Here is a 127,970-nt window from a genome sequence, read left to right as displayed (position 1 = left end):
GACAGCACCGCACTTGTCTCCAGTTTGGGTGCAGGTTTTGTAATGCTGCGTTTACACTGAACGATTATCGTGCAAATTTGCACTATAACGATCGAATTCGAACGATAATTGTACGTGTTAACGCAGCGAACGATCAAGCGACGAGTGAGAAATCGTTCATTTTGATCTTAAAAAAATTTGCAGATCGTTCAGTGTAAACAGTCGTTAACCGATTTAACCTATGTGCGAGATAGGCTTAAGCGATAGCAAAACAAATTTTCCGTACGATATATCATTCCGTCTAAACGCTGATTGTTATAAAAGAAAAATTGTTACTTCGAAATCGTTAATTGACGATCGGGCGAATTATCGCTCCGTGTGAACCCAGCATAACTCAGTTCCATTAAAGTGAATGGAGCTTAATTGCAAACCATTCCTGAGCTGGAGACAAGAGCGGAGTTGTCTCTGGAAGTAAGCGGCCAAGTTTTTGTAGTGCTGGATAACCCCTTTAAGGTGCGCCAGATTGTTAAGTCGGATTGTCACTCGTTGGTGCAGAATGTCACACATAAGACCTTTCTCTCTTCTTTTTTTCCCTAAGGTTACACCCACTTTTTAGACCCGGAAGTAGTCTAAAAAGCATAATAATCAGCTTAATAAATGTAGCCAAAATTCCTGGGCACCACATTTAGGCGCAAACACCTTAGTACATCTCGCCCATTGTGCAGTGCAGTCACTGACACTGAGGAATGTGAAACCCACAGGTCCTTATCAGATTTGCAGCGGATTTCACGCTGTGAGTTTGCAGGGAAATCCACTGAAAATTCTTGTACAGTAAAGTTCAATAGGGTTTCATTCCGCTGCAAGTAACCCTGCCTGTGCACTGATTGGCTGATGGGAGCCTCACATGCAGCCGCGGCGCTGAGCAGGTAATGTATGCTTCGGGCGCGGGCGGTTACATATTAAAATTTCACTGCGGGTATGTAACCCCATTGAACTTCACAATACATGGATACACAGCGGATTTCGCTGAAAACTTGCGGGACGCCGCTCCAGTCTCTGTTTGGGTGAGTGGCCAGTCGAGGTCTTTTTCCCCACTAATAATTACATCATCACAACTCAGGGGGCAAATGCCTTCCGATGGGGGTCCAGAGGTTGGACCTGCCGCTCACCACGGGCACAGGGGGGAGGTAATTCCGTACTTGTAATTAATTTCCCCCCTTGCTAGCTGCAGGATTTTATAAATTTGCCAGACTTCTCCTTTAAAGGGAACCTGTCACCCCCCTTGCCGGGGTGATAGGCTCCCGATCCCCCGTTAGAGCCCCCTATACTCACCTAATCCCGCCGGATCCCGCTTCTGGAGGTGGTCGGGTGATGAAGATCTCAGCCGCTGCAGCCCGGCGCTGGACTCTCCTGTCATTCTCTATGGGTGCTGGACTCATCTCTCAGCGCGCGCGCCGGGCTGCAGTGGCTGAGATCTTCATCACCCGACCACCTCCAGAAGCGGGACCCGGCGGGATTAGGTGAGTATAGGGGGCTCTAACGGGGGGTCGGGAGCCTGTCACCCCGGCACGGGGGGTTACAGGTTTCCTTTAATATTTATATGTGCTGAATATTTATTTGTAATATATATATAAATATATATATATATATATATATATATATATATATATATATCAGAGCTGTACTCACTGTTTATATGCTTGATATAGGCTGACCATGGCTGTTGTCTTTCGGTTGATAAAGCCACGCGAAACACGCGTAGGGTGAGTAGGTGATGCGGACTTCATGTAATACAGGCATCCTCCAGTGCTCATAAGTATTTAACATTGTTTGGTGATTTCACTATGTATGAGATACTTATTTAGTATCTTTCTTATCCCTTAGGGCTTAGCCCGAATATATACTTGTTATTGATTGTTGTTTACATCATTATGTGTGCCATTTAGTGGAGGCTGTCTGTATTTCTATAACTGTACATACCTTTATTAGCATGTGCAATATATGATCCTATAAAGTACATTTATATGTCCCCTCACTGTTTGTTTGTTTGTTTTTCCATCTGTCTGGTTCTGCTTTACTCTTTTCATTTTTTAATGAATTTTATTAAATATGAATTATCTAAATAAAAGTTTTTGATATGATTTACTTGTGATTGTCCTGCATTTTTCTGATCCTTCATTGGGTTTTTTCTTTTGGTGTTTGAAGTTGTTGGTGCATTTAGGACTAGTTACTTTGGGCATTTTTTTCTTGCTTGGAAGATCGCTTAAGCCTATCTCACACATTGGTTAAATCGGCAAACGACTTTTCACACGGAACGATCTGCGAATTTTTTGCGAACGATCAATGACGATTTGAGAACATGTTCAAAGATCAAAATGAACGATTTCTCGCTTGTTGTTTGATCGTTCGCTGTGTTTACAAGTACGATTATCGTTATAATTCGATCGATTCGATCGCAAATTCGCACGATAATTGTTCCGTGTAAACGCAGCATAAGATAGCTTGATAAATCTCCCCTGTGTTAGGACTCGAACCATGCCTCTGGCCCGGCGTCCATAGCAGCCAGACTGCTTCTCAGGTTTTGCTCTGCTCTGCTATTCCATGTGGTAGCAGAGCCCAGTGTGTCACTCTCTGGCTGATCAGCATAGGTGTTTTGAGTGTTCACTGATTATTGACTGACAGCTGACTTACCAGTTAGCTGTCTGTATCTGGGCAGGACCTGGAGCCTCAGCCCCAATCATGTCAGGGGCTGGGACTACAGGGTGCATAAGTATCCTCACTTGTCTCATGTTCCTTGCCTGAGATAGAGCCTATTTCATAGTGTTCCTTGATCTAGCTGTTTTCCCTGCATTGTATTTTTGGTTACCAGACCTTTGGCTTTTGGACTTGACTATTCTCCTGGATTCCGTTTTGTACTGCGCAGCCCTCCTGTTGCTGACTTGGACCTCTGACCTTTCTGTATTGTGTTGCGTTTGTCCTGTCTGTTGTTTTGTGTTCACACTATATAGGGTAGGGACCGCCGACAAGTTGTCCGCTGTCGCTAGGACTGCTGTGGCAAGTTGGCAGATGCAGCGGGGCGGGTGCCAGTGTTAGGGCTGCACCTGTCCTTTGTCTTGCTGGTCCTATATATCCTGACACCCTGCAGAAGTATTTGACATCTTATAGCTATTTTGGGAAATGTCCCCCTCCCCCCAAAAAATAAATGAAGTATTCTCAAGTAATCATGTTGCCTTATATCTTTCATAAAATTATATATTTGTAATTTAACTTAATATGACTTTTACATTTATATATTGGCAGCAGTAATAGGTAACCTCTGCCAGTCAATGTAAAAATAAATAAACCTGACATTTTCTTTAAATAGTCACAGTCATTAGCAATACATAATAATAAATCAGCAGGGGAGGTGATATTCTACGTAACATATTTGTAATTTACTTAGCTTTGTTTTACAGCTTTTTACAGCCTCTTTTCTATACATTGCTATAAATTCAGCCACTAGGTGTCTCACTTACTGGAAAATTGCTGTTGAGGCTCTGTCACTGAGGCTATTTTGTCTTTGGCAGAAAAGACACCAAATGCAGGTAGTGATGTTAGGTGTCCCTCTGCTCTGCACAGGCTGGCCTTCTCAAGATGAGGAATGTACACATCAACAGCTGAGTAATCAAACAGATCTTCAAGCCTAATGCTGGGTTTACACGGAACGATTATCGTGCAAATTGACACGATAACGATCGAATTCGAACGATAATCGTACGTGTAAAAGCAGCGAACGTTCGAACGACGAGCGAGAAATCGTTCATTTTGATCTTTTAACAGGTTCTGAAATCATTGTTCATCGTTCGAAAAAAATTCGCCGATCGTTCCGTGTAAACAGTCGTTCACAGATTTTTCCTATGTGCGAGATAGGCTTAAGCGATCGCAAAACGATCGGAAAACGAATTTTCTGTACGATCTATCGTTCCATCTAAACGCTGATCATTATAAAAGAAAAATTGTTACTTGGAAATCGTACGATTGGGCAAATTATCGCTCCGTGTAAACCCAGCATAAGGCAAATCCCATATATTAAGTGCAGAAGCATGAGCTGCACAATAGGGCACTAAACAGACCGCTGAATTGGTGATATTAAAATAAAATTGGACAGCATACATAAGGTAAGTATTAACTACATATTTGCTGTTTTATAATTTCTTTATGTCATAGTAGGTACACTTAAAAAATTATAGGAAAAAAGCTGTATATTAAAAATGTGAAAAATATAATTCTATTCCCTGGCATAGCCACAATAGTGTTAGCTAAGATGCTTGTGCAAAAAAAAAAGACACTGACCATATTTATGACTGCGTCAGTCACGGGTATAGACTACTTTACAGGCATACTTTTAGATTTGCACATATCTGCCTATGAGCTTATAAGTGATTTAGTCATGGGGTGTTATGTCGGAGGATTGACCGAACACTTGCTAGGTGGTGAGGTTCGACGCCAGCTCTATGGTGGTTGGCTGAGATATGCCAGGCCCAGTGATGTTATGTTGTGACGCCAGTGCCGGTTGGGCACACAGGTATGGTGGCACACCTGCTTTTAGTTTAGAAGGCCGGTTGTACCTTGTTCCCCTGGACAGTGTCCTGCCGGGCTGCTACTGGGTCCCTTGGGATGATATCATGGTGGGCTTGAGTGGTGTAGTAACTGCCACCCACAGGAAGGGGAAATGTCCCAAGGATGTAGTGTACACTTTGTCGGTGTGGGGTGAAGAATCACAGAGTCTCTTTATCATAAATAATCTTGTTTTTACTTTAAAAGTACTTGTGTGCAGCAGGTAATACAACTTTCCCTTGATAAGATACGTTTCTATTGAGAAAGTACTTGATAATACACTTGGTAGTACACTTGATAATACAGCAAGCAGATCTGTCATAGGGATACAGTGAAGAGCAGTCGTGCTGACTGAGTAGCGTGATGACATACAAAGAATCATAGTAGCAGAGAGGAGGATGTCGTGAGAGTCCCAACCCAAGTAGTACTATGCTCTGCCGGGATGTTGGAGGATGAGGTAGAAGAATACTTAGAAGAAAAAGAGAATATTTGTGCCTGTGTATTGACCTTTGGGTCTTCACACCACCTAATGCCCACCAGTGTCGGGTGACACAAGGTTCCAGACCTTGCTACCTGGAATGAGCGGAATGCTGAGGATTTCCTGCTGACAACCACACTGCAAAATAGAGTTTCTAGGTTCTTAGCAACTTTGCTCTATCCAGATCAGTTCCTAGCTTACTGCTGTCTGTGGGTACTGCACTGTGGCTCTTCTAGTCTACGGCGTGGGTTGAGATGATCTCTGACTTGTCCTCTCCTGTAGGAGCTTAACACTGCATAGTGTTGTGTAGAGTACACTGAAGAGAAACTGTTATCTGTTTATACCTTGTTCCTTCCCATACGGGGTTCTGACTAAGACTGAACTACTAAGAGTAGGGGACCTAGCAGAGGGCAAGGGCCTGGAGAGGACCACTGTAGAAAGCTTTCTAGCTTACGTCCTTCCTCTACAATGTCCAACACAAAAGACTAAAACACTTCCTCTACCCATGTGACTTCCTTCCTCAGCGTATCTAAGGTGTGCTGTGAGTGGGTGAAGAGTGCATTAGAAGAAGTAAAGAGAGATGATAGGATAGAAGAGGAAAAGATCCCCATGTGTTCACAGATCCATGTGACACACAAATAAACAAAAACCCTTTACATACTTAAGCCGTGCAGCATCTAAGTACATATACCTATAATAGCGATATCTAGTGGCGAAACCTTATCAATACCTTCATCACCACTTGTGTACAATACATACAGGCTTTTACGAAGGGTGTAACCAATAGCAACACCTGTGGTGGGACACCACAATTTGAAACTTTCCATATCTGCAACTTTCCTAATCTGCAATATCAATGCAGCTTGCATTGATATTGGTCAATGTGCCCCACTGTTTTAAAAAGGCCACTAAAACTAATGTAATCAGCACCAACTGGATGGTCCTGAAGTTTAGCATTCTGGCATGTGTCCCGTGCCTCTTGAACCAAGTAGGGGCAGTGGAGATCTGTAGAGTAATGTCAGTGATCCATTACAAACGTTGCTGCTCACTGTTAGATACAATGCATTAAATACAATTTCAGCTGAAGATCCTCAAAGCCTAATGTATAATATTCGGAAACTTTACTTTATTGTTATATATGATCTTGTTTATCTCACATACTGAATTGGTTTCATATGATAGGAGCACGTCACTGCTATTACAACCCTCCTATGTTTCCCATAATCCATTGTTATATACCTAATACCATGCACTGACAGCAAACACAAATGTCACCAGTGGGTATGATCAGCTATGATAGATTTACCGTTATTAAAACTGGTAAAGGATAAATAAGTATTCTTCCCCCTTTCCCACTAAATAAGATGTCTGTGATAAATGTATCTAAGTTTCATGTTTTCCATGCTGAAAAATGAACAGATGCTAGGAGGGAGCGGGGAGAGGGTACAGTGTCTGGCGAGAAGCAAGGAGCAGCCCAAATTTAGAAGCATAGAACTATTTCTGCATCATGCAGATCATAGTGAGGAATGTGGAAGGGGGGGCCTGTGACTGCTATGTGGCGCGGCTGGTAGTGAATAAGGCTGGCATGGTGTTTGTTGATAGAGATGAATTTGGTATGGGAGACACAGATGTGTAAACTAAGGGGGAACACGTAATATATAAAGGAACATGATAAGTTACTGTAGTACATATTATTAAATTAGGATTAGGGGTATGTACCTTGCTGGAGATCTACTGTAGTTGCAAGACGCTACTGTATATATATATATATATATATATAAGAGTTCACAGTTTTTAAAAATTATGACTTGGTTTAAGAGCATTGCTTTGGTTTAAGAGCTCCCTATACTGGGTGGGAGCACGAGTGGAGGAGGGGCATGGTCTGCATGGTGGGGTCTTCAGCCCTGTACTCTGACCCAGGAAGTCTCCCTCACCTTCCAAATCATAGCAGATCCACTTCAGGCTGGGGCTTCCATCAGGGGACAGGACTGTGGAGACAATCTCTCCATAGCTGTAACCCCTCTCTCCCCGGACAGAGAGCGCTGCATGTATGTGCCCACATATGTCCTGCTCATTCCTTTATGCTCCCTGCAGTCTCTGTCCACCTTTGTGTTTCCTATCTTCTTCATTCCTGCTATAATGCTCCTGCACTTACACTCAGCTATACACACTGCTATAATGTGCCTGCACTTACACTCAGCTATACACACTGCTGCTGTGTTATCAGGGTTATGCACTTACTTTACATTATACACCACATGCTGATTGCTATACTGTACAGTAACTTATAATATCACATATTCTGCTGTTTCTGAATGTTTGTTTCATCAGTTTTACATGTTATTCAGAATAATAAATCATTATATTTGGTGTGTGGAACCAATTGTCTGCATTTCTATGATTTCTTATGGGAAACTTTGCTTTGGTTTAAGAGTGGATTTGGTTTACAAGCGCGGTCCTGGAACGAATTATGCTCATAATCCAAAGCACCACTGTATGTATATACAATATATATATATATATATATATATATATATATATATATATATATATATATATTACACTGGACACATAGTAGATCTTACTGATGGCTGAATAAGACATGGATTTAGTAATATAAAGCTTGTTACTGAAAAAAATTATTTTAAAGCCCCCCAAAACACAATGCAGCAATAGTACCCATTATTAGGCTGGTACTGGGCCTCTGTGGTTGCTTTCCTGCCCTCTCCCCCCTTTCCCTAGCCTCTGTCTTATCTTCTGCCCCTGTTCCCCAGGTGCCTTCTCCTATTCTTTTCTTTTCCCTCTTGCTGCTCTCCTACCCTCCTTTTTTTACCTTTTTTTTTTTACTGTCCTCTGACTGATGTGACCCTATATGTTAAGCAGGATTCTCATCTACTTTTGCATCCCAGGGCATTAATACCAAGGCATTCTGCTCTAACAAAGTGGCATTGTCTCGCACTGGTGACATCCTGTTCCCTGCATGTTTATGGGGATTCTCTCCCTCTCTGGAGCCCAAGCTACTGCCCTCCGCCTTTAAAAGTCCAAAAACACATAGGCTCGTCAGTTACCCTCCATACAGAAACCTTGATATGCCATGTTTATGATCGCAAGTTATGCCTTTTTGGCAAAAGAAACTGCAGTCATTGTTAAAAAGAAAATGTGTAGAAATTGTGTCAACGCATTTCTAAGCTACGAACGGTTCTTATTCATAGCACTTACTATGAGATGCTGGAATTCTGCATCTATGACATCAGTGACATCTGAGTAAGCTGCAATGGAGTAGTGATAGCTCTGGAAGGGTCATCAGAGACTAAGTACCACTGTGACCCTGGCTCAGGGGGCAGGGGCTTGAGTTATAGAGACTTTGCTGTTTAGAATTTTCAGTCTGGCAACTGTTATTCAAGTACATGCCGATAAGTGAAAACTGTCATGCACTGTAAACTTCTAGACACAAAATTTACTAGTCAATAATCTCTGACACCTTTGGGACAGCAGGATCCTCTTTTGCTTGATGTTTTTCCATGATAATTCCATGGCCCTGGCTACTGAGTATGGCTACAGGGTTGCTGATACTACTCACTTTTTTTGAGCAGGTGGTATTTTTATTGGGCTGTACAAAAAATTACATCTGTTGTACCAAAATTATCATTAGATGCACAGGCCTTGATAAATCTTGCACAATTTTTTTGGCTAAAGTAGCTTGGCTGAAAAACAACACTAGGATAGAAGGGGAGTAATGCTGAGTATTTTTTTTTTTGTGTGCAAAAACTGAAAAATCGCACATGATAAATCTCACTAAAAAAGTAGCTAATAAGAAACCAAGCCCCCTAGGGGTATGTTCACACTGTGCAAATGTGGCCGAACTCTCCGCTGCAGGATCTCACCTGCCTCAGTGTTAACAATAAAAAAAAAAAACAGAAAAATTTTGTACCTCATGCGCAAAAACTCCATTTTAGCCAAAATAATAGCACAACCCAATGATGCAGATGCCCCTTAAAGTTATGATGGGTCATATGAGTGAGTTCTTTACAGGGAAGCAGAAAACGTGAAAGGGCAGGTGTCTAATACAGTGGACGCCAAGTACCCCACCAAGCAAAGGAAACTTGTATAGGTGCTTTACTAGGCTCCTTGTAACACTACCATCAGACCGCTAATATTTGTCCCTAGTACAAGCCATACATGCACTACATATGCACATAGAAACAACCGAAAAGAGAGCACCTGACAAGCAAGTGACAAATGGCGGCGGTACAGGAACACAACTTCAAGGAAGGGATAAAAAAACCGGGGAGCAACATTTAATTCAAAAGGTTAACACACCCTTGGATTAAAGTGGCCCTACACAGACCTGTAACTGGACCTGGCCTGGTACAAAGCACTTTGGACATCCTCAATTTATTAACAGTTGGCCTTGGCATGGATTCAATACTTTTATATTAAAACATTTGCTTTCACACTTTAGACCCATGTCATATTCCTTTGGAATGGCAAGTGGATGGCACTGAACCCACACTTTCCTCCTGGTATTGCTCCATGAATGTGTAACTAGATTAAGTCCTGGCAGACATTTATAGAGTGAAAACATCAATCATGTTCTTGGAAACCTTCTAGGATGGATTTAGCTCAATGGAATGGTGCTAAGATAACCTTCACCATGGGGACCAGTGCAGTTGGAACACAAAGACACACAAAAAAGGTGTATATTAGCCCTGGAAAATATAAAGTACCTAAACATAAATTGTTCCTTTGCATGTTCTGTGTTTTTTCCTTTGTTGAAAGTAGTTTTCGTTTGTTGATTGTCAACTGCAACCATGATCATCTCTATGGGCCGGGGGGGGGGGGGGGGGGGGGGGGGGTAAGCCACAGCCACACTGGTGCTGACTTATGCCTCCCAGAACATAAGCTGGTGGTAATAATTTTACATCTCTCCACTGACATCATATAAATTAGATAAAAGTAGGTTAGTGACTGAACAAACAATTTTCTTATGAACAATCTTTTCATAAATATAGTCATACACGTTTCATACACGTTGTTCAAACCTTAAAGGGATTATCTAACATGAGTAAACTTTTTATATATTGTTGCAAGTATATAGAAAATAATAAAGAGCCTGTGTTTACCACTGCACTCTCCTGGTGTCCTCCTTTGGTGTCTCCAGGCCCCCTGCTGACTGCTGCTAATCTCACTTCCAAGACAGATTTGTCTTGGGAGTGACAGCCCTCTTAGCCAATTACTGACTAAGACATGACAGTGCCATGGCTAGTGGTAGGCTGAGCAAGCTGTTACTGCCAGGATAAGTCAGTTTCAGAAGTGGCGGAGGGGTTGTTCAACAGGGGACCCAGAGTCACCGCAGCAGGACACTGTGGAAACACACAGAGGTAAGCATAGTTTGTATATTATTTTTAATATAATATTTTTGCAACACTATATAAAAAGTTTTCCCATGCCTGATAACTAGAGATGAGGGAACCTTGAGCATGCTCGAGTCCATCCAAACCCAAACGTTCGGCATTTGATTAGCGGTGGCTGCTGAACTTGGATAAAGCCCTAAGGCTATGTGGAAAACATGGATATAGTCATTGGCTGTATCCATGTTTTCCAGACAACCTTGGAGCTTCATCCAAGTTCAGCAGCCCCAGCTAATCAAATACCGAACGTTCGGGTTCGGATGGACTCGCACCCGAACCCGGTTCGCTCATCTCTACTGATAACCTCTTTAATCCCTATACCAATACATGATCAATGACATTGGGCGAAAAACTAACAATCTTTATTGTTCTGAGAATATTCCTTCCCAAAAGATAATCTCCTGAAAACTTCCAACATGGCTGACTTCTTATCAGACGATAACAATCTGTCATCAGTTGGCTACACTCATTGCTAAATGTTAACCGAAGAAGGGTGACTTAGGGAGGAATTGTCACCTCCTTCTCCTCTATCTACAGACACAAAATTAGCAACATTATAACATTTTTTTCATTCAAGAACCAGACTATTAATCTTTCGTAGGTGTAAGATAATACAATTCTTTCTAGAAGAGTTCAGCAAAAGGACTGCACATGTGAAGGCAGGCTTCCACTTTCCTACCTCACCCCCCTTTTATTTCTCTACAGCTCTGATCTTTGCCATATGGTCACTCAGTCTACATTCATGCCTATTACTGATGTATTCCAGTGAGTGAATAAATTCTGAATGTTCATGGACAGTGCAATAGCTATGGTATAAGAGAAAAGAGGCCTTTCCTTTTAACAATATATTTAATTAATTTAATAAATTTTCTCTTTGCATAGAAGGTTAAACTGTGCTTTGAAGCAGTGCACTTTAAAGGGCTATCTATTGTTACAAAAAAATTACCCTGCATTTGACTAGTCTCTCATGAACTGGACGGAGGTCTGCTCATAGGTGGACTTAGGAGCGTCCACCCTGGACGTGAAGACGGAGTCTATGTGAATAGCGGCACTAGTGGGTTTAAAATGTACAAAATGTATACTTAACTTGATATTATTTTGGCTATAAATAGTACTTCCTGTGTATTTTTTGTGCATTATTAAGGTGACAGCACTATACAGAATATGGAACAACAGACTGGAGCTGACATATTGATTTATTAGCGCTTGGAATGTTTGGTGGCCCAATCCATAGACAATGAATATAGCACCAGAAGTGCAGATGGTCTGATTGCTCTATTCATTGTCGGGCAGTTGCGTCCCTGTTCTTGGGATCATTGGGGGTCCCAATGATTGGACCCCCCAGTAATTAGCTTGTTATCCTCTATCCTATGGGTAGGGGATAAAAAGTTAAGATGCGAATAACCTTTTATGGGCAAGGAGTCGCTGACACCTATCTCTCAACTTTACAAACTCTGTACATTACTGTGTACTTTTAAATTACTGGGAAAAGGATAGGAGGTTAGTGTCATCTGGCATTTATTTCCCCAGACCCCCATAATTTCCCCTGGCATTGGTTCCTATGCCTCCAGTAATGATAGGCAGGATTAACTGAGAATATCTTATGCTCTATGAAGAGCTTTCTGCAACACTACTTCCTCGTCTTCAAGGCCAGGGTCACACTTTGTATTTTTTTTTAAACAACAGCCGTTGTTGCAGTTTGCCGATTATATTAATCCCTATGGAATCACAGCCGCAGTGTTTACACACTGTGTGCACTGCGGCCGGGATTCCGTGCAGGAATACAGAAAACATTCTATTTTGTGCGGCCGCTATTCAGTGAACAGCAGCATAGACTGTGCAAAAGTACGGCCCCTGGTTGTACTTTACATTGTGTGCTTTGGCAAATTGGTGTGTGGGCACACCCGAATGTGCCTGTATTCCAATTAAGTTGAAGTGATGTTCACCCGGCCTATAATGCAGAACAGACGCTGTTTTGCCATGTCTGAACAGGGCCTAAAAATGTATTGTACCCTAAAAAGGAGGGTGGCCATATTCTAATTTACCTCTTATTTTCCAGAAAAGAGCAGAATTTGAGCCAATGGAGGATCACTGGACCTATTGGACTCCGGTACAGCAAGCGGGTGCAGGTCTCCAAGAGAAAGTAGCCAGCAGGTGGTCACATAAGACCAAGAGAGGGAATCCGCATTGCAGAAGGGTATGATTTTATTTAACACAACGCGTTTCAGCCCTCCGTTTGCTAGGGGGTCTTTTTCAAGTGATTCAAGTTTCACTTGAAAAAGGGTGTTAAATAAAATCATACCCTTCTGCAATGCGGATTACCTCTCTTGGTCTTATGTGACCACCTGCTGGCTACTTTCTCTTGGAGACCTGCGCCCGCTTGCTGTACCGGAGTCCGATAGGTCCACTGATCCTCCATTGGATCACATTCTGCTCTTTGTTCCACCCCTGGTTTGGGGTTCTCCGGCCAGAGCTGCGGTCTTCAACCCAAAAATACGCTGTATAGAGTTGTGCCTAGAATCAGGTGAGCCTCTTCCTTTGGTGAGCTCCCTTATCCCACTATACCACATCAGGAGGCGCCCCTGTTTTCTCTTTTCTCTGTCCTCTTTCCAGAAAAGAACATCACATACAGTTGCAGCCTTTTTCCATTTTGAATCTAGAAGGCTCACCATACCATAGTCCTAGGAAATCTATCTGAAGAGCAGGACTTCATCCAAGCCCTGTAATTACCTTGTATTCCTGTCCCCAACTGGTCCTTACTAATGGATGCCCATATTCTAGGTCCCATCTTTTGGGTTCTTAAGTGTCTATTGCCAGGAACAATAGTAATGAGCCATAGAGACTTTAAAAGAATAATGGTTGAGCTCAGGTTGATCTCCCTAAAGTCAACCATCTTATATTTGAATGCACTTACTAGGCATTGCTCCCACTAGCCAGAATCCTTCTCCACACTGATAAGGGGCAAATACCCCGAAACAGCTGTCTGTAGATAGATACCTCTGGAGGTTTTCCTAAGCCCTGTCATTTTTGACTGTGGCTTGTTGTAAGTCGCATATGCGCAATCAAGGTATTAATAGAAAGAACACGTCATGGAGCAAAGAATGACACCTAGGTGGGTTCCTAGGTGAAAAATTCAAGTGCTATGGCCTTTTAAGCACAAGGAGGAAAAAACAAAAATGCAAAAATTTAAATTGGCCCGGTCCTCTAAAGGTTAAACCCCACCCAATCTGGAGACAAGAGTGGTGCAAAAGAGGCCATGTTTTTGTAGCATAGGCAAAAAGGGTGCTTAGACTTATGCAGGATTTTACTACATTATATCTCCACCACTGTTTTACCTGTTCTGTGGGCAGTGCTACGGGCACGGGCAGTGCTCCTAGTATACTAACTGTTACGGAATGGATGACATACCTTCATCCTCGGTGTCTCCTGCACTATGGGGACATATCAGCAGGTTATATTTGTCTAACCTGCTGATAGTTCCCCTTTAAACATCAGAATTGAAAAAAATAAATATTGTCCCAGTGTGATAAGAGCATATAACATAACATAACTGTAATTGATACTGTACATTTGCTGTTTGGCTGTACTTTCCCTTTGTTTAACTATTCTGTGCAATCAAATTTTTGTGAACTGTACTGAATGGAAAACACGATGTATAACAAAAACATCAAACAAGATTATTATCCTAAGGGACAATGCCATACATTAAATCTATACATTGTAAACAGTGGGTGGATGTGCCTTAGGGTCTATTCACATTGCATCTGTAGTGTAGGTTAGAAGTATGGGTGGGTGGAATTTTAAATGTATACTTCATGGATGCTGCTAACGGATGCACAATAGCATCATCATCCATTTCCATTAGGCTATTGGGTTCAAAAAAGTATAGAGCAATAGCTGTATTTTGCTAAATGCCCTTGTATGGAATAGCATGACTGATCATAATACTGTTAGAGTTACATTTAATAAGTATACCAGCGTGACCCTCTGTCTCTCTTTGGTCTGTGTTAATGTGTGAGAGACTATGAGACCTTCACATTATGAGACCTTCACGGTCACATGTCAGGAGAGAATGCATTAAGCAGGCATTTCTCCTGGCTTGTTCTAGTGATCGATCGTGATCTAAACACTCAGAACTCTACCGATCAAAACCTGTGATATGCCCCTATGACGTAAGTTTTTATATTGACTGCCTATTTAGGCATCTTCACATTTGTCAATAATGAAGGTTAATTGTGTTTTACCAGTAGGTAAATTAAAGAGTACCCGTCACCAAAAAATTACTTTTGACATGTCATCTGCCATGTCAAATGAGCAGGTCTCGCGGCTTACATCCACACTGATAAGAAGATATAGGCAAGAAAAGATCCCTGGGCAGCAGCGCAGTCCATCAAAATTCAGAATGGAAGTTTATGGGAAACTTTAACATTCTGAACTGCCGACTGGGGGTGGATCATGCTGCCGTGATTTCCCTCTGGCTTTATCTTCAGCTGGGAGACTTGCTCTGATGAAGGGCTGATGACATGTCAAAAGTGATTTCTAGTGATCGTGTCAATTTAAAGGTACATTTAGTTAAGTGCCATTGTGGGCACCATCAATTTGTCCCTCTTCAGCACATACTGAAATTACCTTTGGTAATGATGTCCTTTTTATTTTTATTTTTTTAAGTTAAAATAATTTATTTTCTTCAATGGTGGAAAGTGTCACCAATGTGGGGCTTTGCAGCCATTGAGCCCTGCTTTGTTCTAGCACAGTAACCATCACCCCAGAAACTATATAACTTTAAATTATGTTAATAAATGTGCCTTTTACCATTGGTTGCTACAGTAGGGTCCTCAGCGTTTTAAAAAAGGCACTTCTATGGAGACACTGTAATCCTGGAGCTAAGTCTTTAAAAAGCTGTATAATCCTATACTAACCACAATCCAACGGCCAAAATACACTAAATCCTACAAACACGGACACTGTTTTAGTCAATGAGTACAATCTGTATTAATCAAATTCATAAAAGACACAATAAGCAATAATAAAAGCCAGTAGCCATGCACATGAGACTAATAAGTCCACAAGATAGGTAAAAACAGTATTGCACAAGAACCAGTAAACATGTTTATACAGTAATCTGTGGGTAATAATTTATTGCACAGCCCCTTATTCCTAAATATTACACAAATACCACTTGGCCCAGACTGTAAACATAAGGCGACCCGGTCACGTTTAAGTCATACTACCTGTGGACAGAAGTGTGTGCACGTTCCCCTCCAATGCACGTTTTGCGCAAAGCTTTTCTCTTTGAAAAGCTGTATTTTAGCACCACAGTCATAGATTTACCTGTGGTTGACTTATCCCCTGCACTTTTCAGGTAAAGATACACACTATAACTATAGACTTGCTTACCTGTAAATTTTAGAATTTAATTACAACAAACCACCTGGAAACAACCACTTAAAATTGCAATGAAATGGTCTTATGGCCACTATACATAATATATGGTGGATTGAAAATCTGTTATATGAAATCCGGTCTGGATAAGGGTGGTCTTCTCAAAGGGGTGGCCTTTTGGGGAGGTTGCGAGCAGTGACACCAAACTATCACTGGTCAACAAGAAGATACATTTAGTTGGTAACATATCAATAACATACTCTTCTGCCTCCACTCAAGCTGCTGCTACTGCGAAAACTGATAAAAGCTCATTAAATATTTAACTCCAGTTCCTGTTCTTTGTATATAGGAGGGAGAACTAGGAGATTAGATCAGGATTAAGGAAACGGTTAATCCACTGGATATTGAGGTGGTGATCGACCAGTAGAAGAGTCTTTTAATCAGGTTCATTCTGCCCAAATTTAACCACTTTACCTTTGCTTTTTCTAGTTGCCTCTTCTTCTTAGCCATTGGGCTTTTTGGTCTCATAGACTACAGTGTTAGTGCAATGTATATCAACGTAAATCAGACCAAAAGTACCCTTGGTCTAAACAACTCTATGGGCATGTTATGGTATATGATTGTATATGCCAGTGAGATATTACCTGTGTACAAAGGCTAAGTCTAGTTCAGTAGCACCATGGGAGGGTCAGTATTGTGGCTTTAATATGCACACCAAAACTAATATTACAGCTGTCTGAAAGTGGCCTAAAGCTTTGTTCAGTTGTGGGAATATTTCCTGTCATAGGTCAACGGGGAAGATTTTTCTTCTTAAAATGTTTCCATGTATCTTAAAACCTGATCCCATCCAATTGGTGCAGAAATATGTTTCTCCCATGATGTTTAATCTGTACAAAAGCCTAGTGTAAAAAAAAAAAAAACTTTAAACAAATTGCCTGGCATCGCCATATATATATATATATATAAAATATATATATATATATATATATATATATATATATATATATATATATATATGTTTTTCCTGTCTTAGTAGCTTTGTAAATAATTATTTTTTAATCCATGATTTTTTTTTTTTAAGGAGGTGACTATGGCATGTAAGTGGACAAATGACTGAATCTGGATTATCAGCTGCCACCAAGGGGACAGCTCAGCTTCTAAGTTGAATATGTAATTGGGCATTATGGGGTTAATATGTGTAGACCATAAGTATGTTATACTCAGTAGGAAGCTGTCAAGGAGAATCCTCTGTCAAGGAGTCTGTGCATTGTGGATGTGTAACACACCAGGCTACCCAGTGTGAAATACAGGAGACAGCACTAACTGAATGCTGCATTTTCCATGTGTTTTTTCCCCCTCTGCTTTGACTTTAGCATTGGTATAAAACACAGCATTTTTGGGAAAAACACCATTGCAGTTTTTGATGCAGTTCAGCCAAAGCTAAAGAAATGGTTAAAAAAGGATGGAAAATATAAAGACAGAACAGTCAACTGCCTAAACCCTCTCGCACATCTACCACAATACCCCCACTTTATACAGCATTCAGTAGTCTGACACACGTGATAAATATGGCTGCTGGCCCGGCTACAGTCCTCACCTGACTCTGACTTGATGGCAGGCTTTCAGAAAATAATTGATTCATAGCCCGCCACTGTAATAAGCCAGAACAGCGGCATCCAGCATGACAGGTGAATGACTGACATGATAAGTCACTAGCAGGTCCTTGCCTACTAGTTGGGGGAAGTAGAGGTTCATTCCCCCATGATTTTACCTTGGTAAAAAAACAAGCCCTGCTGCCCTTTAAAGGGGCCTGTGCATCTAAAGAGGCCGGAAGGCAGGGTTTTCAATGCATCCCTGTGAGAGTGCACTCATAGAGAGGAATTGAAGACACTTATTTCTGGGTTTCTAAAGCCATGTGGAAAGAAAAGGGGTCAGAAGAGCTGGGAAGTAGGCGTCAACAGGATAGGAGCGCCACGCCACTGAAAAGCAATCATCACGAAGGAGCCTGCAGGCAGGGGCAAATCCAAAAAAAAGTTTTCTTCTTGTTTGTGTGTTTTTTTCTGGTGTTTTTTGTGGTTTTTTAAATGTGGAAAAAAAACTGCAGACATTTTACTCCAAATTTTTGCTATTTTAGAGCAGTTTTTACATGTCAAGTTTTTTTCACAAATTGTGCTGCCAATAACCACATTGCAATACTGTAAAACAAAAACCCCACAGAAAATAAGATATAACACAGAAGAACAACCTGAAAACCCAGCCACATCCCTTTGCTTCACTTTGGGATTATGATTGCTCTACCTTTTTTTTTCTCCTTAATCGGGCAGGTGCCTGGCATCCGTCAACAGATACAGCTGCGTACACAGTTTAGATGAAGAAGAAGCAGGTGGCTGTATGTGGGGGAGGGAGGGTGGCTGATGTCTGGTTGTGCAGTTGGCCGTATGAGTCAAGGTTATGTATAATTTGGTTACACTTGAACCACTTGTTTCATGACTTGTAGTGGCCTTGTCAGTAGCTTTGATGTAAAGCAAACTATTATGACAGCATGCTGAACTTTATATAGTGATAATTTATTTTACTGCATGTGCCGGTTACAAGTTGTCTTTCTTATATCTATATTACATCTATATCTATCTACCGTCCTACATTATTTCCCTAATGCCTTCTGTAGAATTCTGCTCCTTTGAGAATTACATCTAATTTCCTGTACAATTATACATAATATATGCTTTCTGCAGAACTTCTTAACAAGCATAATGTTGCTACAAACAATATTAGCACTTAACAAAACCTAGCTCTGATATTCGCATGGTAAGTATGAACCTTTTCTGCAAATATGAGAATTAAAGGGGTACATACATCACATACATCACTGGGACTGGACAGTCGTTTTATGCCTGAGTCGGACAGAACTGATGACAAAGTTGTCACCGTGTCCAGTTCGGCATCTCGAAAATGCTGTATGCAGGGGAAGATCCAGTGACACAACTAATGCCACCAGACACCGTAATCATGATGGAGAGCCCGACATATGTAAAGGAAGCCAACACTCCTCAGCTGTCTGCTCTTTTGCTTATTTCTGCTTTTACGTTGAATGCATGTACTTTTCTGTAGGCTTGAAGTATCAGCATCACATAGTTACTGTATACAGTACATTACTGTTTACAGACATAACTGGGATAAAGCATACTGGATGGAGGCATAAGATTCTCAACCAGCTGGACAGTGCAGGAGCTCAATATCATGTCCAGAAGAGGGACATATAAATGAAACACGCTTGAGCCCGAAATAGAACTAAAGCCCTGGGAAAGAGCCCAAGGCTCGTGAGAAGAGCTAAAGTGTTGCAGAGAGGATGTGTGCCCCCCTTATCATTCCCCACCTTCCTCTGGGGGATCAACTGCAAGTGCTTCTCTGGGAAACAAGGACCTTAGTATCCAAAGACATTGCTGAGTGACTGAGGCAGCTGCAATGGCTGCAGAGAGAGGATGCAGAGGAGGGAGGGAGGGGTATCTGGGGTGAAGTGGAAAGTAGAGAGCCTGAACAAATGCAGTTTTAATGAAATAGGTAGGGTGGGCAATAATACAGATGGAAATAGAAGGGCACTAATGAAACGGAAGGGGTCAGCAACTATTCCACTGGTAAAATGACATTGACATTTAGAGGCATATCATTAAAAGTAGAAGGTTTGTAGCTTTGAATGTCCTTATAAAAGACTTGAAGGGACATTCCTGCCTAGAATAAAATGTATATTCGACATGGGGAAGGGGGGTGGAGGTAGAAAAAAAATACCTACTTACCCCAGTGACCTACTGCTCCCCTGCAGCTCTCTTCACCAACGACTGGTTCCTTGATTTTCTCTCTTTTTTTTGCTTCTAAATCGAGCCCTCAGGAGCAGGACCAATCACTAGTTGAGACAGGACACCATTATGGCCAGTCTTTTAACTTGACTTTTAGGTATTTGGTTAATGTTTATAAATTGTGCACAACTGTAGTTGACTTTATATACGTGGTCTAACTCATTTACACCTAAATGAGCCACGGTCATAGTGGCTATACACCTGGAGCTTTTGCACTCACAGTCTATAGGATCTTCTCCATACCATTACCTTATTCTTCATGGAAGAGATGCAGTCGCAGTCTGATTGGCAGGGGTCCAACTGCTGTGACCCTCGCCAATTACTAGGCTCACATAGCAGCAGTGTTAGGAGGGTCCCATACCACTTTGCCTTCTGTCAGCTTTGCTTGTCTTTCTCCAAAAGCCACTTGTCCCAAGACAACCCCTTTATGTTGTAGCTCTGCTTTCACTTAGATTTGTGCTATTTTAAAATCTGACAGTTACTCCATACGGCTAGGAACTCTCACAGTATTTATTCTATTGCAAACATTTTATCCAAGAGTTTTGGAATTTTTTCCTTCTATACCTTTGTTATACAGGTCATGTGTAGTTTTTCATAAAATAAACAATCTAATTGTATAAAAAGAGACCAACATATTCTTATATCCAAAATTCTTCAAGGGGCATGTATACTTATACAACTATTTTTTAAATTCATCCCTGACCTCTGACAGCCACTGCATGTGGACCAAGGTTGGTGCTGCTCAGTAGATGCTTCTGATTACATTAAAGGGCTACTCTGGCACTTAAAAGGTTTTTATATGTTTATGTTCTTTTGTGAAACATAATAAACATCTTATTCTTACCTCACCCTGTTCCCCCAGTGTCCTCTTGCGCCATTTTTAAGTCCACCGACACTTCAGTGACAACTTTGTCTGGTCAGTAACAGCCCAGCAAATCACTGGTCAGTGTGCTGTCCCATCTCAGTCAATTGGCTGAGCGAGTTATCTCTACTGAGACAAGTTTGGCTTGGAGGTGGTGCCTGCTGTGGTCAGAGGGACCCCCTAGATGCCAAAGGAAGACATTGGGAAAGTGTTGAAAGGTAAAAATAAGCAGTTTATTATGTTTTACACAAGGGTAGCACAATATAAAAAGTTTTCAAGGACTGGAGTACTTCTTTGTAGCATATTTCATGGTGTTAATATGGTTAAGATGTACAAGAACTGAAAAAAAAGAAGCTGAATAACTTCTGAGAACTGAGGCTTTAGGCCTGTTGACTAAAAAATGAGCGCATCATGCATTACAGTAGTTCCATTGTTAAACATGACACACTACCATTAAGAAGAATGTTGTTACTTTGTGATTGAAGAAGTCATATTGTTTTGAAGGTTGTGACTAATTATTATAAGAGGATCTACGGTATGTATAGGTCTGTTTGTGGACCTTGACAAAGAGTAGAGACAAGAAAAACAGCCCATTTCATTTGCATCTACCCTAAATTTTGGCTGCGAAATATGTTGCAATAAAAACAATATAATTGGTGACTGCCATGCACTTCTTCTGTGATAGCTTTTTGAACAACATGGAGTTTAATGCAACAGCATCCAATATATTGATTGATTGTTTTTCAACCATGATCATGCACATTCCTTTGTATAATCCTGTAGTCAAGTGTTACTCCCTTCCACCTGCCTCACGCTTTTTGCTAACTTTGCTAACACATACAGTATATTGTTTATAAGAGGTTCCAGTGCAGCATTATTCATATCCATGGAGCACATCAAACAGGCAATTCATTGTAGACTTTAGGCTGAACACTATCTCTCCCAATCCTCCTATGTATTCTGGATGAAGAGAAGGAAGAGAGATGCTGTCAGTCATCTTTACATGGTCGGCAAATTGTCTGATTGCCGTTAGTCCAGCTCCTGGTGTCCATAAGGATACACAGCTGAATTTGCCAATGGAAGCTTTGTCTGGCCATACATTACCATGTTATCAGCCACTACTTGGAAATTGTAATATTAGATAGTTGAGTTGTCATGAATGTAATATGTGAATGGCTTGAGTCCATCAGAGCGGGAACAGCTCTTACAAAATGGCTTCTTGTTTTAGCTTATAGCTATGGCTGGAATCTCTGGAACTATAGCTATGATATCCATATGACCTAATAGGGTGTATGGATGGGATTGTCTTTATTATACTATATATAGCTAAATATATAAACTAATAGGATCTTTCTTAAAGGGGTTGTTCAGCAAAAAATAATAAAATAAAAAATTCTTTCAAATCAACTGGTGCCAGAAAGTGGCAGAAATTTGTAATCTACTTGTATTAAATTAAATCTCAGCTGCTGTATGTCCTGCAGGTTGTGTTTTCTTTCCAGTCTGGAGAGCAGGAGAGGTTTTTATGGGGATTTCAACTGCTCTCGACAGTTCCTGTCATGTACAGAGATGGCAGCGGAGAGCACTGTGTCTGGAAATAGAATAGAAGTAAATTGCAAATCTCTGGAATTAACAATTGCCCTGAGGTAATATTATAGGAAGTGCTGCCCCCTTGCTGTGCCAGCCTGCCCAGTGGTCAGGATAGCATTCCTGTCCATAATACGGCTGAGCATAGAGGAGCATGTGACCTTGTTCCCCTGTCGGCCTCCTCCATAGGCAGCTAATATAAACAGATCCCACAAGTTTGGTTATTCAGAATCCTAGAGCCCTGCGTAGAAAATATATTAGGTTTGTCAGTAATATAGAAAAGGGGATGTGTAGACAGAAGCAGAGAAATCTAAGTGACAACCAACATGGAGCCTATAAAGATAAACAATTTGTTGCCACCCAACTTTACAAAAAAACCTCTATACTTACAATATTGGGTTCTGTCTGGAAATGTTTTCAGGCATATGTTCATTGACTTTAGTTAATGTCAGAATCATAAAGCTACAGACAGTACAATACTTTAGGGTGACATTTTAAGGAGATACCTTATTGATATGGTCATTTAAAAAAAGGAAATGCATGTCCTGCCTTTTCATTTCTCTTCTCCTCTAAGTGATTTGCTACCCTGTGTGACGGAAAAGCATCTTAAAGTGAATCTGTCGCTAGGTTTATTCCGCCTTAAATGTAGGCAGCATAAACTGGTCATATAAATGTTGAAGAGATCGGTGTATTACTTACATCATTTTGTTCAGCCGTTCTCCTAATATGCAGGAGAATGGGCTTGACGCTGCAGCACTTCTCTTCCCTCCAGCTGCTGATTGACAGTTGACTGCCTATACACAGCATGGATAGATAACTGCCAATCAGCACTTCATGTGTTCAGCTTCTTTGTCACTAGTTTATGGCTACTCTTAGATAGGGCTGCATAAAGCTACTGACAGAGTCTCTTTAGAAATCATGGCTTTGCTCTACACTTTAATGGAAAACTTGGAAACTTCCCCCCCACCTTTACATTGCCTTATATAGGAAGAAGTTCATCACATTTCCATCAGTATCCTGTCCTCGCCACTGCCTTCCCCTCCAGACTGCTGCTGCTTATTCACAATGAGACCATTTTTACCCTTGAGAATAAGACAAAAGATTCACATTTTAGAAGACAAAATCTATAAATAGTTTCCCCCTCATCACTGAACAATTTCCTGGAGACCGGCTGCAGTGGGGCAGGGGGTGAGAACGTCTTTATGCAAAGGATTTCATTTGCTTCTTCTTTAGTCTCTTAATGGGTTCAACATTTTCTCCTCCATGGCCATAATGTATATAGTAAAGGTCATTCATGGACAGGACCTTCACTTTAAGTGTTAAGCAAATGAATGAAGACTATGAATGTATGAGAACCAACAATATGAATACAGTTTGGCTAGCATGCATGGAAATTATACAAGGAACAGCTTTATTTATATGACAGTGGTCTTGATATGGTTGTCGGCATATGTATTTCATTAACAGTGATTCCTTTATTTAGTGTTACTACTAGAGGAGTTGCTGTCACTTTAAAAACATTTGTTAAAAGGTTCGACGCATTGGAGTCAGATTCCCACCGATCACTATATGTACTGTGGAGAGGTCCACGGCTGAGCTTTTCACTCCCCAGCTTATTGCTCTAACTACTACAATCTCTACCAGGAGTTTTGGCTGTATTGTAAGTCTATGCAGGCTGTTGTATAAATGCAATTTCGGGTGTAAAGCACTCTCCCAGTTCTATCTAGCAGTTGGTGCTGGTCTGAATACCTAGACCTTGACCAAGATACGAAAAAGTAATTTGCATTGAAGCAGCAATAACAACAGCTAGAACACAGCCAAAGAGTACTCCTTATACAATGTCAGAGTGTATCCCCATAGAAAATGTTACAGTCAAAAACTGACAGTCAGGTAATGCCATACATATTGCCATATTACTTAGTCTATGGCTAAATATTGAAGAAAAAAAAAACCTTATAATGGCTTATAACATAAATCTGAGATCTAACTCTTATTTAAATTTGTTGCTCCAGTGCTGAGATATAAACCTTAGAAGTTTTATGGGAACTTGGAGATAAAGCTCACAAGCGTTTTCTCGGTTTCAAATGTCCAGCAGCATTCAGACCAGGGGCGTAGCTAGGGGTTCAGCCTAGGGGGGGCAGGTGAGTCTCATTGGGCTACCCAACCAATTTTGTTACCCATAGGGAACCTCAGAAGATGACCATGCTTTTCGAATAATAAAGGGTATACTCTGCTTTATTACTCATAGTGAACAGGGACTGAGAACAGTGGAAAAGACTTTATATATCTCACATATAACCATGTAAAAATTAAAGGGGTTATTCAGCATTACAAAAACATAGCTGTCTTTTTCCAGAAACAGCACCACACCCTCCTCCAAAGTCTGGGTGTGGTAGTGCAGCTCAGTTCAACTAAAAGAGAATGGAAACAAGTAGTAAAACTACACACAACATAGGGGCAGCTATGGCAATGTTTCTGTTTTCTAAATATCCATCCATCCAATTTTACGAGTAATACCTTAACACCATGACTACTACCATCATCACAACCTAATGACTAATACCAGGGGTGTCAAACTCATGGCCCTCCAGATTTTTCAAAACTACAATTCCCATAATGCTTGGACAGACAAAGCACAGGGGGCGTCTTCTCTGCATGAAATGTAATGAAGTGTTTGCTACGTTGTTTACTTTTTCTTTTACCTCTGTCTGGCTCGGCCATCATGAAGACTTTTCCTGGCGATGCCTCGTCTCTGCCAGACAAACATCTTAGGCATCTCACTAAGGCACCATCCCTTTGTGTATTGCTCCACACTGTTGCCCACTATATGCCCTCATGTAGTTTTTAGACCCAGTTTTAGCACTCATATAGAACGCAGGGTCACTCTATGATCACATATAGTAAAAAGGCAACCATCTGTACCCTAACATAGTAGATTATCAACCCCTTTACCTCCATATAGAAGATAGACCCTCCCTGTGCGCTCCCCCCATATAGTAGTCAGGCCTCTCTGTACCTTTGTATTGAAGTTCAGCTTCCTTGTGCATCCATATAGTAGTTAGGCCTTCTGTGCCCCAATATAGTCATTATTTTCTTCTGTTTCCATGTAGTAGTAGTTAGGGCCCTCTGTGCCCTCATATAGAAGTTATACTCTGCATCTATATAGTATTTAGGCCTCTCTGGGCAGGCAATCCCCCCCCCCCCAAAGGTAGTATCCTCCATGTAGGCATCCCTTCCAGCACAATCTCATGTAGGTAATCCCCCCGGTATGTATTCCCATGCACCCCCACCCCCCCCCAGCAGTAATCTCCTTGGTAGTCCTCCTGGTGGTTAGAAACACACCACCACCACCACTATGGTACACCCTTTTCAGTTAGCCAGCACATCCCATACCCCAACTCCCATAGATGACATCCTTCCCAGGAGTTAGCCCCACGCTCCCCCATAGGTCTCCTTCTCTATAAGAAAACAAAAGCCATACTTACCTGCTATGCAGCTGCAGTACTGTAGTCTTCTGATGTTGACTTTCTCCCTGCTCTGTGAGAGCATGAGTGACATCACTCATGTCCCACAGCTCTAAAGGAGGGAATGGCCTCTTGTGGCCACAACAGTAATTGGCAGGGTGGAGAGCCATTTCAATCACCGTGCCGCATTCAACCGTATGTTCTCCTCGCTTCAGGCACAGCATTTGCTAGCTGTGTGGGTCCCCCAGGAGCATGTAGTGCTGGCCAAGAGCCACCTACAGCCAATAGACATTTGTTAAATCTGTCTACAATAGCCTTTGCGGACAGCATTAACTGGTGAAATCTTCAGTGGGCCCCCTGCCTGTGTGGGCCCGGGAGCGGCCGCCCCCTCTGCTCCCACCAAATTACGCTACTGATTCAGACCCTTCTAACACTCTTATGGCTGCATGTTAATGCCCTCTCTGTTGAGATTTTGCAGCCCAGAGGAACGCTGTATTGGCTTTATCTCCAAATTGGAATAAAACCTCTAAAGCTTATATTTTGTTGCTGGAGTGACAGATAGAAATAAAAGTTATACTGTATTTCCTGATTCAGGGCAAGAAGCACGATTGTACACTGCCTTTACTTTAGCCAGTGAAAAAATAGTTGTAAGAGAAAACAAAAAAACAGCAAAGGCAATGGATATCAATATGACCCATGTGAAAAATGATCGGCCCTTTTAGCATAAAAATTGGTTGCCTTTAAGTAGTAAGCACCGTAATTTCATCACATCACTGATGAGGACTGACTCCATGAGAGCTATTAACTCCCAATGGACAAGACTGGGTGTGTAAAATTACCATATGTAAGCAAATCATAGAACATCACAGAAGAACACAAGTCTTTGAGAAAGCAGATGTATGAAATCCTTAAAGGGTACCTAGCATTTTAACAAACTTCTGACATATAGCCACATGTCAGCAGTTTGTATCGGTGGGGTCTGGGTGCTGAGACCCCTGATGGTTGTTAGAATGAAGGGGAAGACGAACGCAGCAGCACATGCTCTGCCTCCTCATCTCTGTCTCACTGCTAAAGTAGCAGTCGACAGAATAATAATGGGACCCTATGGAACTTCTAGTTCAGTAGTTTCATAGGACTCCATTATAATTCTGTTGACTGGTACTTTAGCAGTGAGACAGAGGTGAAGAGGCAGAGCGCGTGCTGCTGCACGCATCTGCCCCTTCATTTTAATGATTGCGGGGGTCTCAGCACCCAGCCCGCTAGGGAGGTAGATGTTAGCGGTACCCGGGCTTCCACTGTCAGATGTTATGGTCACGGTATTAGCACGAGGGTGCAGGGCTAGACCACGGGAACTTGAGCAAGCGGGACCCCAGGACAATTCTTCGTTGCCCTTATTCAAGGCACCAATAACTAGACCAATGCCAGGGTTCAGAAACAACGGGAGTTGTGCGTTTATTAACACGGTGGTTGTCAATAACAACAGTCTCTGGATGCAACCAGTGATAAGCAGACTTGAATACAACTGAGCTAATGGGTGATGTTGCAATAGGCCGTAGTGTGATAGCGTTACTTTGGGTAAGAGGAGTCTTAACTGAGGATGAGAGTAGTAGTTCCCTGAGAATGATGCTGGGTGGAATGATGCTGAAGAGAATACTTGCTGTTAGCGATGAACTGAGGGTAGCGTCTTGAGGATATAACCAGGTTTTGATCAGAAGGAAGAATCTTGAGGATGAGACTGGTCAGGACTGGACCAGAATCTGTCTCTGAGATAGGGGAGAAGATCACACTAGGTTGCTGCCTTCCTTAAGGAGCAGCAGAGAACACGTCCTTCCCTCTTGAAGGTAGAGGGAGAACAACCCACTAGAAGGGGAGTGACCAACTGACCCCAGCCAAAAGCTTGACGGCTATTGGGGTTACTATGGCAGCCGGCGAAGTCACGTGACACTAGGCCGGTTGCATATTCACACCATGTGACATGGAAACACATACAAATGAATATACATAGGAGAATATGAAGAATACCAAACTTGAACACTGGGGGGCGCAATACAAGCTGAAGTCTTTGCAGTGGCCATTAACCCTTTCCAGTACTTATAGGCAATAGTATACATATATATAGAACTTTTCCTGTACTGGGACACTGCACATGCAGGATCCATCTCTTACCGGAAAACATAGTTATACCACTTGAGTGGGATGGGTGAAGTGCAGCGCTTAGATAAAACCAGGATTGCTGATTTTTTAAAATTATATATCAGAAATTTTTTTTTATAAAAAGCGATCCAAAATTTTCTGTTACACCAATATGATACTAATAAAAACTAGAGATCATGGCGCAAAAAATGACACCCCGACCAGCCCTTTAGGTGGAAAAATAAAAGCGCTATGGCTCTTAGAAGACAAGGAGGAACATTGCTTTAATTTGACCTGGGCATCAACAACCTCGGTCATGAAGGGGTTAATATTAATTTCAAAAGGGCTTGGATTCAGTAGAAATATATAATATCACAAGCTGGCAAAGAGTTCTTCTCTATATTATGAAGCTACACTCCATAGGGGTATTTGGACTTCAGATGGTTCAGGACAATTCAATGGTGTATATATATATATATATATATATATATATATATATATATATATATATATATATACATATATACACAGTGGTACCTTGGTTTAAGAGTAACTTGGTTTAAGAGCGTTTTGGTTTAAGAGCTCACAGTTTTTAAAAATTATGACTTGGTTTAAGAGCATTGCTTTGGTTTAGGAGCTCCCTATACTGGGTGGGAGCGCGAGTGGAGGAGGGGCATGGTCTGCATGGTGGGGTCCTTAGCCCTGTACTCTGACCCAGGAAGTCTTCCTCACCTTCCAAATCATAGCAGATCCACTTCAGGCTGGGGCTTCCACCAGGGGACAGGACTGTGGAAATAATCTCTCAATAGCTGTAACCCCTCTGTCCCCGGACAGAGAGCGCTGCATGTATGTGCCCACATATGTCCTGCTCATTCCTTTATGCTCCCTGCAGTCTCTGTCCGCCTTTGTGTTTCCTATCTTCTTCATTCCTGCTATAATGCTCCTGCACTTACACTCAGCTATACACACTGCTATAATGTGCCTGCACTTACACTCAGCTATACACACTGCTGCTGTGTTATCAGGGTTATGCACTTACTTTACATTATACACCACATGCTGATTGCTATACTGTACAGTAACTTATAATATCACATGCTGTTTCTGAATGTTTGTTTCATCAGTTTTACATGTTATTCAGAATAATAAATCATTATATTTGGTGTGTGGAACCAATTGTCTGCATTTCTATGATTTCTTATGGGAAACTTTGCTTTGGTTTAAGAGTGGATTTGGTTTACAAGCGCGGTCCTGGAACGAATTATGCTCGTAATCCAAAGCACCACTGTATATATATATGGTACTGTGATGGTGTGGAGAAAAATCAGGAAGTCTGCGCTGTACCAGATAGGTATGTTGGAACATTTCCGTTCCCCTTTCCAAAAGCTGAAATTTAATTGAGATACATAGCAAGACAATGATCTAAATTATATAAATATTCCCTGTGAAATCTCCAGTGTGTAATACAGCTGCAGTGTCAAGCAATGGAGCAATGCTTAGCACTGCTTTATGTTGACTTTTGCCTTGTCTACTATACCATTTTGTTTAAAGAAAAAGTAACAGCACTACCTAAACAATGCTGCGAATGTTATTGTAGGTTTAACTGACTTATCCATTTTAGTCTCTGTTTACCGGGTGCATATGCAGCATATTATAAGCATACTTGCCAGCCTTCACCTATATTCTGGGAGTCCACAGGAGAAAGATGATCTCACAGACCCTCAGAGGAGCAGACATGTCCCCTGTAGATGGGGGTCAGATCAGCTGGATCACTCAATCGCTGACTGCTCTATGGAACTGAATATTAGCAAGGAGCTTGTTGAGGTCAGGGGTGAACAGGTGACAGATGTGCAGCCACTTGTTACCACTCGAATGTCACTTTATGGAGAAGGGCAGAGATGTTTGAATGAGGACAAATTGAGTGTAAGGGTCTTTTTACATGAGCAGACAGGAAAGCTCACTGTCAATATTCAGGCCCATGTAAAAGGGCCGTCAATCAGTCGATGAACGAGAATTTATTGGCTGATCATATTTTTTTGTGCAGGCATTTTAATCCTCACTATTAGCACACACATCTTTCCATGTAAACAGGAATGTGCGGGCATCTATGGTGATGCTAACAGGTTGCACGAATGATAAAGAGATTATTTGTGCAGCCTGGCTGTACGAGTCAGCCTTGTAAAGTGTCCATCTTGCAGATTTATTAAAGGACAACTCCGGCCAAAACTATTTTTTAATATGTTATTACTTATGGAAAGTTAGACAAATTGCTAATGTACATTAATTATGGGAAATGCACATATAGAGCTATTTCTCTTAATTTAGTAGATCAGGGAGACTTCAGATTCTCTAAAAAAAAAAGTGACGTCACGAACTGGGGGTGTAATTTCAATGGAGTGTCCAGCAGGGGCACACTATATATAGAAGTCAATGGGGGAGATTTATCAAAGGGTGTAAAATTTAGACTGGTGCAAACTGCCCACAGCAACCAATCACAGCTCAGCTTCCAGCTCTGGTGAAAGGAAAGAGAAGCTGTAATTGGATGCTGTGGGCAGTTTGCACCAGTCTAAATTTTACACCCTTTGATAAATCTCCCCCAATGAGTACCATTGACTTCTATATATAGTGCACCCCTGCTGGACACTCCATTGGAATTACAATGGATGTGTATGTAAATGTAATATACAATGTTTTTGATTGAATACATTTATGGAATACTTTGGGGAGCAAGTGTCCTTGCTCCCCAAAGTATTCCATAAATGTAATCAATAAGTACATCACAGTAAGCCCGCTGAACCGCCGCTCTGGACTACACTCAACTACTACTCTCAGCACCTGCTCATAGCATGAGCAGGTGATGGGAGAGTAGTAGCTGGGTTATATTGCGATGAGATCGCCGCCACTGATGCTGATGCCGCGCAGAGGGAGCCGTTTATCACTGTGCAGCTATCACCCCCCTCCGCTCCCCTTCCTGCTTCTTCTTCCTGGATCTGGCCAAACTTTACACTATGTGATGGCTGACTCCCCGCCCTCCCGGCCGCCGCTCTCCGATCACACATCCCGGCTCCCGGTGCTTCCTGGTGTCCCCGGCTGGCACGTGTGATCGGAGAGCGGCGGCCAGGCGGGGAGTCAGTCATCACATAGTGTAAAGTTTGGCCAGATCCAGGAAGAAGAAGCAGGAGGGGGGAGCGGAGGGAGATGATAGCTGCACAGTGATGAGCGGCTCCCTCTGCGCGGCATCAGCATCAGTGGCGGCGATCTCATCGCAATATAACCCAGCTACTACTCTCCCATCACCTGCTCATGCTATGAGCAGGTGATGAGAGTAGTAGTTGAGTGTAGTCTAGAGTGGCGGCGGCGGTTCGGCGGGCTTACTGGGATGTACTGATTGACACTTGCTCCCCTAAGTGTTCCATAAATGTATTTAATCAAAAACACTGTATATTCCATTTACACACACATCCATTGTAATTCCAATGGAGTGTCCAGCAGGGGCGCACTATATATAGAAGTCAATGGTACTCATTGACTTCTCTATATAGTGCGCCCCTGCTGGACACTCCATTGTAATTACACCCCCAGTTCGTGACGTCACGGTATTTCAGAGAATCTGAAGTCTCCATGATCTACTAAATTAAGAGAAATAGCAGTATATGTGCTTTTCCCATAATTAATGTACATTAGAAAGTTGTCTAACTTTCCGTAAGTAACAACATATTAAAAAATAGTTTTGGCCGGACTGCTCCTTTAAAGACCAACATTTTACATGCCACTGTTTAGCTACTCCCCTGAAGTAAGATTTCAGTCTGTACCCTAGGCCTACAAGGCCTAGGACTTCTCCTCAATGACACCCCCGAGCAGGACTTTTTCTCTTTGGCGCTGTAAAATCTATGTGCATGCATCATTGCAAACCTAGAGCAAAGTGCCCTGCCACTTCTGTGGTCTGCACCTCTTCTGCCCGCTGCGATTTTTACAGCGCCGAAGAGGAAAATTCCTGCCCGTTGACTTATGCCATAGAACTGGTGTACGTTGTAGCTAAAATCTATCTATAAAATCTATCGAAGCTCTGAGGCACATGGGTAGCCATGGATGCCTAAGGGCTCTATTACACAGGACGATTATCGTGCGAAAAATTGTTAAATCGTTCGAATTGCAGGCAACGATCAAAAAATCGTTCGTATGTCATTGATCGTTAATTTAGATCTAAAGCCTAAAATTAATCGTTCACTGTAATTCCACGTTCGTTCACTCAAGTTCCGCGTTTTTTCACTAATCGTTCAATCTAAATGTACATTGTTCATTGTTTTTCTGGGATCAGAAGGAATAAACGATCATAGTAATGATCGTAACTAACGATTATCGCTTTGTGTAATATGGTGAACGATTTCAGGTTAACGATAAACAATCTTGTTTGTGATCGTTTATCGTTAGTCGTTATTCATTAAAAATCGCTCAGTGTAATAGGGCCCTAAGTCTCCTCATTCATTTTGAGCAGAATACTGCAGATAGAGACTGCTGTCTTTAGTAAATCTGGGTCCTAGTATTTTCCAGGATAGATGCTGTATGCTACTGTTGAGTAACGCTGACTTAATATTAAAACTAGAAAGGAATTCATGACTTTTTCACAACTCTTGCTACGGATTCCCCTAATGTAATCTGACACCAATTCACCTCTACATTAGGATCTGCATTTTGTCAGAAGTAGTCAGGAGGTTTCAACACATTGTTTATCACACACAAGCTGCCTGCGTAAAGATCAGCTTTGGTTACATTGCATTACTTACCTATTGCAGTCTAAGGGTATGTGCACACTAAGGAATTTTTGCTGCTAATTCCATCGCTGGTTCCCTCGTGCTACCATAACTGTCATTTACTTTTTTATTGAAGAAATAGAATAGGCAAAAAAGCCTCTTTCTGTTCTCAAAAAGCTGTTTACCTTGGTTAGGGATATTTCCTGAATAAAAAAGTAGTATCAAAATTAAGTAGGCAGAACTTACTATTTTATGTATGTAATTACCTTTGGAATACAGTATTGGGCTGCAACAGAGGGGTAACCCAACACAGGTGAAATAATGGTCTAAGAAATAGTGTCACCTAAAATGGTGCCCTATTTTATAATCGCAGGTAGAAGGGGAGAGGCAGAGGGAAGAGTAGTAATCTCACAAATATTTTTAGTATTTAAAGGAGAAGTCTGCTGTATAATTTTACAGTGTAAGCAGGGGGTAGGGGAAACATAATAAAGAACCTTTACTTTCTGATCCCCATGCCCTCACAGCGCCTCATCACCAGACTTCTGGACCCCACCAGATGTCATCTTTTCTCCTTTTCTTGTTACATCACAATTCGGCAGGAATGGGTGGGCCCACTAAGCCAGTCAGTGACTGCAGGGGGTGTCCCGCCCGCTGGTCCAGTGATTTCCTATGCACATGAAACTCATCTCTATCATTTGCATGCACGCAGAGGAGCGGGCGGAGATTGCTCCATGGCAGGGCCAGCATAGAGAGTGGTACCAGCAGGAGAGGTAAGGTATAGGTAGGATGGGTTCTACTCTGGGTGCTAGTGTGACAGGTTCCCTTAAAGTGTTCTTATAGCTGACATGTAAACCCCTGTACTCAGCCTGCCTAGACCTATTGCAAGGTGCCCATACATAAGGCACCATTTTAATTCTCACAGATATAATATAATTAAAATGAGCATTAATATGTGTCAACTTCTCAGCAATGCACGGATACCAAAAGAAGGAAATATATACAGTTTTTTTCATATTAATTTGCTCTAGTGTCTCATCAAGGATATCAAGGTTGTGAGCCTCATTTGGGATAGCGACAGATGTGAATAAAGACCATGAAGAGCACAGTAGAATATTTTAGTGCAATGAATAAAGTTATTGTGCAGATTTAGTTCCAATCATTCTTTTTCATCTGCTGAATTTATCATCTTTCCTTTTTCTCTCTCACCTCATTATAAACATATACCATTGTAGTCATGGATAGTAATCCATTTACAGAAAGATGTGGCTTTCCATCTGGTCTATTGGTGACTCACAGTGCGTGTGTGCAAGCTCAGACTGACACTTCAAAAGAGTAAATGGCTTTTGGCTGGTCACAAGTGTTTTTTACATCATATGAATTAAACTTGAACATCGACACTTGTCAAGGGTTTGTCAGGGATAAAATGATAATTTACTATGCTGCCAGGGCTGCAGGGGACATATCAGTGATTTACTTATCTGCCTCTGCTGGGTCCTGGGTCACCCACTCAGGGCCAGCGTCAGCACAAGGCTTACTGGGGCAAGTACAGTGGCCCCACTCTCCAGGGGCCCAGAGAGGGAGAGCCCGGTGTTCTGATGTTCAGCCTGCTTACTGTAGTGCAGGGTGAGTGCTAAACATCAGAAGACAGAAAGAACAGGACCTGTGAGCGTCCTGCAGAGAAAGAGGGGGATGAAGGACCTGATCACATGTGTAAGTGTGTGTGGAGAAGGCCACAATCTGCAACTTCCACCTGGGCGCATTGTTAATAAATCTCCCCACAGTATTTTGGGCTTTTATGGCTGAAAAAAAGTTCTCCCGATATTTAGTTTTTTAAATACTGAATTCATCCAAAATCGCTGGTCATTCCTTTTTGGTCCTATTCCTATTTGGGATGTTTTTTCACATTTTTGGGTATTTTTTCATCCCAAAATGGCTCATTTACATATTTGAATACTAAGATTTGCTGGTAGAAAATATTAATATATGGACCATATGGAAGATATCTGCACAGAGACTTAAAGGGATATTTTGTTATAAAAAAATAGACCCTATATTGCTTGGGTTGTAGAAAAATATAAAAACAAATATTATGCTTACCTCAGTCCCTCACAGCCTCTGCTTCAGCTCCTTTATGGTTCCTTCTGGTACCCCGCTGCTGTCTTTTTCCTGCTTAAGGAGACGAGAACTCAATGTAGGACCGTCTCGCTGAGCCAGTCTTGGCTGAAACAGAAGGAACACCGCTGTGGCCAGTTGTTGGATATGTGGCTGGTCCTGCTTCGAGCTCTCTAGACAGGAGCAGTATGGGACCAGAAGAAGCCAAACTGGAGCTGAAACAGAGCCTGCAAATTACAGGGTAGGTTTTTTATCTTTTACAGTTATGTGGTTGAAAAAAAAATTAATAAAAAAGTCCTTATTATGTTCAGACTAGATATGTTAAAGGCCCGATTCATAGAAAGTGTGTCCTAAAGCTGGAAAAGGCACAAAGGCGGCAACTAAACTAATAAGGGGAATGGAGCATCTTAGTTATGAGGAATTACATTTGTTTAGTCTTGAAAAGTGACTTATAAGAGAAGATTAGATCAACCTATTTAAATATATAAATGTCCCCTACAAAAAATATGGGGAAAATATGTTCCAGGAAAAACCCCCTCAAAGGACAAGGGGACACTGCCTCCGACTGGAGAAAAAAAGGTTCAATCTCCGGAGGCGACAAGCCTTCTTTACAATGAGAACTGTGAATCTGTAGAACAGTCTACCCCAGGATCTGGTCACAGCAACAACAGTAGAGGGCTTCAAAACCGGCCTAGACAAGTTCTTAAAACAAAATAACACTAATGCATATGTATAGAACCTATCACCCCTCCCCCTTCCCTGTATCCATCCACTCCTTGGTTGAACTTGATGGACGTGTCTTTTCTCAACCATACTAACTCTATAATTATGTTACTAGATGTGGCTGTTTATTATTTGCATGAGCTAGGATAACACAGCAGTTATTACAAGTAAATACAGAAGACACTAGGCAACAGTGAGATCCAGATAAGGCAAATGTCATATCAAACCTTCAGAAAGTAGAAAGAAGGAATAAGGCCAAAAGTATAGAGACACCAAGGGTCAGTTCCAGCTAAGGGAATCAGTAACCAAGGGCAGACAGGACAGATTTATGGCAAAGAAAAATGTCAGGGTGGACTCACATAGCCCTACAGGAAGTAGCCAGAGTAAATGGGCATGTGCTCATGGATTAAATGAGGTAATATGTATCAGGTTTGTTTTTTTAGTTCAATATAAAAGACAAAGCGTCCTCATGAATGATGCACCAACAGTGTGCAGCCATTGGCCACTACATACAAGTGTGGATTCACCCACATGCCGTCATCGCAATAAAGCCTCAGCCCCAGCAACACAACCTACCCTGTGCAAGCAGAAGTGGCCACCAGGAAGACAGCATACAAATAAAACATTTATCTTTTTTAGAACTGAATGAGAAATACATAAACAAGCAATGTATCGCATATAATGTTCAAAGACCGATCAGATTCTCCAAACTTTTGGCCTTTTTTTTAAATACTGGATGTGAACCCTTTATTTATAGATTAAGGTCAAAGCGGTGACCTGTGATCTATGGATTACCAGTTTAGGTATGGATCTGCCGTCCTACCTACCCAGTTTCACTAAACAAAAAATTCAGGAAAGGAATCTGTGTACTCTCTAGGTTATCACTTTTTATCCCTCTCCTGTATGTGTATAACTGCTAGAGGGTACCAGGTTGCATCCCAAGAGGGGTCCAAGTGTAAGTAGTAGCTAGCCCAACAGACCGGGAAACACTAGTACCCTGGTCAGGCAGAGGCAACTCAAGGTCCAGGCAGCACAAAGTTTTGGCAGCACAGGTTCAGGGTCAGCAATCTGGGTTAAGCACAGGAGAGTAAGTACACAGGGGTTTGGCAAACAGGCACGGGTCAGACACAGGAATCAGACAGCTTCTCAGAATACCTTTGCCATGTCCAACCACAGAATTGCTGGGACATAGGTGAACATGTGAAGCAGCCTCGAACAGATAAAACATGACCAAAAATGAGGTACAGATGGGGGAAGGTAGTGAGTGACAGTGAGCCAACAGGAACCGACTGCCCGTGTTACAGTTGCATTACAAGCAATGTTATAACTACTAAATCTACAAACTTGCACAAACAAAACTGGCATATTTTGCTAGATAATCCGATATTGAGACCATTGATACCAAAAAATCCTAGTATTATTTAAAAATAAATAAATAAATAAATTTGAGTAACCATTTGGCTCCTAGTAGATTGTAGCGAGTTGGCTCTAACACAGACAGGTGAGAGTATAAAGGGCAAGATAAGCTGCCTGTGTTGTGACTGGATACCTTTTACTCCTGGGACCTTTTTTCAATCTAATACCACGGGAGAAGTTTTGCCAGTATGTGGAACCTATAGCTGCGGCTCCCAGTTCGTTGTTTACTTACTGGAGTGCTTGTATAGACTAGAATATGTGGGCCGCACCGTTCAGACGGTGCGGTGCCGCATGAATAAGCATTGTTCCAACATAAAACACCAGAGTGACCCAGCAGATTTTACCTTGACAGTAGTAGAGCAGATCCCAGAGGATCGATCTGACAGATACAAACAACTGATTAATCGTGAGTCCTTTTGGATTTTTAAATTGTCCACTCTAATGCCCCTATTCCACAGGTCGTTTAGAGGAGCAAACGAGCGCTCTAAGCGCTCGTTTGCTCCTCATTCCCCGCTCGCTGCCGCCGCTATTCAACGCGGCTGCGGGGGGGCTGCCCGGGGGATCGCTGATTGTCCGGGCAGCCCATAGGATATAGCAGCGGCTGCTGCCGATGCTCCTATTCAACGGAGCAACAGCAGCAGATCGCTGCTATATCAGTCGCTTGTTTTTCAACATGTTGAAAAACAAGCGACTGCGACGATCAGCCGACATGAACGATGTCGGCTAATCGTTGTACTCTATTCCACCAGACGATTATCGTCCGTAGCTGCCGATATCGGCCGAATACGAACAATAATCGTTCCGTGGAATAGGGCCTTTAGTCCGTACGGATTAAATGAAACTATTGAAAGTACCAGGTAGTGATATTGTTGTTTTTTAATAATAGCAAGGCTTTTTAACCCTTAGGCGACCCTGGACGTACCTGTACGTCCAGGGCCGCCCCCAGGGGTTCAGAGCGAGGCCGCGCGGTGGCCGTGCTCTGAACCGCCGCGGTCCCGGGTGCTGCATGTAGCTATTAGCGGGCACGGTCCGATCGCTGTGCCCGCTAATTAGATAATCGGATGCAGCTGTCAAAGATGACAGGTACATCTGATTACCTGATGCAGCCATTCCCTGGTGTCTAGTGGCGGAGATCGCCCCCCCCGGGACGTTGTCCCGGAGGAGCAATCCCATGTCTTTACGCGGCCGGGGTCTGCGTCGTAAAAAAAAAAAAAGTGTCATTAATAATAAAAAGCCCCCTCCCCTAATAAAAGTGTGAATCACCTTCCTTTTCCCATGTTATAAATAAAAACAAATAAATAAATAAATAAACATGTTTGGTATCGCCGCATGCGTAATCGCCCGAACTATTAATTAATCACATTCATGATCTCGCAAGGTTAATGGCGCAAGCGCAAAAAAATGCCAAAGTGCACAATTGGGCATTTTTGGTCGCATCTAATCCAGAAAAATTGTAATAAAAAGCGATCAAAAAGTCCCATATGCGCAATCAAGGTACCGATAGAAAGAACACATAATGTCGCAAAAGATGACACCTCACACAGCCCCATAGACCAAAGGATAAAAGCGCTATAAGCCTGGGAATAGAGCGATTTTAAGGAACATATATTTGTTAACAATGGTTTGAATTTTTTACAAGCCATCACATAATATAAAAGTTATACATGTTACATATTGTTGTAATCCTAATGACTTTAGGAACATACAGTATATAACAAGTCAGTTTTACCCCAGGGTGAATGGTGTGAAAAAAATACCCTCTAAATAAAAGAAATGCATTTTTTTTTTCAATTTCACCACACACTGAATTTTTTTCTGGTTTTGCAGTGTACTTTATGAAACAATTCAGCCTGTCAATTAGGGGTTTCTAGGTGAAAAAATGCAAGTACTATGGCCTTTTTAGCACAAGGAGAAAAAAACGAAAAAGCAAAAATTTAAATTGGCCTGGTCCTCTAAGGCAGAGCTTCTCAAACTGTGAGGCGCCCCCTAGTTGTTGGTGAGGCCCAGCTGGGGAGCCAGTTTTCACAAATTAACTATGATCTGCACAGTCCTTTTGCTGTTTGCAAAAATCTCCATTTTAGCAACATCATTAATTTATTTTGTACTTGCTTTATTAGCATATAGAGCTTGGGAGACGGGTGAAAGGTAGTCCTAGCATTATTTTCAGCTTTTAAATGGACTTTTACCACAGATAGTGAGGCTCAGGCACCCTCTTGGTCAGTCTGGTGAGGCCCAGGCATTGCCTTGGTCTGTTGGGTGAGGCTCCAGTAGGAAAAGTTTGAGAAGCACTGGTCTAAGGGTTAATATCCAGTTTTATATTTATCCTTTGTTGCATTGGGACTCTATTTAGATTTGTGCATGTTACTTTTGTCTCTGGTTACTAGGAGGGGTGGGTTCTTATTACCTCTCACCTGTGTTTTTTTGTCATGTGATGATGTCAGTGTGCTTATGTGTGCTATATAAGCATGTTTGTTACAATGCTTTGATGTCAGACACTTGAGAAAGGGATCAGTGAAATCCCGAAACACATTGTGTCATTTTTTAAACAAATTTTTTGAACTTTTATTTTGACTTGCTTTTTTTTTACCTGGACCTGCGCCCGTTGGAGTCAGTTGTGGAGTGGAGGATTCTGCTGCTGAGACCTTGATCCTCGGCACCCTGTGCACATTAGGGGACTATCAGTAGGTCAGATTCGTCTCATCTGCTGACAGTTTCCCTTTAATAATGGAGAGAGTAGCTGAGCACACACATTACATAAAAGTTACATTAGTACGGGCACAGGCTGACTGTGGAATTTAAACATGCCCAATTCTTTCTTCTGCAGGAAAATACGTGCTGTCAAAGGTCTCTAGTATTGACTTATCCACATACCCTTATGGTATTACACATGTGGTATATTACCGATATGAGCACGCATTTTAATAGGATTGTCAGCGGATCAATTGGCCATCTCTTGTATATAACTTAGTTATCCGATCATGGCCACTCCCAGACATGTATGGCTCTGCAGACTACCATACAGTGTGCATGCCATGGGAAATGTATCCATTGTTATTTCAGAGCTGTTATTAATACTCATGCCTTCCACAGATCTCCATTGCATTCACGTTCTTTACAAACACAAGAGTGGAATTCCAGACAGTCTTTAGAGACTTTGTTGCAATCATATGGGAACCCCTTGCTGTAAACCCTGAGAACTCATAACATCATTCATGTATTTATTGTCATTGCTGCTTCACATTGCAGTAAATTCTACAATAAACCAGCTTAGCCATTTTCCAGGGCATTATAAACCTATGGAGCTCATCTCATGCAACCAGATGGAGATTTCAGATATCTAGAGATTGCTGAGGGTCTGAATGCTTAGGGTACTATTACACGGGCCCATGGGGGCCCGATAATACCAGTAAACAAGCGCCGATCTGCTAGATCGGCGATCGTTTACTGGGCCTATTACACGGCCCGATAATCGTTTAACAAGGGCTGCATGGACTTCGTTACCGATGTCCTTGCAGCCCTTGCTAAATTGGCATACTTTACCTATCCCGGGTCCAGGGCTCCTCTTACTCCTCTTCTCCTCGGGTCCCGCGTGCTGTAGCTTCAGAGCGGCTTGTCTTAACTGACAGGCCGCTCAGCCAATCACTGGCCACGGCTCTGAAGCTGCAGCGCACGGGACCCGGGAGAAGAGGAGCAGAAGGAGCCCTGGACTATTGATTACATGTAGCAATGCACGGTCGGTGGCTGACAATTATAGGTCAGAACCTATATCAACGATCAGCTGATGACAAAGATCATCGGCTGATTGTTGTGTTTATTACGCAGAAAGATAATCGTCCAGATAGGGCCGATTCTGACGATTTTCGTTCTGTTAGACTCCGGACGATCTAAACTTTTCTATAAAACAGGAAAACTTTAACCCAACAAACAGTTATTTACTCTGAAACAATGTGGGGCAGCTCCCTGTCCCACAGACCTTTTGTAACAAGTCTGTCTATATGGGTATAGGCACAGACCTGTCAATCAAGGTGGGTGGTGTGGGGATCAGCTGTTGGGGACCGCCCTAATGACTAAATAACCCAAACCTATGATTTTAGAATAAATGATAGTTTGCTGTGTTTACTTACTCTGTATCTGTTTCATGTTGCCTCAAGATTGGGCACTATTAAACAGCTCTCAGGTCCCATTTTAATGGACAAAAGTTATAGTTCCTCATAGGAAATGTTTACCTTATTCTTCACATGACAGTACACAAATGTATTATTTCTGAAGACTCAATTTTGCAAGTGTAATGTTGTCTAGAATAATAACAACATAAGATTTGGGAAACATCACTGATTCACCACCACATTTATCCATGTACTGTTTAAAAAATACAGTGGTGATTTTGTAGCTTGTGCTTTTATAGGACTATTTTGCTGATATTGTTTTTTGATGCTGACAAGTTATTTTGTGGCTACATCTCCTAGGAAGAATTAGTAAATGTTTCCCGCTACCCATCCCCCCCTATTGCATATTGTTCTGCACTGTCAGGCCATTAAATAACCACTCTCTTCTCTCAGCCAGTTTTCTTGCAGCCCGGAGTCTGAAAGATATCTATCACAGTATGGACTTTATACTGTGCAATAGGATGCAAAGAGGTGGAAGTGACGGCTTCCATGTAATAATGCAGTACTGACTGAACAATAACAAACAGGTTACAGTATTAAAGACTCAAGAAAATATTAATAGGTTATGTAACTGACAAGGTTATGGAACTAATTCAGGAAAGCACTTAGGACATGGCAAAAAAGTCTGCGTCATTGCTCTGTATGGCACCAAGGGAGCTGAATCAATGCATGTAATAGCGTCTGGGAGTTCCCTGTAATGGGAACTTTCCAGCTATTACAGTAAATTCCCTTACTCTAGCAACCATTTGCCTAAAAAAAGCAATGTTCCCCCAAAATAGTCCAACAATGATGTTAAGTCCATATAAGACTAGCTGCACACCATGGGGGTCATTTATTATCAGGCTAAAATGCTATTTTATGGGGCAGATGGGCCTGATGCACATAAATATATTCGCAAACGATGATTTTGCTAATATTTTATCTACATTTGGGTCCCTCTGCGTCACTTGCACCAGAAGGGCGGGGAAGGGGCAAAAAGGGTGTGTGGCTGCACTCAGAGGGGGCGTGGCCTCCATGTGCACCACATTTAACAGCTGGTGTGCACAGGATTTATGTGGAGTAATAAATGTCCCATCATTTTTTTTGCCATACAGTTGACGTATTTTTAAAGGAAACCTTTCACCATAAAAATACTACCTAAGATATCAACATCATATTACAGAGCAGAAGGTGCTGAGCAGATTGATACTTTTATTGAAATCTCTGATCTTTTCATGCTAAGGACACGCCCACTGGACTCCTAACACAAAATAATCAGGGATATCAATCACCATGTTACATGATATACAGAATCTTTTTCCGCAAAGATGAGAGGCGTAGGTAGACCTCAACTATGAGAGGCAAAATGAGAAAACAAATCCCGAAAATCACATTGTCTGATTTTGTAAGAATTTGCAAATTATGGTGGAAAATAAGTATTTGGTCACCTACAAACAATCAAGATTTCTGGCTCTCACAGACCTGTAACTTCTTCTTAAAGAGTCTCCTCTTTCCTCCACTCATTACCTGTAGTAATGGCACCTGTTTAAACTTGTTATCAGTATGAAAAGACACCTGTGCACACCCTCAAACAGTCAGACTCCACTATGGTGAAGACCAAAGAGCTGTCAAAAGACATCAGAAACAAAACTGTAGCCCTGCACCAGGCTGGGAAGACTGAATCTGCAATAGGCAACCAGCTTGGAGTGAAGTAATCAACTGTGGGAGCAATAATTAGAAAATGGAAGACATACAAGACCACTGATAATCTCCCTCGATCTGGGGCTCCACGCAAAATCTCACCCCGTGGGGTCAAAATGATCACAAGAATGGTGAGCAAAAATCCCAGAACCACGCGGGGGGACCTAGTGAATGAACTGCAGAGAGCTGGGATCAATGTAACAAAGCCTACCATCAGTAACACACTACGCCGCAAGGGACTCAGATCCTGCAGTGCCAGACGTGTCCCACTGCTTAAGCCAGTACATGTCCGGGCCCGTCTGAAGTTTGCTAGAGAGCATTTGGATGATCCAGAAGAGTATTGGGAGAATGTCCTATGGTCCACCAAAGTGGAACTGTTTGGTAGAAACACAACTTGTTGTGTTTGGAGGAAAAAGAATACTGAGTTGCATCCATCAAACACCAAACCTACTGTAAAGCATGGGGGTGGAAACATCATGCTTTGGGGCTGTTTCTCTGCAAAGGGGACAGGACGAATGATCCAGGTACATGAAAGAATGAATGGGGCCATGTATCGTGAGATTTTGAGTGCAAACCTCCTTCCATCAGCAAGGGCATTGAAGATAAAACGTGGCTGGGGGGGTCTTTCAACATGGCAATGATCCAAAGCACACCGCCAGGGCAACGTAGGAGTGGCTTCGTAAGAAGCATTTCAAGGTCCTGGAGTGGCCTAGCCAGTGTCCAGACCTTAACCCTATAGAAAACCTTTGGAGGTAGTTGAAAGTCTGTGTTGCCAAGCGACAGCCCCAAAACATCACTGCTCTAGAGGAGATCTGCATGGAGGAATGGGCCAACATACCAACAACAGTGTGTGCCAACCTTGTGAAAACTTACAGAAAATGTTTGATCTCTGTCATTGCCAACAAAGGATATATAACAAAGTATTGAGATGAAATTTTGTTACTGACCAAATACTTATTTTCCACCATAATTTGCAAATAAATTCTTACAAAATCAGAAAATGTGATTTTCTGGATTTGCTTTCTCATTTTGTCTCCCATAGTTGAAGTCTACATATGATGTAAATTACAGACGCCTCTCATCTTTTTAAGTGGGAGAACTTGCACTATTGGTGACTGACTAAATACTTTTTTTCCCCACTGTATATATATATATATATATATATATATATATATATATATATATATATCCTCTCGGTTCTTCTCAGTTGCTCTATAACATAATGACAGTAGATTAGATAGCACTGGTGACAAGCACTGGTGACAAGTTCCCGGACAAGATGCCTATATATCTGGATCATGTTAGCATTGACTTCTATTGAAAAAAATTTTTTTATTATGGCTCAGTTCATAAAGGAGGTGAAAAATAGATAAATGTCCCTGCCGCTATCAAAATGACCTGAGTGTATATACCCCGATATCCATAGCAATTAAAGCAAGCGGTAATTTCATTAAATAATGGGCGTGGTTGCAAAAGTGCAACTATGGCCGTTGTTTAATGAAATTATACGTAGTGTGAACTGTGACCATAATTAGGCTGATCCATAGAATTTAGATAACATTTAATTTATACTTCACAGAAGAAATAATCTTTCTCCTTGAAGAGAACACCATAAAGGTGAGTAGAGACCTATAGGATATGCATCCTTCACTGATTCTGGGAGAAGGATATGTAAAGCAGCTCTTTAGCATCACCTTTTGGAGGGAGCATTCCATTTAAGCCAAACTCTGCTCCTTTAAAGGGGAACTATCAGCAAGTTAGACTAAACTTACCCGCTGATAGCCCCCTATAGCGCAGGGGATGCTGAGGAGGAAGGTATGTGTCTTTCCTTCCTCCTCGTCGTCCGGCCAGATGATGTGGCAATGCTCCTAACTGTGCTCCGGAGCAGGGTTTACCCCGACTAACAGTGCAGGACCAACACCAAGGAGGAAGGTAAGACACATACCTTCCTCCTCAGCATCCCTGGCGCTATAGGGGGCTATCAGCAGGTTATATTTGTTCCCCGTTAAGAAGCTTCTGAACACAAAGCATCATAAAGCCATGTGGAAATTTACTGTATAACCCCTTCATGCTCCAGTGAAATTTCTGGTAAGCAACCCCAAACAGGTCTGCAGAGTGGTCACTTTTACTTGTGGGAAAGTTTTCTGCCTTCACTTATTAAATCCTGAGCCATGTTCTGAGTATTACAGATTATGGATTAGGTTACTGAGCACTGATCCAAAGTTTTTATGGTTTCCTCTATTGGACAAGCACTATCTTAAAAATACTAAAATATTTAAAATGGCAGCTTAGAAGAAAAGCTTTATGGTCTTACATCTGACAAGCTGCTATTCCAATTCTATGCCGTCTTAACTATGCTAACCCAGTTTTTGGTTGAACAGCGGAGACATTTCAGTTGCTAGGTACTGTATACGCTGCTTAACTACAGCCTTATATATAGGGCTAACAGGCAGAAGGTGCTCTGCAAACATTACATCTCGCATTACTCAGGCTGTCAGCTCATGGCAGATTAGTTATCACGCTGAAGGCAGAAAAGAGTTTAAGAGCAATTGCAGTGTTTAACCACAGTAAGTGAAATGTATTGGTCTTCCACTATGGAGAAGTGTAAGAGTTGCCATATTAATATATCTTTGCTCCCGTTTTCTTAAAGGGGTTATTCCCATCTGATGAAATTATCCACCATCCACTGGATACAGAATAAGAAACTGATTAGTTGGAGTTCGACATCTGGCTCCATCACCAATTCTGAGAACAGAGACAAACAAAAAATGTCTAGCACTCTCTATGGGGCCACTGAACATTCCCAAGTTCAGTGCTTGACAATATTTGGCGGCCCCATATAGAATAAATGGGGGTCTGACTGCTGGGATCCCCATTAAATCTATTAACTGTTTAGTCATGTTCGGCCAGGGCTTCATTCATTCTCTATGGCTCTGCCGAACATTTCCAAGTTTGGTGACCCCCATAATGAATAGAGCACTGGCTGCACATGTGCTGAGCACACCATTCATCCTGAGGACAATTTCGTTCCCTTTCTTGGTGGTCCAAAACAATCAGATTGTTATCCTGTGGATAGGGGATATCTTAATCAGATGGAAATATTCCTTTAAGATTCTTAGAAAGCTCAGAGCTAGAATCTGATTGGTTCTTATGGAGAATTCCTCCACTCCTCCTTTAGATTACGTTTGTCAACTCTCCCCTAAGATTTACCAACATTTGTATTTTTACCCAATTTACAAATATTTATTCAGCTACTGTATCTATATATAACATTTCTGTATCTCCAGTACCAAATCATTCCCACTTCTGCAAAGTTCCATGACATTGTGCCAAAAGATAAATGAATTTCCTTGCACTTAAGAATAATATCCTTTTCTTGTAGGTTGATACATTGTTCTGGAACATTTTATTTGCTGATAATTGTCTCATAGACGTAGCTGTCCACAAAGTAACTACAAATATCCCCCAATTAAGATACAGCCTCCCCCCTGGCAATCCAGTTTACACAACTTTCCCAGTTATACGCAAATATCTCATTTTAAATTGTGTACTTTTGGCATTTTTTTACCATTTTTCTCTAGCTGTAAAAACAAAAAAGATTGTTTAAAATGTCTTATCTAAACATGAAAAGACGGTCCCTTCCTTACACAGTAGTGGAAGTAAGTTAATGTGCCCACATAGTTAACCTTATTGTGTTAAAGTCTGTGATGCACGTCTTTGGAGTCCTTTCCTCCAAGCCCTCAGGGTATGATGATATCCTTCCTGAGGTATTTTTTACCTTATTGTAAGGGGAAGATCCTCTGTTTAATCCTTCAAACAGACCCTTAAAAGGAGCTAAAAGAAACAATTATGCAGCTTCCTTATAGAAACAATATTTTGAACTCAAGCACTTACAAATTTCCTATGACATCATTGCTAGAAATTACCAAATATATACTTATTAACTCCTCACGATCCTGCATTTTGTGGGCTTCAGGGACCCCTCCTTTTCCATCATACCTTTTTTAGTATAGCAGTTTTTTCTGTTGTGTTATTTGGGTTAATTTGTTGAGGGGGGGGGGGGGGCTTGGTAGTAATAATAATAATTTTTATTGAAATAGCGCCAACAGATTCCGCAGCACTTCTTCAATCATCACCTTCTGCTGATTAGAACCTAACTACTGTATTCAGGACAAACAGTAGAGCGAAGACTTATTATGGATCATCTCTTCCCAAACCTCAACAACACTGTTTAAACTGGAAAAAGGGTCTATGGCAATTATGGGAGCTACACCTTTGAACCCCTTAAAAATTAATAGCAGGGAAACCTCAAGTTCATGGCATCTGGAATAGTCTGGATTGTGGATTTGAGGGTGAGAATAAAGCATAGTGCAGAGGTAACAGAGTAGTTAGCATGAGCAAAGAAAGGGGTTAAGCTGCATAGTCAGGTCCAAATGTCAGCAGCACTATGCAAACTGGATTTTTAAAGATACATTTGAAACGTACATTTGTAATACCCTTAACCTAAGTCTTACAGGACAGGGAATGGAATTAAGATCCTTGTATGAACAGGTGAGGTAAATGGCACTCCAGTTTCTTGGTGCTAAACCGATGTGTTTTTCGCAATGTGAAGTGTATAATCTTGGTTAAATTTGTACAATGATGATCTCCAAGGGAAATTTGTTAACCACTAGTGGGTGGAGCAAAGAAACTTGAAATCCTAATGTTGGGGATTTTCCAAACTGCAAAGCAACCAATATAGAATGGGGAAAAGTTGTTGCAAGTGGCTTGTAGAGAAATATTTCTAGAGGAGAACATATCTCTTGGTAAGGCTCCGTTCAAACGGAGCAAAACTGGAGGAATTCTCTGCTGCGGAATCCCGCCAGCCTCCGTGTCATAATGACAGTCTATGGGAGGCTGCGCACCTCCTTTCTTCACGTCTCTCCGTGTTGAAGAAGGTAAATGTCCATTCTTCAGCGCGGAGAGAGGAGACCCGCCAGCCTCCCATATAACATGGAGGCTGGCGGGATTCTCGCAACGGAATTCCGCCAGTTTTGCTCCGTGTAAACGGAGCCTAAGGGTGTCTTTACCTCTGTGCACTTTTCTTCACATTAATGTTTTGATCTTTGGATCAGATTCCTTGGATGTCAGCACAAACCTCATTACCAAGGGGCAAAGAGCACGACCACTGTTAGAAACTCACCTGCCAGAGCTCCTGCGGCGTCCTCCTCGGTCCCGGCTTCTTCCGTCGGCGCTGGGACCCAGCGCCGAGGCGGCCGCCTGAGCCGGGTGACGTCACGGAGACCCGACGGCGTCCCTGGTAACCAGGGACGCCGCGGCTCCGAGTCACTCGTGGCAGCCGTACAGCCTGTGCAGCTGAATGGCATCATGCTCAGGCTGAGGGGCGGATCGCTCCGCCACTCGGTCTGTAGCAGATCAGCTGCTAGTTATCTGGGATCAGGAGGTCGGACCAATGATGTGCTGGTCCGGCCTCCTGACCCAGTATAAAGTGTAATCACTGTCAGCTCTCTTTGCTGGCTATTAGTTGTACTGATCCCAGCTCCCCAGTTCTTCCCTGTACTCTGCCCTGTTCCTTCTATATCGCCTTGCCTGGATTCTGACCTTTTGCCTGTTCCTTGACTACCCGCTTCTTCCTGATTTTGTACTGCGTTGCTCGTTCGGTTCTGACTTGGCTAGTTGACTCTCCGCTTTGTGTTTGTCTGTCTGTCTGCGTTTTATGTTTTGCACCTATTCAGTATAGGGATTGTCTTCGTGGTTGTCCGCGACCGCTTAGGGTCGACCGAGGCAGGTAGGCAGGTGACAGTGGGTGGGCGCAGATAGGGCCCACTGTCTCGTGTCTTGTCCTCACCTGCCCATCGTGACAGAATAGCCAGCCTAATATTATTTATACGTCTCCCGAGGGGTATCATGGATCCCATTAAGACCTTGGTAGAGCAGATGCAGAACCTGGACACGTTGGTCCAAGGACTTGCGGAACGTGTCCAGGAACAGGAGGCTGCTCCCCGCCAGGTGACTATGACGACCCCCTCTCCGCCTGAACCACCAGTACAACTCCCTGAAAAGTTTAAGGGGGATAGAAAGGATTTTCGGACCTTCAGGGAGGGATGTAAATTATTTTTTCGGTTACGTCCTTGTTCCTCTGGGGACGAGAACCAAAAGGTGGGAATTATCATGTCCCTTCTGCAAGGACCACCACAGGAATGGGCATTTTCTCTACCTCCCAACGCCATTGAGTTAAGTTCTGTTGATTATTTTTTTTCAGCTCTTGGCCTGCTATATGATGACCCTGACAGGACTGCAGTGGCTGAGCGCCAATTAACCTCACTACAACAGGGAAAAAGACCAGTGGAAGACTATTGTGCAGAATTTCGTCAGTGGTGTATACCATCTGGTTGGAATGACTCTGCACTACGGTACCAGTTCCGTGTAGGTCTCTCTGATCAGTTAAAAGACTTATTAGTGGCATACCCACCTCCTGAGTCCTTAGAAGAGAACATGACATTAGCTATAAGGGTAGATAGGCGCATGCGGGAGAGACGTAGAGAGAAGTTAACCACTGATCCTTGTAAATCCTCATCCTCTGTCTTTTCTCCTCCTAAACCTGCTCCTTCTCTGTCATTTCCGCAAGAAGAACCCATGCAACTTGGAGCCACGGATGCGAGGGCAAGGCGAGCCTATCGATTACAGCACAATCTATGTCTATACTGTGGCAAGGCTGGACACCGTGTTCGGGAGTGTACCTCCAGGCCTGGATCACCGCCGGAAAACTCCAGCGCCTGAATGACTATCGAGGGGGTCATTCAGGCGCACAGGTACCGCTCGATAGAAAAAACAAATTGATGGTGCCTATTACTCTTTCTTTAGGGGAAAGAAGTATTTCAGGATCGGCCCATATCGATTCTGGGGCATCTGCTAATTTTATTAATTCTGGTTTCTGGTCCAGTCTGGGAGTATGTCCACTTCAGCTTAAGTGCCCGCTGAGTATCACTGGGGCGGACTTTACACCACTGGCGCAGGGTAAGGTGAGATATATCACCCCCCGTCTTGAGGTAAAAGTAGGTTCTATTCATTCTGAGTTTCTTGATTTTTTGGTTATGGATAATTTGTCCTCAGACATTATTTTGGGGTTGCCCTGGTTGACTCAGCATAACCCGGTGTTTGATTGGTCAAACAGGGAACTCATCCAATGGGGACCGGGGTGTGCTTCCCATTGTATTTCTTTGCATTTAACTGAATGTTCTTTGTTGGAAGGGGAGATCCCCGAATTCCTATCTGATTTTGCTGATGTGTTTGACGAAAGATCAGTGGACGAATTACCTCCTCATCGCCCATACGATTGTGCCATTGATTTAATTCCTGAGTCTAGATATCCCAAAGGTCGGATGTTTAATTTATCTAGGACTGAAAGGGAGGCTATGCGTGAATATATCAAGGATAGTTTACGCAAAGGTCATATTCGTCCTTCCTGCTCTCCACTAGGGGCAGGGTTTTTCTTTGTTGGTAAGAAAGATGGTGGTCTACGTCCCTGCATTGATTATCGGGAGTTAAATAAAATCACTATTAAGAACCAACATCCTCTTCCGTTGATCCCGGATTTGTTTAATCAGATTGTAGGGGCTCAGTGGTTTTCCAAGATTGAACTTCGGGGAGCCTATAATCTGATTAGGATAAAGGAAGGGGATGAGTGGAAGACCGCCTTTAATACCCCTGAGGGACACTTCGAATACCGTGTAATGCCCTTTGGGTTATGTAATGCCCCTGCAGTGTTCCAACACTTTGTGAATGACGTATTTCGTGAGTACTTAGGTCGGTTCTTAGTGGTGTACTTGGACGACATATTGATTTACTCTCCTGATTGGTCTTCCCACATCTATCATGTTCGTAAAGTTATGGAACTACTGAGATTAAACCATTTGTTTGCTAAATTGTCGAAGTGCCAATTCGGTGTTCAGGAGATCTCATTTTTGGGATACAAAATCACCTCCAATTTTTTTGAAATGGATCCCCTTAAAATAGCGGCCATTGAGAAATGGGAGCGTCCCAACAGTCTTAAAGCCTTACAGAGATTTTTGGGATTCGCTAATTATTATAGGAAGTTTATTCAGGGTTTCTCCGTAATTGCTAAACCTCTTACTGATATGACTAGAAAGGGAGCGGATTTGGTAAATTGGACTCCAGAAGCTGTTCTGGCCTTCGACAAACTTAAAGGATGTTTTTCAGTGGCTCCAGTATTGATTCAGCCAGATTTTGAGCAACCTTTCATTGTTGAGGTGGATGCCTCAGAGGTGGGGGTGGGAGCTGTTCTCTCACAAGGCTCAGATACACTCACCAATCTCAAACCCATAGCCTATTTTTCTAGAAAATTTTCTAGAGCGGAATGTAACTATGACATAGGCAATAGAGAACTTCTTGCTATAAAGTGGGCCTTTGACGAATGGAGGCATTTTTTAGAAGGGGCTAAACACAAGGTTAAGGTATTGACTGATCATAAGAATCTTGTGTATCTAGATAAAGCTAAACGTCTTACTCCTCGGCAGGCCAGATGGGCACTCTTCTTCACACGCTTTGATTTTGAGGTAACCTTCAGACCTGGCTCCAAGAATGTAAGAGCAGACGCTTTATCACGTAGTTTCAATAGCAGTAGTACTTCCACAGAGGACCCTGAGACTATTTTATCCCCTGGGGTGGTGGTAGCCATGTTGCAGCCCGATCTGGCTGCTCAGGTGATAGACTCGCAAGCCATGGCCCCTAAAAACACCCCAGAAAATAAACTCTTTGTTCCCCTGAACCTCCGCCTTAGAGTGCTTGAAGAGACTCATTGCTCTGTACTAGCAGGTCATCCAGGCATTGCTGGAACTAGATATCTTTTGGCTCGTCATTATTGGTGGCCATCTTGGGCCAGAGATACAAAATTGTTTGTGGATGCATGTGAGGTCTGTGCTAGGTCTAAGGTGTCTCGTAGATTGCCGGAGGGACTTCTTCAACCTTTGCCAGTACCTACCAAACCCTGGACCCATATCTCTATGGATTTCATAACTGATCTACCAGTATCCAAGGGTAAAACAGTAATTTGGGTGGTCATTGATAGATTCTGTAAAATGTGTCATCTCATCCCTCTTAGTAAACTCCCTACAGCACGTAGTTTGGCTTCCCTATTTATTAATCATGTTCTCCGCCTGCATGGGGTGCCCGAAAATATTGTGTCTGATAGGGGGGTACAGTTTGTATCTAAATTCTGGAGAGAATTCTGTGGTTGTCTGGGTATAACCTTGTCTTTTTCCTCAGCTTTCCATCCTCAGTCTAATGGGCAAACTGAGAGAGTAAACCAGTCATTAGAACAGTTTTTAAGATGTTTTGTTGCAGGTTCTCAGGACAAATGGAAGGAATATTTACCTTTAGCTGAGTTTGCACTAAATAATCGTGAAAATCAGTCCCTAAAAATGTCACCTTTCTTTTGCAATTTCGGGTTTAACCCTAGGTACTCTTCCGTTCATGCTGCCGAGTCAATCAATCCATCCGCTGAAAAGACCTACAAAAGACTGTGCACAGTCTGGGCCCAGGCTCTGCAGAACCTGGTTAAAGCCCAAGAATGTTCTAAAAGACAATCTGATAAAAGACGCATATCTGGCCCAGATTACAAGGTGGGGGATAAGGTATGGCTTTCGACCAGAAATTTGAGATTGAGAACCCCATCCGGTAAACTGTCGCCTAAATTCATTGGTCCCTATGTAATTCTTAGGATTATTAATCCAGTTTCTTTTAAGTTGCAACTACCCAAGAGTATGAAGATCCATGATGTTTTCCATAAAGCTCTGCTAAAGAGATATGTTGATCCGGTGTTGCCATCTGTCCTCCCTGCTCCCTTGGTCGTTCAAGGAGAGCTGGAGTACGAAGTGGAGAGAATTCTGGATTCTCGTTGGGTCCAGAGTTCTTTGCAGTACCTGGTTCATTGGAGGGGATTTGGTCCTGAAGAACGCACTTGGGTTGCAAGTAGGGACATGCATGCGCCGCGTCTTGTTCGACAATTTCACTCATGTAACCCTCTCAAGCCGGGTCCTTTAATTAAGGGTCCTGAGGCCCCTCATAGAGGGAGGGGTAATGTTAGAAACTCACCTGCCAGGGCTCCTGCGGCGTCCTCCTCGGTCCCGGCTTCTTCCGTCGGCGCTGGGACCCAGCGCCGAGGCGGCCGCCTGAGCCGGGTGACGTCACGGAGACCCGACGGCGTCCCTGGTAACCAGGGACGCCGCGGCTCCGAGTCACTCGTGGCAGCCGTACAGCCTGTGCAGCTGAATGGCATCATGCTCAGGCTGAGGGGCGGATCGCTCCGCCACTCGGTCTGTAGCAGATCAGCTGCTAGTTATCTGGGATCAGGAGGTCGGACCAATGATGTGCTGGTCCGGCCTCCTGACCCAGTATAAAGTGTAATCACTGTCAGCTCTCTTTGCTGGCTATTAGTTGTACTGATCCCAGCTCCCCAGTTCTTCCCTGTACTCTGCCCTGTTCCTTCTATATCGCCTTGCCTGGATTCTGACCTTTTGCCTGTTCCTTGACTACCCGCTTCTTCCTGATTTTGTACTGCGTTGCTCGTTCGGTTCTGACTTGGCTAGTTGACTCTCCGCTTTGTGTTTGTCTGTCTGTCTGCGTTTTATGTTTTGCACCTATTCAGTATAGGGATTGTCTTCGTGGTTGTCCGCGACCGCTTAGGGTCGACCGAGGCAAGTAGGCAGGTGACAGTGGGTGGGCGCAGATAGGGCCCACTGTCTCGTGTCTTGTCCTCACCTGCCCATCGTGACAACCACACAGCGGACTATGAGATGTAATTGTTCTGGGTTAATTCAACCAAAGGTAGTTTATTCAGACCAGTTTTTCTGATGGGCAGTGACAAAGATACAGAGAAATTTCTCTAGGCATTGGTTAATACTGTTGGTCAGCAGGCTACTCTGACAAATTGTACACCTTGGAGACTACGTTAGGACATAAACCATGTATACAGAATATTTCTTTGAAGAAAATATATGCCACCTGAGCATTAGAATGAGCCTGGCAGAAGAATAAGGCATAAAATCTTGAAAAATCTATGCACTACTACCCAGATGGTAGAGAAGCCTTGAGCTAATGGTGGATCCATGTAAAAGCCATTTTACAGCTCAAAAAGGCCAGATATTTCGTAAAAAAAAGCATTCTATGATTTTTTTTTAAATAGTGAAGCATAGGCTATTAATAGAGAATGTATATGTTATTGTGTATTCCTTGTGCTTACCTGTTACTTGTTATAGCTGATATAGCAGGCATGGCTTTTCACCCATAATGACTAGTATTTACCCACTGATTTTCTAAAGTTGCTTCTATTGCTGAGTCTTGACACTCAATTAAAGCGACTCTGTACCCACAATCTGACCCCCCCCAAACCACTTGTACCTTCGGATAGCTGCTTTTAATCTGTCCTGGGGTCCGTTTGGCAGGTGATGCAGTTATTGTCCTTAAAAAACTACTTTTAAACTTGCAGCCCTGTGCCCAACGGCCGTGGCTTGGAGTATCTGTGCCCTAACTTTGCACCACTCCTCTGTCCCTCCTCCTTGCCCTCTTCACCATTTTTCCTATTCCTCTGCAGTGAAAACTACACAGGTGCCTTAAAGGAGAAGTCTGGCGAAAATTTTTATTAAAGTATTGTATTGCCCCCATAAGTTATACAAATCCCCAATATACACTTATTACGAGAAATGCTTATAAAGTGGTTTTTTTCCCTGCACTTACTACTGCATCAAGGCTTCACTTCCTGGCTAAAATGGGGATGTCACGACCCGACTCCCAGAGCTGTGCGGGCTGTGGCTGCTGGAGAGAATGATGGCAGGGGGACACTGAGGGACACAGGGCACTGGAGGGACACTGAGCATTCCCCTGCCATCATCCTCTCCAGCAGCCACAGCCCTGGGAGTCGGGTCGTGACATCACCATTTTATCCAGGAAGTAAAGCCTTGATGCTGTAGTAAGTGCAGGGAAAAAGCACTTTATATGCATTTCCCGTAATAAATATATATTGGGGATTTGTATAACTTTTGGGAGGCAATACAATACTTTAATAAAAATTTTCGCCGGACTTCTCCTTTAACGATCCAGCCCATGTGCCGTGCTGACACAGGTGATAAATAGTAGAAAATCGGAGAATTCCTAATGATGAGGAGGGTGGGGATGAGGGACAGAGAGGTTGTGCCAGCCTAATGCATACACAATCTAGGCCATAGCCGTTTGGCACAGGGCAAGTTTAAAAGTTGTTTTTTAGGACAATAACTGCATCACCTGCCGAACGGACCCCAGGACAGATCTTGGATTAAAAACAGCTATCTGAAGGTACAAGCGGTGTGGGGGTCAGATTGTGGGTACAGAGTCAATTTAAGCCGCTGTTGCCGGGGTCCAGCCAAGTGAGACTCATACGTGAGTTGGTGATAGTCCATCAGTTTCAAAATTCAAACAGCCTGTTTGTTGGACTTCAACCTAGAATTTCACATCCTGTGATAGAACACATTGTAAACCAGTGACATTACATACAATGAAAAGTGATGGTCAATCCCCATAGTGCACTCAGAAATGAAGATATTGTTCAATTATTTACCAGTAAATAAGTATACTATGCAATTAAAAACTTTGCAGTTGAAAACACAATTGTTGTACGGAAGTGGACATTAATTCTAGCACTAGAGAAATACTATAGGAAAAGAAGTATGGCAGTGTGCAGAAGTTACCTTAAAGGGGTTATCCAGCGCTACAAAAACATGGCCACTTTCCCCCTACTGTTGTCTCGAGTTTGGGTGGGGCTTTGAAACTCAATTCCATTGAAGTAAATGGAGCTTAATTGCAAACTGCACCTGAACTGGAGACAACAGTAGGGGGAAAAGTGGCCATGTTTTTGTAGCGTTGGATAACCCCTTTAAGGCTTAATATACAATAATAATAGCAAAATCATAGGGAATTAACATAAACCTTGAGAAAATTTATGAATCAGTTTAGTTTATTGGAGTTTGAAATTTTAAGATAAGTTTAACTTCATTTTTTTAAACTACGACAGGAAGAACAGTCCTAAAGGAAGGGGTTTCCTCCATACAGTGATCAACAATCATAATAAAGCAAAACACATGTGCACAAACGGGAACAAGAAGGAAACCAACAAAAGATACAATATCTAATAATTTACTTGGATCTATGTGTTCTTTCCTCCATATGTCACATGGTAGTATAGAGCAGACTTCACATTTCCCACTGAAAGGCTGTCAGAGTTATAATCCCGGAATCTTTTCCCCTTTATGGCTTTCAGCCATATAGACCTGTGTTTAAGGCTAGGTTCACATCACAGCTCATGTCTCCAAGGCAGGGATATGTCAGCAATATCTCAAAATGGAAAACCGACATATTTGTCCTCAGTTTGGCCAGGGCCCCATTCAATTCAATGACCCGAATTTAGTCAGCTATGTGATGTTTTTTCTAATTTTTTTAATTTTATTTTCTATGTCATAAAATAATCTTAAAATCATGCACTCTGCATTCTCACCACTAGGCCTAAAACTTCCCCAAAAGTTCTTAAAAATGTCTTTAATATAAAACTTGATTTAAACAATAAGCCATTTTCTGATGAGATGTTCCCTTGAGGTTATGTTCCCACTAGGTACTGATAAGCTTGTGCCGCCTCTTAGTAAATCTGGCCGGGGAAAAGGGGGAAGTGCTTTATTCAAGACTGGTACGAGTACAACAGTCTTGATAAATATCCCCCCTATCTATCTATCTATCTATCTATCTATCTATCTATCTATCTATCTATCTATCTCCTATCTATCTATCTATCTATTTATCTATCTGTCTATCTATCTATCTATCTATCTATTTATCAATCTATCTATCTATCTATCTATCTATCTATCAGTCTAAGGGCTTATTCCCACATTCCGTAAAATACGGAAACACGGTACGCTGTCTGTCTGCCGGAGCTCCCCTTGCCGCCCTCCTTCCACAGTGATTTGTTCCCTTACCCTCTCCTGCACCATAGCATGACGTCACCCAGCACCCGCACTACATGCCGCCTTCCTGATTGGCTTGACCTGCACCATTGCCTCCTGTGTCTGCCTGCGCTGTGGTAAGAATCTTTAGCGGGAAGGGGGGGGGGGGTTAGTTCTTTGGTGGGCTGGGTGTTGGATGTTGTCTAGAGGGGTGGGAGATAGGATTCGTAGGAGCTGTAAGTCACCTTTAGGGGTCTCAACAGAGGCTCTGGTAGCGCTCGAAATAAAGTTTGGCACAGGGCGTCAGCTACCCTAAGGCTGGCTCTGGCTGTCAACAAGGGAAGGGAAAAACTGGGAGTGTCGTTTAAAGAAGGCAAAATGAATGTAATTAAAAATATTTAACTTGATGAACCCTACAAGTTTAAATGTATAAGTTGTAATGGGAATACCCCTTCGAACAAAAACATTTTTTTTTTTTTTTTTGCTCCTTGTCGCTACCCTGTCTGTTTTTGTTTAATAATTCATAGAAAACCTCACTGGAATGAAGATTATCTGCAAGATATTACATGGTCCTAACAAGGTTCTGCCCTATGCTTCATTTCTTAATTTGGTGCTGTTTGGACCATTAATAACATCTACATTATATGTATTTCTTGTACTTTTTCCCTTTTTTCTGCAACTGCATGTGGGGGGGGGGGGGGGGGGGGGGGTCCTTATTTGGAGAATCATAGTACTATAGACCAACTGCTAGCCATGATCTGGATGCCTGTTCCACTTTAGCCCAGAATACACATTTTAGCTACAGTATGTGTTTAGGATTTTCCTACCATTTTTATCTTAGAAATGATTATAGTGATGAATATTCAAATAGAAATCCACAAATATGCCATATGAACAAGCCTCATAAAAAGTGCAGCGAGACCTGCAAAATCAGTGAAATATTTAGAAATAAGCACATGGTTATAAAACCAATTACCAATTCATGCAAGACAGCCCAGAAATTTACAGGAACTGGAGGCTTTTTGCCAAACAGAATGGGTAGTTTTACCATCTAAGAAAATAAAGAGCCTCATCCACAACTACTAAAAAAGACTTCAAGCTGTCATTGATGTTAGAGGGAGCAATACAAGGTGTTAAGAACTGGGGTATGTGAACTTTTGATCAGGATCATTTGGATGTTTTTGGTTGTCATTATGATTTCAAAAGAGAAAACACTGTAGTTTGACAATAAATGGCTTCACTCGACCACTAACCATGAGTGGAAAAAAAGTTTTTGTGTTCTCATTTATATTCTCTCAAAAAAGGACAAGAAAGCAAAAAATCTGCCGTATGTAAACTTCTGGGTATGTAAACTTTTGAGCACAAGCCTATCTCCAGCAATGAGAGAGAGTGAATGACGAGTTGGGGAGTAAAGTGCACAGCTGCACGCTTCTCCCAGTTCTTTCTAGAGATCAGTGGTGCTTAGTCCTGATCCTTTTTTTTTTTTTATTACAGTGATGCTTTAAGTGTTAGATTTGTGTACTGAAAATCTGCAGCATATATTCATATCAGATTTGTGAATGATAATTTAGCAAATCCTTTTCATACACTGCAAAAAAGATCTGCATCAAAATTGACCTACGGTGCAGAATTTAAAGGGCGACTCCAGACGAGACCCTTTTTGAATATATGCCCAGGAGTAGGTAATTTGAAAATAAGAAAGTAAACTTACCCACCTTGCTCCTGCGGTGCTGCCAGTATGTTACTAATCCATCCCGCTGTTCAGGGGCCAAACAGCAGGATGGATCAGTAAGATACCAGAGTCACCACGGAATTCACGGGTAAGTGCACTTACAGAAACATGGATCATATCAAAATTATTAACTGCAAATTTTTACTTTTTATATTTCCATAATTTGCACTTATTCCATATCTGCAGCAGCATGTCCATGTGTCGGTGTACCCGCCGCCATGTCTCCCTGTTACGTGCCAAGCAGTGTGATTGCAACTTCAGTAATATAAAGTGGTAAAGATATAATGGTAAATGATCTGAAGTGCTGACATTTTTTTTGGTTGTGCAACAGATGGTGAACGCGTATTAGTACAGCCGATAGAAAATTGGTTAAGAAGATTAGAAAAATCAGAATTATCTGCTAAACTATTGTTTCTTCTGTTATCTGTGTGATGTATTTTCATTGCTGAAAAAATGGAACATGAAATCAACTTTAGGAAATGTATGCCTTTTTAATTCCCGCTATATCGTATAGAGTCGTTCCTTGTCCTGCTGCACCATGTCATGACCATCACCTGGAGCCCTAAGCAGCAGAAGTCATGCTGTCCTGCTGCTCTCTGGTGGGGTCTGTGTTGTATGTCCGCCCCTGCCTCCTCCCTCTCACACCCTCTCTCCCCCCTCCCTCCCTCTCTCTCCCACCTGACGTCAGCCTGTCCCTGTGCTCAGTGTTCTTCAGCTTCTGCTGGCTGCTGTGTACAGTACATACAGGACCATGGATATACTGATCCTGCTCTCCCTGTGCCTGCTCAGCTGGAGAGGTAAATGAAGCAGATTTGGTAATGGCATGTGAGGCTGTCACTAGCTGCACTATATTTATATGTGCTGAATGAATGACTTCTATGTGTGTGCACTGTCTGTCCTAGATTGAAACGCACATTTGCTTGTTAGTGCAGTGATGTATATATGAATCTATGGTTATTTCTTGTCTAGCCGTTCTGTATGACTGTTTACCTATGATCGTAGTAGGAACACTGACTTTTATTAAGGTGAGAAACTTTGCAATGTTTAATATAAGACTTAATAGATAAAAATTAACAAATACATAAAAAATGTACAGCAACAAATGTATCATTCAAACTTAAAACTGGAAAATAGTAGTGTTAATAATAGTGATGCCCATTACAGTAGTGGCAGTATACAGCACTGGGTGAGGTCTCTAGGCTGGGTGTTATCATCTGAGAAGCACTTCATGTAAATGAGCTAATGAGTGAAGCCATCAAACCATAAAACGAGCCATCAAACCATGGAGTAAAATGATCTGCAGCGAAATAAATGTAAAGGTAAATATTGCGAATAAGGAGGAACAATGTAACAAAGTTCCATCCTGCCAGAATAACTGAATGGGAATGGGCAGCTCAGATGATCATCCTCATTACTTGAGAAGAAGCCAGTCAGTGAAGTAATCACTTTATCAATGTCACTACAAGCTTCCCTACATAACACAAGCCGATAAGGATTCTCCCTTAAAGGGAAAGTCTTCTAGATACAAGTAACATATCCTCTGGCTTTTTCGTGTATATTTATTATGTATTGTTTGCTTAGAATGTGTAGAGAGCTTTAGTTTGATATCGAGTCTTCAGTAGAAATATGCAAAACCAGACGTGAAGACTTCCCTTATTTAGTAAAAGCTTCAAAGGTCTCATTCTAAACAATTAAAGCTTCTTGGCCGAACATGTGCTGTTACTGAGTAGGGCTTGTTGAATGTCATATATGTCTGGAGAATAGTCTGGCGGTAGAAGGGCCGTGCATTGCTCTCAGAGGGTGTGTATGGGACATTGTGATGCTGGGTATGAATGTAACTGGGACTATTTTAGTGGTGGTGGTGATGATGTACAGCCTGCCCCTCCTAAATTCTACCCATGGCCTTTCACTGCATGCACACTATGTAGATTGTCTGACATTGGCATTTGCTCATTCTGACCAGGAAACCCCAAATGGATCTCCCCATTTATTACAAAGAATAGTCCCGACCTTATAACCTCTCTGCCGTCATACCATCCAAATCAGCCTTCCTACCCCTTTCCTTACACGTTTACTAAACAATAGATGCTTGTGGAGCTTCTATAATACAGTTATTAACATGGTATGTTTTAGCATTCATTTACTGGCAGAGGAAATTACAAATGGGAATCTCATCTATCCGCATATAATCTAAGATGGAATTTCAGTTATCATGGCTTCTTTTCTTGTCAGTCCATGTCAGCATTGTATTTTATGGGGCCCCGTATATTTTCTTGTACTGTTTAAGAAATAATATACCAGGATTATGTACATATCTCTATTCTATTTGCATTAGTTTGTGACTTGTAATAGTTTTCCCAAGAACAAGACTTATCACCTATGTATTATCTATCACCATTCAGAATTCAGTGGAATGAATGATGCAGTAGTTGAGTAGGCACACTGCTGCTCCATTCATTGTCTATGTAACTACTGTGTATAGAGTCTGGTTAGAGTAGCAGTGGGCATACCTGACCACTTCTCCGTCAACAGGGGTCCTTGAGGCTCTTGTTCATAGTAGTGCCCCAGCAATCACACCTCATTGATCAGACACTTATCACCTATCATGTTCACAGAGGATATGTCTTGATGGTGGCACAGTCCCTTCAATGATATGTCATACTTTAGCAAGTACATGCATTTTATATTATAATTTCTACAGTGTGCCGTTGTATGGTTATTCCTTAAATAAGTTTATAGATAAATTAATAGCCGGGTGTTACTAGTAGGGGGTGTGTCCCTGTATATGTTGACAAAGACAAATTAGTACTGAATGAGTGAGAAGAGACACACTCCTTTGACAAGGTGATTGGTAACACCCCCTTGTCAATTAATGGGATTATCTCAATATTAAAAGCCACCCCATATCCACAGGTTAGCTAATTGATGGGGTCTAATCACTGGGACGCCCACTGATAACAAGAATGGAGGAACAGCAGCCTACATGCTCAACCCCCACTTCATTCTCTGTGGCGCTCCCAAACATAATTATCTTTTGCCTTAATGGATAAAGATATGTTTGGAAACCAAACTATCGATACATTATAATTTTGTGGTTGCATCTAAATGTTGAGCATTGTATGCATTTTGTCAGACAAGACATTATGAAATACTTAAAGGGTTTGTCCAGGAAGCAGAAGATTCCTTAGTTGTTCTGCTCCCTGGTGCTCACTTATATATCCTTGGGGCATGTCTTTAATTGACCCACCTGATCAATCTTAAACACTATCCAATATAAACCACTATAAAAATCTAGCAAGACCATACACTTATACAACATATGGTGATATTTTCTGGGTCATTTAGGGCCAGGCCAGCACATTGCTCTGTCCTCTGATTTGTTCATGTACTATTTTAAACCTCCATTTGCACACAGCCTTGAAATCTCTAACGGAATTTCAGTCATTATATAATGTGATCTGAGTCTTGTAACATTACTTCTTTATAGGCTATTGAGAATCCATCATTTATTCATCTGCCATTCACTACTCTCTGTTATTGACAAGGTCTTTTACAGCTTTATTCCACAACAGCATTGCTGCCCTCTTATACTTGGCTCAGCTCCTCTTTTAAAGGATTTTAATGTGAATGTAATTTACAGGAATTTCCAATATGCACATCATTACTATGTTCCAGAACATCTATAAATTAATGATATTGTTTGCTACTTGGCTTTCTTTGGAGATGTTTAGAAGTATCTGAAGAAATCTGGGAGGTTACATGGTTTAGAGAAAAGCAAAGCTTTCTCAACTTTCTTTTAGTGCACTGTTGCACACTGCTGCTCTATTAAAGTATATGTTTACCTCTCCATTGTCCCCCGGTGTCCCAAGGCAGTCGTTGGGTCCACGCTGTCAATTAACATAGCGATTATTGGACTTAGTCATCTCAACCGATGATCACTTAATGTGAAAACCCCTTTTAAAAGGCAATGATCAGCCGACAAGCACCATGTCAGCTGATCCATGTCTTTCAACATGATTTTTCAATCGTGTATTAGGGGCGGTGGCAGCAGACCAATAGGATCGGTGGCAGCATACCGCCACTATCTCCTATGGGCTCCCTGGGTGATCTAAAGAGCGCCTGGGGTACCTCTCCCGCAGACCCCCCCCCCCCCGCTCTTAGGTGCTCACTATCAGCATGTGGAATAACACCGTCAGCAAGCGGGAAACAAGAAGCAAGTACTATTCTGACAGGTCAGCGCTTGCTTGCCCCTCACTATGGGCCCGTGTAGTAGGGGCTTCATTTCTGAGCTTGTCTCAGGAGTGACAGCCGACTCAGCCAATTACTGCCCGCAAGGCTGACCCGTTTCAGTCAATAACTGGCTGAGCAGGTTGTTATTACCGAGATGAGCTTGTCTCGGAAGTAACAGTGGCAACTGCATCGGGACACCGTTGGAGCACAGAGAGGTAAGTATGTGATGTTTCTTTTCTTTTCTTATAAGTAAGATGTAAGATGGCAGTAAGATGTAAAAAAATATGCAAGCGCTAAATAACCCCTTTTATTTCTGTTTGGATTCTGCACTTGGCTATTTTCAATCAGCACTACAGACACTAAGTGACAGGTGAAGTTCAAACAACCTCTTATTACTACTATTATTATTTCTTTTTAAGTGTCCTTGATTCCTGAGCGCTGTACATATGAGGGTTTAACATTCAGAATGTAACAAAAAGTTCAAAATGAAGTAAGTACCTAACAGATTAGGACATAGGAAAAGAGAACCCTGTCCCCGAGGGGCCCTTTCACACATAGAATTTTGGACTGTATTTATAGCCAAACCAGGACTTGGCCTTTCATTATTTAAACAACCACACTGCCACTCCGTTCATAAGGGGCACTCTGAAACTTCCATTCTTGAGATCGATGGGGTCCTGACAGAAAGGTGCCCAGAAATCATACATTTATTACTTATCCTGTGGATAGATGCTTTTAGGCTTACAACCCCCAATATAGTGAGAGTATTGTGAGAGTCGCAACAGTGGGGAATAGATCATACATTTATCACCTATGTTGTGATGAAAAATTATTGTGGTATAACCCCTTTAACCCCTAGACAACCAATGCTGTACCTGTACAGCATGGAAGCCTGTGACCAGATGAACCATTCCGTAACTGTACACCATTATGTGCTATGGTGCTATGAGACGAGCTCAGGAGCTGAGCTTGCTTCATAGCGGGTAATGACTGTCTGCTATCAGATGGTCACCATTATTGACAGGCAGCAGCCATAGCGGCATTTAAGTGTAAGTGACAGGAGCAGCTCTGGCCACTTAAAAGTCACTGTGATTTTTTTTTTTTTTGCAGAAATCAATAGTCCAGGCGATTTTAAGAAACTTTGTAATTGGGTTTATTAGCCAAATATGCCATTATCTGCATTTAAAAAGCCTTTTCCCAGGCCACCCCCTCCTTCCTCTTTTCCATCCACTGCAAAAAAATCAGGAAATTGTGACTTGTTGCATCAGACATACCCAGTCTGGTCTATAGAGAGGGGAGGAGAGAGGAGGAAGGAGGGAGTTAGCCGACAGCAGAAAGCAGATAACAAAGGATTACAGGCAGAGCTGGGTGACAGCTGTAATCAGAGCTCAGAGAGATCAGTGGTGACTGTCAGAGGAGATAGAGGGTGAGGTATTTGCAGATTAACTCTTTGTTGTCCTGTTTTGGTGTTTTATTTAGCTCTCTCCATATGAGAACAATGAAGACAGGAGGGAGAGCTTCAAACTGCTTTTTCATGATAAAAATGCATTTTTCGGCTAATAAACCCAATTATAAAGTTTCTTAAAATCGCCTGGACTATTGATTTCTGCAAAAAAAAATTTCACGACAGTGACACTTTAACAATCTGGATCCCTGCAAAGTGGTCCTAATTGTTTGTACTTCTCCGGTCTTCTCTTAGAGAAGATTGCAGATAACATTGATCAATGCTATGCAACTGCATAGAATTGATGAGTATATGCAATCTAATGACTTTATGTAATAGTCTCCCCAGGGGAACTGAAAAATTGTAAAAAATAAAAATGTTCTTAAAAAACGGAAATGCAAAAATGGAAATTGGCCTGGTCACTTAGGCCATTTTGGGCTGGGTTATGAAGGGGTTAACTGTCCTAACCATACAGAAAAAAAACTAATCAGAACATAGGAGGACACTCTACTGCAATTAGATATTGGCAGCTGTCCCTACAAGCAGAAGATAGGAAGAATCCATAGCATAATTCCTAAGTGATATGAGCAGGTGCCAGATAGTCATGATCCTTGGAATTAATGTTTGATAGCATAGAAAAGATTGAACTGGTAGAAGACCTCTACAATATCTAGTGCATTATTGGGTCATACACCCAGGTCTGAAATGGCTATAGAATATTAAATGATGTTCATTTACCCAAAACATTAGTGAAACTTATTTCCTCTTTGTATGCAGCCTTTTATACGTGTTAATTTTTAATAATCCAGGATGATATATTTCTGTGAATACTGGAGGTCACATCAAATTTAGCTAGGGAAGATGTGAGTCTCCCAGAATGTGAGCACGTTGTGACTCGTAGGGGGGGATTTATGAAGACCGGCGTACAAGTACGTCTGTCTTATATTGTGCCCCGCCTCCTTTTCCCTGGCAGGATTCAAAAGGCGCACACCTCTCAGTGAATCCGGACGGCCAGGTGCCAGAACCTGGGCCCAGCGTACTAAATCTACACCTGCTTCTAAATAAATGAGGTGCAGGAAGAGGTCACACCTCCTCCCCGCCTTGTCATGCCATCCCCCCAAGCTCCCCAAGCCTGCCCATCGGGTGAGCGGGGAATACGGCAGGCGTACGCCAGGGAGAAGAGGCAAATCTGTGCCTTCTCTCTGGCATACGGCCGTTCATAAATGTCCCCCCTAGTGTTCAGAGCACCCTCATAGTTTGAATGAACTTGGTTTGGTTTATAAGGCTGTACTGTGACACACCAATCCCCTGTGGCATTGTAATATAAATCTCTAGAGACTCTATGAGCTACTTTATGGTGCTTCATATTGTACAGAAGAGAATATTTCAGTAATAAGGCATTTAATGGAACATAAATCGAACATAAATGACTTGGAAATGGATCCTTATAGTCTAAACAAGTTTTGCACAGGTTAATTTGGTTTGCCAAGCTTAAAGAACCTTGTGGTCCTCCTTAACCACCAGAAGGAGGTACAGTCTTTGCTGCAAGCCCCAACATAGCTACTAAACAGCACTAAGGAGAAGAAGACTGGGGATTGAACAAAGGACTGGACGTAACTGGAGAACAGGACTGGAGCAAAGTCAGTTGGAGCTGGAGAACAACTAGTCCAGGGAACAAACCCTGGACAGTGTACAGAAACAGGCCAAGTCAGAGTAAGGCTAATGACAAGAAAACAGAGACCAGCAACAGATCAGGAAAACAGAAACCAGAAACAAGGCCAGGAAGAGTTCAGGAAACAAGGAACCAGGTGGCTTGAGGCAGATACCACAGAAACAGAGGCCAGACAGGTCCAGAATAGGAACTACATAGCAGGACTTACTAAGCTCCAAGCAGTCTAAAAGAAAGCGTGCAACATCCAGGAAGAGTAACCAAGATCAAATAACAGCAAATGAAATCCATTTACCACGGTGACTGGATGTCCATGCCAACAATGTTTTTGCCACTTACCTAGCAACATACCAAGAGGATAAAGGACCTTAAAAGTCCCCTTACACCTTAGACCTTAGTTGGCCATAACCACTATTCCCAATGAGTTTGGCTGTCAATACAAGGTGTATGGATGGAATTCTCCCAGCTGTGTGTGGGGAGAACAGTCGGCTGGCAGGAGAGTAAAGTTTAGCGAACCTGGAGCATGCTCGAGTTGATCCGAACCCTAACTTTCGGCATTTGATTAGCGGTGGCTGCTGAACTTGGATGAAGCCCTAAGGCTATGTGGAAAACATGGATATAGTCATTGGCTGTATCCATGTTTTCCAGACAACCTTAGAGCTTTATCCAAGTTCAGCAGCCCCAGCTTATCAAATGCCGATCGTTAGGGTTCGGATCGACTCGAACCCGAACCCGGTTCGCTCATCTGTACAGGAGAGATAACTGATGGATGAAGCATCAGTTTGGTCATCAGTCATTAAATGTGTATGTCCACCTTAAGTGCCACATTTGTGACAATTGCAGAGATTAGTAATGTACAGTAAGGTACTATACACATCTATGGGCACTGTGGTTGTATTGTATAATATGAGTTATGTGACTACTGTTGATTCACATACATTTTTCTTTACTACTAACTTTAGCAGATGAACGAACTACTAGTGATGAACGAACTTACCCAACCACACCAGTCACTACTTTTCACTACTAATCACTACTTTTTCACTCCTGGACGCTACTTACAAGATTAGGACACCTCCCTGCTGCTATGGACCTTCCATCACCACAGACCTATCTATATTTATAAACTCCAAAGCAAAGTACTCAAACCCAAAGTGGCATAAATGTAACCCGTGGTACTGCAGCAGAAATTGTCCTTCTTGAATTTAGTGGATTCATGATGTGATCTGTACCCAGGTGACACTAATATCTTGTTTGTATCCACTTATTTCATTAAATCATAATACCTGTTTTATGGATTTTTTTCTAAATGTAGCTCACAGTACAAATTCAAAGGGGCATACAGTAATTTCAATATTTTATATAGGAACAGATTTAAATATAGGAATTTTGTATATCATATATGAGCACATCTATATGCAGAGGCAGAGTGTTGGAGCACACATAAAGTGCCAATATATAGATTATGATATGTCACTTTATGGCTATGTTCACACAACGTTTTTCCTCTCTGTTTTTGAAAAGAAAAAAATGATGTCCGTCATTTTGAGGTTCAAAAGACATCCATCATTTCACTGTTTGGCTACCTGCAATGACGGCTGCTGGTTCATTATTCTAATTTAGGTGGACTAATTGGGTGGGTTTTTAATTGAAAAGTCCATTGAATTTAATAGTAAAAATGGTGAAAGGACAGTAACAAAAGAAAAACCGTGTGAACAACTAAAAAATAACATCTGTTGTTTGCAAAAGACGTCCGAAAATAATTGATGTCTGCGCAGATAACTTCCGTCATTTTATACACTCTTTGCATTGGACGTCCGTCATTCTATTCTGACTTCTGACTTCAGGGCATTACATTGAAGTAAATTACATCAAGACAATAATGGACATCTTTTTAAATAGAAAAGGCGTCCGTCTTTTGTCTTTTTTGACATTGGGTGAAGATAGCCTGTGTGTTAATTGTTACCGGGCTATGTGCATATATGGTGCTCCAATCCCCTGGGTCTTTGCGCATAATAAAGGAGGAGTCAATCCTCCGAAACGTCCGCAGGAGAGCAGCAGGTGTGGACAGTGGAGGAAAGTATGTCAGCCTGTGAGTGATTATTTACTCACTGTACTCTTTTACTAAATCAACCTTTGCATTGAAGATTTGTAAGTGCATTGTTTCTCTGAAGCAGAGTAAAGGCCCATGCTGTCAGGTCAGCGCCCTCTTGCTCCTTGTTCCCCACTTGCTGCCGGCAATATACTGACAGCGAGCGGGTAAGAGCTTAGGGAGGGGCTGCCTGGAGGATCTTTAGATCTTTAGTAGTTCATAGGAGATAGCGGCCGGTACTGCTATTACATGGAGTGATGGCCAGCAGACCGTCACTAATTTCATTGTTGTCTTTCAACATGTTGAAAGACAACAATCAGCCGACATCATGCATGTCGGCTCATCGTGCCTTTTAAATATTACCTATTACACCAAGTGATTATTGGCCAGAAATTCCGATAATACTTGGACACTTTCAGGAAACAGCAAAGGAGCAAAGAAGGTACATGTGAACAAGATGATGAAACCATTATCTGATACCACACTCTAGATTTTTATATGTGCTTACGGTTGACATATGATATTTGTTGTTGGAGTGCGGCTGTTGTTAATACATTAGTTTCTTCTGTAATTTAATAAACTCTAAATTGTTATACTTTTTTGTTTTGTGTTGTATTTCACAAATTAAGGTCAATGTTCTTAAAAAGCTGTTTAACCTTAAAGTATGTTCTGGAATGTGGGAGGAAACGGGAGTACCCAGAGGAATTCCATACAAACACGGGGAAAATACACAACCGCCAGGTTCTAACCTTGGCTAACCCAGAAACCAGTACTGCAAGGCAAACCATAAGAAACCAACTCTAAGGCCTAAGGGCCATATCAGACGGCCCGATATAAGCAAGTGAGCGCAGACCTGTCAAGTCAGCGTTCTCTTGCTCCTCGTTCCCAGCTGTCTGTGCTATTACACCCACCTACAGCAAGAGGGGAGAAGCAGGGGGGGCTGCTCAGAGCTGCAGGAGGGACTGTCCGGACCATCTTTAGATAGTCTGGGTGGCCCATAGAATATAGTGGCGGTCCGGTCTGGCGTTTTTTGTGCCAGGCTTAAAAATGTTCCCACAGCGCCGACAGTATGCAGATTTATGTAGAGGCGCACTGCCTCTACATAAATCCTGAGCGCACGGAGGGAAACTTACACCAGTTCTGAGTTGGCGTAGGTTTCTTCATAATTTTTCTGTGCGCAAAATCATAAATTCAGCAGACCTAGAGTCCGCGCCCCCCCATTCCCCACCCTTCCCACACCTCCCTGGTGCAAGCGACGTAAACTGGGCTGATGCTAAAATTTTATTCACAAAACAGGCTTTTGCAAATAAATTTATTCGCATCTGCCCGTTTTACGCCAAGAAAAAAAAGAACTTTTTACGTTGATAAATGCTCCCCTAAGTTTATTAATGAACTGACACTTTCTTATTCTGTAAATATGACTTTCCAGCAGTGACCTCATTGTTATCATAGATTGGATTACAATTAAAGGTCACCAATATATAGATAACACTTGATCCTACCAACATTTAAATAGCTGAAGTTCAGAATTCAACCTCACACTCCCTGTAGAATGGATGGGTTGCAGATCATGCCTAGAAATTTCTCCCATACAAGTGAATATGGTCTGAACCAGACTATTGTTTATACAGTATGTCCATTTGGTTTTCTGTAAAGGTGCCGTATTTTCCAACTACTTTTTAACCCCGAAAAATCTGCCGGGTATGGTCGCCACATATGGTGGAAGAGCTAAAAAACAGCCGCATCCCCGACATATGCGGCGACCACTATAAAAACCAAACGATTCAACTCACCTGTCACCTGGCAGCCTCACATCTCCTGTCATGTTCCCGTCACAGGCAGCATGATATAGAGACCCCGAAGCCTATGCCATTCTCCTGAAGCTTTCCCAGCAGCCGGGTGTCTCCTCAGAGAAGCTCAGAGACTCTCGGCAGCCGGGAGAGCTTCGGAAGAATGGCAGAGGGTTTGGGGATTTACAGTGCAGGTGGCTGCCAGGAGAAAGAAGCAGCTAGGAACAGGTGACAGGTGAGTGTTCGATCTTAAAAGTCAGGGGTCGTCATATACGCCCAGTCATCTCATACACTGGAAAATATGGTAGTAAAATAAAAAAAAAAAAGCAGCAACAAAGCAGGAAAAAAAAGCATGCATGGTAAAAATGGATGTTGAATGCCATACTGATCTGTTTTTCATTGACTTACATAAGAATTTTTTTTTTTAACGTATGACATGGTCATGGTTGACCTCATTTTTTTTGAATATTAAAATTAAATGTACTGAAGTGGATACAGTGAAATGGATGCGAAAACGAAGTGTGAACCTAACCTAAGAGTATTTACTAGTAGGAAATTATAATAATTGTAGTTTTTTTTTTTGTTTTTTTTGTTTGTTTTTTACAAACCTTCAGTCCTCCTAAGTAATAACTGTATAGGGTTTTACAAGACGTAAATCATTATTTATTCAAGAAAACCGAAGTGTAATGAATAAGCCATGTGTGACAATGGACTTACATCATTCCTCTATTTTAGGAGGAGAAGATCACAGCCAGGTGTTTCTAATCTAAATTACTTGATTATTTCTCCATAGGAAGACTGCAGCAGTTCTATGTGTGTACAAAAGGGCAATCAGATGTCATTTCAGGAAGTGGTCGTTGCTTTTTAACACAACGATAAAAGGTTGTGAGGCCGCCTTAAAATGTCTTGTATGCTGTAAGTGTCCTTTTACATGACCATGGGGCCATTTGCAGACACAACCAAGCTTCAATTGGCAACAACGGTGCTCGTGGCTGGGTCACATGAGCGATCACTGTATCATTCATGCAGCAATTTAAATACATTACTATCAACCACAAATCTCCTGTTTACACAGGTAGATGAGCAGCCAATATCAAAAATATTTACCGCTGCACAAAAGATGGCTGATTGCTATTACTTTTACACAGACCGATTATCGGACAAATGAGTGTTTCTAAAAGTGTTTGTAAAAGGGCCCTTAGGATGAGCACGTCACATAATGGAGAGGGCACTGGATGTTAAGAGTGAGATATTGGGGAACAAACGTGTGGTGAGGGGGACACACTGATGTTGAGAGTGAACCCTTCTCTAAATCCCTAAATTCTGTTGTTATTTAAAAAAACAAGATACTGAAATTTTTAATTATTTTTTTAAAAATATTTTAGTGGAAATACACTGAGCAATGCTGCTATATATTATATCACTTAGATTATATTAGCCTGTAGAGGCCATCTAAAACAAAGGTCCAATACCATAGAATACAGATATGAGAATGTAGTCTCCTCAAACACTCTCTCTGAATAGAAGAAGTATTCCCATCTCCACTTGTTATGCCCTATCATAGGTATATGGGGATAACTAACTAATTGCTGGGGGTCCAAAGGGACAGTTTAGTCATTGTTCTTGTGACTGGTGGAGGTCCCAGTGGTTGAACACCCAAGGATCAGCCAAGATGGGAATACACCTTTAGGCTATGTTCACACAATGTATTTTTTCGTATTTATACGGCCGTTGTTGCACTCTCTGAGGCAGGAAAGATCATCCATGATGATCTTTGCAGAGACCGGCCGCTCCGTGACCTGGCTGGGTACAATACGTCATGTGAACATGGCCTTAAGGTAGTTAATATTGTAGTCTACTTTAGTGAAGGCATATTTGACTTTTTCTATAGGGATGTTTGTACACAGAATTGTAGTGGATTTTAGTGTATACAGCAGAAGAATAAATATCTCACTGCCCTTTGTTGTCACCATTTTTACCATAAAAAGTCCATGTAAAATGCACAAAGGAGTAAAAAAAATCAATGGAATCATTAGTGTCAGAAGAACCAGTACATAAAAGCTATCAGCCGCCTAAATAATGTATTTTGCTATCACTTAAGCACCTTTTAATGTCATTTACTAACCTTGCTGAAAAATGCATATCTGCACTAAAACCATAGTTACCACTCTATTAGGCTAGGTTCTTACAGCCTATTAAAATATAATTTTTTTTCCCCATTTTTTAAAAAAAAATGTTTTTGAGGCGTTTTTAAATGATGTTTTTTATGCGGTATTTACATAGTAAACAACATGAGTTTTTAGCCAGAACATATTCCCTAAAACCATATGGATTGAAAGTAGGTTTTCAACAGGATACACAAAGTAATAATCTCCAGGAACTCCCACGCATTTCAAACAGATTAGTTATTTTTCAGCAACGTGTTTATGGATCTTATCGCATCATGTATCTAGTAGGTAACCGAGTTTTAATGTGTTTTCAATAGAACATGACATTTTATGGTTTATATGCTGGACTGATATTGAAGATTTTTGTTTATTATCCATTCTATCAGTTTGCATCCATTTATATGGAAGGAAACTCTAACCTAAGTCTTTGTTTACCCTCAGTTTACCGGCCTGGCACGAAACCCACTCCATTAAAATCAATAGAGCAACGTCACAGGGAGAAGTTGGTTTCATCACACTGGAGGCTGGTGGGACTTCCCCTAGTGCTTCATGCCGAGCCGCTACCTGGGAGTAGTGTGGCGCCATCTATATTATAAAATAATCTTGTAGTTTTCATTCTGAACACTAGGCATACAACTGAGCTCAGATTTCCTGTATGTGGTGATAAGTAGGAGGCTGCTATAATGTGATATGTACAGCATTAGGGTATGTGCACACTACGGAATCCCGAAGGAAAACTCTTTGAGGATTCCGCAGCTTGCACCCGCTAGCGGACTTTGGCGGCTGCGTGCGTCTCTGCCCTTGTCATAGAATCCATTCTATGCACGGACCAAGAGCAGTTGCGAGCTGCAGAATCCGCAACAGGTTTTCTGTCGGGATTCCGTAGTGTGCACATTCCCTTAAAGCAAAAGGTGACATCAGTAGATAAAGGAGGCAGCTAGCCTCCCCCTCCTTGGGGAATGACCTTTACATGGTCACAGAGCATGCTTATATATGTGTCCTGTACAAAGGATAGGGTTTAGAAACTGATCTCTCATTTTCTGTCTTACGTAACCCTTATGTAACCAGTATATTTGGAAAATGTAAAAAAAAGAATGTTAAAAAAAAAAGAAAAGTCTACAAGGCTTGCTGTAAAGCCTGACACTAAATGCTCAGGCAAGATGGCTGCCCCCATAATATTGTACCCCCAAAAAATTACAATCAGAAAATAGATAGATTAGAAAAAAAGAACATGTTCCAGTATCTGTCTCTAATTAGTAAAATAGATCTAGATGGTATATGCCCTTTAAAACCTGCACCATGATTTCTACAATCCCATCCACCAGCTGTATAATATGCTATAGATTGTCCACACACACACACACATTGTCCACCCCATGTGAACATATGTTAAACAGTGTTGAGCCATTGGAGCTGTCCAAGTCTGTAGTTGGCATCTGTGATTTTTTTTATATGTCATGACTATGGCACGTAACTATTGAATGGTTATGCTGCTCTATGTTGTGGTGTGGTCATATTAGACCTTTGTAACAGTATGATAATGATTTGTATATACAGTCTTATAGATGTGTATATCCATCTTGTGCTTCCAGCTGATCAGTATTTTTAAGGGATATATTTATAGTCGGTGTGACCCTAGATGACCGCAGATTAAAGTACACTATCCAGTTCTCGCCCTTCAGAATCGGCAGCTGGAAGTGATCAATTATACAAACAAAAGGGAAGATAGTAAACAACCTATTATCTGTATAAGGGCAGGAATTGCTGGGCTCACTTACATCTAATGCATGCTGGGTGCTAGCACATTGCCAGCGCAGCATGTCCTGTTGTTCTAATCTATGAATAATGCTTTATCTAATGGCTGTGTGGGAGTTACTCTATATAAATGTATGTAAATCACTGCATGGTTGAAAACATATATGAAATGGTTGTAATGTCATGAGTGTAGTCAGTATAAATACATAGGTTTAAGGCTATATAAGTAAAAAGTAGAGGGCTTGAATGTGTCATAGAAAGCTGCGTACTTCTTTTTATAGCATCCCTTTCTGCTCTGAAGGCAAATTATCAGTAACCTATTTAGAGGTTTGCACAGCATGTGCCTGCTTCTTATTGAATTCAATTCTACAGTTATATCTGCCAGAACCCTTCTCTGAAGTCCAGGCCTGGCCAGGAGGACAGAAATCACATTGCCCCAATTAATTTTTATTCTGGACCTTGTTTATATTGCAGTAATAATTATGGATTAGGGAAATGTTCATTCGGAAATAGTGTGAACCCTGTCTATAACAAATACTGAACAGGCAACTGCAGAGATTTTCTAAATTTAGGGGGAAAAGGTACATTTAATGTTAAAGGGGTTATCCAGCGAAAATCTTTTTTTTTTTTCAAATTAACTGGTTTTAGAAAGTTATATAGATTTGTAATTTACTTCTATTTAAAAATCTCAAGTCTTCCTATACTTATCAGTTGCTGTATGTCCTGCAGGAAATGTTGTTTTCTTTTCAGTCTGTCACAGTGCTCTCTGCTGCCTTCTCTGTTCGAGACAGGAACTGTAGCAAATCCCCATAGAAAACCTCTCTTGCTCTGTACAGTTCCTGTCTCGGGCAGAGGTGGCAGCAGAAAGCACTGTGTCAGACTGAAAAGAAAACACTACTTCCTGCAGGGCATACAGCACCCGATAAGTGTTGGAAGACTTAAGAGTTTTAAATAGAAGTAAATTACAAATCTATATAACCTTCTAAAGCCAGTTGATTTCAAAGAGTAACCCTTTAAAAAAAAAAAAAAGGGTATCTAGTTTTTTGTTGTAATCCAGAAAGTGGCAAAGGAGATAGCACAAGGAGCTTCCACTTTTCAACCCATACTAGTTCTTTCTCCCAGCTACTCATAGCATGAATAACGCTAATTCATGTAAAAAAGTGCAGTCAACAACATGCTGCATGTTAATACATCAACAGATGTTGAAAAACACATTTTGACCACAGTTCTCACAAAATGTAAACACCTAGCTTAAAGGGGTATTCCACTTAAACATAACTTTTGATATGATGCTGCCCATGGTGAGACTAACAATTCATTTCATACTTGTTATTATGTATTCAGTCTCCTCCTAGTTCTGAGCTGCTGCTTTCTGCTGAAGACACAAAATACTGTGTGTGAGCTTTTGTCTCCATTCCCCCTCCATTGCACTCCCTTCCAAGATGGCTGATGTAAACAAGTCCCTGGCAGGCTTTTTCTGCAACTTTGTAGCTTCTTTTTAATGCTGGAAAGTTAATCTGAGGTCAGGTTGCTGATGAACTTACTGTGATTAACCCTCCCGGCATTACAAAGTTGCAGATAGGGACTTGTTTACATTAGCCATCTCAAAGGGGAGGGGGAGATGGGGAGAAAAGCTCACACCCAGTTTTTTGTGTCTTCGGCAGAAAGCAGAACTAAAAGAAGGAGACTGAATAGATAATAACAAGTATGGAATGCATTGTTAGTCTCACCATGGGCAGCAACATATCAAAAGTTATGTTTGTGTGGAATACCCCTTTCAAGGGGTTATGCAGTTATTTAGAATTAGTGACGATCAATATCAGGTTAGTTGGGGGCCCAGACGAACAGCTAACTGGGGGATCCTCATCCCTTTATCTCACCTCATTCAGTTACACTGACTTGTATCACACTTCCCAATGTAGTAACATTTACTTGAATGGGATGAAGCTGAAACACCATGAACAGACACTATGAATGTGAGTGTTGTGCAGTACAAGTTAGGGGGGAATTTAAATCAACAGTCTTTCGTGCAACTTAAAACCACACAGTCTCTCAAGCCGGGGGACCATATCATGGCATATAGTTAGGACTATTAATAAAACTGTCACTCCCTTTACGTTATTGTTTTACCCTGGATACTGCTACTATTTGTTCTGCTTGCTACTTTAGGTGCCTGCATTACATGAAAAATAAATACGATGTTTTCTCAAGTTTCTTCCGAAATCTCCTCCCTTTGACTCTCTATGAGCCTTCGTGAAAGCACTGTTGTATGAATAAAAAATACATCTTGTTACTAAGCATCTCACCAGCTGGATTCTAGAGAGGCTTCTGAATACAGGACTTGTATTATACAAAAAGTATTGGGAGGGGCAGGGTTAACAGAATGAATAAGACGGAAAGATGTCAGTGAAAAGTTTGCAAGACTGATGTTTCTTTTGAAAGACACTAAGTTCTAGTGAAAGATACAATAGAGTTAAGAAATGAAGTGTGGATGTCCATGTCAAGGAGTAAAAACACAAGTTAGGCAACTCCTCTAGTTCAAGTGATGTCCATGGAGAATTGTAAGTTACTCAATGGATTCCATTATACATTCCTCAGGGAAATCATATAAAATCTGCGTGACAACAGTTTTATTGAGTAAGTGCTAATGCATACACTGATCTTTTGTCTAATATGTGAGATGAATAATGATCTGAGATTGAGGGCAGCAGCCAGTATGCAAAGTAGAAATTGTTTTGGTGGGTGGTATAAAAAAGTGACCCCCCCCCCCCCCTTCTGTTGCTATGCAGACCTACATTCACAACAAAACCCTATTATAAGGATGACTAGCTCAAGAGGAGCTACTGTTTCAACAAAAATATATACCGGTTCACCTTATACTGGTTACTGTGTGTACTGTATAAATTACTGGACACTATATTTAAAGCACATAGCCTGAACTGAGCCTTACTGTACTGTAAATCCACCAAAGAAACTGTACTTTCCAATATATTGAGATTGAAACAGAACTGCTCAAAGTCAAATAGAAAGATTCTGAGACCCCAAGAAGAATAGATGAACAAATGATTGATTGTGCACCTATTTATTTCATTTATTGGAGGAAAACTCCAGTAATAGCACACACATACTGTAATAGAAAAGCTCACTGAAATTCAGCTAGTGCAAATACATACACATGGACACCATCAGAGAATCCGTGTGTCATGCTCCACCCACTTAGGACATGCAATAGACAAAATAAAGTGGGAAAGCCACTTCCTCACAAAATCAGTTGTGCCTGAAATGTTCCTTCAAGACTGAAGACAATGGAACTGTATGGTTCCTGTTACATGTCACAGGATACATGTAACATAGATTATTGACTTGGACCAGCAAAGAAATACATGAAAACTTGCAGTGTTCATTTTAAGGAAAACTTCATCTCAGGTTTGTTGTCCCAGCCCCTCCTCTGCTTCCCTAAGCCCTGGCTTACACTCTATCCCCAAGGACCTTAAGAATAGAGCTTTATATATCATGAATACAAGGATCTGTCTGTATGAACTGATGGCGTTTGGAATTTGGTGTTTATGTAGTGAGCGTGCATGTGTCGCTTGTTGTGTGATGTCAGACTGGGGTTTAAGATGTAATCTTATTTTATGTGCAGAAAGTTCAATCTCTAAAGCTCACCATCCATTATTTTGTATTATATTCTTATAGAAGGGTAGTTGCCCAGACAGTCTTATGTTCCCTTCCTTGCACTATTGTCACACTAAATATGTTATGGTCTAAAAACAGCTAGTTTAAAAGCAAAAGAGTGTTATTCATTTTAAAGTAATTAGTAATTCAGCACTCTGACCCAGGGATAGAACAGCGGCGTCATGTCATGGGGAAGCCGTTGCCGCTGTCTGTTTTTTGAACCGCGGCCCGATTCCCGTGTACGGCGCCGTTCTATCCACGGGTCCCGGGCCAGAGCTGAAGCACAAGAGGCGGGCTGGCCCACCCCTAGTGGGAGGGAATTACCTCCTCTTTATGACGCCGCTTCATTAGAATCAATGGAGCCGTGTCATACACGGGCGGAGGATTCCTCCCACTGGGGGCAGGCCAGCCCGCCTCCTGTGCTTTAGCTCCAGCCCGGGACCCGTGGATAAAACGGCGCCGTACACGGGAACTGGGTCGCGGTTCAAAAAACAGACAGCGGCACCGGCTTCAAAGGGCCCTATTCCACCGGACGATTATCGTTTAGATTATCGTTAAATCGTTCAAATCTAAACTATAATCGTTCGGTTGAAATGCAGTTAACGATTAACGACCGAACGAAAAATCGTTGATCGCTTTATAAGACCTGGACCTATTTTTATCGTTGCTCGTTTGCAAAATGTTCGCAAATTGTTCGCATTGAATAAGACATCGTTCGGAATAGATACGAACGCAATAGCGAATAAATAGCGAAGAAAAACGATCGCAATTACGATCATAAGTAACGATTATCGTTCCATGGAAATGAGTGAACGTTTTCAGGTCTTTCGCAATAGCGGTCGTTTGAGATCGTTAATCGTTAACGATTATGCAAACGATAATCGTCCGGTGGAATAGGACCCAAAGTCTTCCAGGATTACAGAAGCACAGCTACTTCTTAACTAAACAGCACCACCCTGCCCCCAGGTTAGGTGTGGTAATACAATTGAATTCCATTCACTTTAATGGAACTGTGTTGCAGAACCCCACACCCAAACTAGGAACAAGAGTGATGCTGTTTCTGGAATAAAGCAGCCATGTCTTTTAAGCTTGGAGCCCGTTTCATTTGATATCTCTATTTGTAAATGCTTTTGAATATTTTTGACTCACTCTTGTATTTATAACCTAATTCATTCACACTCATTGATATGTGTTTTGTGCTTCAGCTGTTCCTCTCTTCAATTGCCACAGTTTCTGTGTTCTGTAGAGTCAGGATTTTTACTGTGCCCTTCCAAGTAGTAGATTTGTTTATACAAAGCATTTCAGATCAGCATTTGAGTTTTGGATCATTGCCTTACTGGATAACCTAATTACACCTTTAAGGACAAGACATTCTCTTTTATGCTAATCCTATCACAACATAGCATCTCAACATCATCTCAACACGGTTACTTGAATGATGTTGTTAAGATGTCCTTATTGTTATATTTACTGGATGCCAAATGGATGACAAAACCTGTATGTTGTTGACAAAACCTGAGAGTTGTTGACTCATCTGTCTATTGACGTTTACATCAAACATACCCCAAGGAGGACATTTATTAAGATCGGCATACTTGTACACCGGTCCTAAATTAGGTCCGGTACCCTTTTTCCTGGCACATGCCTCATACTGAATCCAGCCGGCCATGCACCCGACCCTGCGCCAAACTTGCAGCAGTTATAGATTTGAATCACGATTTATGACTTCGAGCAGGCGTGAATTATGATAAATGAGGCGCAGGGGGAGGCCACGGCTCCTCCCGACCTTGCGTCGCCCCCTGTCCACCCCTTATGGCAAACGGGGGATACAGCGGGCGTACACCAGGGGGAAGGGGCAAATCTGCACCTTCTCCATGGCGTACACCGCTGGTGTAACAATGATAAATTCCCCCTCCCCAAGTGTTACTTCTCCTGGATATCAGTCATAATACTATCCAAAATTGTATTACCATGTATAATTTTGGGAAGACTTTTCACTCTCTCAAGTCTTCTGTATGTGGAAGCAAGGGTTCTTAATGTTATGTTATGGGTAAAAATGTCTGTGTAACTACCTTAACCTGATATATGATACATTAAGGTACTTGTAGAAACTTAATTGTATTTTCATGTCACAATTAGATTTATTACAGTACATAGTGTGTGGATGTTAGGTCTGAATCTATTAATAAATATAATTTGTAAAACTAGCAACTAAAGGTTTCAGGCATGTCTAGTATAGTGTAGTATTAAATCTTTTGGATTTTTTTTTAGTATTTTAGTAGTTTTACAATTTCTCAATAAACCTACAGTACATTAAACAAAATATTATTAATAGTAGGGGAGAATAATGGAGGAGGATGGAGAAAAAGCTAATCTATTAAATATCTTTCTTTATTGTATTTACAGAGAAAAAAAAACCTAAAATTCTCCAATAAATGCCATCTGCTTAACCCAACAAGAAGTGCAGAGCTGCTTTAAAAACTCTAAATACCCCAATTATATTCTCTATAGGAAGAAATGTTACTACCTACCTGTGTGAAAAGGACATTATTTAATACATGGCAGCATTGGTGTTCCATCGCTCCATGTGATAGGTGATGCACAGCTGATGGCTAATGGAAGAGTATTGAAAATAATTAAGAGGTATGCTCACCTGTCCACGCTCCTCCAGTGTCCTCCTACCTTTTCCCCGTGTCTCCCGATGACTGCAGACACCGATGAGACTTCCAAACCAATCTCTGCAGTGACAGCCTGCTCATCCAATCACAGGACAGCGCTGCGGCCAGTAATTGGCTGAGCGGGCTGTCACTGCAGCAGCAGAATCGGTAGTGTCAGCAGCAGATATGGTCAACAAGGAAAAGGCAGGAGGACACCTAGGGAGTAGGAAAGGGAAAGTAATCATATATACATAATCTAGCAGATCTCTGCTCGCTTACAGTGCAGGGTCAGGCTTTCTTATATGGCCTTTAGAGTCAAATATGAGACTGAATATTATTTACTTATGGTCGCATCCATGTATGGTTTGTAATGAGACTCTTTCATGACAGTATGATTCAAAGGATTGTCTGCTGTCGAACCCAGTGATCTACTGTAATCTTTATATTAATGTAAAACAATCATTCTCACTCAAGTTACTATGCTTTTTATTACTTTATCTTTTCATATTCAGACTCCTAAAATCACTTTTACAATCGTATGATATACATACATATTCACCACCAGAGTCAATTGATATAGATCTTTAGCGTTCTTACTCTAAGCAAGCCCATAAGTCTGATTCCTATCCCACGGAAGGAGACAGAAGCATGTTGCACACTTAGCAGCATTTCAGGGGAAGCCACTTCCCCGCAGTGCTATCCCAAGGGTAAATGAAGCATTACATAGTACCCACTGATATAAGAGGAAACAGTCTTCAGTACTGTACTTTGCAGTAATGTCGTTTTTTTTAATAGTTTTTTTAGTATAATATCTTAAAGGGGTTATTTAGGGAAAATCTTTCAAATCAACTAATTTCAGAAATTTATATAGATTTGTAATTTACTCATATTTAAATATCTGCTGTATTTCCTGCAGGAAGTGTTGTTTTCTTTTCTGACACAGTGCTCTCTGCTGACATCTCTGGCCGAGACAGGAACTGTCCGGAGCAGTAGCAAATCCCCATAGAAAACCTTTCCTGCTCTGGACAGTTCCTGTCTCGGACAGAGATGGCAGCAGAGAGCACTGTGTCAGACTGAAAACACAACAACATTTCCTGCAGGGCATACAGCAGCTGATAAGTATGGTAAGACTTTTTAAATAGAAGTAAATTACAAATAACCTAATAATTATAATAACCTTCTGAAACCAATTGTTTTAAAAGAAAAATATTTTTGCTGGATAATCCCTTTAAACACAGAAAAATATAGCAGCTTTTTATATTACTGTTTGCAAAATAGCCTTGTATGTTTCAGTTGTTTCCCCATGTTACAGATATCCTTCATCATGTCATTGATTTATTGTATTACTAGGTCTGCTTGCAGAGATACAGGGTCAGCATGGTCATTTATCCAAAGAAGTAAAAGTCGTACTGGGTCACAATGCAACTCTTCCGTGTGAGGTGCACAGCCATTACAATTCCGCCACCTCCACGCTACAGTGGCTATATGTAAGTAACCCGAAAAAAATATCACTTGTTTTTAAATGTTCTAAAAGGAATTCAGTGTTGTTCCAAACAGTATCCTAAATAAATCCTGGTAATTGGAATAATCTGCCATTTTGTATATGAGATGTGTATTTATGCACTAGGGGCATCTCTCCAAAATCCTAAGGACAATAAAGTAATGTTGGTTGGTAAATGACTTCTTGCAGGGATAGGCAAGAAACTCATCAAGATGTTAGGTACGGCATACAGTCCCTTAAATTCTGTTCTTAGTATCCACTAGTTTAAAGAGAATCCTGGTAATATCTTCTAACAAGGCAGGAGACAGGGAACTCTCCCTTGTTATGTCGGTGCGCTGCAGAGTTATTAAGTTACTTTACATCAGGATGTTCGGTGGACTGTGGTTGGCCCTTCAAGGTCCTATTACATAAAATGATTATCTGCTGTACTTGGCTGGTTACCAGACGTTTTGACCAAAAATTGGACATGTTAAAAGGCCACGATCAGCGGACATTGTGCATAATGTAGGCGGATCTGGATCTGTCAACATTGAAACATCAAGATTAGTGCAGCGAGGGGCCTGATGCCCATTGCTCCATGCAATAGTAGTGGCAGTGTTAGGACTGCTGCTGACTTCAGTGGGCAGCCCAAATAATCAAAGGATCATTCCCACTTCTCCCTGTCTGTGCATGTAATAATAACACAGGCATTGAGAGAGGAACAAGTGGGAAGCAATTGCTGACCTGACAGGTGGCATGTAATATGGCCTTTAGTCCTAAGTCTGCCTGCCGACTCCTGCAGAACACTTGATGAGTATTTAACTGGCGTTATGCAGTGAACAGCAGCCTAGAGTAATATCACTGCATATAAATATTCAACAGTAGGCTTTCTGCATGACCCGACAGGCAGATCGTGCACTAGTCGCCAGGTTAGGATCATTTGACCTGCTGCTAGATACCCTTTAATGGTTTACAGACACCCTCTTGATGTCTCCGTTTAAGAAGAACCTTTTTTATTGCAGACATATTATAAATCTTTTTACATCCTTAGGCTATGTTCACACAGTGTTTGTTTTATGACCGTCTTTTTGGATAGCCACATTTTGATAATTACAGCCGTAAATAATGATCATGATACATCAAAATACAGCAATCTTTTCACCTCCAAATGACGGTCGTACGAAAAGATGGACGTAAAACGAACCTTGTGTGAACATAGCCTTAAGCCATGTTCACACAACGTATAATTTGATTAAACAAAGACCGTTATGTAATCACCGTGGCCGATTAATTGACTTACTTTGGAATCTCGGCCGCAGTGTAAACACTCTGTATACAATGCAGTTGGGATTTCATATGGACACAGAAAACTTTCATGGCGGTTCTGTGCATCAGCTATTCATTGAATAGCGGCTGCACGAAACTGACCGTGCAGACATTGTAAAGTGCGGCTCTGCACTTTACATTGTCTGCTATGGGAAATTGGAATGCGGGCGCACCCGAATGTGCCCACATCCCAGTTAAAAAGAAATGAAGTTCATCTGTCCGGTACTGCCATACCAGACTTAGGCTATGTTCACACTACGTAAAAGTACGGCCGTTGTTGTACGGTGTGGAACACTGCCTTTACTGCTATGCAGCGCCGTATAGGATCCCGGCCAGAGCGTATACGATGTGTATACGCTCCAGCCGAGATCCTATACGGCGCTGCAAAGAACTGACATGTCAGTTTTCTGCAGCCGCAATTCAGTGAATAGCGGCCGCAGAAAGACCTGCCAGTTCACACAATGAAGCAAGCGGCTCCGGACGCTTGCTTCATTGTGTGCTATGAGAGTTTTGATGCGGGCGCGTGCTGATGCGCCCACATGAGAACACTGCGGCCAGAAAGATCATCCTTAAGTACCGGCCAGAATGATCTTTGCAGAGACCGGACGTAGAGCAGCTTAAGGCAAATCTTTTTCTATTTTTATTGTGTCCCATTTGAGGGCAGCAAAGCAAATTGCTGTGCCGCTGATAATATTTGACAGCATAGAAATTAGCCACTGTTTAACATCTTCTTGATCTATGACATACATTTACGTCATGGGTCTCCGGTGAGGGAGTATGGTGCAGGTTAGATATGGTGGGTCAGGAGGGAGTCAAAAGAAACATAATATTGGGGTGGAGGGTGGTAGAAACATAATATTGGGGTGGAGGGTGGTAGAAACATAATATTGAAGTGATACTCACCCGTCCCGGTGCCCCCATAGTGGAGCATCATCGCTCTCTGTTCCCTTCTGGTCTCCTGTATCTTCAGATCCTGTAACGTCATGGCACTGCACAGAAAGGGCCACTCATGAGGCGTGATATCTCTGCAGTCACTGACTGGCTGGACGAGTAGTTCCTGTGATATTATGACAACACAGGGACCCTGTAGATACGGGAGACCGGAAAGTGTCAGTGAGCAGTGATGCAGTAGATGTGGGGACACTGGGAAAAAGTATCACTTCATTATTACCTATTTATTATTTTCTACCACCCCTGCCCTCTCAGTTTTTTTTACATTTGCCTGGAGTTCTCCTTTGATGCTTTTTTAAGTTGTTTCAGTCATTATGATTAGTTTGTTCATAGATTAGGCTGGGTTTACACTGCACTTTTGCAGTCAGTTTAACGTATCCGTTTTTAAATAATTACTTTTAACGTACACAAAAACATGGTCGACCACATTTTTGTGTATGCTAAAAGAAGGAAAAAAAACTGTTTTCATCCAGCTGTTTTATAATTGAAGTCCATGGTAAAAATGCATCCAAATGTGTGCACATTTACATTTTGCAATTTTGCATGCGTTTTTTCATCAGTTTTTTTTTTTTAATCTAAAACATATCCGTTGAACAGACTGCAAAAATGCAGCCTTAGGCTATGGTCATACATAAATGAATACACAACAAAACTATGGGCATAAGTTCTGAATCATTGCAAAAATATTTTATTTACCATGATTGTATTAATAACATGATAAGAACTATATTAAAAAATTCCTTTTAAGGGTATATTCACACGAACGGGCTCGCAGCGAGATTCTCGCTGCGAGCCCGGCAGGTCCTGGCAGTTCCCATAGACTACATACTTGCTGCGGTCTAAACGACCACAGCGAGTATGTAATTCTGCCGCCCTTAACCCCTTCTGCTCCCGCCGGCTCCCACGCTGTAAGCATACATTACCTCTCCTCGCTGCACGGGGCCGGCGTCCTGCTCTCCCGTCCGGCCAATCAGTGGCTGCGGCTGGGCAACACACTAATTGGCCGGACGGGAGAGCAGGACGCCGGGACCCCGTGCAGCAAGGACAGGTAAAGTATGCTTACAGCGGGGGAGCCGGCCGGGAGCAGAAGGGGTTAAGGGCGGTATAATTACATACTCGCTGCGGTCGTTTAGACCGCAGGAAGTATGTAGTGTATGGGAACTGCCAGGACCTGCCGGGCTCGCAGCGAGAATCTCGCTGCGAGCCCGTTCGTGTGAATATACCCTAAAAAGATATATTTAAAAACAACCAAATACTGATAAAATTACACATATTACTGACAAACAACATAGAATGAATGGGTTAACACATACTGGGTGCCTAATAAGGGATTGTCTAGTAAAGTGCCACTATAATTGTAACAATGGATTCAATCAAGTAAACCACTATTCAGGCAATATTGTAAAAAAAGGACAAACCAAAAGCCCTTAGTCTTATCAGCACTCACCCATTCTTACTATGAGGGTCACAGCTGTTTACACTGCATTTTTGCAGTCAGTTTAACGTATCCGTTTTTAAATGGTTACTTTTAACGTACACAAAAACATGGCCGACCACATTTTTGTGTATGCTAAAAGAAGGGGAAAAAAAATCTGTTTTGATCCAGCTGTTTTATAATGGAAGTCCATGGTAAAAATGCATCCAAATGTGTGCACATTTACATTTTGCAGTTTTGCATGCGTTTTTTCATCAGTTTTTTTTTTTTTTTTAATCTAAAACATATCCGATGAACAGATTGCAAAAACGCAGCCTTAGGCTATGGTCACACATAGTAAGAGAACGGTCACACATAGTCACGGAACGGCCGGTCTCAGAAAAGATCATCTCCGCCGGCAGTGCAGTACCGTCAGCATGATCTTTAGGGCTGCAGAGTTCTGATGCGGGCGCATCTTTGCGTGCCGGAGCCGCTTGCTCCACTGTGTGCACTGACAGGGTTTTCTGCAACAGCTAGTCACTGAATACGTCAGTTTTCTGCAGCGCCTCTAGGGATCCTGGCTGGAGTGTATACAATGTGTATACACTCCGGACGGGATGTCCTCAGCCTGCAGCACTACATAAGTACCGCAGAAATCATTTCAATTTCTGCGGCACTTACGTAGTGTGAACATAGCCATATAATATTAAATGTTGTTTAACCGCTTGCTGCCTTTCTTTTTTCCAAAGGAGAAGAATGGAAATCACCTAATTTCTACCAGTGGGCAAAAAGGAACGATCATAGAAGACTCAGATCTAAAAGGTCGCGTCAGTGTGAGCCCAAATATGCAGCTGGTGATTGACGACCTACAAGTACAGGATGAAAAGTTATTTATTTGTCGGGTTACGGACCAAAATGGCATTGCCAGGGAAAGCAATGTGCACTTCAGAGTTTATAGTAAGTTCTTAGCATATCAAAGTTTTCTTAGTATTCCTAGTATTGACAATTTTATACAGAACCTTGATGAAACTTAGCAAATGATTGGCTATTAGAAAGATCAAAGATTTCCTACTCCACAATCCCTCTAAAGAATTTTTGTTACACAATGATGACTTTTTTCACGAGGAAACAAAATGTCCTATAATATAAAAAAAATAATGGCTAAAAATAGTGCCCCTCCTTATGTACATATACATAACAGCTTATGCTGAAAATTTTCCAAGATACAATGGCTGTCAGAGATGGCACAAGGGGATGATGATGATGGTGCAGGATGTTTACAGAGACCATGTTCTCTCTTAGTACATTATTCTTTAAAATGGTTATATGGTTATTTTATACAGTAGCATTAAGATTTTCCTTTAAAAAAAACCAAACAATGCCAGACAGCTCTAGACCATTATTCTTTCTCCAGTAAACTTTTTATTTGGCACTGTGTATGAACCCAGAGTCATCTATCAGACTGTGAGATGAAGTAGCCTAATAGAACACTCCAGAGAAAATGAACTCAAGTTACTAAACCCATAAAACCCTATTCATGTGTGTAGTATATCAAGAGAAGCAGCCAACGAAGAGAATAAACTGGACTCGTCAGCTTGTACATCGCAGTGCTGCAAGGCAATGACCAAGATGATTAAACCTTCCAAGGATTTAAACCCCAGGACAGGATGCTAAATTTCACACACTGCATAGTCTATTAAGATTGATGTATAGCCTGTTGGGTCGTATATTGTATCCTTAACAGCTTTTATTATCTGGGCCTTTGTTTTCTAGCACAATAATGCACATCTAATGAGACAAGAAGCATTCGATAACAGTGGTCTTGCCATTCCATGTGCTAGATTTCAGCCGAGGTCCTTTAATTTGTAGGATCAGATATCAGGTTGATGTAAGATGTTATGTAATCATAGCAAAACTAAGGGAATCACTACACATCCTAAAGCGGCCAAATGCAAACATTAGACTTAACAGTATTATTGTAGAAAGACTTTTATAAAAGGAGCATTTACAGACTGTACCCAATAGGTACATATTCATACGGGGCATTGGGACTTGAATACTTTCTTAAAATGAATGTACCACCAGGTACATTGCTTTGTGTTTTTGAAAAGATCGGCATAAGGGGATGCAGGTGCTGCTGTCCTTTTTTGAACCGCCGCCCTGTTCCCACGCGTGGCACAGTCTATTACCGAGCACTGACCGGGCATGAAGCGGGCAGGCCCGCCAGTCCCCAATGTGACAAAAAACCCTCTGTGATGCGGCCCCATTAGAATCAATGCAGCCAGGGAAGATCGTCACACTGGGGGGCGGTGGGCCCACCTCCAGTGCTTCATGGCTGGCCAGTGCTTGGTAAAAGATGGGCGGCATGCACCGGTCTGTTTATGTAAAAAACAAAAAAGCAATGTGCCTAGTATAACCCCTATTGCTATGGACAGCTTAATGAAGACCTATGTCCATTACAATGGGAAAAAAAAACAATGTTTGCTATTTTTTATGTTAACTTTTTTGCAATACTAAGATTATTGTTTTTTACTTTCATTTTGTTTAAGATGGTAGAAACTTTATTGACAAAACCTAGAATCTAGTTTATGGCCTCTGCTAGATAAGCTTCATCTGAATTAAAAATTATTTCCACTGTTATGGGTCTATAATGTAAAAAATGCTTTTTATTTTATCTAAATATATAATCTAATGCTGGATAAATGCGGCTACCAACAGAGAGCTCATGTATATGAGTTGTATAAACATGTATATACAGTGAGCCCATCCTAGTGATGTCTGCAGGTATCTGCTCTGACTGTCATGACCAGCAGAGGTTCAGTGGGTTAGTGGTGAGCCCCAGCCTCTCCTTACCTCATCATTCCCGAATACTTGAACATAATGGGGGGGATTTACGAAGACCGGTGTACAAGTACAACAGTCTTATATTAAGCTCCACCCAATTTTTCCAGACAGTATTCGCTAAGAGGCGTATACCTCCAGCCGGTCGCACAATTCTGGAAGCAGGTGCAGATTTGCGTCATGATGTACGCCTGGCGTAATAATAAATGATAAATGAGCCGCAGAAGGAGGCCACGCCTCCTCCCCGCCTTTTCACTCATCCCCCAAGCTCCGCCAGCCCGCCCATTGGGCGAGCCAGGCGGACAGGGAAGCTTCTGCACCTTCTCCCTGGCATACGCCTCTTGCGTACCTTTCATAAATGTCCCCCACTGTGTAAGTTAGCATTTACAGAAGCAATATTTCATGGACATTTAATTGTCCAATATTAGATTATTGAAATAAAAAAATGAAAAACATATGGATTCCTAATACAATAAAATTCTGATTGTACCCCTGTCTTCACACAGAGGCTCCTGGTGAACCAGAAATTAAGATGGAAGACAATGGAATACCAATAACAAATGAAGCTGTTCAGGTAAAGATGAGTAAAAATGCAAAAAAAAAAATCTATATAAATGGACTGTCTAAAGAATTGCCACACATAGGGGATACTCCAGAAAGTAAGGTGTTTTTTTTTGTACTATAATGTTGTTAAAAATGTATATTTTTATACTTTATTTTGATACTAATTCATTTATTTATATACTAATACATTGTGTGGCAGCAGTAGGGAGTGACATGAGCCTCTTTGCTGCGATCAATGTTCATGCCAAACACTGCAGGGCTGCCTAAGCCCTGATCCCCACTCACCAATCTGATCAAGTGCTGCCACCGACACAGCGCTACTGATACAGAGTATTCTAATGCATAAGAAAATACAGTACACGGGAAGGTGCTGAATCAGTAGTGCTGTGTTGGCATCAGTGCGTAATCCGAGCAAGGGAGCGGGGACCACTGTTGGCCCCACCAGCTCTTCTGTTGACACATCAATTAAACTGGTCAACCTGATAACATAGGTATATATAGTATGTAGGGGCATTACTGGAATCTAATACCAGTCACTAATACCACTGTATCCATAAATAATGCCCTAACAGTACACCCACTCATCAATAAGGCTCCTTGTTCCCCTCTATAGTAATAAAGCCCACTTGCTCCCCCACATAGTAATAAATGCCCCCTGTGTCCTCATGTAATAATTCCCATCCCATTCCTGTGCTCCCCCGTATTAATAATGTTGCGGCCCTGTTGTGGCCAAATAGTAAATAAAAAAAAAAAAACAAACAAAAAGGAACCTATACTCTCGTGCTAGCTTACATCCATTCCCACAATGGATGTTGTGTCTCTTCAGTCTGAACACCCAGACCCAACGGATTGAAACTTTTTTTGTGTGATATGTCAGTGATAGCAGCACTTTTTATTTCATTATGGATTTAGAAGTTTTTATGTGGTCATATTTCTTTAACTGCAGATTGGAACATGTGAAAGTAAGAACGGCTATCCATTATTCAATATTACATGGTATAGGAATAATACTCAACTGAGAAACGGAAAGGATGGTATGTACCAATGAAAAAAAAACATAAAGTATTATTGGGTATACTATTTACTACATTTACTGGTCAGCAGCTTTTTATCGGGAAGACCTATATAAAATACCACTTTATGCTGTGCACCAACCACAGCACCAGGTGGGGGCCTGGTTGGGAGGTTGTGGTGGGGTGGGGGGCGTGGAGAGAGTATAAATTCCTTCAAAAGAGACTCTTGACTCTTAATTTTTTTTCCTGTAGTTTGGATCTGTATCTGGATCTTGAAAATCATGCTCACTGGACTAACGTCTACATACCTGGGTTTAAGTCCAGAAACATGAGCAGTAACCATTCTATTTGCACCTTAGGCTAAGTCCGAAATCATGCGTAGTAGAACAATCTTGATTGACATGCGCGAGTGATACTATGATCTCGCAATCACATGGCATCATCAATGAGGTTTACCATTCAACCAATAACAAATGTCTATTCTGTTACATTCAAGAGATGATTGGATACAAACCGTATCAATTAACTATACAAGGTCACCTATTGATCGGCACAGCAAATGGGAGTAGAAGGAAGTACACGTTTTTGAGTGTAACCTTTAAATAACGCCGATAGACGCGGCGTGGTCACTATAGCTCTGTCCCTTGAGAAAGCCACTATCCATGTGGTGAAACGTTGGTGGAGGGTGTCTGTTATATATGTTTTTAGCTGGGATGTATCAGGGAATTAATCAATATAGATTGCATACAACAAATGCCAGACAGAGCGGCTGAGCCTCAAGGCTGCCACGCAATATCGGTATTAGCAGTCATTTAGTAATTGGGAATTAGGTGTCTGTCACATTCTTAAAATGTTCTAATAAAAGTTATTTTTTAAGTTATAGTCTTCACAGTTAATAGTATTTGGTTGTATTTAGTACATTCAATGTTTAACTAATACAGTACATGACATAATCATTTTGTGAATGCAAATTTAAAATTTAGTATATAACTAGAGATGAGCGAACCGGGTTCGGGTTCTAGTCCATCCGAACCCGAACGTTAGGCATTTGATCAGCGGGGGCTGCTGAACTTGGATTAAGCTCTAAGGTTGTCTGGAAAACATGGATACAGACAATGACTATGTTTTCAACAAAGCCTTAGGGCTTTATCCAACTTCGGCAGCCACCGCTAATCAAATGCCGAAAGTTCGGGTTCGGATGAACTCGAGCATGCTCGAGGTTCGCTCATCTCTATATATAACATAGATGACTTTTCCATAAATTGCGGATATTGTCATAACTTTTTCTAGGCCACGTTCATACAATGTATCTTTTGCATTAATCACGGCCATAGTTGCAACTGGTTGCACGAAAAACTGACATGTCAGTTTCATTGAATAGTGGCCGCACAGACCTGTCACTTCACACAATGGAAAGTGCGCTTTCCATTATGTGCTATGGTGAACTGGGATGCGTGTGCACATCCCAATTCAGCACAAATGAAGTTCATCCAGCTGATACTGCAGTACTGGCCGGGATGATCTTCACAGACACCGGCCGTTCTGTGACAAGGCTGGGTCACAGAACGGCCGGTGTCTTTCGATTTGTGAACCCGTCCTCAATATGTAGCTGCTCCAAAGTTCATTGTCTACCGCAATTTGATTACCCCAAGATTACTAAGGCAGATGGTAAATAAGCTAGGATAAAATGTATTAATATTTTGGTTCTACTCATTCGTCTATAGGGGTGTTGATCACATCTCAGGTGACAGTCAAATCCAGTGGTCTCATCACAGTCCGGAGCGTGCTCTCATCTCCTGTGGAAAAATCAGATATTTATTCTGAGTTTTACTGTGAGGTTTCTTATGATCTTCCTAAGGGTCACTATATGAGGGAATCGGAGAGAAATAACATTATGGTAGACTGTAAGTAACTGTATATTAAATAATGTCATATATATATATATATATATATATATATATATATATATATATATATATATGTTACTGTAGATTTAACATGTTATACAGCTTTTATGGTGTTTTCTTGATTTTCATTCTACCCTTTATAGATCCAAATACTGAAGTAAGACTATATGTAAGGGGCAAGTCTGAAATCATAAAGGAAGGAGATGAAGTGGAGCTAAAATGTGTGGGAAATGGGAACCCACAGCCTGAGATTACGCTGCACAGGGTAAGCAACCATAGCCCTTAGACGTCTTTCCCAATATAGTGTCACTGTCATCCACACATGATGCACAGTAACTTGAGACACCACTAACATACACAAACACACATAACTGACACAGACACTGACTGACACACATTACTGACTGACCGACACACACACATACACACAGCACTTACAACTCAGTCTTCTCCCTCTTCTTCCCTGTCAGATGATCTCCTCACTGTAAGGTTGAGGACCTGTGGGTCATGTGATGAGGCCCTTCTCTAACCTTACCTGGAACATCGAGCCATGTAACACGGCCTTTACATTTACAGAAGCCTTTTATAATAATTATGACTCGCTAAATACTCACATATACCTTTATACATATTTGTTTTTTTTTGTTTTTTAGCAATGTTGGAAAATATTGTATGCAGGGCACGGTTTAAATATAGACAACCTTGCACATGGTGTACAAAAGACCCTGTTAGGGTGCCTTCACATGAGCAGTGGATTTCATACTGCGCGTTCCGCAGCAACACTGTGTCCTGTAATTTTTTATGGGTTTATATACTCGCAGCGAGTATGTGAGTGTTTAAAGCCCCTTCCCACTCAACCTACCGCTGCCGGGCTAATACATTACTTAGCCATGCTCCCACTTGCTCTTCCGGCTCCTGGCTGCAGCGGGACAGCCACTGATTGACAGGACACAGGATCTCAGTGGATTTTGCTGCAAAACTCGCAGCGTGAAATCTGCTGCGGATCCTGTACGTGTGAAGGCACCCTTAAGCTGAATTTACATGTAGAAACCCTCCAAACCACTGATAAATGATTGGGGGTTCAATGCATTACAATAAGCTTATGGAAATTTCCATGAACACCACAATAATTATGCCATAGTTTTTAAATGAAACCTCCATAGTGGCCTCAAACACATTGTAAATGTTGGACTGGTAACAGTTACAATAATTTTTAGATATGCATGAAAAATACGGGATATATAATTTTTTCTAGATATTTTTTTTCTTATATCATATTATCATGTTTGACAGAATTAGGGGGGCTGATGTATACCATCTTGATGCCGAGACAGGAGTGTGGTCAGGCAGTATGGAAAGCTAGCCCAATCTGGCTGTATCGCTAGAAGCATAACCAGTAGGAAGAGGGAGACTGTGATCCTGCTGTAGTGCTCTAGTGACATCACATATGATAAGATATCCATAAAATAGAATAGGTGCAAAAAAAATATAATTCCACTAGAAAATGTACCCGGCGCTACCCGGGTATAAAGTGTCAGTGTGTTAATTAGATTTGTTCTAAGGTGCCCAAGAGGCCAATCTAAAGGTATTATTTCATCAGTGGAATTAGTGTATACCTGTAGTGCATAGTTGGAGGGGTTCTGTATACCTACAGTGTATAGTTTTTAGGGGTCCCGCATATCTGTAGTGCATAGTTGGGTGGGGGGGGCTGTATACCTATAGTGTATAGTTGGGGGAGTCCTGTATACCTGTAGTGTGTAGTTGGGGGGGCTGTATACCTGTAGTGTATAGTTGAGGGAGGTCCTGTATACCAGTAGTGTATAGTTGGAGGGTGGGGGGTATACCAGTACTGTATAGTTTGGGAAGTCCTGTATACCTGCAGTGTATAGTTGGTGAAGGTCCTGTATACCTTTACTGTATAGTTCGTGGGTCCTGTATACCTGTAGTAAATAGTTGGTGCTGTATACCTGTAATGTATAGTTGGTGGAGGTTTTGTATACCTGTAGTTTATAGTTTGAGGGTCCTGGATACCTGTAGTGTATAGTTGGTGGAGGCCTTGTATACCTGTAGTATATAGTTCGGGGGTCCTGTATACCTGTAGTATATAGTTTGAGGGTCCTGTATACCTGTAGTATGTAGTTGGTGGAGTTCCTGTATACCTGTAGTGTATAGTTTTGGGGTCCTGTATACCTGTAGTGTATAGTTTGGGGTCCTGTATACCTGTAGTATAGAGTTCGTGGGGGGTGCTGTATACCTGTAATATAAAGTTGGTGAAGGTCCTGTATACCTGTAATGTATAGTTTTGGGTTTCTGTAAACCCGTAGTGTATAGTTTGGGGTCCTGTATACCTGTAGTATATAGTTGGTGAAGGTCTGGTATACCTGTAGTTTAAGGTTTGGGGGTCCTGTATACCTGTATTATAGAGTTGGTGAAGGTCCTGTATACCTGTAGTGTATAGTTTGGGGTTTCTGTAAACCCGTAGTGTATAGTTTGGGGGTCCTGTATACCTGTAGTATATAATTGGTGGAGGTCCGGTATACCTGTAGTGTAAAGTTTGGGGGTCCTGTATACCTGTAGTATAGAGTTGGTGAAGGTGCTGTATACCTGTAGTATATAGTTGGTGGCATTCCTGTATACTTGTAGTGTATAGTTCTGGGGTCCTGTATACCTGTAGTGTATAGTTTGGGGTTCTGTATACTTGTAGTATATAGTTGGTGGAGGTCCTATATACCTGAAGTATATAGTTGGTGCAGGTCCTGTATACCTGTAGTGTATAGTTTTGGGGTCCTGTATACCTGTAGTATATAGTTGGTGGGGGTCCTGTGCACCTGTAGTGTATAGTTTTGGGGTCCTGTATACCTGCAGGGTCGTATTTATCATTAGGCACCCATGGTCTGGTGCCTAGGGTAGCACCTTGCAGAGGGGCAGTACCCTCCCGTTCAGAAAATCTGATGTCTTTTCGAGGGGGGGTATGGCAGTATTGGTCAGGTCTGGTATAGTGGTGTTATCCAGTCACAGTATAGCGGTATTGGTCAGGTCTGGTATGGCAGTGTTATCCAGTTACAGTATGGCGGTATTGGTCAGGTCTGGTGTGGCGGTGTTATCCAGTCACAGTATAGCGGTATTGGTCAGGTGTGGTATGACAGTGTTATCCAGTCACAGTATGGTGGTATTGGTCAGGTGTGGTATGACAGTGTTATCCAGTCACAATAAGGCGGTATTGGTCAGGTCTGGTGTGGTGGTGTTAAATGTGATGTCTGGAGCTATTACCTACCTACCCTGATGCTAATTGGTGAGTGAGGATGGGGCGTCTTCAGGTTTAGTGCTTAGGGCAGCAGCAGCTGGTAATACTGCCCTGTATAGCTGTATAGATGGAGTAGGGGGTCCTGTATACATGTACTGTATAGATGGAGTACGGGGTCCTGTATACATATACTGTATACAGTAGATGGAGTAGGGTCCTCTATACCTGTAGTGCCCTGTATACATGTACTGTATAGATGGAGCAGGGGGTCTACCAGTTATTTCTGTGGATCTGTTGTGACCCTAGTAACCATTCACATTCCAGCTCCCTGTGAAAGCAGTAATCCTATTGGTTGCTAAGGCTCCCAACTGCCAACTGCAGGGCAGCTGCAGCTAATTATATCACCTGTGTTTGCAGTGAGGAGATTTTCCCATTCATCTCTATGGGGCGCCGCTCTTCCCCCTCCCCCTCCTCTCCTGTACATCTGGTGGGGACGAGACCTTCACAATAACCTTCCCGGGCACCCAATGTATCTGTGTGCCAAATTTGGGGTCAAACGGTTGGGAAGTCTATTTGGGACAGACAGACAGACAGACTTTAATTTTTATGATATAGATATACAAGTACAAAAGTACAAAACTTATCAGGAGAGAAGACTATTGTTACTCGCCAGCAGTAAGGTGGTATGCTTACTCACACAGGCCGATGCATGTTTCATAGCACAATGACGTTTCAGTCCTGTTGGGCAGGGGATAAAAAAAGGGGATAGTTTCTTTGAATAATCTCTGTTAAAGGGATTATCCAGCGAATATCGCTTTCTTTCAAATTAACCTGGTTTCAGAAAGTTATATAGATTTGTAATTTACTTCTATTTAAAAATCTCAAGTCTTTCCATACTCTCTGTCGACATCTCTGTCCAAGACAGGAACTGTCCAGAGCATCAGCAAGTCCCCATAGAAAACCTGTTCCTGTCTCGGACAGAGATGTCAGCAGAGAGCACTGTGTCAGACTGCAAAGAAAACATTTCCTGCAGGACATACAGCAGTTGATAAATATAGGAAGACTTGATATTTTTTAATAGAAGTAAATTACAAATTTTTTTATAACTTTCTGAAACCAATTGATTTGACAGAAAAAGATTTTTCGCTGGAATACCCCTTTAAGATAAACGAGTTATTAGAAGTGCAGAATAATAGGCAAGTAGTCTTTTTTTTGCCTACAATCTTCTATGTTTTTACTTGTGTTAACAAAGATTACAGTTAAAGTCAGATGATGGATTTAGTTTTTTAACATTTTCCTGATTTCATCAATAATATACATTATTTGTGTTTTGCTTCTTCCCAGAAAGATGAGGACCAAGCTCTTGCAGAAGGGTCTTCATATTCATGGGTAGTTTCACGGAACGATTCTGGAGGATATGTCTGCAGCGCTATTAGTCTGGATGTTTTTCATGAATTGGAAGCAGGAACTGAATTACATGTTCACTGTAAGTTGCTTCCTTACTATACATAAAGCTGTAACTGCACTATCGTATTATGAATATCTGTTCATATACCTGACACTATGTGCATGCACCATGGATAGATTGAAGAACAGGTTATCATCTGTACTTTAGTAACATGATTTCATGATTCTTAATTCCTGGATTAAGAATACTGATGTCACCTGTATACAGGCTTACCAGACATACTGGGGTCATTTCTTCCTACCAGACATACTGGGGTCATTTCTTCCTATTTACGGATCCATCACGGTTATGATAGCGCTGGTACAATCTACAATGTTAAGACTCAAGATCTGTTCTTTCCCACATTTATTATGGGTCCATCAGATTTTTACCTTTTTTACTGAACAGAGTAAGGCTATGTTCACACAACATAATTTTTAAGTAAAGAACGGTCGCTGATTGCAGGGGAATCAGCGTCCGTTCTTTACTGCAGGGGCAGCATTGCATAGAAGTCAATGCAATGCCACCTGCTGTGTTCACACATCGTTATGTTAACGCTCGTTAACAAAAAGGACCTGCATAGATGGAACGGGCGTTAAAATAATCTACGCTGTTAAACGTAGTGTGAACATAGCCTAACACAGCTGATATATGAATTAGGTATGAACACAGCCTTACACCTAAATGTCTTCTACATTTTCCTAGTCTTGGATCCTCCTGTTCTGTCCAAAGAGTCTTCTGTTAATGTAGAACTTGGAAGTGTTCTTGATGTTTCCTGCCATGCAAATGCATCAGCTCAGACAGATATCCACTGGACGCGGGTGAGTGACTTGTTATAAAGGCTTTAAAGTGTCACTGTCGTTTACATTTTTTTTTTCCAGAAATCAATAGTACAGGCGATTTTAAGAAACTTTGCAATTGGGTTTATAAGCTGAAAAATGCATTTTTATCATAAATAAACTGTTTGAAGCTCTCTCCCCTGTCTTCATGGCTTGCTTATGGAGAGGGGAGGGGTGGAGAGAGATGAGGCACCAAAACAGGACAAAACATCAATATCATGTGTGTGTGTATTGTCAGTGATATATTATAATGTATGGTTAGTAAATTACAGCAATTTACAGCAAAGGGATATTTCTGATAATAATATTTTCCTATTTTTATCCTAAACATTAAATCCGGTCTTGTAGGTAACTTGTATCTAGTGTTTTAGGGAACTCGGCAGGGAGGTCCTAAAAACCTTGGAGAACTAACCACAGATCTTCTGTGAACGTGGCTGCTCAGATCCTGCTGCCTCTCCTTGTTATCTCCTTAAAGGCTTTAGCTGAATGTCTGGGGTCATTGTCCTGCTGCAAAATAAATATTGGGGTTTGTTCAGATTCAAGACTCCAAAGCAGAACCTGTACCTATAATACCAGCTGTAATATCCCTGCAAAGATAGTAAGGGTAAAGGACCTGCAATAACAATTAGGTTCACAGGTCCTGCACCCAGGGGACAGTGAAACAGGAGTCTGGAGACCACAGGGGAGCTGCAGGGAAGGTATGACCTCTTCCTCCTACCCCCAGAATCTCCTGTCCTGAAAATCTGAGGGGGGCTGCTTGGGGAAGAATAGATGGGTTAAATGCTGCTGCCAATAAGATAACGTACAGGTGAGAAGAGGTTAGGAGGTAAGTGCTGCTATTAGTGGGGAAGGGGTGGAAAGAGGACATTACTTCTGCCAGTGAGGGAAAGGTGCCAATCAAAAGAGCACTTCTGCCAAGGAAGAGTGGGAATGTAGACGGTATTTCTGCCAGGGGGAAGGATGGGAATGTAGACAGTATTGCTGCCAGTAAGGACACAGGTGAGAATAGGGACAGTACAGCTTGAAGTGGAGGAGGGGTGAGAATTGGGCCAGTACAGCTGTAAGGGGGATAGTGGTGGGGGTGGAAATTGGTACAGTAATGCCATTATTTGATGCTGCTATGGAGGCATTTTGTACTGTGCAGTGGCATTTGTTTTGTTGTTGAAGAGGTATTTGTATTTGCTGCTAGGAGGTATTATGTGCAATGAATGGTGGTATTTGGTTGGCATTGATGGGGGTATGGGCACTCTATGTGGGGATGTATGGTATTTATTTGGAGGTACAGTAGAAAATGTTTGAGAACCCTTGGTATATTGTATGCTTTTAGTATAATATTTCATTTGATCTCACTTTTAATTTTGCCCAGGGCCTGAAACAAGCCCTGTATTGTAACATGCTTTTTGCCATGATGGATTTTATTGAGATGCCAGGAATGGCCACCCAACAACTAACACCACACCAATGCATAGAATAAAGGGATCTGGCCTGAAAAAGACCAGGGTGCTATTTGCCACTAGAAATGCAATATGTCCCATTCGGTTGAGAAGCACCAGATTCCTATATATTCATGTCACAGTAGTCGGGAATGTGAACAATTAAAGCTAAAAGTAAAATGGTTACAAACTTTGCCAAAGGTGCAGTCTGCTGGAATCTGGATATAAGGCATGTCTTGGACTTTAAAATTCACAGCATGCCATAAAATATACATGGATATTTACTGAAGTTGTCAATATCCCCCCCCCCCCCTTTTACCTACATTGTCTTTTTTATACAGTAATCATACTGTATTATAAACATATATGGCCACATCAGAATCCAGGAGGATATGGAAAGTTATCTCTGCACAGTTAACATTGATTTCTTTACTGTCTTTCTCTCATCCGTTATTGTATTCAATGCTTATAGCGCTACATTTTCCACTGTCTCTAATTCCTGATGTCTTATTCCTAATCCCTTGTGTATTCTATCCCTTTAAGGAAGGCAACACTATAGCCAGTGGCTCGGATGTGAGCCTCAATTTTCAGGATTACACTGATGCAGGACGGTACGCCTGTGTTGCAAGCGTAGTTGGTGTACCAGGACTTACCAAGACCAAGGAGCTTGAAGTTATAGTAAGAGGTATTGGAGGTTTTGGGTTTGCGAATAATGATATCTGATTTAGCAGTTTATTCCATTTTATCTTGTCTATTAATCCTAGGGAAACCACAAGTGTCTGTAAGTCCACACCATGTAGAAGTACGACTTGGCGATAAGGTGACTGTAAAATGTACAGCAATCGGCTATCCAGTCCCTCAAATAACCTGGTATATAAATGACACTGAGGTAACGGAACTGTTTTAGTTATATATATACACAAATTGTTTTATTAACAAACAACTCCGCAGAGCAATTTATACATCTATGAATATATATATATAACACTGTATGGTGATTCCACAGGTAGATGTTGTAATTACTAATAGTAACATCTCTGATAATGAAGTTATGAGTGAATTGACTTTCCTGGCGACCCAAGACCATCTGAATGAACAACTTTTGTGTATGGCTGAGAATGAATTAAACACCAGCATGGAATATATCCAACTACATGAAAGTAAGTCACATGTATATTCAATTGGAGTGAGCATAATGGCTGTTCTCATGTAGGTTACATATATGTATTTTGCTTCAGACAGTTCTGTTTTACCCATAAATGCCCAGATTTACATTGTCTGGGCTTTTCTGCTCTCACCATTGCTATTTCATCACATATTATAAATTCTGTAGAAGACAAGACCAGATTCCTTCAGCTCTTTTAAAAATTCATAATTTTATTGTTGCATTTCTTAAAAGCAACCGACACGTTTCTAACCTTCCAGTTTCTTATTCATGATATCTGAATGTGGATGGATAAGGGAAAAGTGATATAAATTCTGTATGTGAAAATGTTTCAGCTGCCACTATGCATTTATAACCTGGTTACAGAAGAGAAGTGCATGGTAGACACATTTTTATCTATATACATATGATCAACAGTGTAATCATTGGATGTTCACATTTATAACATCTACTTGCAGCAGACAGTACAGTAAGGTGGCTCAGCATTGGATACAATTTATCTCCCCAAAATCCATGGTCTGCTGCTAAAGCAAGCAGTATACAGCTTTGCCAGAGGTCCCATAGACTTGCATTTCAATACACTTGCAATACAAGTCTGTGGGACCTCTGGCAAAGCTGTATAAGTTTATAGGCCTCCAGGCAATTATGTATACTGCTCACTTTAACAGCAGGCTACAATGTTGGATAGAGTTTTAAATTGTATCCTTAACAGAATAATAGATGCCCTTTATGGTGGAAAACAGGAGAATGCGGTCAGGTTTTGTACTTCTTAACCAATGCTATATAAGGGTATGTGCACACTGAGTAATTTAGATGGAAAGTCCATCGCGTAATCCGTCCCTCACGCCCGCTCGCAGATAGCGGAGGGCGCACGCGTCTCCGCCCGTGTCATAAGGAAGAAATCCGCCTGTGCATAGAATGGAGTCTATGACACGGACTGAGACGCGCCCGCCTCTATCCGGCGGAGGGACGGATTATGTGACGGACTTTCCATCTTAATTACTCAGTGTGCACATACCCTTTGTGATATATAAAGTGTACACTAAACCCAAAAGTGTCATAATAAATCTTGCGCACTAGGTAATCCTGTACAGTGCTGCTAAAGCTTCTTTCACACAGCAGTAGTTTGGTGAATTTCTTGCACCGGTATATGTGTATGCCAAGCCTGGAAGTGAAACCTAAGTGGAACCTAAACAGAGAGAAAGTATAATGGAAAGATCTGCACATTTCTGTGTTTTGGATCCACACCTAGTTTCACTTACAAATACTAATGCAACATACTGACCATGATAATGCTGTGTAAAAGATGCCTCAATATTGTACCCAAACATTAGGGAAAATAATTGCTACTTACTTGTACCTAGTACCCAGCACATATTTACAGCAACTGAATGAATTAACACCATGCAGTAAAGAGTTTTTGTAGCATATGTGAAAGGCAATCTCTGACCTCACAAAATGTTTTTGTTAGTGCTCGGACTGGCATATAAAAAGTTTTACTCACTAACCACGATCCCCCACTGCAGCAGAACAGCTCTTCCTGCTTTCATTGGCTTTCTAACCAATCACAAGCCGTAGAGGGACTCTTCTCAGATAGTGATTGGCTGAACGGGCATTTTCTTTTTGCAAGATGAAAGCAAGAGACGTTCTGCAGCAGGGCTAGCCATGGTCAGGATAAATGCAGCAGGGAATCAGGGCAGCTGAGTATTTTTTTTATTTGAGTTTTTATTACATTTTTTCCCACCTGAGCTCATACACATTTTGTGCGGCTGACAATCCCTTTAATATAAGTAAAACATTTATTTCGTTTTGTTTGTTCTGTTTACTAAGGATCTGCAGCCACAACTGTATCTGGTGACCACAGAGGTATGTTTAGTTTTGAATTTGTCAGAAACACAATCTTCATCTCCTTTTTACAGTTAAAATTTAGATCACATGGAACCCCTCTATATCATTATGTGCTGCTGAAGAATAGTATAAAGCAGTGCTTCTTAAACTATTTCTACTGGAGCCTCACCCAACAGACCAAGACAATGCCTGGGCCTCACCAGACTAACCAAGAGTATGCCTGGGCCTCACTATCTGTGTTGAAAGTCCATTTAAAGCTGAAAATAATGCTAGGAATACCTTTCACCCATCTCCCAAGCTCTATATACTAATAAAGCAAGTACAAAATAAATTAATAATGTTGCTAAAATGGAGATTATGGAGGACTGTACAGATCATAATTACTTTTGTAAAACTGGCTCCCCAGCTGGGCCTCACCAACAACTAGGGGGCGCCTCACTGGTGAGACCCCTCCTCACAGTTTGAGAAGCACTGGTATAAAGCATGCATGCTCTCGCTTGGCTGTTCTAAATGCTGTATGGAGATGTATGGAGCAGCAGTGCTCATAGTCTACCACCAATACTTATAGATTCCAATTCCATAGGAATATGTTGGTATGGAGGTGCAGTTTACTAGGATTCCACTACTAGTTATCTTGGTGGAGCTAACATTAAGGTCCCAGGTCTAACATCTATTACTTACTCTGTGCGTAATATTCTTTTTTGGTAAAACCTCTTTAATGTGACCTGTTAAGGATGTTTTAAGACTTGACAACATTAAAGTACATGATTAACCACAGAGCCTCTAGTCAGTGTTTCTACACAACATCCGGCTATAGACACAGATAATTTACTGATATCACTGATATGTAAGGGTGCTGATAGAATGACTGTGGTAACAAAACAGTTGTTCCCAGTCATATTATTTCCTATTAATTTCCTGAAATCTTTTTATATACTGTATATCTGGTACTATACCATTAATATATGTTACATGGCCCTGTAATCATTGCTTCACAATCCCCTTTGCCATATGATTTTTTGGTGCATATATAGGCAACAAGAGCAGTCTGTGGATTTGGACTACCATTAGAGATGAGCAAACCTCGAGCATGCTCCAGTCCATCCGAACCCGATTGTTCGGCATTTGATTAGCGGTGGCTGCTGAAATTGGATAAAGCCCTAAGGCTATATAGAAAACATGGATATAGTCATTGGCTGTATCCATGTTTTCTAGACAACCTTTTTGTCTCTCTTTTTGTCTCTCCTTTGCACCTCTCAAAAAACTTCCTCTTTTCAGGTTAAGTGGTGATGAAGGGTACTTAACAGTTTCAGCACTAGATGTCAGTATTTTGTATTTCTATGTATTGCACATCTGAGGAAGGTCATGGGTTAATGTTTTATGTGTACCATGTGTTATTGTTTACCAATAGGAGGGGCTCTTTACTTCTAACCTATCTTTTTTCTCCTTTTTCCTGCACACACTCATCCCCACCACTCACTGGTAGGCATACAGAGGCCCCTGTAGGAGGAGTTACGTGGTGGAGGAAGTGCAGAGTCAGTTCCTACTAGATTCTCACAGAGAGAGGACACAAAAACCTACTGTTCTTGCTGTAGTTAAGCCTGGGCCTGGCTGCTGCCAGGACCCTTGACTGGGACAAAGTGCAGTCTAGTCTGTACAGATGCAGCTAGAGATGACAAGTTCTTTATTTACTTCTATTATACCTAAAAAGAGCAGGGCAGTATCCTGAACACAAGAGGAACTAGCCTGGATAGGACAAAGCTACCATTAAGAAGGTCTACGTATCCTATCTCGCAGTGCAGGTAACTTGGGCACCCCAAGACACTTAGCTAAGCCCAGATAACCACGGCTGGGGCTTTTAGTACCCTTACAGGACAGGTCACTTGACACTGTAGGGCAGAAGCTGGTCAGACACAGTGTAAATACAACTACAAGTAAACTTCTCACTATAAAGTATATTTCTACAAATTCCAGCAGAGTACACAGCTACACTGGGTTGAGGTTCCTTCGACAAACTCTTCTCCTTTACTCTACTCTCTAAGCACCGCTACAATGACCTTTCCGCTACTCTACTTCTCTAACCACCTTTTTAAGCACAACAAATTTAAGTATAAAGAGTCTGTGCAAATCTATCTATTCTTCAAAATTGTGTTGTTATCCTAAAGAACTTCACAGTAAAGCTGTTCTATTTTTTACATCACTGGGACTCTGTCATACTTTGTACGCACCAGCACCCATACAGACAGCACCGTACACCTTGGGTTATTTTTCCCATTTCTGTGGGTGGCGGTACCGATAGTCCGGGTGGGTCAGTCACCGGCAGGTTACCAACCATTGGGGAATACAGCCAGCCCTCCATCATCACACCTGTGTGCTGGACAAGCACTGGCATCACGACACTAACATCTCTGGCTGAGCTGATAGGGAAAAACCATCTAGCCTTACACACCACAATAGCACCGATAGCAAGCAGGGAACGAGGAGCAAGCGACTGTTGACCTGACAGGACGGCGCTTGCTTCCTCCTCAGCATTGGCCCTTGTAATTGGGACTTTATCGTCTCCTATACCACCGATACCAGTGTGGAATGTATAGAAGAAGTTATTATGGCAAATGTTTCTCTTGTTTTATAATGGCTACGATGCTACTGTTATTCATGTTGACACCACAAGACAATCCTAGATAACACATATCTATCATTTATCTCCAAACACTCAAGAACAATACATTCTTAGAAACATCCTGTGTAAAGGCATCTAACAAACTATATATAAAGGCGCAGTGGATAGATTAAAAGGATATACTACAGACTATCTTGAAGGACTTACCCGTCATGATATTTTTTTCTACTGTAACTTTATAATTGCAAACATGCACTCTGAAAACTAATGAAATCTAAAAATAAATAAAAAGGCTATACTACAACTTATACAGTACCCATAGGCTTCTCTAAAGACTGTATGCCATTTTGTACCCCCATATGCCCCCTATTACACATGGAGGCACATTCAAAGTTTTTTCCATAGGAATATAATTAGAATCCATATTATAGTGGTATTCTCCTATAGAAACAATTGTCTTCATAATATCTTCATATGCCACTATTATTATTAGTCTTTAAATGCTTAGAAGATTGCCAGTTTTCCCTGTAGCTCATACTAAAGGTGTATAGTTTGTAGAAATATTAAATTGTTTTACCATATCTTATAGGATCAGACGTGACAGAAAAACCGATCCCCAAGACAGGTAAGAATTGCCAAAATCAGTGTCCAGTGCGATCTCTCATTTACAGCCAGAACACAATTAAATTCTATGTCTTCCCTGATCATGCACACAGCCATATTACTGAGCTGTAATAGAGCTTCCATAGCGATACATGGGGCTTTTACTATACGTGTGGATGCCTTCTACCTTATACAGAGGAATACTTATGATATTATGAAGTAAAATGTGCATGTTAAAAGTTGTGAGCATGTGATTTTGTATCATGAGTCTATCTGAATCTGAAGCACCTTTTATATGCCTGAACAGCTTTAATAGGCGAATTCCGTTTTGCACAAAAATGTAAAATTACTGTCTGAGTTTTTCACGCAAGTGAGAAAAATTGTGCAGAATTCAAATAAGCTTTTGTGCATAATTAAAGCATGAAAAACTCCCCCAAAAGTGTGTAGTTCAGGAGCTGTACCCTGCTTGTGTGCATGAGCCCTTAAAGGGAACTTCTCTTTTGTGTTTATATATTAGGAAATGCATTATATTTCCTATTTGATTGCTCCCTTTACAAATATTTATTGTTAATACAGTTATCCAGGATTAGAAAAAATGCAGCCACTATTTTGCAAAAACAGGGCCACCCCAGGTTGTGTATGGTATTACAATTCAGCTCTATTCACTTCAATGGAAATTAGCTACAAAACCAAATAAAGTACAGGAGAGGTGCTGCTTCTGGAAGGGTAATGTCTAAATCCCATACCGTACGAGGACCTCGCTGGGCGTGCGCTCACAGCTCTCCAGGCAAGCCCCGCCCAGCTGGATTTCATTGGCTGCTCCACTCCGGCCTTCCTAGCAACCAAAATCAGACCCTGCCGGACCCCCAACCTTACTCTGAAGGTTTAGTTTTAGGTTTGGGGGTCAGATTAGGGTTACATACCACTGGTTTGTCATGTTCTAACCTTCCCCACAGCCCCAACCTTAACCCTAACCTTCCTGATTAGCACCAACCCAGAGGGTTAGGGTTGTTGTGTGGGAAGGGATTAGTTAAGTAATATAATGGCAGTAACCCTAAGCTGACCCTCAACCCTAACCTTGAAACTAAACGTTCGGATTAGGGAAGCCCGGAGTGGAGCAGCCAATGAAATCTGGCTGGGGCGGGGCTTGCCTGGAGAGCTGTGTGCGTGCGCCCAGCAAGGTCCCTATACGGTATGGGATTTAGTCACTACCCTTCTTAAAAGAAAGCAGCCATGTTTTTGGATAATTCCTTTAAGATGGATCCACATGGTCAAATAATAGTTAAATGTTTTCAAAATAAACCCAAAGATTTTAGTAAATTTCTACATTTCCCTTACAGAAAATGAATCCACAAGAGACCCCAGCGTAGGTAAGAGAACTGGGCCCTACCACAGGTCTACCTCTACCAGGAACAATAGATTACATCTGACAAGTAGATCTCCTATGACAACACTGAACATTGTACATATATCAGAAAATACTTTATTTATTACATACAAAGAAATTTTTGTTGTTTAAAAACACATATTAAAAAGGGAGCAGAAAACCATACAATACATACATCAGATGGTATACGGGGCAGAGCAAATGGATAAATAATATAACTACTATATACTAAACCATTGATGGTATATCAATCGACCCACAGAGGCAAAAAAGTGCAAAAGGTAAATAATAAATAGTAATAGTCCAAACAATTAATAAATATGAAAAAATAGAATAAACCTATATGTATAAAGCTGCAAGTGCAGTCTAAAGTGCAACACCACGTATAGTGTCTAATTCATAAAAGTATATAATCAAACCTCTGGGTATATAGCATATAGTCCTGCCCAGTACCACCACTCACCCAACGCTGCGTTTCGCTGTACAAGCTTTATCAAGCTTGATAAAGCTTGTACAGCGAAACGCAGCGTTGGGTGAGTGGTGGTACTGGGCAGGACTATATGCTATATACCCAGAGGTTTGATTATATACTTTTATGAATATATAGCATATAGTCCTGCCCAGTACCACCACTCACCCAACGCTGCGTTTCGCTGTACAAGCTTTATCAAGCTTGATAAAGCTTGTACAGCGAAACGCAGCGTTGGGTGAGTGGTGGTACTGGGCAGGACTATATGCTATATACCCAGAGGTTTGATTATATACTTTTATGAATTAGACACTATACGTGGTATTGCACTTGGTTGCACTTTAGACTGCACTTGCAGCTTTATACATATAGGTTTATTCTATTTTTTCATATTTATTAATTGTTTGGACTATTACTATTTATTATTTACCTTTTGCACTTTTTTTGCCTCTGTGGGTCGATTGATATACCATCAATGGTTTAGTATATAGTAGTTATATTATTTATCCATTTGCTCTGCCCCGTATACCATCTGATGTATGTATTGTATGGTTTTCTGCTCCCTTTTTAATATGTGTTTTTAAACAACAAAAATTTCTTTGTATGTAATAAATAAAGTATTTTCTGATATATGTAGAATACTGTCCAGCATTGTTTATTTGTAGGTAGTGTGCATCGTGTAGATGCGTATGGACATAGAACTATTGATAGTTCAATTTTTTCGGTTAACTAACACTGAACATTGGCAACATACTGCAGAGGTCTTACATCACTTGTGCCACATTTTCTATGAGTTTTCTATGAATTTTGCTGCAAATGCTGCTTTAAAATATTTCATGACATGTTTTATAATCTAGAATTACAGTAGTAAATGAGTCATCAAGCTCTTAATGGTGTTGTCTGAAATTAGATAAAGTTCTTAAGCTATTATCCAAGGGTCCGATAATGTAACTCAGCCCTGTTAATTTAATTAGAAATGGTAATATGTTATTATGGGCCTCACATTCTGATTCAGCAAACAATTTAACAACCTGTAGGTGCTTCCCTTCAAAACCAAGAATACAAAAAAAATGCACCAAGAAATGAAATTAGGTATTTGTTAATGTAATGATGACAAATATATTATAATGGAATAATATGTTTATTTGGAAGAACTATTCATTTGAAAGAAGGATCTAGTACCTTGATGAGCCTCTGCAAGATTAGATACAGTACAGTTGGGCATTGAGGCATACAGGGTCTATATGGCATCCTGTGGTACATTTGCCAACAGATATTACAGCTGGGCCTGTAGATCCTGCACACTCATGGGCTGTCAATGGTGGTATCCCAGCTGGTCCCATAAATGCTGGATTAATGGTAAATATGGCGAGTAAGCAGCCAAGGAAGTGGGTTTTTTTACATTCCTGTGGAACCCTCGCTGTGTGTGGGTGAGCATTATCCTGCAGAAAGATACCAGGTAGAGCTGTTAGTGTCTCTTGTATCACTATTAGAGGGTGACTGACTGTTGTAGGCAATAGCCTCCCAGATCATTACTAGAGATGATCGAACATCGGAAAATCTTAGGTTCTATAGAACTCGAATCTTGTCAAACCTTCCGCATTTGATTCCTGATGCCTTCCCGGTCGGTGGGGAAGGAGGAGACAGCCCAGGTAGTGCCTGGAATTCCAGGATTTAGCCTATTACCTAGGCCTAATCCCGGAATTCCAGGCAGTACCCGGGCTGTCTCCTCCTTCCCCACCAACCGGGAAGGCATCGGGAATTAAATGCGGAAGGTTCAACAAGGTTCGAGTTCTATAGAACCTAAGATTTTCCGATGTTCGATCATCTCTAATCATTACACCCAGTTGGGGCAGTGTGTCACTCCACAGTAATGGCAGGATTGAAGATTTCACTATCAGACCTCTGTTCTTGAACCAGACTATTGTCGGATCCAAAACAGAACCTGGATTTGTAACTAAAGATGATATGGCTCCAGTCCGTAGCTGCTTAGGTTTCTAGTTCTCAATTCCCCTGCAAAGGAAGAAAATGGTAGCTGGCTGTCATTGATAAGACTGCCTTGAAATGGTCCAGACAGAGACAAGGGTGAAACGAAACCATTTTAGTTTGTTTGCTTATCAAACAATCATCTCTACTGGTGGTCTCCATGGCTTGTTCACTGTGTGTGTGCCTAACAGCTTGATCACAACAGCCTTGATGGTGGGCAGTTTGCTGATGCCAAAAACATAACTGCATGTCGAGTTTTCAAGCTATCCAACATTTATTATTATTATTATTATTATTTGTGAATTTGTGTAATGAAGATGTCTTTAGGACATATTTTAATATATTATTGTAATAAATATAAGCCAATATGTACTATGTGTGCAGAGTCCAGAAGTCAGAAAAGCTATGGCGTGATCATTGTGGCAGTCATTATCTGTATTCTTCTGCTGGCCATTCTGGGAGCTGTGTTGTATTTCCTTTATAAGAAGGGGCGCATTCCTTGTGGACGCTCTGGAACCAAAGATATGTAAGTAGAGTTTCTATCTACATCTTCCATATTTTTTGTACTTCTCTAATAGTAGAAAGGTCACATCTGTTTTCATTACATTTCATTCTAACTTGCAAAAAAAAAAAGACCAAATCCTGTTGCCTCTATGGGTGAGATTAGTGTCCTTGTTTTTGTCAGTTGTCCCCAACACAATCAGTGTATGACAATCTGCGTGCTGCTGCTTCCTGCGGAGTATGAATCACCCTCATGTTCTCCTGTTTGTCTGTTAGTGGAGCTTCTATGATGCATTGAACTCCTGAAATGACTTATACAGTGCCCTTACATATGCATCTATGACATCCCTTCTATAAAGGCATGAACAAATACTTGTAGGCCCATTTTCTTTTCTATGCAGTATGACTTGTGTTATCTACAACCAAATGCATAATATTCTATATATGTACACATTGTATTGATAAGAGTTCTCTTTACATTGTCTAATGCAGTGATTTTCAACCTTTTTGAGCTGCGGCACACTTTTTATACTTAAAAAATCCCAGGGCACACCACCAACCAAAATGGCACAAAATGACACTAAAACAGTACATATTATACATAAAGTTAATAATATAGATTCTAAATGTATTTATACTCAGTGTGAAACCTGGGCCTGTTTCCCCCCCTGTGCTTCTCTACACCATACTTCTCCCCCCATGCTTCTCTCCTGTGCTTCTCTCCCGAGCTTCTCTCCACCATACTTCTCTCCCCCCTACTTCTCTCCTGTGTTTCTCTCCCCCCTGCTTCTCTCCACCATACTTCTCTCCCCCCTACTTCTCTCCTGTGTTTCTCTCCCCCCTGCTTCTCTCCACCATACTTCTCCCCCCATGCTTCTCTCCTGTGCTTCTTTCCACCATACTTCTCTCCCCCCTGCTTCTCTTCACCATACTTCTCCCCCCTACTTCTCTCCTGTGCTTCTCTCCACCATACTTCTCCCCCCGCTTCTCTCCTGTGCTTCTCTCCACCATACTTCTCTCCACCAAACTTCTCTCCCCCCTGCTTCTCTCCGCAGTTTCTCTCCCCCTGCTTTTCTCCCGTTTCTCCCCCATCCCCATGTTTATCTCTCCCATGCTTCTCTCCCTGTCTCCCCCCCCCTGTTTCTCCCCCATGCTTCTCTCCCCCATCCCCATGTTTCTCTCCCCCATTGTTTTCTCCTGTTTCTCTCCCCCATCCCCAGGTTTCTCTCCCCCCCTTCCTCCTCACCTTCTCCGAGATGGTCGCCGCTGCTGTCTGCCTCACCTAATGGCCGCCCGTAGGGCCCGGACGTGCTCGTCCAATCAGCGGAGACCAGGAGCGTGGTGCGCTGCGGCGGGCCGTAGCGCACACACTGATTGGATGCGTGCATCACGGCCCACCGCAGCGCACCACACTCCGCTGATTAGATAGGAGGAGCACGTCCGGGTGCTACAGGCGGCCAGTAGGTGAGGCGGACAGCAGCAGCTGGGCGATCTGCAGGGGCACCATAGTTTGGGGAACTTTCCACACTGGTTGAAAATCACTGGTTTAGTGTGTGTGACTCAACAGCAGGGTTTACCTGTACATTATAGTTATAGACTGAATTAAGGGGGTTGTCTAATTTACTGAGCTGTAACAAGAATCAGTCTTTGGAGGCCCTGACCTTACGTTGCACCGCCAAGCTATGAATTAAATGGACATTATAAATGTTTATTGCTGTATGTACCTTCTTGTGCAGAAAAACTATAAAAACTGCCATCCTTACGACCCTCAGGATCTGACAGCTGCAATGCTGTCAGATCCTCTGTGGTTCTATTCTTTCTCCTCCTAATGACTTCCCGCACCCTGTTCAGCCAATCACAGAGCTGTAGGGAATAGACAATCTGACAGTTGTACCATAGGGGGATCGGGGAGAAAGTATGTCAGCTTTTTTTTTTTATTGCATGGGAAGACATATACTAAACTTTTACATTCCCCTTGAAAACCTCTTTAAATTTCTCTTTGGTAGTGCTGCAAGGAGTTAGCAACACTACTGAATAATTTTAACTACTAGGATGAAAAATCAATCTGTAGCAACAGGAGGACTCTACTCCTGTAGCCCCAGGTTAATAGGGATCCCAGCAGAGGGTACACTGGTTTATGTAGCCGTAGGCAAATTTGCAATTCTGCCTTCTAGATTAAGGCTATGTTCACACTACGTGAACACCCGGGCATTCCGTGATGGGGAAGTACCGGCCGGGTGATCTTTCCGGCCGCGGACCTCTGATGCGGGCGCATCAGCGTGCGCCCGCATCAGAGCTTCCCATAGCCCACAGTGAAGCAAGTGGCCGGAGCCGCTTGCTTCACTGTGTGAACTGACAGGTCTTTCTGCGGACGGAATTCACTGAATTCCGGCCACAGAAAACTGACATGTCAGTTTTTTCCAGCGCCGCACGGGATCCCGGCCGGAGCGCATACGATGTGTGTACGCTCCGTCCGGGATCCCATTGAAAATAAGGCTATGGTCCACCCCTCAAAACTATGGCCGTAGTTTTACGTAGTGTGAACATAGCCTAAAGGTTATGTTTTGTACTTTTTTTTTGTTCCCCAATATGTTTTCTAATTTTCAGCACAAAGCCGGGAGAAAAAGATCAAATTGTTGTAGAAATGAAACCTGACTCCCCAGCTGAAGAATCTGTCCTTCTTCCGGGACCACAAGACAAGAAGCAGCCAGTAGACCAGGTAATTTATTGTTCACAAATTTTAGTCTTTCAAAGGTCTTTAAAAGGTTAAAGCCTTATTTAAAACCTCCAAAAAACCTAAAAACTTCAATTTTATAAGCAAAGAAACTTTTTTTTTTTTTTTTAACAAACCTTTTGGCTTTAGTTTCAGACTTTCATACAGCAACTGATAAGTAGAGATGAGCGAATTTGCCGAAGTTCGGGTTCGTATGAACCTGAACTATCGGCTTCTGATTCCCGCTGTCTGCAGTCTCCGTGAACAGGGTGGATACAGCCTTATGGACCGCCCAGAAAACTGGGATACAGACATTGGCATAGGCTGTATCCCAGTTTTCCAGGCGGTCCTTACGCTGTATCCTCCCTGTTTAATGAGGCTGCAGACAGCGGGAATCAGAAGCCGATAGTTCAGGTTCATACGAACCCGAACTTTGGCAAATTCGCTCATCTCTACTGATGATAAGTAAGTAAAGGTTTATGTTGGGTTTTTTTTGTTTTTTTTTTTATGGAAGTAACTTACTAATCTGTAGAACTTTCTGGCACCAGTCAATTTGAAAACATTTTTTTCCTGAATAGCCCTTTAAGTCAGCACCATTAAAATATCTATCTTCTTATGGCAGTCTTAATAAATAAAATGTACATAAAAATGCAATTCCAATTTTATGTTGCACATTTTTATTTTTTATTATTTTGACTATAAATGACTTGTTTGACTTTTCTTCTTCTTCAAGGAAAAGTACATGGACTTAAGAAACTGAGCTGACAGATGTTATGATGCTGAACCCTGGAATGACTATTGCAGTCTCCATGTTTATCTGCAAATATGGATGTTATGAAGACAGCGAATCCACCAGAGATCCCCCTGACTAATCTACTGTCATACTGTAATAGCTGGCAGGACAACTAGAACACTTTTCCTATACACTCTGCTTCAACTGGGCATTCTCTTTGGACACAATAATGACCCTTGTGGTCTCTACTCCGCCTTACTGACTTGCATCCAGCTATGATGAAATCGGGTAATCCAGTATAAATATGATGCAGGTCTCCATTGAAGCTCTGCATTAAGAGGACATCTTACCCACATTAACAGTTAAAGTGTCACTGTCGTGAATTTTTTTTTTTTGCAGAAATCAATAGTCTAGGCGATTTTAAGAAACTTTGTAATTAGGTTTATTAGCCAAAAAATGCATTTTTATCATGAAAAAGCAGTTTGAAGCTCTCTCCCCTGTCTTCATTGTTCTCCTATGTAGAGAGCTAAAGAAAAAAAACAAAACAGGACAACAAAGAGTTAATCTACAAATCCCTCACCTGTTATCTCTTCTGACCATCACCAGTGACCTGTCTGAGCTCAGATTACAGCTGTCACCCAGCTCCGTGGCTGTAATCCTCTGTTATCTGCTTTCTGCTGCCGGCTAACTCCCTCCTTCCTCCTCCCCCCTCCCCTCTCCCTAGAGCAGACAGGGTACAACTCCTGCAACAAGTCACAATTTTCAGATTTTTTTGCAGTGGATGGAAAGGAGGAGGGAGGGGGGACCTGGGAAAAGGCTTTTTACATGCAGATAATGGCATATTTGGCTAATAAACCCAATTACAAAGTTTCTTAAAATCGCCTGGACTATTGATTTCTGCAAAAAAAAAAAAAAATACGACAGTGACTCTTTAAACCAGTGGTATAAATTGACTCCCAAGGAGGATGTGACGCTTCCTATACAATTACTTACTTTGGTGAAAATGTGACTATTTTTTTCTGACATTGCTAGAAATAAACTGCCTATTTTCTGTCAGAATGTCAGAGGGAATCTGCCTATAATAAAAGGGAACCTATATATTTTCAGGAAATTAGGCATGGAGTTTCCACTCCTAGTATTACCGGTCAAGTGGGGACACAATTCAGCACAAAGTAGGTAGTACAATGAAATATTGCTCTGTCAGCCTTAGTAATGTCTCCCAATGGTAACATGCACTGACAATCCAATAACCTGTCAAATCATCTTCTCATTCAGAATTTTCTATAGTACCATTTGTGTATTAGCTGGAACTGATGGGCCATGTCAATACAGCCCCAAAGATTACTTGTATACGTAACCTCAGGGCAAGAAGGGGCACTTTTCAATCTCCCTAGAAGAGCACATGGCTATACATTACAGGGTCTCTTCTACAGACATTACTACTACTTATCATGCTGAAAAAAGTCTATCTATATAAATATATTATATATACTTATATATTTGCATTGGTTTGTGTGTAAATTTTAGGAATCTGATATTGCTTTGCCTATGTTTTTTTATGTATGTGAAAATAAAGAAATAAATCCCGGAATGTCCATATTTTTTATTTTCACCCATTTTCCGCTTATATATCTGCAGCACATGAAACATTCATAATAGATACTTTTATGGTAATATATGGGGAATAAAGAAGACAAATACACTAAAAAGAGAAGTCCCACAAACAGTAAGAATGGCAGGCAGGCGGGGGTGGGTGAAAAATTAGCAAAAAGTTAAGTCACCTATCCCCCGTGCCTCGTAGCGCCGCTTCAGTGATTGCCTGCCCAGTCAATCAGTGCCTAACCTTACCCCCCCCCCCCCCCCCCCCCCCCCCCAGTTACTGGCTGAGCAGGCAATCACTCAGCCGAAGTATTGACATACCCGGTTTTCTGCAGAAGATGGCAGCCGGCGGCAATGAACCAGACCCAGAAGTGGCACAATAGAGGCACAGGGACTGGTGAGTTTTTTTTTTTCTCACCCACCCCCGTCTACCTGCGGTTTTCACCATTGGTGGGACTTCCTCTTTAATGGTTACCTTAGAGACACAAACCCTTTTATAAAAGATGAGACCCCAGAATGCAGCATACAGTCAAGTAAGCAAATTCTCTGTGGATTCTGTGAATCCACTCTAAAATAGAAAAATGGACTGATGTGAGTGAAACAGAATGAGGCAAGGTCATCATTGCTAGACTAGCCAGGCAAGTATTTGGGGGGTTTCTAGGGTTCTAACATGTGAAAAATCAAAACGTGTTCCTTAGCACATCAAAACTCTACTATGCTGCTCCTATTACTTTGACCCTGGCTGATACCTGACCTTGTCTGTCTGCTGCTTAGTACTCTGCTGTATACCAGTGTCTGACCTCAGCTTGTTTCTGATCACTGAACCTGTGCTACCTTACCGGATCATATTAATGTCTATGGTTTTGGAATGGTATGTTCAGGAAGCTCATATGGGTGTTATGGTCAGGTGCGGATTCTGAGCGGAAAGCGGAAATTCAAAGCCCCAATGACTTCTATGGGATTTCTCTAGCAGAAGCATTGACATTTCACTTCTCTGGGCAAAATGCAGATCCGAGGCGGAATATTCCGCATGTAAATTCCGCTGTGTGAACAAAAGCACGGACATTCCATTGAACACAATGGGACTTCGCAGGTTTTGTGAGGCACCATATAGTTTGTTGCTATGGACACTATGAACCCAAACTATGCCCCTGAATACAACCCTTTCTTACAACTTGCCAAAGACTATTAGTACCCACTTCACTACTTAAAGACAACCAATCATAAATGATAATCAAAAAATTTTTTTTCCCTAATTAGATGTATTTCATTATTTTATTAATATTTGTAAATATAATTGATTATTTTTTTGTTGCGTTTTTAAAATATTTACTTTTTACTTTCCTGTCTCGCGCCGGCTCTTTTTAAAAGAGCCGGCGCGAGACAGGAAGCTCCCGTCATGCAGAGCGGCAAGGCCGGGCGTCGCCATCTTAATGACGTCACTTGCGTTCCACCGCTGGAACGCAAGAGACTAAATCAAGATGGCGGCGCCCGACCATGCTACAGCGGACCAGAGGATCAGGTTAAGTATAAGATACAGACTGCAAAGGCAGTCTGTGTCTTCATAAATAGACAAAATGAAGATACAGACTGCCTTTGCAGTCTGTATCTTATACTTTACCTGATCCTCTTGTTCGGTGGAGGAAGGCCGGGCGCCGCCATCTTGATTACGTCACTTGCGTTCCAGCGGTGGAACGCAAGTAGCGTAATCAAGATGGCGGCGCCGGCCTTACTGCACCGAACAAGAGGATCAGGTAAAGTATAAGATACAGACTGCAAAGGCAGTCTGTATCTTTATAAATAGACAAAATGAAGATACAGACTGCTTTTGCAGTCTGTATCTAATACTTTACCTGCTCCTTTGTTCCGGTGCAGTAATGGCGGCCGCCGCCATCTTGTTGACGTCACGCTGGATCGCACCGCTGGAACGCACGTGACGTCATCAAGATGGCGGCGGCCGGCATTACTGCACCGGAACAAAGGAGCAGGTAAAGTATTAGATACAGACTGCAAATGCAGTCTGTATCTTCATAAATAGACTTCGTAAAGATACAGACTGCCTTTGCAGTCTGTATCTTATACTTTACCTGCTCCTTTGTTCCGGTGCAGCCGCCATCTTGATGACGTCAATTGCGTTCCAGTGGTGCGTTCCAGCGTGACGTCATCAAGATGGCGGCGCCCGGCATTACTTCACAGAAGAGGAAGAATTAGGTAAAGAATAAGATACAGACTGCAAAGGCAGTCTGTATCTTCATAGATAGACTTAGGGAGAGAGGACCTTTGATAATAGGGATAGTGAATTTTAGGTGATTGGTTCTCTTTAAATAAAATTTAGATTTTGAATTCTACATTTTGTGAGTAAACAGTGTTCTTAGCATTGAATATACAGCTCTTGTACAGGGTATATGTTTCCACAGTCTGGATGTGACAAACTATACTTCTTTGGAGGATGACAACATTTAAATGACTTTGGAAAGAGTTTTGTATAAGTCCTGGAAAGTGGAGAATTTCATTTAAAAAAAAAAAAAAGTTTTTTTTTTTCTAAAAAAGAAAATCTTTATTTTTAGCCTTATCCACTTCTGTATGCCAAATGCCAAGCCAAGACCTGTATAGTCAAGTCTATAAAAGGAAAAGAATTCTAATGTAATTAGTAAAGCAGAACCTTGCAGCATTTCTTCATTTAAAGGCTACTTGCTGCATTTCCTTAACCATTGCGGACTTTCTTTTTCCCCTTTTTTTAATTTTGCCACCATTTATAGGGAGTTACAAGTTTTTCTAAAAGCCAATCTATATCCAAGATGGCGCTGGCCAGGAAACTACATTTCCCATCATGCACCTCCCTGATTGTTCTGTTTGTGTACTTGTGTAGGGGGAAGAGGGAGCAGCGTGTTGTCAAAGTGGACACAGAGAAGATGAATTTAGATGTCCAGAGTGGATAAATATGTGGGACAAACAAAAATGGCAAAGGGTGCAAGGTTATAAATGTATATTAAACATATGGTGGTATTGGGAAGGAGATCGTTTTGAATATTGTTTTTGTTACCTGGATAACCCCTTTAATTTGGTATATGATAGTTTAATAGTTGGTGAAAACGTAACCAGACCCTTCCTCTCTGCTGACATCTGTCATTAAGAGAGTTGGTCTAACCAGTCTTTGGTGGCCAATACTGGTCGGCTGAGCAATCATTCAGCTGAAGTTATCCCTCCTGGCTTCCTCAGGAGGCCCCTATACACCGGTGGACATTAGTATATTGGGTATTTACACAGCGTTAATGGATTTATCCAAGGTTTACGTAAGCATCCTGTCAAGAAAAGGATGGAAACATATATTGTGGTGCACTGCATTAGTTCTATTGGCCTGAATGTAGTCAGGAAGTGACTATGCTAAGGCCACTAGGTCACAATCAATGAATGCTGTGAAAACCCAGCCTCTGGAGGAAGCACAAATCTGTTATATTTACTAGTTTTCGGTTTTATCATAGAACAAGATTTGGTTTTATTTAGAACATTAAATAATGTCTGAATTGTTTGTTAAATGTGTCTCAATTCTCTCAACTCAATTTTTTAATTGGTAACTATCAGCAGGTTAGACGAATCTAAACTGATAGTCCAATATTGTGCAGGAGACGCCAAAGATAAAGGTGTGTGTCCTTCATCCTCAGCGCGATTCCTATGCAGTTAGTTTGCTCCCTGGTCCTCTAAAGAGTGCTGGGGCACTGTTAGGAGCATTGCCCCACCCCCATAGCGCAGATCTGCCCCAAGCCGGCCTGCTTATTTATAATGGTAATCAATGGAGCGGGCTGGCCGGATCATCGGTATGGGGACGGGACAGAGCTCCTAATTGTGCCCCAGTGCTCCTGACGGTCTTACCAGATTGTGAAGCAAAAAACTAACTGCACAAGAACAGTGCCGAGGATGAAGGTAAGAGACATACCCTCATCCTCAGTGTCTCCTGCACAATAAGGGGCTATTAGCAGGTTAGATTTGTCCAACCTGCTGATAGTTTCCTTTTAAGTATATATGGATCTAACATTACTGTACAGTCATGGACAAAAGTTTTGAAAATGACACAAATATTATATTTTCACATGATCTGCTGCCCTCTGATTATTATGTGTGTTTGTCAGATGTTTATCACACACAGAAATATAATTGCAATCATATTATGAGGAACAAAAGCTTATTTTGACAGTTAGAATGAGTTAATGCAGCAAGTCAATATTTGCAGTGTTGACCCTTCTTCAGGACCTCTGCAATTCTCCCTGGCATGCTCTCAGTCAACTTCTGGACCAAATCCTGACTGATAGCAGTCCATTCTTGCACAATCAATGCTTGCTTTTGTCAGAATTTGTTGGTTTTTGTTTGTCCACCCGTCTCTTGATGATTGACCACAAGTTCTCAATGGGATTAAGATCTGGGGAGTTTCCAGGCCATGGACCCAAAATCTCTATGTTTTGTTCCCTGAGCCATTTAGTTACCACCTTTGCTTTATGGCAAGGTGCTCTATCATGCTGGAAAAGGCATTGTTGATAGCCAAACTACTCTTGGACGGTTGGGAGAAGTTGCTTTTGGAGGACATTCTGGTACCATTCTTTATTCATGGCTGTGTTTTTAGGCAAGACTGTGAGAGAGCTGATTCCCTTGGCTGAGAAGCAACCCCACACATGAATGGTTTCAGGATGCTTTACAGTTGGCATGAGACAAGACTGGTGGTAGCGCTCACCTCGTCTTCTCCGAATAAGCTGTTTTCCAGATGTCCCAGACAATCGGAAAGGAGATTCATCAGAGAAAATGACTTTACCCCAGTCCTCAGCAGTCCACTCCCTGTACCTTTTGCAGAATATCAGTCTGTTCCTGATGTTTTAGGCTGATCACTCTTCATAACATTCTGGAGTATATGCAAATTGCCATTTTAAAAACTAAAGCAATAGACTTTTAAAAAATTAATATTTGTATCATTCTCACAGGGGCAGGGTATACACCGGGGTCACTCTCATCCCCCTACCAGTCTTATATTTTGGTTTGTACAATACTGCATGCATTTAGCTGTGTATGTACTTTGTTTGTATGATACTCTACTTCTATATGTATTCCTGTTTGTATTGTACATTCATATTTTGATATCAGTGAGGGGTGCCAGATTTTTAAGCATGTTACATTCATGTGAAGGATCTCGGTTGGAGGGTTGACTTATTGTGGTCTCCCTGCTAGTAGTTAGGCTATATACAGCGATAAAACCTTTCTTCTTTTTCGTGTGTTTTAACCTGTCAATACTTTATAAAATTTATATTCTGTGTATAATTATTGGTTGTGCTGAGCGTTCTCTCTTCAGGCTTTTTTGTTTGTTCTGGTTACTATTTTCTGAGGTAGCTCGCACTCCTTCCCTTCTTTCTATTATCATTTATTCAGTGTGCGTTCACGCTGTATATGTTTTGGATTCATTCTCAAAACTTTTGGCCATGACTGTACATGTAATTCTTTAAGGGAGTCAATCACGTTTCTGAAGGACAGTGAATTGGTCCCCACTACCTTACAGCTCTCTGACACTGTGCCTGGCTAGGAAGAGGGCAGGGGCAGCATGACCACATGCCACTTTGGTACTGCCCCTGTGTCTACTTACTGGGACGGACACTTAAAGATCAAGATTTCAAAATTGCCACCCCGCCGGAGAGCTGTGTTTAGAAGCTGTGAGGTACTGGGGCCAATTCACTCTTCCTAAGGGAGGAGATTGGTTCCCATTGAGTAACTTCGGAAATAGCAATTTGGGTCCATTGTAATCCATCCTTTAAGTGAACCTCCAGTGTTTTTTCAAAAATGTCACTGTCATTTCTAAAATTTACATTGTATCTTGAATTTGGCACCGGAATAGGCTTCCGAGCACCTGCTATCCCTACTGTATACAGCAAACCTTATAAGACGGTGCTATGGCGCTGGCTGCTATGGAGATGGAGTGGGAAACTCTGTATCATAAGGTTCCACTGTATGTGCTGGGGACAATGGGCACCCAGAAGCTCTGTTGGCAAATTCAAAACACATTAACATTAATGAGTAATGACTACACAGTGCAGGGAGCTAATATCTGTACTATGACAGATAGTCTTTAGGAGTCCCAAAAATAACATCTCCACTATCTATTGGTAGAATTGTTAACAGCAACCATTTCTGTTTTCTGCACTGCAAAATATAGCACAAATTATCATTTTTTTTTTTTTTTTTTTTAATAAATTAAACTAGGAATGGAAAACTGAATAAATGACAACTGTCCAGTAGTGATTAAAGTTTAATACCTGCAACAGCTATGTGTAATATATAATACTCTAAATCCAGCATTACAGAACAAATATTTCATCTAAATCACTATATTTTAGGTTTAACCAGTTTAATTAAAAAAGGTAATAAAGTCGAATAACCTGTGCAAATATATAAAGAGTGTCGGTCAAGTACAAATCAATCATGGTGCATCTAGAGACCACAAAGCTGCGAAGAGCGTGAAGATGGCTGTGAAAAGAAGTAGTCTTATGTGAAGCTGTATGTCAATACATCACTTACTGAGCGATGTGAGGATGTGAGAGCCACGGGCCAGAAACCTAGGGCACATATATGCACACCAGAAGTTTAAAAAAAAAAAAAAAGTAAGAATAGGGTAAAGAAAAATCTGAATAGCTAAACCCTTTAGTTCACTGTTTTGTGAGCATATGAACTAGTCTATAGTGCCACCTATTGGTACACACAATTACTACAGTCTACAGATGCTAAAGAAATACAAGATGCTAAAAGAAAAAGCATCTGCAATTAATAGTTTAAAATCTTTAAAAATACGTAATGTAAGTTACATGTAGGCATTGTGGGCATTAATCCCCCTGCTGCTGTAAATGCACATTGTGAGTTTAAAGATCTTGCAATCTAGCAGGAGCAGATTGGGTGATTTGCTGATCCTGCCCCCCAAGACCACCCCTTCGGGAAGACAAACACGCTCATTCTACTGGCGGGCGGCAGAATCTGTCAAACCATAGAATGATGTCTATGGGAGCAGCGGAGACACGAGCGGGTGCTCCGTCGGGATTCCGAAGTGTGAATATACTTATAGGGCAGTAAACAACGTTCCCTTTAAGCTGCGTGGCGTGCACCCGCCCAGCTGATGGGGAGGCCCTGCTCACTGCCTTCAGCCACCCGCTCAGCCTCTGCCCCCCCAGCGGCATCTATTTAGAATCAAACCCAATACCGCCCAACCCCCCCCCCCCCCCCGGGTCCGGACCTCACCTCTTTAAAATATTCTTCTTTGGCAGCAGATGTGCCACGCATAAGCACATCTGCCACAGCGTCCTCTGGCCTAGCTGACGTCACTTCTGGGGAGCGAGGTGAGTTTACTTTTATTATTTTGCTTTTCACATGGGGGCTGCCTATTCTTCATGGAGGGGAGGAAGCTACAGAGAGGGGGATATGGTATATAGGAGGGGATGCCACAGAGAGGGGGCTATGCTATATAGGAGGGGAGAAAGCTACAGAGAGGGGGCTATGCTATTTAGGAGGGGATGCCACAGAGAGGGGGCTATGCTATATAGGAAGGGATGCCACAGAGAGGGGGCTATGCTATGTAGGAGGGGATGCCACAGAGAGGGGGCTTTGTTATATAGGAGGGGATGCCACAGAGAGGGGGCTATGCTATATAGGAAGGGATGCCACAGAGAGGGGGTATGCTACTGTATATAGGAGGGGATGCCACAGAGAGGGGGCTATGCTATTTAGGAGGGGATGCCACAGAGAGGGGGCTATGCTATTTAGGAGGGGATGCCACAGAGAGGGGGCTATGCTATATAGGAGGGGATGCTACAGAGAGGGGGCTATGCTATATAGGAAGGGATGCCACAGAGAGGGGGCTAAGCTATATAGGAAGGGATGCCACAGAGAGGGGGTTATGCTATATAGGAGGGGATGCCACAGAGAGGTAGTATGCTACTGTATATAGGAGAGGATGTCACAGAGAGGGGGCTATGCTTAATAGGAGGGGATGCCACAGAGAGGGGGCTATGCTATATAGGAAGGGATGCCACAGAGAGGGGGCTATGCTATATAGGAAGGGATGCCACAGAGAGGGGGCTATACTATATAGGAGGGGATGCCACAGAAAGGAGACTATGCTATATAAGAGGGGATGCTACAGAGAGGGGGCTATGCTATATAAGAGGGGATGCCACAGAGAGGGGGCTATGCTATATATGAAGGAATGCCACAGAGAGGGGACTATGCTATATAAGAGGGGATGCTACAGAGAGGGGCCTATGCTATATAAGAGGGGATGCCACAGAGAGGGGGCTATGCTATATAGGAGGGGATGCTACAGAGAGGGGGCTATGCTATATAGGGGGATGCCACACAGAGGGGGGTACTACACAAAGGGGGCTATACTAGATACATACAAATGTGAACAGCGCTCCATAGTGTGATTCCACCGATTTTACTTCAAACGAGAGAAATTGGAGACTCTCACCTGAATGAGTTGTGCAAATGCAAGGCACAACTCTCAGCAATGGTAGGTAAGTAAAAGAACCTCAGCCACTCCCAGGAACCAAACTGTTACTCAAAGCAATAGATACCTTTACTCCAACCCTTGGATAACATCGGGCGCAGGTCCAAGATGAACATTAAAAGGGATTATAAAAGATTATTTATTAAAACACAACATGTTTCGAAGTCGTGCCGACTTCTTTCTCAAGTGTCTAAAAACAAAAACTTTCTAAGGTCTATAAAAAGTGTGCACATGCTCAGTACAAACCTCTCACAGATGGCAACTAATTACATGTATATTAAATCGATCCTCCCATTGGGGGTAGGTGGTAACACAAATGCACCGGATTACAATCAGCATACAAGCAGATAACATTGCTATAAAATATATATTAAAAAAAGAAATATATATATTTAAAAAACAAGGTTTTTATATATCACTTAAGAAGAACAAAACTTAATGTTTATCTTGTATTTTCAATCATTTCATTCAGTCCCTGTGGAGTAAGAGTGGAAAGTTTAAAAATCCAATAGGATTCCCAGTTTATCAGTTGTCTATATCTATTCGGATGATTTTCTGGGATCTGCTCAAGAATAGTAAGTGTTAAATCTGTTGGATTACTTTGATGGCAAATAAAGACATGTTTAGATACACTGTGAAGGAGAAGAGATTTTTTTATGTTAAATCTATGTTTATTCATACGGGATCGCACCGGGATCGTCTGAACGGTGCGACCCACGCATTGCAGTCCACATCTACACTCAAGTAGATATATCACAAACTGAGTGGCACACGTGAATCTACCACGTACCATATATGATTCCCCTGTGATTCTAGATTTAAATGTGGTAACTGGGTTAGATGGCATCCATTCACAACATAAGCACCGACTGTGCTGGCATCTCATGGAGCCCGCCTCCCTTTCTTTCGACTCCACAGAATCAGGACTCACATCCTGCTCTTTCCGAAGTCTACTGGGAGCTACATGGCCCCGTAAGGTTTTCGTTCTGCGGAAAATAATGTTAGGTCTTTTAGGTATTACTGATTTTAAAACCGGATCATCACATAAAATAGGCCAGTTTTTTTGTAGATAATTTTTAATTACTGAAGCTCCACAATTATATTCAGTAATAAAAGAAAAATTATATGAATTATTTCTAGTAGTATTTTTATTTTTACTTTTACTCTTTTCATTCATATTATCTAGAATATCTCTTTGTGTCGTCTTTTTATTTATATTATAAGCTTTTTTAAGGATTTTTTCCGGATATCCCTTATTTAGAAATCTATTTTTAAGATATTTGCTTGTTCTATATAGTCTTTATTATTACTACAGTCCTTCCTTACCCATTGATACTGCCCGAAAGGAAAGTTTTTTTAACCACTGTGGCCAGGGGCGGATTAACTTTACCATAGGCCCTGGGCTGTTCACCAAGCCTGGGCCCCCCACCCCACTGTAACTATGGCAGCACTAGCCTGGCGTTCATAGTACAGGACAGATAATGTCATGATGTCCTGATTTGTGCAAAATTGCCATAAAAAAAACCCAGTGATTTTTTGCAAATCATGGCGGAAGTGTAGCCAGGAGACAGTACACCATTGAAAGTATAAGTCTTTTTGGGTGGTCATGGGCCCCCCAGGAGCTCAGGGCCCCGGGCTACCGCCCGAAACGCCCCTGTTATAATCCACTACTGACTGTGGCAGATGGCAGCTACTATATTCAAGGAAGATGTTATGTATATTCAAGGAATCCACATCTACACTTTTGAAGTGAGTCTTTGTAGAAATTCTATCTTCAATTTTCATTAAAGTAATATTACCTTAATGAAAATTATATACTTTATGAAAATAATATTATTTGGAGTTCGAGTGGAGGTATCTAATACTACATAGATGGATGTTATGTCTATATGCTACACAGAGGATAGATAGATAGATAGATATTTAAAAATTACCTTTTATTATATCATTTAAAACACCAAACACTTTATTGCACAGCCATTACCTTTGCACTTTGTGCCACCAATTTTTTACACAGGAGAGTCTATTTGGGCACTCTTCAGACCTTGTAGCATGTTTCTGGTACCCAAATTGTCCTCTTCTTATATGTTACACTGTATATGTTATGTCAACACAAAAAAAAAAAAAAAAAAGTCTGTTTGGGTACTGTTCAGACCTGGTTGCGTTTTTGATGCGTTTTTTTTGTCTGTCCATGCGTTTTTTGCCTGTCTGTCTGTTGTGTGCTGGTGCATAGCTCAGATGATGGCTGTGCACTCAGCCATCATCTGAGCTATGCACCAGCACACAACAGACGTCCCAGAGCTCCAGAGTTAAAGAAGCAGCAAGGCCCCTGATGAGAGGCTGCGGAAACGCGTTGGGCTGGACCATGAGAATACTGAAGTGAACCCCATGAACAAGGGAAGTAACAAATCTTCAGCAAATAAATATTTTCTTGTTTGAAAGTTTATAAATGGAAAATTGAGACATTAAGTAGTGACTATAACCGTGATACTTAAGCACAATAAAAAAGACTGTGACCATTATACGAGTGCAATATGAAATGATATGTACAATATGGGAACACGGCTGGAAAATACACACTGATAATAACCACTACTAATGGCTATATGCACTGTATAATATGCAATAGGAGGAAGACCTGGGTGCAAAAAACGCATGGACAGACAAAAAAACGCATCAAAAACGCAACCAGGTCTGAACAGTACCCAAACAGACTTTTTTTGTGTTGACATAACATATACAGTGTAACATATAAGAAGAGGACAATTTGGGTACCAGAAACATGCTACAAGGTCTGAAGAGTGCCCAAACAGACTCCCCTGTGTAAAAAATTGGTGGCACAAAGTGCAAAGGTGATGGCTGTGCAATAAAGTGTTTGGTGTTTTAAATGATATAATAAAAGGTAATTTTTAAGTGACTATTGGAATATTCAGTGATGATATAAAATTAACATAGTCGTCTATATTGACTTACATTCAGAGACTAGATAGATAGATAGATAATCCACAGCAAAGCCCTATTCATCATTTATAGGTCACATAACCTGAAGGATTTATATACAATGTCCTCAGGCTATGTGGCCTATAGATGCTGTATAGAATTTTCCTGTAGTAATTTATATGGTTAAATGGCCACAGAACATTTCTGTGCAGCATTTATAGTCTGCATAACCTGAGGACATGTTATATAGCGCCCTCAGCCAGTATATTTGCTGGCTCAGCTCTTGCCATTCCACTCAGCTGTGGCTAAAGCTTATAAAGAATATTGGTACTGAATCACCCCTCCTAATATGCTGGAGCCTATAGGCGCACCAAGGAGTGATGAAGGAGGTAGTAGTAGGAAATACCTTTATTACTTCATAGGCAACGAGTTTCAATGTACATGGGACCTTTTTTCTAGCCACAAGACGATATGCAACTTGTAAAAGAGGTCCCATGTACGTTAAAAGTAATAAAGCTATTCTTACCTACTACTACCTCCAATCATCGCTCCTTGGTGCGCCTATAGTCTCCAGCATATAATAAATTGCTATCCACTACCCTGGAACTCCATACACAGTTGTCTTGCCTAGGAGCAAGGCTGGCTCCATCTCCTGGAGGATTGCACAGAGTTATTACATTGTTCTGCCACTGTAAAATCAGGTAGGTGAATTCCTTATCAATACTACCACAAATTTTTTTTATGCTGATTCAATCTTATGGTATGCCTGTCTTTTTCCCTATAGCCCTTTGCATTACTATCCTAAGGATTGGGCATAATGATTTCATGGGACCACCAGTATATAAAAAGCACACAGCTGAACTGGAGCGGGTGCAGAAGAGGGCAGCCAGAGTCATTAAAAGAATGGGTGGGTTTTAGTACCAAAACAGGTTATCAAGCTTGGGGTTATTTAGTTTAGGGGAAGAAAAAAAAAAAAACTTCTTAGGCTGGGTTCACACTTGGTTTTCCTATCCAATTAACATATCAATTTTTAATTGTTTACTTTTACCGGCCAGAGAAACGTAGTCAACACAATTTTTGTGTAATATATATATATATATATATATATATATATATATATATATATATACACACACACACACACATACTGTATATAAAATAGAAGTCAATGGAAAAACAGGTCCAAACAGATGGCACACAATTGTATCCATTTTTTTCATAAAACGTATATGTTAAAACGGATAGGGAAAACAAAAGGTGACCCCAGCCTTAGGGGCAATCTGATCACAATGTACAAATACATGAATGGGCAGTACAGAGATCTTTGTAGTAGTCTTTTTAAACCTAGGTCTGTAACCATGATGAGGCGGCATCCTCTACGTCTAGAGCAGGAGTAGGGAACCTTTTTGGCTGAGAGAGCCATGAAGGCCAATTTTTTTTTTTTTTTTTTTTTTTTTTTTTTTTAAAGAGCCGTACAATCTGAATAGAACTAAATTAAAAGTAAAAATAATGAATGTATTTTATGTAATACCAACACTTTTAAAGTATAATACATCTCTGAATCTGTAACATTGTTATGCTGTTTCTGCCAATGAAAAATAAAGTACTTCTTACCATTAATGTGACTTCTGGTGCTGTCCCCCACAAACAGTAGCCTGACCTAGCTGACACACACACACACACACACACTACTCCACCTGCTTTAGCTTTGGCTTTCCAGACATTATGGGAATCGTAGTTTTGTAACAGCTGGAGGACCTGAGTTTGACACCTATGGTCTAGAGCAATGCTTTTCAAACTTTTTCTACTGGAGCCTCACCCAACAGACCAAGGCAATGCCTGAGCCTCACCAGACTGACCAAGAGGGTGTATGGGCGTCACTATTTGTGGTAAAAGTCCACTTAAAAGCTGAAAATAATGCTAGGGCTACCTTTCACCCATCTCCCAAGCTATATATACTAATAAGGAAAGTAGTACATAAACAAAAAAAGTTGCTAAAATTGAGATTTCTGCAAACAGCATAAGTTCCTATTCCACGGAAAGATTATCATCCGATATCCATCCCGTGGAATCCGTCCTCAACTGGGCCTCACCAAAAACTAGGGGGTGCCCCACTAGTAAGGCCAGTCTGAGTTTTAGAAGCACTGGTCTAGACGAATGAAGATTTTACCACAAGCAGAGATGTGGATACTTTACTGTGAGGCCACATTCAGTGCTCAACATGGACGTGAAATGTCTGTAAAGGAGTGTATGTGATCTGTGATAAGATGCTGGGAGTGGGGAAACTGTATGCTTAAATGAAGCGGCCGTGCAGCTCTATCAATACAGCGCAGTGCATATCCATTCAGCTCCCTGCTTCCAGCATCTTATCATAAATGCAATTTCTGCCTTTTTGCTAAACCCCTTTTTTTCCCCATATAGATTATAAGCTTTTGCTAGCAGGCCCTCGTTCTTGTTACAGTAGTGTGTAATGCTGTAATGTCAGTGTTTATATACCCTCAAGTGTACAGCGGAATTTGTTGGTGCTATATAACATTATGTAAAATATAAGGGTTTTCTAGTCCAGCACAGCAGCCAGCATAAAATCGATTTGTACTGTGACCCGGCTGTCAATGGTATGGGTGTGATCACA

General features: G+C 41.6%; 1 protein-coding gene across 2 annotated transcripts; it reads left to right on the top strand.

Moving 5' to 3' along the window:
- The first annotated feature begins 59,023 nt into the window (after positions 1-59,023).
- Positions 59,024-112,687, top strand: MCAM (melanoma cell adhesion molecule). Of its 2 annotated transcripts, XM_069947111.1 has the most exons (18): positions 59,024-59,105; positions 81,139-81,275; positions 85,709-85,916; positions 88,307-88,374; positions 89,311-89,398; positions 91,102-91,281; positions 91,428-91,549; positions 95,873-96,014; positions 96,681-96,796; positions 98,791-98,932; positions 99,012-99,136; positions 99,254-99,407; positions 101,243-101,278; positions 104,470-104,505; positions 105,824-105,853; positions 108,710-108,851; positions 111,434-111,545; positions 112,273-112,687. In XM_069947111.1, exons 1-18 carry the CDS (start codon positions 59,060-59,062, stop codon positions 112,297-112,299), a joined length of 1,911 nt encoding a protein of 636 aa, XP_069803212.1. In that variant the 5' UTR covers positions 59,024-59,059; the 3' UTR covers positions 112,300-112,687. The 2 variants fall into 2 exon arrangements, with proteins under 2 accessions (XP_069803212.1, XP_069803213.1); XM_069947112.1 differs by lacking the exon at positions 101,243-101,278.
- Positions 112,688-127,970: the final 15,283 nt, after the last annotated feature.

Source organism: Dendropsophus ebraccatus, chromosome 12 (genome assembly GCF_027789765.1).
Source record: "Dendropsophus ebraccatus isolate aDenEbr1 chromosome 12, aDenEbr1.pat, whole genome shotgun sequence".
Classification (NCBI taxonomy): Eukaryota; Metazoa; Chordata; class Amphibia; order Anura; family Hylidae; genus Dendropsophus; species Dendropsophus ebraccatus.
Note: the sequence above shows the minus strand (reverse complement) of the source record. Positions and strands in the feature narration are given on the sequence as shown.

Coding starts and splice junctions, on each gene's coding strand:
- MCAM (XM_069947111.1), top strand. CDS start 59,060: ATGGATATACTGATCCTGCTCTCCCTGTGCCTGCTCAGCTGGAGAG. Junction 96,797..98,790: donor CAGATATCCACTGGACGCGG/GTGAGTGACTTG, acceptor TATCCCTTTAAG/GAAGGCAACACTATAGCCAG. Junction 98,933..99,011: donor GCTTGAAGTTATAGTAAGAG/GTATTGGAGGTT, acceptor TATTAATCCTAG/GGAAACCACAAGTGTCTGTA.